The sequence below is a fragment of the Euleptes europaea genome, chromosome 6 (genome assembly GCF_029931775.1).
Source record: "Euleptes europaea isolate rEulEur1 chromosome 6, rEulEur1.hap1, whole genome shotgun sequence".
NCBI classification, from domain to species: domain Eukaryota; kingdom Metazoa; phylum Chordata; class Lepidosauria; order Squamata; family Sphaerodactylidae; genus Euleptes; species Euleptes europaea.
The window spans coordinates 106,314,844-106,436,739 of NC_079317.1; the positions used below are offsets into that span (position 1 = coordinate 106,314,844).

The 121,896-nt window shown below is 47.5% G+C and overlaps 3 protein-coding genes across 3 annotated transcripts in view; 2 read left to right on the forward strand and 1 right to left on the reverse strand.

Annotated features, from left to right (window-relative positions):
* Positions 1–124, forward strand: part of LOC130479640 (gap junction gamma-1 protein-like) — a 1,857-nt gene extending 1,733 nt beyond the window's left edge. Inside the window, exon 2 of the mRNA XM_056852033.1 lies at positions 117–124. Coding sequence (XP_056708011.1) covers positions 117–124 — 8 coding nt within the window. The remainder of the gene's footprint in view (positions 1–116) is intronic.
* A 6,189-nt stretch (positions 125–6,313) lies between these two features.
* Positions 6,314–9,517, reverse strand: INHA (inhibin subunit alpha). The gene is made up of 2 exons (XM_056851021.1): positions 9,232–9,517; positions 6,314–7,071 (listed from the first exon to the last, which is right to left on the reverse strand). Exons 1-2 carry the CDS (start codon positions 9,515–9,517, stop codon positions 6,314–6,316), a joined length of 1,044 nt encoding a protein of 347 aa, XP_056706999.1.
* A 7,971-nt stretch (positions 9,518–17,488) lies between these two features.
* Positions 17,489–120,151, forward strand: OBSL1 (obscurin like cytoskeletal adaptor 1). Its single transcript, XM_056852034.1, has 32 exons — positions 17,489–17,618; positions 20,230–20,871; positions 20,977–21,307; positions 27,663–27,932; positions 28,035–28,295; positions 34,382–34,687; positions 36,090–36,359; positions 38,589–38,867; positions 39,274–39,546; positions 46,976–47,248; positions 54,674–54,946; positions 59,468–59,740; positions 61,330–61,602; positions 66,169–66,447; positions 72,237–72,509; positions 75,195–75,470; positions 77,574–77,849; positions 95,531–95,806; positions 99,383–99,658; positions 101,761–102,036; positions 104,294–104,569; positions 106,997–107,263; positions 107,572–107,841; positions 109,429–109,695; positions 110,062–110,328; positions 111,051–111,163; positions 111,421–111,574; positions 113,109–113,270; positions 117,829–117,933; positions 118,387–118,653; positions 118,865–119,134; positions 120,102–120,151. The coding sequence occupies exons 2-32, from the start codon at positions 20,266–20,268 to the stop codon at positions 120,113–120,115; spliced, it is 8,052 nt and encodes a 2,683-aa protein (XP_056708012.1). The 5' UTR covers positions 17,489–17,618; positions 20,230–20,265; the 3' UTR covers positions 120,116–120,151.
* The last annotated feature ends 1,745 nt before the right edge of the window (positions 120,152–121,896 follow it).

Here is a 121,896-nt window from a genome sequence, read left to right on the forward strand (position 1 = left end):
CAGGGTGGATGAGAAACCGGCAGGCAATTATACATGCGTGTGTGTGTGGGGGGGGGGGACCAAGGCCTGCTCCTAAGATCAAAATGAGATGGTCTGCTTTTCCTCCTTTTCCTCAGGTCTCTGAAACACCTGGGCCTCACTGGGCAGCTGCACAGATGACAACTGGAAGGTGTCTTTGAGGAATTGGCAGTGTGAAAGTCTGCTCCTCGCCTGGTTTGAAAATGCCTTGACAGTGTGGGTGGAACGATGAAGACGGACTTTTGATCCTTGTAGAGTTGAAGAAAAGTGAAGGGTCTCAGCATCTCTGTCCTTCTGGGGTTTGGGAGGCTGTTGTAGGACTCCTAGCTCTGTGTATGTATGTGAATGTGTGCCTTTCTTGATAAGGGTCTAAATGGGAAACTTATTTTTTTACTTTGTAGAGTAATACTTTGTAGAGGTGCTACTGGCTGTCTCCTGTAGGCGAAACTGTCTTCCTTTAGGCGAAACTGGGTAGGTGGGCACATAGCAGGTTCTCCGCTGCTTCTCTTGGAGGTTTGTTGGAGACACAGGCAGAGGAGAAAATAAGATGCTCACAACTTTCTGGATTTATCCACATCGCCGGGCATCAACATGGCATCCTCTTTCTTGTCTTCCTCTCCCCATCCCAGATAATGGATGCTATTGGTGGTTGGGCCAAAGATAACTCAGTTACATTCCAAGATGCCAGCTTTTGGGCAGCATTTGCCTTTTTGCCTTCTGTGGGGTACTTGTGCTGGGGTCCCCCCCCCCATTCCATTACAATGGGACCACAGTAACGTTTTGATCATCTCAGCGATTGATGTACAATGTATTTGTATTTTGTATTTTGATAATTTTACTGGATTAGTTATGAAGTTGTTTTGCTTTTTTATACACATGCATATATATATGTATATTTGGTAAAATTCAGGATATTGTTTTCTAGGAATTCTGAGCTTCCTGACTCTTTTTGTAGCAAAAAAGGGGAAGGAGGTGGGAAGGTTTGTGTATTGATGTGACAATGGGATGCTGGGCTGGACTCCTTAAAGTTTATCAGCCGATAGGAATGGAGAGGAGTAGGGAAGTGAAATAGTCCCACAAACTCTATAATAATCTAAGGAGCTGCCTTAATCTGAGTCAGTCCGGTGGTCAATCTAACACAGAATTATCTGGCCAGGGAAAAGCGATGGAAGAGGAATGAAGCAGGCGATGATTAATTATCCTCTCAACACGACAAAGGGGATGTGGTCCCACATAAGAAAGGCCCTGCTGGATCAGACCAAGGCCCATCAAGTCCAGCAGTCTGTTCACACAGTGGCCAACCAGTCCCTCCTTCCCCAGAGGATGACTTCAGAGAAGTTCCTCAGCCCTGTTGCTATGGGAGAGAGATGTCTTCTGAGCTCTGGCTTGTGAGATGTGGGAGTCATGAGGGATCTGTGCAGGAGCAGCAGGACATGGATGTTGGCCAGAGAGCAGTATTTAAGTCCCTGCTTCCAGAGAGCCAGTGTGGTATAGTGGTTAAGAGTGGCGGACTCTAATCTAGTGAACTGGGTTTGTTTCTTCGCTGCTCCACATGAAGCCTGCTGGGTGACCTTGGGCTAGTCACAGTTCTCCCCGAACTCTCTCAGCCCCACCCACCGCACAAGGTGTCTGTTGTGGGGAAAGGAAGGGAAGGAAATTTTAAGCCGCTTTGAGACTCCTTATGGTAGAGAAAAGCAGGGTATAAAAATCACCTCTTCTTCCCAAACTTCTCACTGCTGTACTTTTCAGGACCTGCTTCTAAAGGTATTGTGCTTCTTAGGGCCCCACTTGCCAAGTGCCTCCACTTTCCTTTCCTTTTCCCCAGCATAAACAAGCAGAAATCCAACATCAGTTAACACTTAAACACATTCATCATTCATAAGTACATCAGTCATTTGTGGCACATTGGCAGCTTAAAAGAAGAAAAGAGAGGCTATTTTGAACATTATGGAACCGCCAACTCTCTGCCATCAAGAGTCCTGGAGACCCCTCCCCTCCCGAGCTCCCCCTGTTCCTTCTTCTCTATCCTGGCCTCGTTACTAGGGTTACCAACACCAGGTTGGGAAATACCTGGAGATTTTTGGGATGCAGCCTGAGGAGGGCGGGGTTTGGGGAGGGGAGGGACTTCAATGCCATAGAGTCCAATTGCCAAAGCAGCCATTTTCTCCAGGTGAATTGATCTCTATTGGCTGGAGATCAGTTGTAATAGCATGAGATCTCCAGCTACTGCCTGGAGGTTGGTTGGAAGAAGAAAATACCTATGCTGGAAATAGTAGAAACTATAATAAATGGCAGCACGTGGCTTCAAAGATAATATAATGTGAATTATACCAACTGGAAAAGAAAACAATATTATAGAATATAATAATTCTATTTTTTGGAAAATCCAAAACATAACATATATTCATAAACACTGTTGAAAGCCACACAGAAACCTCACTGGGTCTGAAATAACAAAAAATGTATATATACCGATTGCTTTTAACAAGAATCATGGATTCTTCGTGATTTTTCATGGACTATAATTCTTGAGTATACATGAGCCTTTGTTAAGGCCACAGAAATAATTCTTGAATTTATGTTGTTCATGTTTTGTTGTTAAAAGCAATCTGTATAGATACATTTTTTGTTATTTCGGACCCAGTGAGGTTTCTGTGTGGCTTTCAACACAGTGTTTATGAATATATGTTGTGTTTTGGATTTTCCAAAAAATAGAATTATTCTATCATATTGTTTTCTAGTTGGTATATTTCACATTATATTATCTTTGAAGCCACATGCTGCCATTTATTATAGTTACTGCCTGGAGGTTGGCAACAGTACTCATGATCCAGCTTCAAGAGAGTCATGACCCACTTTTAGAGAACCACTGATCTCAGGGGCAGCTATTCAAGGGAGGAGTCGTCTGGATGCCTGGAAGCTGAGCCTAGGGTGGAGGAGAAAACTCTGAATGCTACTGAGTCCCCCCCCCCTTGGTCTGAGGCCTGAGCAGGCCCCCCAAGCCAAGAACCTTGCCCTTCTGCGGGGTTCTTCTGCAGTGCCCTTTAGGCAAGGTGTCCCGTGGAGGTCTTTTCAGGCCTCTTCCTATTCCGAGCCAAATGGCATGTCTGTTACCAGGCTGTAGCATTTCAAATTTCAGGAGGAGGATCAAATGTTTTAATGTTCCCCTACGTAGAACTCTTCCCACACACTAAACCTAGCACATCTGTAAAAAGGCTGGCCTGGAATCTTCTTCCTGGCATACTGAGTTTGCATGGGCATGGCGGGGGAATCACTGGAATAGTCCTTGACCAGAAGTCTGAAAACTATCACATGGGCTTCTCCAGTACAAGGCTTCAAAATTAAAATAGATGGAGAAAGCTTGATTGAACTCGGTGCTCCATTACTGGGCCCTGCCACTTTACCTGGCACCAGCTCTGCCTCCTGTCCATGCTAAACGTTATGGTACTCCCTGCCTCTGCGGTGGATTGGGCTTTGTGCAAGTAAGACAAGGAGAAGGGGGAGCTCTGGGTTGTTCAGCATATGGAAGGGAAAATGACCCTGGCCTCCTTGGACTGGGCAGGGAAAGTGCTGGGCCAGATCCTAGGAAGGGTAGGGATCTTCATGTGCTGGGTGGTGTCTGCAGGGAGGAATAGCTCATTCTGTATGAAGCAGAAAAGGCATTACTAACTTGACTTGAGGGTGAGGAACCTTCATGTCTGGGATTTCAAAGCAGAGGCTTTAGTTGCCTTACAGCCCTCAGTCTTGACACATGGGACTCTGAATCTGGTAAATAGAATAGTGAACCACCTTGTTTCTCGTGGTCCCTTGTTGACAAAGAGACTGGATAGCAACGGAGGGCACCCATAGAAGTGGGGTGGCTTCAGATCTGTGCAGGTTCTCAGCTCAGCCTGTGAAAACCCAGGGAAACAGATCAGACCGGCGTGTTTCTCCTCACTCGGCCGATCACAGCTCCGTGTAAGGAAGCAGCATGGCCGCCCCCCTCACCCTTAATGCCCCTCAGGGAATGATGAGATGCTTGAAGAAGGAAAGAGTACAAGCTGGGAGTTGGTGCTCGGTCTAGTAGTCAGGTTGGTTCACTGGCTGCCTGGAGTACTTTGGTGCCCTCTGCTGACAAATCCTTGCATTTTAACCTTGCATTTTAAGCCCCGTTATTGCATGCTTTCTCTAGAGCGGGTGTGATGCTGGCCACGTGGCTCCTGCCTCTCACCCTGCTTGTGTCCGCACTCTCCACCGCTTGCCCTGGGCCTCTGTGCCTGGCTGGTGCCGGCTGCCCATCTGGTGTTTTGAGTAGTTTGTGCATGGGCACACTTACAGACTCGCATTTGTGAAACGGAGTGAATTGCGCTGGTTCACTCACCTTTCAAGCTGTCTCTAGCCTTTGCTTAGCGTAATGGATGATAACAGGATATCCAGGAAAAGCATCTTTTTGAATGTTTGGTGTGATATGGGATTTCCAGACCAATAATTTTATTTAACTTTATTTTTAAAAGTTTATATAACTTAGAGCATTTTAGAAACACTTAAAGGTCAAACAGCAGGAAAAGAGGAAGACCCAACAAGAGATGGATTGACTCAATAAAGGAAGCCACAGCCTTCAATTTGCAAGATCTGAGCAAGGCTGTCAAAGATAGGACATTTTGGAGGACTTTCATTCATAGGGTCGCCATGAGTCGGAAGCGACTTGACGGCACTTAACACACACACAAAGGTCAAACAACTGATTGTGATACAAAGATCAACAAAGTAAGGGAACTCCCATGCGCTGGCGTGTGCACACCATGGTTCTGACTGCAGGCATTTTTGATGTCTGCAAGCAGCAGGGCTGGGAGCCTTCAGGAGAGGGGGGTCCCTCCCCCTCCCCCAGCCTCTCTTCATCCTGTTATGGGTGCTGTGACCAGTAAAAGAAGCGGAATCACCACCCCAGTTTCTAATTATCTAGCTGCAATTTTCTTCCATAGACTGAATGTTTACCTAGTCAGGATGCCTACTAAAGATGTCTGTGCCAGGCCAAGAGACAATTAAGAGTGGCCTGTGCTCAGCTTATTGCATCATTATCCGCCTGATAAACGTGTGTATGTTTTCTTATGGGTCCCTTCAGTTCTTCTCTGATAGGAACCATGGTGATAGCAGGGGATGGGCAGAAACACTTCTGGTGCCATGATTGTACAGCCCCCTGCCCGCCCCAGTGTGGTACATCTCAGCCCATAAAGCAAATGGTCAGAATGACAGTTGTAGAGGGATTGTGCAGTGGATTTTTTTGTTCCTGGCACCAGAAGGGGATGTATGTCAGAAATGAGGGCCATCAGCAAATTGGGTATGCTTTGGATTGTCCAGGCCAAATGTCCTCCCCTGGGGTTATTTGGCAAGAATGTAGGGAGTAGGGCTGGTTCTTTATTGAACAGCTTGACAGGCCTGAAAGCTTGCTGGGTCGGTTGGCTCCAGAAGCTTGTGTATGAGCAGGTTCGGCAGGTTCAGCAGGCCTCTCCTTCTCACTTGGGGGCCTATTGCAGATTCCAGGAGCTGCCCCTGCCTCCTGTCCCTTAGGCATCCTATGGCTAGCTAAAAGGAAGAGGGGGTGGGTCAACTCTTTGAGTTTTTAGGCCATTTACCCCAACAAAAGCATTGTTTGACATTGGAAAGTGTAGCTCAATCTTTGATTCTGCTCACAAACAACCCAGAACCCCAAGGCCAAGATATGCAGTTATCTGATTTTTTAAAACTGAAAAGCAGCCTGTGAAGCAGCAGTCGGGAGTGGAAGGGCAGCAGTGGAGGCTGTTTAGTCTTTTCCATTCTTGCCATTTGTCTGCTGAAAATCACATCCATCTTAGGTGTTTCCTACCCATGGAGGGAAAAGCAGATGGCGGGAGGTGGGTGGGTATGATAACTGCATGGAAAAGTAGCACGGAGGGCAAAGGGTTCAGCAGCCTCTTCCCCACTCTTCTGTGCATGCCCTGTTAGGCTGCTGTTCTGCTAATAAATTGCCAAATCTTTGGAAATAAAGCAAACATGGCACTGTGCACTATGCTATTCCTCCCACCCTCTGGCCTCAACTGGGTATTGAATAACGAACTGTATCCCAGATAAGGAAGTCCTTTCACTGGGCAGACAAGTCACAGGCATCTCCAGGCAATCCTTGGTAGGAAACAGACTGAGTTTGCTGGGCTTTGCAAACTTGTAGCCTTCATTGAGTCCAGTATGTGCCTCTTAGGCAGAAGGAGAGGTCACAGGCCCAACTGGGGATGGAATTTTTTTTGCTGAAAAGCACAGCCTGGGCAGCAAAGAGGCGGGTTTGCTATAGGCAGACACAATCCTGGGTGAGCAGGGGCAAGGAGTCATACTGGAAGGAGTAGCCCCCATCTGTGGTGGTGCGGACTCGCAGCGATTTTATGGTGCTCACCAGGGCCGCACAGCACAGCTGGACGTTGGACTTGATTGTGTAGGTGTCTGAGCAGCTCCCGTAGCAGTAGTGAAACTCAAAGCTACTGGGGTGCACAATCCAGTGGCTCCAGTTCAGCTCTTCAAAGGTTATGTTGACGGAGGCCCGGTGGCAGTTGGCATGGTCTGCGGCATCATCTGAGGGTCTCTGCAGCAGGTTGAGGGCAGCTGAGGGCCTCAGTACCAAGGAGCGTGGGGCCCGGTCACGGCTCTTGGGTTTGGTGGCCGCCACAAGGAAGGGCATCTTTTCAGCATCTGCCATGCAAGGGCAGCCAGGGCAGCGAATTAACAGCACAAATATCTTCTGGGCAAAATGAGGTAAGAAGGAGTTGCTAAAGTGAAAGACCGTCCAGCCCTCCGCGGCCGGCACTGCCATGGTGGCCACTGGGACCCGGCCTTCTTTGGAGAGCTTTAGGATCTCGGCCCCTGGCGTGGAGCTGTTGGATGCTTCATCTGAGGGACGGCTGCTCTGCACTTTCACCGGCCCTGTGTAGAACCACAGCTGGGCCGAGGTCACCACACGGCTCAGGGCATGAGGGGAGGGCTGGAAGAAGTAGGTGAAAACCCCTGAGTCCTCTGGGAGCTCCAGGGGCCGAGGTGGCTCACATGGCACATCTGCAAAAGAGAAGGAAGGTGTTAGTGGTGGCTCAGCTTATGGAAATTTGCCTTTTGAGATAGTAAAAGGCTGAAATCTCTCTGACTGGTGACCCGACAGCTTATCTTTTGCCTCGCGTCCCCCAGTTCCAGCTTCACGTTTATGCCTGCTACTTCTGGATGAAGCAACAATCTTATCAAACTGGACATCTGTGATATAGATGGGTATTGAACGCATCTCATTCATTGTCCTTTTAATCACCAAAGGCCTTTGAGTCCAGTGTTTGACCCCAATACCAACAAAATTATGGTATGTGAAGCAACTAAATAAATAAATAATTATGCAAATAAATGCATATAGAATATGCAAACAAAATAGTTATACAGTGCCTCTGTAACAGTCTGTCTTGTGGCTGGGTTGGATTTTCCTATACCTGTCTTAGACCTTTTCTACAAGGGCTATATGTCTGGGTTTGATGCTCTTGGGAAGTGAGCCCCCCCCCCTCCCCACACTCAACAAAAGCCACCTGGCGCATTCATGCACCTCCTGGAGGTTCCCTGGCTTTTCTCCAATCATTTTCCAAACCTGCTTTGCTGAGAAGTTTTGAGAAAGACGGAAGCAAAGCCATATGGGTGGGAAAGTTTGGATTGTCCAGTCCACACAGCAGCCATTTTCTTGGCCCATGTCCTTCTGGTAGCCATCCCCCCACGCCACTATTGAGGGGCTTTTTTTGTTTTATTAACTGGCAATTAAATATTTTGTTATATCATAATAACATTATAACAATGTGTCAATCAGCTTTCTTTTTTTAAATGTCCAGTCCCTTTTGTTATTGTGACATACCTTTCCCCTTATATCTCCACAGTGAAAGGGATTACAGACATGTTTTTTTAAATGGAAACTGAGAAATCAGAAAGCCTGATACACATATTATTATAACGTCATAATAATATTCAGTTACTGATTAAAAAACAAATGGAAAAAGCCACAGGGGGTGAGGGTGGAGTTGCTGCCAGGGGACAGGGAAAATATGTGGAAACCTGACAGGTGGAAGCCCCATTGCCACTGTGCTGTATGAGCAACTAAAGCAGCAATGGGGAAACCATATAAGGTTGTCCCTATGTGGAAATTACCTTAGAGAATGCCATCAAATAGGTAAGTCTTGCTCCTATGACTAGCCTTTGAAAGCCAACTGCCTGGCTTCCACCCATCTGTGGAGATGCACTCAATCCTGTGTTCTGCCTGCCTAACTGCACCATGGGAAATGTCAGAGATGTATACATTTATATAAGCATGGACAAGTGCTTCAGAATTGGGTTGGGTGTTCTTTTTTATTAGATCCATTGACTTTGGCTGGTGCAAGGGTAAGCCAACACTGGACTGCTGTGTCACATGAGAGCCTGCATGTTTTTACCCCGACGGAAGTTGTTGGGTCCAATAAAAGATGCTGCCGGACTTATTTTGGTTTCTCTTAACATGCCTGCATATTTACACTGCAGTGCTTCAGAGGAGAGAGCCAAGCCATTGAAAAAAGATTATTTAAAAACATCCCTCCCCCAACTAAGTAATTTCTCCCTCATAGAATTTATCCATTGATCTTGCATATTTTTTACCACTTTATGACCCCCATAGGAACTCTGCCTCCCCAGCCTGGCAACTGTAATAGGTTTGGATTTTATCCAGTCTCAAACATACTCTAACAGTACAAACCTGAACAGTTATACCTCTCTAAACCCATGGATTTAGAAGGGTGTAACTCTGCTTAGGGTTACGTTGTAAGGCTGCAATCCTTCACACGCTTATTTGGAAGCAAGCCACATTGAACAAAGTGGGACTTCTGAGTAAACATGCACAATGTCTGGCTGCAACCCTGTTAGTAGGCATGGCCCGTCAAAATTAACCAGACTCTGAATAAACATATATAGAAGAGGGCTAAACATCTAAAGGAAGAGGAAAATGTTCTGAAGAGATGGGAGTCTCGGGGAAGTCCCAAAGAGGGGCAGCAATGAACACCTAAGATCCAGAGACACCAGCAATATAAATCTTTGGAGTGGGAAGGTGTTCTCATTTGGGTATCAAATGGGGTGCCTGTCAGGTGTGTCACTTCAGTAAAGCAGCCCTTGGTGCCTGCCCTTTACCCCTGTAGCCACCCTCACCTCCCCAATAATGTGCTTTCTTACCTGTGGAGGGGAAGATGATCACTTGGGATGTATCCTTTTCCTCCCAGCTGCGGGCAGTTGAGGCATGTCGCCTGTGGAGTCCCCTTTGGCCCACCTGAACCCTGCCGGCTTGGGGTGCAGGACCAAGGAACTCCAGGAAATGAGCCTTGACTTTGGCCAGGATGAGTTGCCTCTGCACCTGGCCCCCGCTGCAGCCAGCCACAGCTGCAGGAGACAGCAGGGCCAGCAGCAGGGCCAGCATGGAGCTGGTGAGGGGGAGGAGGTGCCAGGCACTCTGATCCAACATGAGCAAAGGATGGTTTGCTGAGTGCACAAACTCCCTACAGGCTTTTTGGGTGCGAGTGTGCATAGCAGGCTGGGTTTCAGTGGGACAGAGCTGGCTCAGGTGTGTGCAGGGGTCCTGCCCTCGAGTGCAAAGTGATCCGGCTCTTCCCCTGTGAGCATAACCCACCCAGCTCCTTCAGCGTCCTCCTGACCTCCTGGCTGAGCCAGGCTTGGGCATGATGGCATTGAGACGTATCTGACACTGACGCAAATGTCTGCCAGCCATGAATATTATCTCCTGGGCAGCAAAACACAGGAGACGTCTGGAATGCAAGGACGGTGCTGCCTAGGGGACAGGGCCCCTTGGCAGGATGCCCTGAGGGAGAGAGGGAAGCAGTCAAGGCCTGATGAGGCATTGCTGGGTCGGGGGGGGGGGGACAATGCTTCCTGGCTTGCCCCCTCCCCAAAAATCTCCCTTGAAATCATCTCTCAATTGCCATGAGCAGCCTCACTCACCCCAGGCATTCACATCCTAAGGCTGGCAGTCAAAGGTCCGAAAAGGGATTAGAGGCCTTCTTGCTGTTTCGGACACAAAACTCTGTACAGTGAAAGGCTCTGCTGAGAAACACACTGTCAACACAGACATAAACCCCCATGCACACATGAGACCATGCCTTTGTATTCCACCAACTCCTACCCTCTGGTTTTGTAATCCTAATCACGAGGGTTGCCAGGTCCCTCTTCGCCACTGGCGGGAGGTTTTGGGGGCGGAGTCTGAAGAAGGCAGGGTTTGGGGAGGGTCTTAAATGCCATAGAGTCCAATTGGCAAAGTGGCCATTTTCCTCCAGGTGAACTGATCTCTATTGGCTGGAGATCAGTTGTAATAGCAGGAGATCTCCAGCTAATACCTGGAAGTTGGCAACCCTAATAATCACTTGTGTGAGAAGGTGCAGAAAAGAGAAACCAAAATGATCAGGGGACTAGAGCAACTGCCCTATGAGGAACGGTTAAAATGCTTAGGGCTGTTTAGCTTGGAAAGAAGGCGGTTAAGGGGAGACATAATAGAGATTTGTAAAATTATGCATGGTATGGAGAGAGTGGACAGGGAGAAGCTTTTCTCTCTCCCATAATACTAGAATGTGGGGTCATCTGCTGGAGAGTGAGAGATTCAAAACAGATAAAAGGAAGTATTTCTTCACACAACACATAGCTAAATTGTGGAACTCCCTGTCCCAGGATGTGGTGATGGCTGCCAACTTGGAAGACTTTAAGAGGGGAGTGGACATGTTCATGGAGGATAGGGCTATTCATGGCTACTTGTCAAGAGGGATACTAGTCATGATGCATACCTATTCTCTCCAGGATCAGAGGAGCCTGCCTATTATATTAGGTGCTTTGGAACGCAGGCAGGACAATGCTGCTGCAGTTTTCTTGATTGTGGGCTTCTTAGAGACACCTGGTTGGCCACTGTGTGACTTGATGGGCCTTGGACTGATCCAGCATGGCCTTTCTTATGTGTGGATTAAGACTACAAAAACTCCTGTTGTGCTTTAAAGATTAACATATTTATTGTGACCTAAACTTTCATGGATTAGTGCCCACTTCTTTTGATGCAATGGGCTCTGGTCCCTGATGTGTTAACCTTCTAGGGTTTCCATCTTTTAAACTGGTCCCTCTAGCTGTCCCTTTAATATCAGTTTGCTCTGCAAGCAATTACCAGGGGATGTTATTTAGTTCCATTGCATCAGAAGCTTCAGTTCCCTATTTCCATTCATTAAACCTCTATTAAAGGGACAGGGCATTTTTCTCCAGGCCAGAACCACGGGTGCCACAAAGCTCTTTTGCTGCAACAAATACACCTACCACGCTGGAGCTTGTTGGGTGGATTTGTATATCCATACTGTTAAACGTGCATTGAAAAGTGTAGAAAAGGTCCATCCTTTTCCTTTGCTGATTATTAACACAATATTCATACCATTTTGATCAGTTGTAAATTCAATGGGATTATTAAATGAAGTTAAAGACTAACTAATACCCACCAATAGAAGAGCCCTGTGGCGCAGAGCGGTAAGCTGCAGCACTGTAGTCCAAGCTCTGCTCACAACCTGAGTTTGATCCTGATGGAAGTAGGTTTCAGGTAGCCGGCTCAAGGTTGACTCAGATTTCCATCCTTCCGAGGTCGGTAAAATGAGTACCCAGCTTGCTGGGAGTAAAGGGACGATGACTGGGGAAGGCAATGGCAAAACCACCCCGCAAACAAAGTCTGCCTTGAAAACGTCGGGATGTGACATCACCCCATGGGTCAGGAATGACCCGGTGCTTGCACAGGGAACCTTTTAATACCCACTTCAGAGTTGCTCCTACCCCTATGCCCTGCTCCTCAGTCCTGGATGAGGACCAGATGGGGATATGGTACGAAGGATCACTAGACTGTAAAGATCAGGAATCAGACGTGGTTTTGGGAGGACTCCAGCAGACTTTGTTTCAGGTTGATTGGATTCTTTCCCCTAATCTAACTGCTGTGAGGGAAGAGGGATGCCCGGTTAGAGCTGGGTCTCCGGTGTATGAAGCTGCATAGAATCAGATCATTGATCCAGCCGGGCTCACGGTTGCTCCACTTCGACTGACAGCAGCTTTCCAGATTTTCAGGCAGACAAAAGTCTTTCTGCGTACCTTCTACCTGACATTTTGTTAGATAGAGGCAGGGCTGAATCTGTGACCTTCTCCATTGCAAGGCATACCTTCCATCACTTGAGACACAATCCAGGATTACTGATCTCCATGTGGAATCTGCAGTTCTCCCAGAATTACAGCTGTCCTCCAGACCACAAAGATCAGTGCCCCTAGCAGTTTCTCTGAGTGGGGCTCTATGGAATCACACATCCCCACTGAGATCCCTTTAGGGTTACCAACCTACTGGTGGGGCCCGGAGATATCCAGTAATTACATATGATTTCCAGACTACAGCGATCAGTTCCCCTGGAGAAAATGTCTGGTTTGGAGGATGTGGCATTTTACCTATTGGCATTATACCTCACTGAGGTCCCTCCCTACCCCAGGCTCTACCCCCAAATCCCCCAAACTGGATCTGGCAACCTTAAATCATTCCTCTCCCCAAACCCTGCCTTCCCTAGGCACTATGCCCCAATCTCCAGGATTTTCCCAAACCAGAGTTGGCAGGCCCTACCACAAGTCACTTCCATTGTCACATCTTGGCCGGGCTACCAGGTGTTTCATCTTACAGAAAAGAAATCTGTGGGTCCCATTGTCTCCTGTTGGGCATAAATGCCTGCTGAATCCTCTTTATACTGGGTCTAGCACTGTAAGCTCTATTTCCCAAAGTACTGAAGAGCCAGCCTCTTTCTTCATTCAGTGGTTGATTGCTCACATGCCATATGATATCGCTTAATTCAGGTCCCTTCTGAAACTGTTGAAAACATTTACAACCACCCAAGCTTTCTCCTGTTCTTTGGCAGACTTGACTCAGTACTAGAACGTGTTCTTGTCATTGTTTGATTTCATTTAGAGCAGTGGTTCCCAACCTTTTTTTGACCAGGGACCACTAGGACTTTTTTGTTCAGTGCAGGGACCCCAAGGTTCAAAATAAAAATTCCGAGAATTTGAAAATAAACTTTAATCATAACTGTTAGTTAAACATTAAACTTAGAATAATATTTGAATATATATTTTTATAATAGAGAACGTTTAATTGACAATATTAATTTATTATGGGTTTATAAGTTTGTTTCGCGGACCTTAATTTAGTTCTCGCGGACCCCTGGGGGTCCACAGACCCCTGGTTGGGAGCCAGTGATTTAGAGACAAGCAGAAAACACATCACACATGCAGTACAGCACATCTCTGCACTTTACACCTGAGCCAGTTTTAAACTAGATTGTTAAAGGTACTGTAAAAGCTGCAATTTCATTCGAATGCTGAGACTTCTGTTTTAGAGATGCTTGGCTTCATTAACTACAAATCCCAGCATTCCGTAAAGGAACAGCAAAACCAGTTTAGGTTTCCACTGCACACACACCCAGACTCTCAGAGCTGCTTCACACATTGCATTTCTCCTACACAGAAAACACAACCCTTTTAGGACAAAGTATGAACCTGGATGGCCCAGGCTAGCCTGATCTCATCAGATGTCAGAAGCTAAGCAGGGTCAGCCCTGGTTAGTATTTGGATGGGAGACCACCAGGGAAGACCAGGGTTGCTGTGCAGAGGAAGGCACTGGCAAACCACCTCTGTTAGTCACTTGCCATGAAAACCTCCAAAGGGGTTGCCATAAGTTGGCTGCGACTTGACGGCACTTTACACACACACACACACATGAAACTTATGCATAGCAGGCCATTTGTGATGATCACGTGCACAAGTAGAGTATTTTAGGTGCCCAAAGCGTTTCACATAATTATCTTAGGTCCTTGGAATAAATACACTGATATCATCATCGTCATATGGCTATTGATGGAGCTGTGACTGAGAGAATAATGGCTGGCCAGTATAGTGTAGTAGTTGGGGTGTCGGGGTCTAATAGCTCGCCTAGGATCTGGGACAGCCATGGTCAAATCCCCAGACAGCCATGAAGCTCACTAGGCCAGCCACTCTCTCAGCCTAAGCTTCCTCATAAGGTTATTGTGAGGATAAAATTGAGAGGGAAGAATGATGTTCACTGCCCTGAAGTCCTCAGAAGAAGTGCAGGATAAAAACGAACTAGCTTACTAAACTTGCCTGAGGCTACCTAGTGGGCACATGATTGAGGTGATCTTTGAAATGGTGACTTCCCAGCTCATAATTTACACTCATAACTGTTACATATGTTCAACACGGGACTTGTGCTGGGATATACATGCAATGGTATGCTCATGTGTGATTGGCACACATTCTGGGGTTGGGGAAATTGGGGGTGGAACCTGGAGAGGGCAAGATTTGAGGAGGGGAGGGACCTCAGCAGGGTATAATGCCATACAGTCCACCCTCCGAAGTGGCCATTTTCTCCAGGGAAATGGATCGCTGTAGTCTGGAGATCAGTTGTAATACCATCTGGAGACTGACAACCCTAGTACACAATTATCAACATGAATTTCACATTTTTTCCTTTAACAGCATGTGAAAACAATTTGGAATTTAAATGTAGTAAAAATAATCCCAGTCTTTTTATTTTATTTTATTAACTTTCGGTAGTGTGTAGTGCTGCATTTCAACAAAAGGCTTTGGGATTTCTGTCCAGGGACTAAGGGAGGGACTCCAAAGAGTGTAATTTTTCAAGCATGTAACAAAGAATTTAGAATGTACAGCTGCTCTGCATCTGTCAACTGAGGTTATATTTCAGTCTACCCTAAACTATGCAGTGATCCAAACAAGATCTATCAAATGGCTCATGTAGGTGGGGCCGACAGGGCTATAGGGAGATGATCCCTAGGTCCTGAAGCAAGCATTGATTAGGATTCTTGGGGAATAGGGTGGAGCTCAACAGGCTTTGTTTTACTCAGAAATTACTGTCCCCATCTGACGGACGAGAATGACTGGGATGGAGGCAGGAGATGGAGGCCAGTCTAGAATATTTCCTGTCCTCTGTGCTGGCCAACAAAACTCATGTTCAAACAGCCCACAGGTCAGTGTGGATTTGCATCCCCTACTCTTCTTGCTTCATCTAAGAATTGGATAAAACTCCTCAGTGGCCTATAACAAGATTTAATTCTTGCCTCAGTTCCTGGTGCTCCACAATCTTGTAGCCACAGCCAGTTTATATATTTAGTAGAATAAATAGTAAAGCTTTTCCAAGACTGTTCCACATCAAACAACAGGTAAAGACCGCATGTTTGAATTCTCTCCCAATTCCTTGCATAAAAAGAATAGCATGTCAGGAAAAAGGGTAGTAGTATGCCAAACTGCTATTTTTCTATGTGCAGGGATATATTTTTCTTCCATGAGGAGAGCATGCAAACAAGCAAGTCCTGAACGGTAGCCCGCAGGTTCTTCAGCTTGATTCTGCTGAATGTGTAAACTGCCCCTACTAATTCCTCATTGTGGAATCTTTATAATATCTTTATAAATGATTCGGATGAAGAAAAAGAGGGGATGCTTATTAAATTTGCAGATGATACTAAATTGGGAGGCGTAGCAAATACAGTAGAAGATACAGGATACAGGATGATCTTGACAGGCTGGAGAATTGGGTTAAAACCAGTAAAATGCATTTCAACAGAGATAAATGTAAAGTTCTGCATTTAGGTAGGAAAAATCAAATGCATAATTATAGGATGGGGAAGACTTGTCTTAGTAGTAGTGTATGTTATGGTCTTAGACCAAACACTGAACATGAGTCAGCAGTGTGATGCGGTAGCTAGAATGTGGTCTTGGGCTGCATCAACAGAAGTATAGTGTCCAGATCATGTGAAGTGATGGTATCGCTTTACTCTGCTCTGGTTAGACCTCACCTAGAGTACTGTGTTCAGTTTTGGGCACCACAATTTAAGAAGGATGTAGACAAGCTGGAACGTGTCCAGAGGAGGGCAACAAAGATGGAGAGGGGTCTGGAGACCAAGGCCTATGAGCAAAGGTTGAAGGAGCTGGGTTTGTTTAGCCTGAAGAGGAGAAGACTGAGAGGGGATATGATGACCATCTTCAAGTACTTGAAGGGTTGTCATATAGAGGATGGTGCCGAGTTATTTTTTGTTGCCCCAGAAGGTCGGACCAGAACCAATGAGTTGAAATTAAATCAAAAGAGTTTCCTGTCTAGACATTAGGAAGAATTTTCTAACGGTTAGAGCGGTTCCTCAGTGGAACAGACTTCCTCGGGAGGTGGTAAGCTCTCCTTCCCTGGAGGTTTTTAAGGTTAGATGGCCATCTGTCAGCAATGCTGATTCTATGACCTTAGGCAGTTCATAAGAGGGAGGGTGTCTTGGCCATGTTCTGGGCATGGAGTAGGGGTCACTGGGTGTGTGTGGGGGAGGTAGTTGTGAATTTTCCTGGATTGTGCAGGGGTTTGGACTAGATGACCCTGGTGGTCCCTTCCAACTCTATGATTCTATGATTCTAATCTGTTCAGGACCCTCTCCTCCCCCATCCTGCCCCCCTTGCCTTTCTCAGCTGTGTGTTAATGGGGAGCTGGTTGGCAATTGCTGATTTCTCCCTGGGAAAATGTAGAAAACAGTGTCAAGTGGAATGGTCTATGGGAAAAATTGTAAATAATCCTGAATGTTTTTAATGCTGCCAGAATTTTTTGCTGACAATATATATGACAAGAAAAGCAAATAAAAAATGCAGGTTACTGCAAATGCACAAACAAACAAACAAACAAACAAAGCCTATCCAATCAGCAGAGTGTTCATTAAGTGGGCTCGTGAGAGAATATTCAGCTTTCTTGTGCTGTTCATTTCTTGTCTAGATGCTGCTGCTGCCACATCTTTTATCCCTCACAACCCCCACCCTACACCAATTCCAATCTGTAGTGATAAGGTACTTTCTGACCCTCGGGCAGCTGCCTGGCTCCGGATTGATCCTTGGCAACCTGCACTTTAACCACCGTAATGGTGTGATGCATTTCAGGCAGTCTGGGGGGTGCCAGGGGGATGCTCCATCCTTGAGGCCAAGAGGACCCCTTTGCCTCTCCCTCCTTTGAGGTGGGCTGTGCCTCCAGCAGCTGAGGGATGCCTTTGTGCTCCTCCCTGCTGGGCTCTATACTTAGCCAAGCCCCAGCCCCCGCTTATCAGCCCAGCCATGTCATCAGAGGGTATTTTTGGGGACAGCAGCTGCAGGCATTTGTAACGCTTAGTCCCTGCTTGCAGACGCCTGGTGAGCAGGGCAGAGGGAGGCTAGGGACCCACAGCTCGTGAGGGGCAGGGGGTATGTGTGTTGGGGCCACTGCAGGATGAGAAGCAGGGATGCCCAGTTCGGACACGCTATGGAAAGAGATAGGACAACTGAACTGACGACAGCAACGGGCAGCTGGACAGAGGGAAGGATGGACTGATGGAAATTGTCAGACGGAGAAGCAGGAACTAACTGACGAAGAAGTGCAATTCTAGAGTGGATGCAGGAGGTGGCTTGAGGTTAGTGAGTGCTGAGAGGAAGGCAGGCCGGTCCCCTCACAGCCTGCCTCTCACACCTCTCACTAGGTAAGTGTAATGGGTCGGGTCATGGGAGGAGCTGGAGGGAGTCAGAGGTATCATGATGGTACTCTTGGGCTCTTGGAGTGAAGGTGACTCTAGAATCGACCGATCCTCGTTACTGACTGATGAATCTATCTATCGATCGATCGATCGATTGATCTATCGATCTATCTGTCTGTCTGTCTGTCTGTCTGTCTTTCTGTCTGTCTATTTACATTTCTAGCCTGCCCTCCCCAGCCAAAGTCTGGGCTCAGGGCAGGTCACAAGAATACCACATAAGATAAAAATGGAGTAAAAACATTAAAACTATGGTTAAAACAGCCCAATACAATTCTAATAAATAAGGGCAAAGATGACCAATGGCACCCAAAAAGAATATCTGGCTGCAGCCAGGTGAGCAGATAGACAAAACCCCAAGATGGTCTGAAAGAAGAGGGGAAGGTCAGCAGTGAGGGGGGTTAGGGAGGTCGTTTTTACAGGGAGAACTGTAGTAATATCAGGAATAAAAGCCTCACTGACTTAAAAGCCTTGGAGGGTAAAGAGGGCAGAGGAACACCTGTATCCTTGCTAGTGAAGCAAGGTCTTTCCCCTCACAATGTGCCCATAACAGAATCCAGTATATCCCATTTCTCTCCTCGCTCCCTATATATATGGAATTTCTTATGGATAACTGGAGCCTTTAAAGTAAGAGCTAGTGAAAAGAGAAATGTTTTCTGGACCCATGCTGGAATTCCTTTCCGTGTGGTCATGGAAGTAACAGCCTATAATCAGTGAAGCACTACATAGAGTGCGATAGGTCAGGAATGCCTGATAAGACAAAAATGCCCCTGAAATAGGGCTGGTAGGGGGTTGGGGTCTTCAGAGCTGGTGCAGAGTATGGGCAAAGAATGCGAGCTGGGAAATACTCAGCCCAAATCTCACATCAGTTATGCACTCACTAAAAGTGTGGCCTTAGGTAAGCCATTCTTCTTCTACCCTCAGCTCTCCTCCTTCCACTATGTGAAGCATTTGAATGCTTGAAATGTCCTATATAAAGTATTCAGGGGCATCACTACCAACACCACCGTCTCTGTGACCTGGTGGTCTTCTGCCCTTCAAACATTAGCCATCCTAGCTGTAGTGGGGGACACTATGCTTGTGTTGCAGAAGAATAAGGTTGCGTGGCTACATAATATTTCTCTCCACACTTCTATGGCTACCTTATAAAGGAAGAGTCTTAATCCTACCTCTCTTGCATTGGTCTTTTCCACATTGAACTGTCTGGTGTGAAACTGTCCTGCATGGCAAGAAAGATAAAGGAATAAAAATGAGCAAGGCTTCATGGTAGTGGTGATGGGAAGGAATAATGAGATTACAAAACAAACAAAAACCTTGGGGGATCTCTTTTGGATCAGAAAGCTTAGCTTAGCTCAAGAAGACTATTTTTCTGCCCATGACCTTGGCTTGATGCCACCATGCAGCAGCTGTTGTGCTTAGGATAGGCTGAGATATCGATGGGCTTTGCCTGCCTGAAGAGCTGTTTTTGATATCTTATTTTCTTCGCAGGACTTGACTGCAGAAGTGGAGGGCTGTTAGGAACCCCATGATAGTCTAACTCCCTATACCACAACAGCATCTTCTGCTTGTTAGCTTCTTTATAGATTAACAAACACCATCAAGGTCAGGAATGGCTAAGTTACTGAGAAAGTTCCTAGTGGGCCTCTGTCCTGGTGCATCACTGATGGTCAGAAGAAAGCCAAGCTTAGTGATGCTTGGTGACATTGTAGGGGTTTTCCAGCATGGACCCAGCAAGCAACCATGACAGGAGGATGGTTGCCAGTCTCCAGGTGGGGCCTGGAGATTTCCTGGTATTACAACTGATCTCTAGACTACAGTAATCAGTTCTCCTGGAGAAAATGGCAGCTTTGGAGGGTGGGGTCTGTGACACTTTCCCCCACTGAGGTAGTTCCCCTCCCCAAGCCACTCCCTCCCCAGGTTCCACTCCCAAATCTCCAGGAATTTCCTAAACTGGAGTTGGCCACCTTGCGCTTGCCCCTTCCCATGCTGCTGCTGCAAAGGCTCTCAGGTCAAACCCAACCACCACCAGCAGCACAGCCCACGGGGGTTTGACTCAGCTTGCTCCTGGGTCGTTTTAGTGGTTGAATCCACCCCTGAACCAGGTGTACCATGGTGCTTATCTAGCAGGGAGGTCTTGGTCTGGTGACACAGATCTATAACCATCAGTGAGATTGTTCAAACAACCAAATTGAAAGCAATGTGGGTTTAGTGAATTGTCCATGTGGTGTAAATGACAGCTTGCAGTTCAGACATAACTATAAATGAAATTTTAAAAGACGCACAAGGAAACAAACACAAACATAACAACACCACTGCAAAGCTACCAAAAGTGGATTTAGCAGTGGTTTGGGGGGGAAAATGGCTGTGAGATGGCGCACAGAGAAATGCTCACACTTCAGCACACCACTTTCCTACATGCCAAACGAAGCTCCACATCACTCCACATACGATTCCAATGTGGTTGTGTGAATTAGTTCCCAGAGAAGGGTGCAGTGCCCAAATGTCAACACTGCGCTGTTCCGTTCTAGCGATAATCCTTTCTTGATCTGACTCTCTGTAGGTCCCTGGCCTCGGTTACGTCGTGACTGATCCGGTGATGGATCCCTTCGGAGGAGCCCCCCGATTTCTCGCCCACCCTCGCACTTTCACAGTACAAAGTGGCACCAGTGCCATTCTGAAATGGCAGGTGGCGGGTGAGCCACGCCCCAGCGTTGCCTGGGAGAAGGATGGCTCTGTGCTGGAGTTGCCATCAGGCCGGATGTTTGTGAAGGCTGATGGAGATGCGTACAGCCTGCTGGTGTCTCAGGCTGGCCCAACAGACAGCGGACGCTATGTGTGCAAAGCCAAGAACACTGTGGGCGAAACCTATGCAGCTGCTACCCTTACAGTTGAGGCAGCAGAACTGAAATCCAAGGGAGATCTTGACACCCAGCCTCCAATCTTCCTAAACAGGCCAGTTTCAGCACGGGTAACCCGGGGAGAGGATGTGACATTTGCTTGCAGAGTCTCAGGGCAGCTTGAGTGGGAAAAGGATGGCCATAAGTTGACAGATATCTTTGAGAGCAGCCATTACAAAGTGAGTGTGGAGCCCGGTGACTGGCACTCCCTGCAAATCTACAACACCCGTCTCCCAGATGCAGGGGTCTATGTATGCCGGGCACAGAGCAGTTTTGGAGAGGCCATGGCTGCAGCAGTGCTTCTGGTGGACTCTGTGCCAGGTGTGCCCCATGATGGCCATTTTCAGAACGCACCCCAAAACTGCTATTTCAAGAAGCAGCCAGAGGCACGGGATGATAAGCAGCAGCAGAGACATCGCCCTGAACAGAATGGGGTGTCAGAAGCCAGGCAGAATGGTGAAGTGTTTCCAAGTCCACCCACCACAAAGGCCTTTACTGTGAATGAAGGGAAGCATGCAAAGTTTCGTTGCTATGTAACTGGCAAGCCCAAGCCAGAGATCGTCTGGCAGAAGGATGGGAAGGTGCTGTCCCCTGGAAGGAGGCACCTGCTCTATGAAGATAGGGAGGGCTACTTTATCCTCAAGGTGCTTTACTGCACAGCACGGGACTGTGGGCTCTACGTGTGCACAGCCTGCAATACGGCTGGCCATACCCTAAGCGCAGTGCGCCTCCATGTCAAAGGTACCCCCAATGGGGAGGAAAGACAGTATTGTGTATTGTATGTGTGGGAGAAGCTGGGTTTCAGACATCCCTTGGAGGGAACAACATGGGAAGGGGGGACAGTTATTCTTTGACAGCAGAATGCAGACACATAGTAATGCTGGAGGATAAAAGCTGAAGAAGTATAGTCAGTCACTTCTATAAGGGCAAAGAGCGCAGTTTTCTTGTTAGAGTACATAGTATCCATAGGGACAAAAGTACAGAAGTTTGGTAAATCCACTGAGAATACAAAAGTGGAAAAAAAGCAGTCACAGAATTAAGGTGTTACCATAACGCAGCATGAATTCTGAGTCTGGGATCAACCTTCCTCATGAGTTTATAGATCAGAGAACGTGCACATGGCTTTTGACTTATTGTGGGTCCACCATTGCCTAGTCAGGATGAACCAAGGAGACAATTGCTCCAGGAGAGACTGTCACAGTACTTATTACTTTAATAAAAGTCATGATACAATAATGAGGCACAAGCACCAGAACTGGAAGTCTGTTATGAGAATGAGAACAAGCCAAGAAGCATCCACATAGAACTGGCAAACAGGAAGTCTTTGAGTCCTGAGAGCAAGCAGCCAGCTTGTGCTTGTAAGGAAGGTGAAGCTAGCAACCAGAGTCTTGCTTACTGAAGGCTGTCTACTGAGGTACTTAGGGGACCCTTCTGGTACATTCCTGAGGGTCTTGCCAGGAATGGAAAATATATGCCTCTTGCCAGTGACAGTGCCCATGAAGTGCTGAGTGGTTTGGGCATTCAGCCAGTTGCCAACACAGGTGCCAAATATAAGGCTAGACAAGAAATGTTTCCTATCTCAAGGGAGGGGAATATGGCATGAGGGGTAGAGGCCTTTCAAGATAGTTTGGTAGGAAGCTCCTCCTTCTTGTATTGGGAAGAACCATGGCTCAGAAACAGAAGGAAGGGGGGTTTGTTTGCCAGCTAGTAGAACCTGAGGCTTAGTTCACATGAACAGATGATAAATAAGGTGATAAACATTCTTTCTGGATTGTACCACTAGACTGCATGTGGGGACCACACGTCTGAGTAAGCCTCCATGTAAGCTAGGGTTTCAAACCTCCAGGTGGCGAAGAGGAACCTGGCAACCCTACGTTGCCAGCTCCGGGTTGGAAACTACCTGAAGATTTTGGGAGTGGAGCCTGAGGAGGGTGGGGTTTGGAGAAGGGAGGGACTTCAATGCCATAGCGTCTAATAGCCAAAGCGGCCATTTTCTCCAGAGAAAATTATCTCAGTTGCCCGGAGATCAGTTGTAATAGCGGGAGATCGCCAACCACCACCTGGAGGTTGGCAACTCTGAGGTGGGACCTAGGTAGGTTTGCCAGGTCCCTCTTCACCACAGGTGAGAGGTTTTGGGGGTGGAGCTTGAGGAGGGTGGGGTTTGGGGAGGGGAGGGACTTCAAGGTCATAGAGTCCAGTTGCCAAAGTGGCCATTTTCTCCAGGTGAACTGATCTCTATTGGCAGGAGATCAGTTGTAGTAGCAGGAGATCTCCAGCTAGTACCTGGAGATTGGCAACCCTATGGTAACCCCCCCACACACACACCTGGAGGTTTGAAACCCTAGTTCATCATCATCATCATTTGTTTATTATGGTCAAAGACCAGTTTTTACAAAAAGAGATATAATAATTAAAACAGAATGTCTGATATTTGGTAAAATAGTCTATTTGACGTAAAAGTCATTTTAGCAGCTTCTTCTGCCTTATTGAACATGCCCTAGCACAGAATCTCGCAACCTGATAGGTAATATCTTTAACAGAATCATCTAATAATAAAGTGGTACAGCGAACTCTGTCTCTATCTGGGAAGCTAGACAAAATTGGATCAATGAGCGTTTTGCGTATGTCTTGATAAAATGGGCAGTGTAATAGCACATGTTCAACCGTTTCCACCATTCCAGATTGGCATGGACAGAGGTGGAATTCGTAAGGGAGGCTGGCATACCTCCCGTCAAGAAGAGCAGATGGAAGGGCATTAAAACGTGCTAAGGTGAAGGCTCTCCGGTGTTTAGGGTGTTCTAAGGTATTGAGATAATTTGGAGGGGCCAAAATCTTTTTACGGTTCTCCACTACTGAGACCGAGTAAACCCTTGATCTGTCATCTTGAAGGGCAATGTCCCAAAGCCTCTGTTTGACTATTGTTTTTGCTCCTTGATAGCCAAGATTTAGAAGAGTTGTACTTGATAAACCTAAATGTTGGAGTCAAAAAGGGCAAGAGTCCAGTAGCACCTTAAAGACTAACAAAAATATTTTCTGGTAGGGTATGAGCTTTTGTGAGCCACAGCTCACTTCTTCAGATACAGCTAGAATGTGAATCCATCGGTCTTTAAGTAGAGGAACAGTATGTAAATGTGAATAGCAGGCTTGATGGGATTAGGTGTGATATGCAGAAGAGTCTGTGATGTCCAGGGGAGAGCTGGGTGTGGAGAAATCAGCATTGGTAATGGGCCATGAATGCAAGGTCTTTATTCAGCCCAGGTAAATGCAATGACTTTAGTTTGAATATCAACTGTAATTATGTTGGAGTTATCCTCGGTTAGATTAATCCATCTTGAGGAGAAATTATCTGCAAAGATTAGGGGAGTTAAACCAGATGAGGACAATTTCATCTTTAACCAATAAGAAATGGCATGGTACCAGGCTCGTGTTTCTAATGGTACCATCCCGGCTTCCAGTCTAATCAGTGCATTTGAAATACATTGAGGGACACCGAATAAGGATCTGAGAAATTTTGACTGGACTACGTCTAATTTGTGAAAACTGTTATAGAGGCATATCTGCGACCCAAACGTGAGTTGAGGGATCACTTTCCCCTGGAAGACTTTCATGGCAGAAGGTATATGGGCACCCCCTTTTGTAAGGGAGAATCTCAAAGTTGCCATGGCAGTCCTCTGGGATGTCTCAGACACTTGGGACAGCTGAGCTGGAAACCCTAGTTTACATGGAGGCTCACTCAGATGTGGAGTTGCCAGGTTTGAGTTGAAAAATCCATGGAGATTTTGGGGTGGAGCCTGGGGATAGTACGGTTTGGGAAGGGGAGGGACCTCAGCGGTGTATAATGCCATTGAGTCCACCTTCCAAAGCAGCCATTTTTTCCAGCCTCCAGTGGCTGGAGATCTCCTGCTATTACAACTGATCTCTAGGCAATAGAGATCAGTTCACCTGGAGAAAATGGCCGCTTTGGAAGATGGGCTACATGGCATTATACCCCACTGAAGTCCCTCCCCTCCCCAACCCTCACCCTCCTCACTCCGCACCTCCAAAATCTCCAGGCAGTGCCCAACCCAGAGCTGGCAATCCTCGGAACGGATCACTATAGTCTAGAGTGCAGTTGTAATTCTGGGAGATCTTCATCCACCATCTTCAGTCAACGCTAGGCTTGGAGAGATGGAATTACAACTGATCTCCAGAGATCAGTTCCCCTGGAGAAAATGGCTGCTGTGGAGGGTAGGCATTATACCCTACTGAGGTTCCTCCCTTCCCTAAACCCCACCTTCCACAGACTCTACCCCCAGATATCCAGGAATTTCCGAACCTGGAGCTGGGAAGCCTAGCTAGTCCTTATTCACTCAAAAGTACTAGTTGTGGGGAAACTGGAGAGAGGAGAGAGAATTCTGTCATGTGACTCCCTCCTCTCAAATAGTCTGAAGTGGTACAGACATCAGGTTGCCAACCTCCAGGTGGTGGCTGGAGATCTCCTGCTATTACAACTGATCTCCAGGTGACAGAGATTAGTTCCTAGGGTTGCCAGCTCCGGGTTGGAAAATACCTGGAGATTTTTGGGGTGGAGCCTGAGGAGAGCGGGGTTTGGGGAGGGGAGGGACTTCAATGCCATAGAGTCCCATTGCCAAAGCGGCCATTTTCTCCAGGTGATCTGATCTCTATTGTCTGGAGATCAGTTGTAATAGCAGGATATCTCCAGGTAGTACCTGGAGGTGAGCAACCTTATCAGAGACACTCTAGATACAGTTTCCCCACTTTTTCTGCTGTTTTACACACTCTCTGAGGCAAGAGTGAGTTAAAGGTAACAGGCTGTGTCAGAGCCAACAACAGGCAGTTCTGCCAGTGCTTGACTCTGGGGCGTTCAAGAGCCTGCTTGCTTGGAGGGCATCGCCTCGATGGAAGCTCACATTCTTTGTTATGTTCCACAACATATGTTGTCACGTGTGCATGCGTCAAAGGTAACAAGAAAGAGAGAGTCTTTGGTTAAAATGAGGCAAAGGGTGACACAGGGGAGCATTTGGCACATGTGGCATGGCATATTCGAGGCATGGACCCTATTACAGGATGAGGTATTCGGCTGAGACTTGAAGCCACGGATTTGGGTGAGGGTTCAGAGGAGAGCAACAGTGCTCATAAAGGATCTGGGATGCTGCTGGGCTGAGATTAGAGATAAGAGGAAGGCTTGTTTAGCCTAGAGAGGAGAAGCTGGGGAGTGGATCCGTGATAACAGACGTCAGTTATATGTCATAGGCTGCTGTGAATGGGAAGGAAACCAACTGTTCCCCAAGCCCTCAGGAGGCGAGGGGGAAAATGGGCTTTACCCAATTGAGAGAGATTAAATACCACAAAGATTTTTTCCATCCATAAGAATAGCCGTGCAATGGAACATGTTACCCAGAGAGTCTGGAGTGTGTGCATTCATTGGAACTTTTTTTAAATGGGCAAAACATTTGTCATTACAAGAGCCTGAGTGGATGTAGGCTGGAAGGAAAATTTCCCCTAGGAAGGAGCAGTGGTGAAACTACATGGGCAGAGGAAATAACCGGGTCCAAACTGGTCCATTCAGATATTGAATGAAGAGTATTCTTGAAGTTCTAGCCAACAGAGAAAGACATAGTAAGGACATATTTAACACCTGGACCACACAGATAACAGATGAGGTGGAAAACTGTAGTTTGACTATTACTTCAGATTGGAAGACTGTGTGATTGAATCTTCTCCCATATAAAGCATTCCTTGCATATAGAAAACTTGGTTTTAGAATAAAGAGTTCTAGCCTTCTCCTTAAAGTGTTAGTTTTCTGAGCAGGAGTGCTCAAACAAGACTTCCACCGTTACTATCAGCAGTCTGAACTGGGTACAATAATAATAGTTTTGCTACATCATTTTGACCAGACCCGCCAAATTATTTCTACAGCGTTATAGCTTTAAATATGTAAGATTCCTATGTAAGATTTCTTATTGTTATCCTATCTTAATTATATGGACAGAGGCTCACCCAGGGTTTAATTTATGCCAGGCCTGTCCTCAGTTCCAGCTTTCAACCTTGGAGCCATGCAAAGAAAAGATAACAGTGCCACTGATCGGGTGCAGAGTGCATTTCTCTTGCCAACAACAAACTTCAGAGAGTCTCCATAACATCTGGGGATTAGAGGAAAGAGCTTCTGGGTCCATTGTTTTCAAACGGACATGAATCTGGATTTTTTAAAATAGAACTTAAATAACTGAACTGAAATGGACCGTCCAAGGGGACTCCTGCTTATTTCCCAGTTTGTTTGCTATTGCGGATTCCTGCACCATCATTTCTGCCCCTGTTGTGTGGTGGCAGGTGTCCCTCGTACTGGGCCTTGAACAGCGCTTAAAGATACCGCACGCAGCTCACTTAGCACTCTGCTACCTCTCAGAATAACCCTTGAGAGAAGGATCAGGATAGTCCTTTCTCTGCCTTCCCAAAAACAGATAAAGTAGCAGCAGGCACTTGTTGAACATTCCTTGCTGAATTTCATCAGGACCCAAACACAACTTTGAAAACAGTTGTGGTAAATCCCTTACATTCCTAACCCATTTCTTAATTTGGTGACAAAATATTCTACCAAGGTGGTAAATTATAAGATTGCTAATATTTGTTAAAATTGCCATGATAAACAACAAGATTAATTGTTCCTTAAGCTCAATGCTTGCGTTATTGATTGCTTCCTATGGCAAAGGGCCACAGGACCTGTACTTTCTCATGATAGATTAATGGGTGAGTAGGCTTTGTGCATGTGTGGATTGTATGTGAAGCAGACAAAACTTGATGGGGTGCTCAGCCAATAGGCTTCCTAGACTATAGGAGGAAGAGCTGTGTGAAAGATAGCAAGCTTACCTGAAGGGAGCGGAGGAACTACAGTTGGTTGTGAAATAAAACATCAGGAAGGCTGAATCTGGAGAGTACTAATGATGACAAAAGAGTGGAAGTTTGTGAAGTAGAGGGGTGACATTTGGCTGGATTCCAGCACTCTGGCTTTCTTCCTTAGTAGCAGGACCTTATAGTTCCCTGGGCATTTGGTCAAATCCTACTTGCAGCTCAGCCCTTTTCTGTCTTTTACTCATAGAACCTCGGCTGCGGTTCCAGATGCCTTTGGTGGATGTGGAAGTGCTGGAACACCAGGATGCAGTGTTAGAGTGCCAAGTGCCTCTAGAGACCATCCCTACCGTGTGGTATCTTGAAGACAAGCGCCTGCAGCCCAGTCCCAAGTACCTGATGGAAGAGCAGGGCCTGCTACGGCGGCTGACTGTGCGGGATGCTCGGGCTGATGATGATGGCATCTACTTATGTGAGATGGAGGGCAAGGGTCGCAGTGTTGGGGAACTCTCAGTTCATGGTGAGGAGAATTTGAAGGGTTCTTTGTAGTGTTATTTGAGTGGTCATTGTGTTGTGTTGTGGGCTCCTGCTGCTGTCGTAATTGCCTAACTCTTTCCCTCAGGCATGATTGTGAAGCGGCTGCCACGGAAGCTGGATGTGATGGAAGGGGAGAATGCTGCCTTTTGTGTGGAGACACGGGAACTTGTGGAGGAATCAAGCTGGGGCCGTAATGGGCAGGAACTTCTGGAGGCACCACACACCCTGATTAGGAGCTTTGGTAAAACCCATCTGTTGGTCTTGGTCCACGTGACACGGCACGACGCAGGGGTCATCACTTTCACAGCAGGAGAGTCACAGACTTCAGCTCAACTCCGTGTCAAATGTGAGTGGGAGGTGAAGTTGGCCCTTACTGAGAGCAAATCATGCTAACCCTCTTACATCCGAATGACCTCCAGACCTCCAGTCCCCAAAATTATATTTCCTGTGCCTCTACCCGGAGCTGATACTCCCTGTAAGGGAGATTCCTCATAGTCCCATCTGGAACTCCAGAATCTAGTTACAGCTTGGACATATGATGCAAAACTTCAGGCAGTAGGCTAGAGATGGATCTAAACTGATGGAGACCACTATAAACTACGTGGAATCAGGCTAAACTTGTGTGGAGTCTTGTGTGTAAACTATGCAGTGCTAGGGTTGCCAACCTGAAGGTAGGGCTTGGAGACCTCCCAGACTACAGAGATTGGTTCCCCTGGAGAAAATGGCCACTTTGGAGGGTGGACCCTATGGTGCTGAGTTCTCTCCCATCACCAAAGGAGAGCCAGTGAGGCATAGTGGTTAAGAGCGGCAGACTCTGGAGAACCGGGTTTGATTCCTCACTCCTTCACAGGAGCAGCAGACTCTAATCTGGTGAATCAGGTTCGATTCCCCACTCCTACACATGAAGCTAGCTGGGTGATCTTGGGATAGTCACAGTTCTCTCCAAACTCTCTCAACCCCACTTACCTCACAAGGAGGGGGAAGAAGAAGGGAAGGTGATTGTAAGCCGATTTGAGACTCCTTAAAGGTAGATAAAATTGAGGTATAAAGCACCTTCTTCTCAAATCTTGCCCTTCCCAGGGTCTACTCCCAAATCTCCAAGAATTTCCCAGTATGGTGTTAATAGCCCTATGAACTGCCCAGACTGCAGTCCCTATGGTTGTAGCTTGTCCCACTTCTCCTAAAAACGACACCGGTGAGCACAGATTATGCTCACTATTATATTAGATCCCTCTTCCCAGTGGATCTAATTGGAGAGGAGATCTCTGGAATGCCCATGAAAGCAGCTCTCTGATTTCTAAAGGAACTATGGGATGTCAATATAGTAAATGGGATATAAATATAATAAATAAATTATATGAGTAGTAGTGCTAAATTCCAGTTACTAAGACAAGGTTGAAAATTTGGTTTCCATCTGTAATCATCCAATGCAATTATAATTTTATTTAAAGCTTAAACATGTGTGTGTATGGGGGGCAAATTCTTTTAAAAAATCCTCACATTTGAATGGTCTTGAAAAAGTTGGAATATTCTCCTAGCTGGGTTTTATCCAACATCACCAAATGCACACTGTTGGATTTAGTGTTTTTTTTAAGGGCACTGAATCTGGCAAATGTATGTTTAATACTAAACATAGAATAAAATCATAGAATCATAGAGTTGGAAGGGACCACCAGGGTCATCTAGTCCAACCCCCTGCACAACTACCTCCTCCACACACACCCAGTGACCCCCCTACTCCATGCCCAGAAGATGGCCAAGGGGCCCTCCCTCTCATGGTCTGCCTAAGGTCATAGAATCAGCATTGCTGACAGATGGCCATCTAGCCTCTGCTAAAAAAAACTCCAGGGAAGGAGAGCTTACCACCTCCCGAGGAAGCCTGTTTCACTGAGGAACAGCTCTGTTAGAAAGATTTTCCTAACGTCTAGGCGGAAACTCTTTTGTTTTAATTTCAAACCATTGGTTCTGGTCCGACCTTCTGGAGCAACAGAAAACAACTTGGCACCATGACAGCCCTTGAAGTACTTGAAGATAGTTATCATATCCCCTCTCAGTCTTCTTCTCTTCAGGCTAAACATACCCAGCTCCTTCAACCTTTCCTCATAGGACGGTCTCCAGGCCCTTCACCATCTTTGTTGCCCTCCTCTGGACATGTTCCAGTTTGTCTACATCCTTCTTAAATTGTGGTGCCCAAAACTGAACACAATACTCTAGGTGAGGTCTAACCAGAGCAGAGTAAAGCGATCCCATCACTTTGTGTGATCTAGACACTATACTTCTATTGATACAGCCCAACATCCCATTTGCCTTTTAAGCTACCGCATTACACTGCTGACTCATGTTCAGTGTTTGGTCTGCTAAAACCCCAAGATCCTTTTCACACACACTACTGCTCAGACAAGTCTCCCCCATCCTATAATTATGCATTTGATTTTTCCTACCTAAATGCAGAACTTTATATTTATCTTTGTTGAATGCATTTTATTGGTTTTAGCCCAATTCTCCAGCCTGTCAAGATCATCCTGTATCGTGGCTCTGTCTTCTACCATATTTGCTACCCCTCCCAATTTTTTATCATCTGCAAATTTAATAAGCATCCCCTCTATTCCTTCATCCAAATCATTTATAAAGATGTTGAACAACACAGGGCCCAGGACTGATCCCTGAGGCACTCCACTAGTCACTTCTCTCCAAGTGGATGAGGAACCAGTTACAGATCCACCTAATAGTAATAGGATCTAAACCACATTTTTCCAATTTGTCAACAAGAATATTATGTAGAACCTTATCAAAACCTTACTGAAATCAGGTTAAGCTATGTCCACAGAATTCCCCTGATCCAGCAAGGTAGTAACTTTCTCAAAAAAGGAGATAAGATTAGTCTGACATGATTTGTTCTTGAGAAACCCGTGCTGGCTCTTAGTGATCAGATCCATCCTTTCTAAATGCTCAAGGACTGACTGTTTGATGATTTGTTCAAAAACATTTCCCGATATAGAAGTCAAGCTGATGGGTCGGTAATTACCTGGATCCTCCTTTTTCCCCTTCTTGAAGATGGGGACAACATTTGCCCACCTCCAATCTTCTGCCACATCACCTGTTCTCCAAGAATTCTAAAAAAAAACCCCAACCCCCCCAAAAAACAACAACAACCCAACAACCATGAATGCCTTAGAACTCAGTAACTAGATTGGAGCATTGTGTTTTCTTCAAAATGTGCCTGCAGTTGAAATTTCATTTGTAAAATGTGAAAATGTTTAGAAGTCAAAAAGTTGAATTCAAGCTTTGAAATGATGCCAACTTTCAGATCCATTTAGGCCTTTTATGCAGGGATGTTTTCTCATGGTCACCTTCACCGACTGCTTTGGGGCTTCCTTTTGATTATGCATGCCTTTTCAGCCTGTCAGAGGTTGCATCGCTCTCCCTGCACGTTTTGCCCACATTTTCCAGATTCTGGCTAAAACAGCCTCTGGAAAACACGGGCAAAACGCTTGGGGAGAGCAAGGTGACCTCTGATGGGCGGAAAAGGCTTGCATAATCAAAAGGAAGCCCCGAAGCAGTTTGCGGGGGTGACCGCGGGGAAACGTCCCTGCATAAAAGGCCTTAATCTCTCCATCTGTCTATCCTGAGCACTGGATTCTGGTTTTGTGCTGCCTTTTATTTATTCTCCTGTGACAGCTCTGCCCAGACCAGGGCTTATCTTCCTGGGGATCTCTCCAGAGAAATGAGTGTCAAAATGGCCGTGGAACGTAACAGAACAAGGAAGCCAAAACCACGAATCCACAAACTAGCTACTTGTGAGACTTTCTGGTCAAAAGCTACGCAGAGTTTTTGTACTCAAAATACATCAGGAACAAAACCAATCATGTATAGAGTAAACCTTGCTGACAGCTTTTTTATTGTAAGTTTTTGCTGCTGTCCAACAATCTTGTAACGTCCTGCTCTTTTCAGTTGTGTGTTTCTTTCCCTTGATGTATTTTTTTTGGTTCCCGGAAAGCAGTCCTGGAGCAGAGAGGGTGGGGCGTTTCAACCGTCCTGCTGTTGGTGTGCTCAAAACTGCACCCTGCCCAGCTGCTGGCCTGTGCAGAGGGGAAAGGGATGAACAGCTCTTTCCTCCAGCTCCCCTTTCTGCTCTTCAATTTTCAACTGTAACCTCAGAGGCTATTTTTCGGATTAAACCCTCCTCCTGTTTTTTGGGAGAAAGAAATGGGCAGTCTGTAGTTTGGCTCTAAGCCCATCAAGTAGGTATGCAGATTAAGAAGTTCTTCCTGAGGCCTTCCTCCCCATCTGCAGCTTCACATTTGATGGATTCACAGACATCTAAAAATCAGTGTGCAACTTTCAATGTCTATTCTGCCATCTGTGCATACATGCAGAATGGAGCTATGGTTGGCTGCAGTATTTTGGTGTGCATATAGTGCATATATCTATTGTGAAATTAGAGGCCTGCAGCATTTCTTATGTGACAAGCGCATCCTGTTAATCCATAAAATGTGAAAAAACCCTGTCTACCCATTTTTTTTGTCACAACAGAAAGTGAGAATGCTCTGGAGGAGAACAGAATGGCTGCTTCATATGTTACTTTTCTGACATGGAAGGAAAAAACCTTCATGTATATGTAACACATACACGAGTATCATGATTGTTGTCTTAGCCACTTATACACAGATGAGGATCTACTGCAGCATTGTTCATATGGTCACAAAGTTCAGCTATATGTATACGGAGGGTTGAAATTCCCCTGTTCCTTTGCCATGAGCAACCCCAGTGCATTTTCAAGATACAAATGGAATATAACAGCCTTTGTGCCTTTGGGCAGGGTCCCTGGGCAAAGATCCCTGTGTAGACAGGACCTCCAACACGTGGAGGCTGAATACAGCAAAGGTTATCCTGCCCCCTCTCAAGGGTTTTTTGATGATCTGAACAGGGTTAGAAGGTTTGGCCCCATGATTAATGTACAGCAGATAAAAAAGCACTCATGCAGCCAGGCGTGTACTAAAATACATGCTTTTCCTGACACAAACATTAATTACTATACAACCAAAGTAACCGGTGGAACAACTTCCAGGTCCCAGGTTAGTGGCTGCTGGGTCAAGCCTACTTTGTTGTGTTAGGACAGCTTGTGTGATTTGCCTTTCATGGTAATAAATAGGACATACTTGGAAACCTGGTTGCTGAGATATCTTAAACGTTTGGAATTTGAAATGTTCATCCAACGCTGGAAAAGGAGGCTGAGAATTGTACTCTAAACATCCCACATCCAGCTGTTCTCACATTCAGATTATACTACTGGGTTAGATTATGAAAAGTTAAATTTAAATACACACACTGAGATTGAGTCTCATACTTGTGGTATAACTGCTAGTTTCTGAGGGCCTAACTTCTATTATTCACAAATGTGTGTAATGCAACCACAATAGCCTTTTAAAACCAATTGTGGAGAAGTGGAGGAGGGGCAAAAGGGCATAACTCTTTTCCCTATTTGCCACTTGGTTGTCATCATCCCCTGCCCCCCGCCATGTTTATGAGGCTCTGGAGTCTTGCCCTGTAAAGCGGGGATGGGGGTTGAGGAAGCGGCAAGTGGTTAATCCTCAGCTCCCCAAACTGTCCTTATTCATAAAATGTTACACCAAATACATAATGGGCCAGACTACAGGCGCAGGATTTCAGATGAAATACAATCTTGCCATCTTCCTTTCCCTTATGAAATTCTGACTTTCTAGAGCCTGTTCTGTGCTTGAAACCCTGATAATTGTGTCACACATCTCAAGGAAACAGCACCCGAGTTTAGCTTCTGTTAAAAGGCCAACTGGGAAACAGACACTGAGAGCCCAAGTAAGGGTGATATTGTCTTTCTGTTCCCCCACCCTTTGTCTGCCCATGCCCAGTCCACTAGATGTGCCCTGCGAGTTCTGTGCTCAGAATTTAATTCCCAGACATGCAGGTCCCAATTTGGATCAGGACTGCAGTATATGTGGGGAGAGAGGGGACTTACGCCTTCCCTCTTTGCACCATTTTCCAAACCAGAATTGCCCCCCTGGCAGCTGTTGTTTTCCCAGCTGGAACTCCCAGCACATGTCTTTCAGGCAGGGAGGTGGGACGGGGGTCATGAAGACATTGTAACATATGGTTAGGTCTTCAGGAGGTCCTTGGAGACTTATCAGTTTACTGTGGTGTGGTTTTTCCAAAACAATTGCCACAACTTAATTTGTTACCTGCCTGAATTGGACTGAGAAGGTGGCAGGCGGCATCTGCATAAGGGCACTGAAGTACAGTGGATGATAAAAACAGGAGGTTTTGCAAGTCCCAGCCTGCGGTGCTCCTGCAGCCATCCCGTTCATTTTAGTAAGTTGCTGTAGACGTGTCCTGATGGACGGTGTGCCCCCCAAGTTCACATATTGAGAGATGACAGAAGTCATTTATTTTCTCCAGGTGCCAAGAGGATCCCTCCAAGTGCCCCTGTGGCAGCTAGGATGTGCACCACCCGTAGTAATGCTGCTCTTCTGACTTGGTGTCCACCACCTGATGTGCACCGCAGCCCCCCAAGCAGCTACATCCTGGAGCGGCAAGCAGTCGGAGAGGCTGAGTGGGTGCCTTGCCTTACCACTGATGTTGCCAGCATGGTTGAAGTTCCAGGGGATGGTGTGCCACAGGAGGCTGACTACCGCTTTCGTGTGTGTTCTGCCAATCAGTATGGGTGCAGTGGGCATGTGGAATTCCCCAGCTCTGTGCATCTTGGTAAGCCTCTTTGCTTTCTAATGGTGAGTGGGGCACCCTCCTTTTATGCAGGTATCTCCAGTTTCTCGTCTCATTATTCCACTCCACCATGCAACTCCTTGGTCTTCCACTCCACCTCCGCAGAGATCTCTAGAGCTAAAAAGACCCCTTCCACTAGACAGAGGCCCTATAGAATCCTTTTACTTCCTTGCTTTCCTGTATCTTGCTGAGCCACCTGCTTGTCAGAAGACTCCCACCATTTGAGGGGACACGCTGTCATTAGTGAGCCTGCTGAGACCTCCTCAGATTAAAAGGAAATAGAAGGAGGCAGTTCAAGAGCAGAGGAACAGCCGCAGGCAGAGGTCAGAACAAAGGAACAGCCACAGCCAGAAGATGGCTCATGGTGTCTGCAGCCTTCCAGCTCAAGGGCTCCAGCTCGGCTTGACGCCGAACAACAAGAGTATCCCCAGAAGGCCTGCCAAAGCTACTGGATCAAAGGAGGAGATGGGTTTGACTGGAAATGCAACAGCGAAGCCGGAGTGCCAGACTGCAAGCCCAGCATAGAGCCCTTCTTGACAGGAGGGACGAGGCAGAGCAGGGTTGGGAAAATCAGGACACGCACCATCCAAGTACCTCCTACAACAGCCTATTCAGGCAAGGCTCCTGCATTTGGGAGGTCGTATTCTCATTAGCTAACCAGCGATAGCAGCTAGGAATAGGAAATGCCCAATGGTACTCATCTGTATGCCCCTGGTTGTGGGTCTGGTTTCCTTTTGTTCTCATCACACACATTCAAACTGCTAGAACAAAATTTGAGTCCAGTAGCACCTTAAAGACCAACAAGACTACCCAGGATGTAAAGCTTTCTTGATTCAAAGCTCACTTTGTCAGATACAATAGGAAAGCAAATCCATCAGAAGGAGGAAGAGGTGTTAAAAAAGGGTCAGTTGGAGTCAGGATGCAGAGGTAGAATGCAAAGATAGTCTTCTTGATTAGAGCTGGGAGATATGCATAGAGGTGGGAAATGCAGAAAATTAGCATCTGTAATGAATCCTATGTCCCTGTTCAGCCCCTGGAGTCCATTGTCCTAAACTTGTTGATAAATTCAAGTTCAGCAGTCTCACACTGTAATCTCCCTTTTAAGCTTCTCTGTAGAAGACCTGCCACTCTTAACTCAGCAATAGCATTTCCTATAAAAATAACATGTTTTCCCACTGGTTTCTGAATATTTTTAATGTCAGCTTTATGTTATTCTTTTGCATAAGGACTGGTCCATTTGTCCAACTGCTATGCGCTGGTCTGCTGCCCCAGGCCAACTCCCTCCTATATCTTTTCTTCCACAGCCGAATTCCATCCTCTGCCTCGTATGTGTGCATGTACTACCCCTTTTAAGACAGCCTCCTCAACCTCCCTTTTCTTTCAGTGCCCAGGGCACGTGTGCAAAGAGGACTGCAAGATGTTCGGGTTCACATTGGCGAGGATGCTGTTTTCTCAGTGCAGCTCTCAGCTGCTATATGTGGGAGCTGGTTCTTGAATGGGAAAAGATTGGAGGAGGAAGACCAGCAGTGCCAGGTCACCCAAAGTGGGGTGGAACACACCATGCGGATCAACAACGTGCAGTTAGCGGCTGCAGAGTCCGAGGTGAAATTTGAGGCCAGCGGGGTCAAGGAATGTGCTGTCCTGCATGTACAAGGTGAGCCTTCGGTGGAACCTTAGCCAGCAGGCCAAGAATTCACCTACCTGGTACACAGAGACACCGTCAAATGAAACAAAGGGGGGCTTGTGGCACACATATGGAATGCATGAAATGTGATGAAGTGGATTCTAGCTCACAAAAGCTGGTGCTTCAGGAAATCGGTTAGTCTTTAAGGTGCCACAAAAGTTTCTTTTTGTTTTTGCTGAAACAGATTCACACAGCTACCCCCGTGGGAAAAAAAACTGCCCTCTGACCAGGTCGTGGAAAAAATAGCCCCTCCTGTCTCAGAGCAGCCAGCTGTTACCCATTTCTTTTGATTTTGCCTGCAGCTGGAACCTTTCCAAATGAAGTCTGAGAATTTAGATCCTTCAACACGTTCACATTTATTTTCTGAAACTTAATCCCCGTCATACTGATGTAGTTTGAAAAGCCCTTGTTTATTTTGTGATTTTTGTGATTTTGCTTTCTTTTTTGCACAATCAAAAGCAAAAGTGGCACAAAACAAATTTGGTAGAACTCAGGAAGCCTTTATATAGATACTCTGTTCATATGACTTATTCATGGTTATGAATTCATGGACAAAGGGAATGGAACTGTGCCCCTGGCCCCTGCCGCCCTTTGGCCTTCAGGTGGCAATCTGAGTTGGGCCAATGAATAGAGTGTGCCCAAAGGCTCTGTTCAGACCGTGGCCTGAGTGGATTAATGCATGAGATCAGGGCAAGCAGGTATGATCCCATTCCTTTCCCTTCATGCATTCATCCCCATACAGGTGTACAGCAGCATATGACTACATCAGACCCAATCTCATTCCTTCGCACCTTCCAAATGCATATAATCACCACTAGATAGGCGAGTGAGATATTCACACATGACATGGTAGACATTTTATATATGTTCTATTCAGTTCCGTTTATTTATTTACGGTCATTTGACCAGCAGATAAACATTGTTAAAATTGATCAATACAGAGCCAGGATTACAATTTTGATACACTAACCCAAGCTTTTTGCACTCTAGTGGCAATGTAACAAAACTTTGTCACTGTCTAGGAAATGTTGGCGTTTTTATCTTCAAGTAAATATTTAATAATAAAATCATCCGAATGTCTAAAAACTCTGGTCAACATGGGCAAAATCAGCCTATTTCTGACATCCTGATAAAATTCAAAATACAATAAAATATGGGTAATTGTCTCAACATCAGAGTTACAGGGGCACAACCCTAGACTCCAAAGGTAAATGCTGGAATCTCCCACTGAGCCAGGCCAACGGAAAGGCATTAAAACGAGCTCTTGAAAAATTTTATATATGTTTTTTCCATACCTGTGTAGGAAAAATTTAATGGATGAAATTGAACCATTTCTTCAGGCATTTCCCCCCCAGTTTTTTCCCCCAACACTTTTTTTTGGCAGGGAGGGAATAAAAGCAGAGTGAACAGTCTATATGGATAGACATCATGTTGTGCAACATGAATACAGTTGGGCATTTCAAAAATTGGTGGTGTGTCCTGTAACTGACCTTCTGCTTTCATTTCCCCAAAGGAATAGGTTTCTGTCCCTCATGATGGTAGGGAAGAGTTTGAAATAGAATTGGAGAGTGTTTCTGAGGACATAAATTTTGCATCCAATAGTGTTCTTTGTTTCATAACTCTTTCCCCTGTCATGCATTTTATATATTGTGCCCCCCCCAAAGATCCAACCATCCCTTCTTTACCATCACTATGTCTCTTGATTCTGCACCTAATCTACAAAAATCCTAAAATATATAATTGCAGTAAGTTAGGGAAGTAAAAGTATCCAAATACATTTCAATGTGCATATTTTATGAAGGTAACAAAATTGCCTTCAGAATGGCAGAGGGGCAGCCTGCCCCACCAACAGAAATTTAGACATACTGGAAGACCAGAAACAAGCACAGTTTTTTGACTGAAAGCTAAACTGCTCTGGATATTGTATTTGCCTGGATATTGTATTTGCCACTTGATTCTGGGCTAGAGGACTGAATTCTGTATTGTATGAAATGATCACAGCCCATTGTGAAAGCCTCTGTCCCTTGCACTCACAGTGGCCTTAAATTTAGAACAGTGGCACAGGCCACTCGCCTAGCTGATCTCAGGTCATGTTACTATTCCTATATCCATAGTACTAGCAGGTGGATTGCCAAAGCTTGGCATGCCATGAAGTTAATTCTTATAGCTGCATCGGTTCCATGCGTTGTGTCTCTCCAGCTCCCCAAGTACACATTACCCCAGTGCCAGAGACCAGGCGACACTGGACACTTCTGGCTGGGATGCCGCTGGTCCTGGAATGTGAAGTCTCTGTACCGGATGTTACCATTTGCTGGCTCAAAGATGGGAATCCTGTGGCCTCAGATGCTGCTGCACTTCTTGTCCAGTCAGAAGGCAACATTCGCAGATTGCTGATTCCTTCAGTCTGCTCTTTGGATTCTGGGACTTATACATGTGATGCGGGGGATGATGCCATCGACTTCACTGTGACTGTGGATGGTGAGTAGAGGGGGGGAACGGACGTTGGTGTGTTCAAGGGAAGTGCTGCTGAACTACCAAGATGGCGCCCTGGAGCCTCACAGTGCAATCCTGGATAGAGTTACACTTTTCTAAGTCCACTGAAAGTGGACTGTCAAGTCCTAGAGAATCTTACCAACCCTGTAATAAGGGCAAACCCATTGAAGAAAAGGTGCCTCGTAAAATAAGGAGCGTCTGGCAGCTCTAACTTGATGGTGCCCACACAAGCACTGGGATCTCTGCCATCCAGCGCTGGTGGGAGTTTGGCCTACAAAATGATCTGTTTCTCCTGAGCTAGGAAGATTAGTAATGATCCCCATGACCCCATGCTCTGTTCTATGGATGATGGTCCATTTTCTGCCATCATGATATTTCTTTGTCATTGCAGAACCTCCGGTGAGAGCTGTGCATTCCAATGCCAAGGAGGTCCACACCTACCAGGTCACAGAGCGTGTAGTGCTGGCCTGTGAACTGTCCCACCCCGATGCTCCAGTGAGCTGGCAAAAGGATGGGAAGGTAGTGGAAGAAAGCGAGGCTCTCCTGCTGGAAAGTGAGGGGCCTCACCGTCGTTTGGTTATTCCTTCCGCACAAGTGAGCGATACAGGAGAGTTTGCGTGTGACATGGGTGGAGATTCTGTCTTCTTCAACATCACAGTCACAGGTCAGGGGCTTCCCCCTCTAAATTACACAGTCCTTTATAATCCAGTGCCAACAAGTTGTACGTGGTGGATTTTTGCTCCTCACAGGTGCGGTAGGCCAGGGGTCAGCAACCTCTTATGATTAGAGAGCCAAACTATGTCAACATTCGGAGCAAGAGATCAACAAAGAGCCAGTATAAGAAACCGCTAACTGAAAATGTACAATTGAACACTGCTGATAGTTGGTACGCTGATTAATAATCCATAAAGTTTCTGCAGCCCAATCACTGGTTGTTGTCAGCAGGGCTGGTTCCAGGTTTTGGGAGGCTCTGAGCAGAGAATGCCCAAGGACCCCCTCCCCTCTTCTGCCACCAGGCCATCTGCTTGTGCTTCCCTTCCTGCCCACCCATTGGCATGTACATCCAGGCCTGTGTTCCCCGCCTGCCTGGAGGGCCTCCTACCAGCTCTGCTCACAGCCACCTGCCTGTACCATCCACAGCCCTTTGCTTGACAGTGCAGGGTGGGGCATGCAGCTGGGAGTGCTGCAGCCTCTATGGCCTCCAGAAGCACTGCCACCATGGTGCACCCCCTGCACACCCTTCCCTGGTGGCACAGTGGGCATCATATTTAGTCAAGAGCACAGGTGGCACCGGAGGAGTGTCTGTGAGGGTGAGGTGTGTGGCAGCTGGTAGCTGGGCCCTGGTAGCTGCCCCACCTCAGGGTATGCTGACTCCGGCCCTGGTTGTGAGTTCTTTTTAACAAGTCATAAGAACATAAGAAAGGCCCTGCTGGATCAGACCAAGGCCCATCAAGTCCAGCAGTCTGGTCACACAGCGGCCAAGCAGGTGCCTCTAGGAAGCCACTAACAAGACGAGTGCATCAGCACCATCCTGCCTGTGTGCTACCGCACCCAAAATAATAGGCATGCTCCTCTGATACTAGAGAGAATAGGTATGCAGCATGACTAGTATCCATTCTAACAGCCATGAATACCCCTCTCCTCCATGAATATGCCCGCTCCCCTCTTAAAGCCCTCCAAGCTGGCAGCCATCACCACATCCTGGGGCAGGGAGTTCCACAATTTAACTATGCGTTGTGTGAAAAAATACTTCGTTTTATCTATTTTGAATCTCTCACCCTCCAGCTTTAGCAGATGACCCCGAGTTCTAGTATTATGGGAGAGGGAGAAAAACATCTCCCTGTCCATTCTCTCCAAACCATGCATAATTTTATAGACCTCTATCATGTCTCCCCTCAGCCGCCTTCTTTCCAAGCTAAACAGCCCTAAGCGTCTTAACTGCTCCCCATAGGACAGTTGCTCTAGTCCCCTAATCATTTTAATTGCTCTTTTCTGCACCATCTCAAGCTCTGTAAAATCCTTTTTTAGGTGTGGTGACCAGAACTGTACACAGTATTCCAAGTGTAGTCTCACCATAGATTTGTACAAGGGCAGTATGATATCAGCAGTTTTGTTCTCTATTCCTCGTCTAATTATAGCCAGCATGGAATTTGCCTTTTTTACAGCAGCCGCACACTGGGTTGACATCTTCATTGAGCTATCCACTACCACCCCAAGATCCCTTTCTTGGTCTGTCGCTGCCAGCAAAGATCCCAACAGTGTATATGTGAAGTTGGGGTTTTTTGGCCAATATGCATCACTTTACACTTACTCACATTGAATCTCATTTGCCATTTTAATGCCCATTTTTCCAGTATGCAGAGATCCTTTTGGAGCTCTTCACAGTCCGATTTTGTTTTAACCACCCTAAATAATTTGGTGTCATCTGCAAACTTGGCTACTTCACTGTTTAACCCCAACTCCATTAACAGGTTGAAAAGCACCGGTCCCAACACAGATCCCTGAGGCACCCCACTGCTCACATCCCGCCATTGTGAGAACTGACCATTGATTCCTACTCTCTGCTTCCTATTTTTCAGCCAGCTCTCAATCCATAATAGGACTTGTCCTCTTATCCCGTGACTATGAAGTTTGCTTAGCAGTCTTTGGTGGGGGACTTTGTCAATAGCTTTTTGGAAATCCAAATACACAATATCCACAGGCTCATTCCTGTCCACATGCTTATTGACGCTTTCAAAAAACTCTAATAGGTTAGTGAGACAGGACCTACCCTTACAGAAGCCATGTTGGGTTTTGCCCAGCAGACCTTGTCGCACACCCTGAATGACTGCTTTAGTGCACTGGCATAAATCTGTGCATGGTTCACACTTGAATTACTGGCATCTGTTCACCTCTATCATTTTGCTTTCAATAAAACATCTCTAAGAAGCTGTAGTCTCATAAAACCTTTGCCTGCCATTCCCTTCACATACTGGTTATTCTAGCACCCTCTCCAATACATCTTAATTTCAAGATTTAGTTTTTTTTAAACCCATATTTGGTTCCCTACTGAGCCACAACGACTTCTTCAGCTGTAGGTTGCAGACCCCTGCAGTAGCCCCCAGGCCCTTTTTCTGGCTCCGTCCAGTTTCAGTAAAAAAGACAAGGAAGGTTGTGTTATCTCAATTAATATATTTTAATATAAGATTATGCAGGGTGGCAGCCATTTCTCCAGCTGCACAGGTGTGTTCTTAGTAAAATGGGTTCCTATGCTGAAGTAATTCATTTACCTTTTTTCCCTCCATCCCTCCCCCCCCCTACAGACTCACATGGCTGCCATTCTGGGATCTAAGGGGAAGGGGGACCTTGGAACTGGGATGTGGTGTCTAAGACTTCATAAACTTGAGATTTAGAGCTTTTAAAAAGTTGCCTACTGGTATTTCTTTCTTGCAAATGTCCAGTTAGGTTTTGTTTCTTTGTTTTTTTTTTTAAATTGCCCTTGCAAGTTATTTTATCATATTTTGGTCAAAAAGGCAAGAAGAAAAGAGAATAAAAGAAAAAAAAACCTATTAAACTGCATCACTTTGTATCTCTGATCACAGTGCTTAGGGATAAAACTTTTTTACCTTGGTTGCCCTCCATCCTCTAAATATTTCATTTCAAAGGGGCTTTTTTTCCTTAGGAGGAAGTACGGTAGCTTCTTAAATAAAGAGACAGAAAATTCTGGAGGCTAAACAAACTGACAGAAGCAAGGAGGGCAGACAGGCAGGGTGCTACCAGAACAGTGTTTAAACTCATTTGCCTCTTATTCTTCAATAAGGAGATAGACTGGTATCATGTGTTCTGTATGGAATAGGTTTCCTTGTCTGTCTTTTAGAATGGAAATGTGAATCACTGTTGAGAATCACTGTAATGAACAGGGTTGCCAACAGGCCTGAAGAAAAATATCCTGTCTCTTTAACAGAGGCTTAATGTGTAAAAATGGGCAGCTGAAACTTCTCATGACATGGAGGTAAATTAAATCTCACTAAATCTATATCAAAGGCACATGACTTTTTTCCTCCTGGTAGCTGGTAACCCTAGTTAGTGAGTAGGATGTTGTAGTTGGAGGCCTGGATTTGAATCAAACTCTTTGGCCAGACTTGGAAGAGTTTTTTTCTCTCCTTATCATAGAATCATAGAGTTGGAAGGGGCCGTACAGGCCATCTAGTCCAACCCCCTGCTTAATGCCTAGAGCAGTGTTGGCGAACCTACGGCACGCGTGCCAGAGGGGGCACTCAGAGCCCTCTCTGTGGGCACGCGCGCTGTCGCCCCAGCACAGAGTTCGCCTGAGTTCGTTACTAGAAAGTCAGAGGGACGCGGGGCTGGGCTGCTCCCCTCCCCCTCTCCACGCGCGCCTGAGGGCATTTCTCACATCACCCGCCCCTCTGCCCAGCACCCAATGGGAGCGCTTCCTCCCTCCCCTGTCTGGGGTAAGGCGTGTCAAGGAAATGGGACCCCCCCCCAATTCCTTGTTGCTGAAAAATCTTTGGTCCAGGCCTTTGGCCCGGCTGGGGAAATCAAACTGCAAGACATTTCAGGATGCGGCTCAATTAACATTGGTAAAAAATGCAATTGCTTCCCCCATTCGCCGGACCACTTGTTGTCATAGTAACAAATGGTCCTGCAATTAACTCTTATCCTGCCTCAGGGAACCCCAGGTGATCTGCTCTGTAAGCATTTGTCACCTTGGTGTTTTCTGTTGCAAGCCAGATGTCATCAATCTTTGGTCAGTTGGCATCTCCGGAATCTCAGTGAGGTTTGAACTCCCCCCCCCGAAATCCTGGAAAATAAAAGAGGAACACACACAACTGTGCGTGTGGTGGTCTGGACGAGCGGACAGCATGTCGGTTATCATCAAGCCATCTGATTCCTGGGGCAGGGATATGCCAAATGGAACTCTTGGAACATTTATTGAATGCTGAACTGATGTGCATCATCGCTTTTGGAACGGGTAACGTTTATGTAACTTGCTACACTTTTGCCAAACTCTTGAACCTAAGATCGCTACCGTGTAGCCAGAAAAGACACTGCTGGGGTGCGGAGGACCAGTTACTCTCCCTCTGCTCAATAAAAGAGAAACACCCACTTACCCAGCATGTAATTAAACTGTGGAACTCCTTGCCACAGGATGTGGTGATGGCATCTAGCCTAGATGCCTTTAAGAGGAGATTGGACTAATTTCTGGAGGAAAAGTCCATCACGGGTTACTAGTCCTGATGGGTATGTGCTACCTCCTTATTATAGATGTGGGCCACTGTGAGATACAGAAGCTGGACTAGATTGTTCAAAAGCATGCCAAATGCAAACTTTTACCTTTCCATACAAAGTTGTTTGTATCATTGAAAGCTCTGTTATTGTGTTTTTCTTTTAAGACAAAAGATGTTAATGTATGAGTTGTTTTTTCTAAACTAAAACCTCAGTAATCAGGTTAAATTGCCGTGTTGGCACTTGGCGATAAAGAAGTGGGTTTTGGGTTGCAGTTTGGGCACTCGGTCTCTAAAAGGTTCGCCATCACTAGCCTAGAGCATCCCTGACAAGTGCTTGTCCAGCCTCTGCTTAAAGACTGCCAGTGAGGGGGAGCACACCACCACCCGAGGTAGCTGATTCCACTGCCAAACAACTCTTACTGGAAAAATTTCCCTCCCTAATACCTTTCCATCCTCAATTTAAACCCATTATTGCGAGTCCTATCTTCTCCTGCCAACAAGAACAGCTCCCTGCCCTCCTCTAAGTGACAGCCCTTCAAATACTTAAAGAGCGCAATCGTGTCTCCCCTCAACCTCCTCTTCGCCAGACTAAATATTCCCAACTCCCTCAGCCTTTCCTCATAGGGCTTGGTCTCCAGGCCTTGCGGTGACCATAAAAAAACCCACTTCCCACACCACTTGGCCGAGCATGGTGGTGGCAGCCACTGAGCTACGGGGTCTGGCCCAGTGCTGCTGGCAGCCACTTCACAACTGGGCCCAGCCTGGAGCTGGTAGCCACAGCACAACTCAGCCAGGGATAGGCTGCCAGGGGGAGGCAAGGAGGGAATGCTGAAGTCAGGGAGTGAGATAAAGATAGGTTGGCTGATGGTGGGTGAGGAGGAGAAAAGAAAGCAGGAAAGGGGACGAGATTATGGGGGCTGCCAGGAAGCAGAAATAATAGGGGGGGGGGGGTTAGATGGGAAAATGAGAATTCCTCCACAAGTCCTTGCTGCTTGTTCTTTATAATTTCTTGAGCACTTTTTTGTGTAGAAGGTATTTTACATCTTGGCCTCACAGCATCTCTTGAGCTAGACTGGGCTGAGAGAGTGAGTCTTGCCCAGGGAAAGACTTAGGGACAAACTAGATGTGATGGCATCACAAGGATGTAGGGTTGCCAGGTTCCCCCTGGCCACCGGTGAGGGATAGGGGAGGTAGGGTGGCCAGATCTAGGTTGGGAAACTCCTGGAAATTTGGGGGTGGAGCTTGGGAGGGGGACAGGGACCTCAGTGGAGTACAATGCCATAGAGTCCACCCTCCAAAGCATATATTGTTTCCAGGGGAGCTGATCTCTGTAGTCTATAGATGAGCTGTAATTCCAGAGGTTCACCAGGTCCCACCTGGAGGCTGGCATCCCTACAAGGATGCTACCACCTGATTAAAGTTATTTTAAAATGCCACAAGGGCCCAATCCTGATCAGACTTGCAGTGTGGTGGGCTGAGATTAAGGTTGCCAGGTCCCTCTTTGCCACTGGCGGGAGGTTTTTGGGGTGGAGCCTGAGGAGGGTGGGGTTTGGAGAGGGGAGGGACTTCAAGGCCATAGAGTCCAATTGCCAAAGTGGCCATTTTTTCCAGGTGAACTGATTTCTATCGGCTGGAGATCAGTTGTAATAGCAGGCAATCTCCAGCTAGTACCTGGAGGTTGGCAACCCTAGCTGAGATACTCTTGTTCACCCCCCCATGCCTTATCAAGTGCTGAAATGGCCCCACCCCTCCCCACGCAGCTGATTCAGCACTTGAAAAGGTGCTTGGCGAAGAAGAGGGCTGCGCCACATTTGCAGCATTTTCACCTGACTTTAAAACGGTGGCCGTGTTCTCATAGTGGCTATGAAGACACTGTCAAGCCTCGTTTGGCCCATATTTTATGGTGAAGCCAGGATTTACATGTGAGCCTCCCTAGCAATCCTGTGAGTCCGCTCGTTGTTATTTGTTGTTTCCATAGGGGAACTGAGTTGAGAAACAGTGACCTTGATCAAGGCCAAACAATTCATTTGTGTCAGAGGCAGGATTTGAAATCCGGGTCTTTCAAATCAAAGTCCAGCTCTCTGCCTGCAGAGCCATCTGATCCTTTAGGAACACAAGGTGTGCTGGCATGAGACTGTCACAGAACAGAGGCTTTCTAGTTTATTGTTCCCTCTAAATATTAATTTATATGTCTAATAGCCATGTGTGTCCCCCATCTGTGGATATCTAAATCTGCAGATCGGGGCCACACCAACAGTAAACAGTATTTCCTGCAAAGAATATTGTAAGCTGCTTGGTCTCCACTGTGGGAATAGGTGGGGTATAAATGAAGTAAAAAAATAATAAATATAGCTGAAGATGGGGGCAGATGAAAAGTAGATTGGTGAATGGCTAAGAAGATGCGAATGAGGCAGGCAAAGGAAAAGGATATGGGGTTATCAGGAGAAGCTGAAAGAGGAAATAGTGCAGGGAGGAGGATACCGGGGAAAGTGAGGTGCCACCCCACCCAGATCTTTGAGGGTTCCTTACCATGCAAGTGGGCCTGGCACCACACAACTGGGCCACAGTTTTCCTAGGTAGAGGCTGCGGGGGGTGGAATAGGGAAACCTGAAAAAAGGGTACCGTAGATAAATGCAGGTTGGCTGTTGGCTGGGAAGGGGAGAAGGAAGCAGGAAAAGAGGAGAGCTATGGGGCTTTCAGGAAAGGAAAGAATGAAATAGTGGGGGAGAGGAAAATGAGATGCCTCCAGCAGGTCCTTGCAGGTTCCCACTTGTCATGTATATTTTTGAGTTAGTTTCTAAATGTAGAGATACAACAAACACTACTGCAGCAAAACAGTCTTCATAGTATGTCATTCTGCCACAGAACCTCCTGTGAGGGTTGTGCATTCCAGTGCTGAGGAGGCCCATGCCTACCAGGTTGCAGATCGTGTGGAGCTGGCCTGTGTACTGTCCTGCCCTGATGCTCCTGTGCGCTGGTACAAGGATGGGGAGGAGGTGGAAGAAGGCAAGGGCATCTTGCTGGAGAGTGAAGGCCCCCACCGCCGGCTGATCATCCCTTCTGCGCAGTTCCATGATACAGGAGAGTTCGTGTGTGACGCCGGTGGTGATTCTGTCTTCTTCAACATCACAGTCACAGGTCAGAGATGCCTCCTACTAATCTTCTGCTTGGTTTTTTTGTCCTCTGAGAGAGAGATCAGAAAATTCCTTTCTTTTGTCTTATTCTCTGCCTACCCTACCCCACAAAAACTCTCACTGGTGCTTGGGTTTAATGTACCTTCTTCATTCAGTCCTTGCTAAAGCCTATTCCTCAATTCGTTTACAGTAGCCTGTGAAATACCTGTAAGATATCACTATGATCCCAGTGTGTACTGAAGGACACATCCTATTGGGGCCGTGCAGTGCCGTGGTCAGAATTACAACACTGTTTCTCAGACTTAAAGTAGCTGAGGAACATTTTTATTGAATTACATTTTGCACTTCAAAAGGTTTATTTTTAGAGTTTGTAAGAATAAGTTATACCTAACTTCAGTGGGATCCAGTCCTTGTATTTCTGTATGAGCCACAGTTTGGGGCAGGCCTCTTGACTGGAAGAAAGATTAAGCATTGACTTTTGCAGAGACAAGTGGGAAGCCTCCTGCAAAAGTGGGTGACTGCTGCGTCTTTGTATCAGGAGTGAGTGAATGATCCAATCACACCTGGTAGAAAGACATGGAAGAATGATCTACCCCCAATGGAAACCAATTAGAAGGGGACAATGCCAAAGCAGAGAGATAACAGGCCACCTCCTTTGTGGGTGAAGACTAGGGTTGCCAACCTCCAGGTACTGGAGAACCAAAACAGCACAGAAACAATATACAAAATGCTTAATTTTATAAGTGAGTAAAGTGCAAAAGTGACAATAAATATATACAATATAATTGTGAGAGATCCCTCTCTCTGAGTTTGCTTCTCCAAATCAAATGTTCAGACGTTGGTAAAGAAACAAAGGATTTATTGAAGACATCAGGAGATGAGACAGGCACAGGTAGAAAGTTGCAAGTGAGGGGCTATTCGGGTTTACAGAATATATTGACTCCAGGGCACTGGGGCACTGGGGTTCACACTTATTGTTATGGGAAGTTACAAGCTTGGCATAATACAAAACATCAGACGAGTCCCAGGAAGTCTGGTGAAGCTATCACACTTCCAAGGCCGCATCGGCCTGAGGGAGTACTGACAGGAAGAGCAGCGGGGGGGGAAGATACTTGGGGCAATCAGGCCTGGCGCCTGAGACCAGAAGGTGTGAACTGCTTTTACGAGTTCACTGATAACAAAGCAGGTGATGGGAAGCAGAGACACATAGACAGAGACCCTCACATTCTGCCCCCCTTAAGGCCCCCTCCAGGGTCCTCGAGAGGGCGAGGCTTATCGGGATAAGCGAGGTGGAATTCTCGGATCAAGCGAGGGGCCGCCATGTGGGGTGCGGCCACCCACTCGTCGTGAGCGGACCCAAGGTTTTTCCAACGAACAAAGTAAAACAGTTTCCCTTTCTTCCATTTGGAATCTAAAACCTTGGATATTTCCAAATGGGTATCCCCCCCTACCACGGTAGGAATCTCATGTGCGGGAGGGGGGTGGAACTGGGGAGCTGCCACATAAGGTTTGAGGAGGCTTATATGAAAGACTGGATGGACCCCCTTGAGGGTCTTTGGAAGTTCCAGTTCCACGGTAACCTCGTTGATTACTCTAGTAATGGGGAAAGGTCCCACATAACGGTCGCTCAGTTTTTGCAGGGACGAAGAGAGCGGAGGTTTTTTGTGGACAGATAAACTTGCTCCCCCACCTTAAGTTCCCATCCCGGAGACCGGTGTTTGTCTGCCTGTTCCTTGTACTTGCTTTTTGCCCTCTCAAGATTTTTGAGCAGCCATGGCCAGGTAGATTTGACTACCTGAATCCACTCCTGAAGATCAGGGGTGGACTGGAGATCTGGCGTGACGGGGGCGGAACCGAAAGGACCGAATTCCGTCCCGTATATTACTTGGAAGGGACTAAAGCCGGTAGAGGAATGAGGCGCATTGTTGTACGCATATTCGGCAAATGGCAGCAGGTCGACCCAGTCGTCCTGGTGGAAATTTACATAGCAACGCAAATAACATTCTACCACCGCGTTTACTCGTTCAGTTTGACCATCCGTTTGGGGGTGATAGGCGGAAGAAAGGCCCTGTTCCTCCACCCCCATTAGCTTTAGGAAGGCTCGCCAAAATTTGGCAACAAACTGGACCCCCCGGTCGGAGAGGACCTTCCTCGGGATCGAGTGTAGCCTGAGGACGTGTGTGACGAACAGTTTAGCCAAGCCCTGGGCTGAAGGAAGACCTGCACATGGAACGAAATGGACCTGTTTGGAAAAGAGGTCCGTGATTACCCAGAGAACCGTCTTTCCCCGACTTGGAGGTAGGTCGGTGATAAAATCCATGGCGATGACTTCCCAGGGACGGGAGGGGTTCTCAAGCGGTTTGAGAAGCCCTGGGGGTTTTCCCATCCGTCTTTTAGCTGTGGCGCAAGTGGGGCAGCTGCGCACATACAGCTCTACATCGGATCTCATACCGGGCCACCAGAACTGCCTCCGTACCAGGTGAAGAGTTTTTATGAAACCAAAATGACCCGCCAACCTGGCACCATGTACAAGTCCCAATACCTCTTTACGAAGGGAGGATGGGACATATAGTTTTCCCCCTTGCACCCACCAGGTGTTGGTTCGTTCCAAGCCCGTGGGGAGGAGATGGTGCTCCTCCTCCTGTAAGGAGGCGTCCCGGAGCCGCTGTTGGAAGGCTTCCGGGATACCTTTGAGCGTAGGGGGGGTCTCTGGTTGTTGGGCTTGGGACCGGGTAGTGACGGCTAAGCTTGGAACCTCCCCTCGCTGCTCGGGAGTGAACAGGGAGTCGACTGGGCGATCGAAATCGTTGCGATACTGGGGAAGTCGTGACAAAGCGTCGGCTAGGGCATTTTCTTTGCCAGGGACATGCTTGAGGGTGAACCGGAATTTTGCGAAGAATTGGGCCCACCGAATTTGTTTGGCGTTGAGCTTTCTAGCTCCCTTGAGAGCCTCGAGATTCTTGTGATCGGTACACACTTCGAACGGCAGTTCGGCACCTTCTAAAAAGTGCCTCCATATGGTGAGGGCATGTTTGACTGCCGCCGCCTCCTTCTCCCAAATAGCCCAGTTGATTTCGGACTGGGAAAACTTCTTGGAGAAGTAGGCGCATGGCCTCAACCGCCCCCCTTCATCCCTCTGCAATAGGGCCCCGCCCATGGCCACATCCGAGGCATCCACTTGCACCACAAAAGGCTTGGTGCAATCCGGGTGAGCCAAAACGGGTTCGGATGAAAAAAGCAGCTTTAAACGTTCAAAAGCTTGCTGGCACTGGGGGGACCATTGCAAACGGGCTGAGGGAAGCGCGGCGCTAGCCCCCTTGTCCTTGGTACGCAACAGGGCAGTGAGGGGAAGCGCAACTTGGGCAAAGTTAGGAATGAAGTTTCGGTAAAAGTTGGCGAATCCCAAAAACTGCTGAAGCTGGCGGCGGGTAGTGGGGGGTTCCCAATCCCGCACCGCCTGGACCTTTGCGGGGTCCATTTCTAACCCTTGGTGGGAAATCACGTACCCAAGAAAAGTAATGGACGGTTGGTGGAACTCACATTTGGACACCTTAGCATACAGTTTGTGCTCCCGCAGCCGCTGGAGCACTTCTCGCACTAGGCGCACATGTTCTTCCATGGTTTCAGAGTAGATAAGGATGTCATCGAGAAATACCACCACCCCCCGAAACAGCAAATCATGTAAAACCTCATTAATTAATTGCATAAACACACTGGGAGCCCCCGAAAGTCCGAAAGGCATGACTAGGTACTCAAACATTCCAAAACAGCTGGAAAAGGCTGTTTTGGATTCGTCTCCTTCTTTAATGCGAATGCGGTGGTATGCTTCCACTAAGTCCAGTTTGGTGAAGATTCGGCCCTCCTTTAATTGTGCTAGAAGGTCGGGAATAAGAGGGAGAGGGTAAGCGTTAGACTGGGTGACGGCGTTTAGCCTACGAAAGTCAATGCACAGTCTTAAATCTCCCGTCTTTTTCTTCACAAAGAAGGCTGGGGCCGAATAAGGAGCCTTGGAAGGGCGTATGAAACCCCTCGCCAAGTTGGCATCCAGATAGTCCCGTAACACCGCCTTTTCACTAGGGCTCATGGGGTAGATCTTCCCCTTAGACAGTTTGCCTTCCCCCACAATTTCGATGGCGCAGTCCGTCTCTCTGTGGGGGGGTAGTTCGTCACATTCCCTAACATCAAAGACGTCCGCAAACTGCGAGTATTCAGTGGGCAGTTGAGGAGGAACGGTGGCTGGGGGGGGGAACCCTACCACTGCGGCGGCCGGAGACCGGACAACCCGTTCCTTGTCATGTAACCTACAGGGGTTTTCGGGAAACGAGAGCACCCGTTCAACCCAGTCGATGGATGGGTTGTGTCCCCGTAGCCAGTTCATCCCTAACACCACAGGGGTTACAATAGGGGCGATGGTAAAATACAAGCGTTCCCAATGTTCCCCCACGGACATGATCACGGCTGCAGTTCTGTGGGTCACCGGGCCCCGTTTAAAATCACTCCCGTCCATTTGGGAAAAGCGGAGGGGTCCCGGAAGCCGCTTGCGCCGGACTCCCAGTTTCTTGGCAGTGTCCTCACTAATCATGGTGCGGGCACACCCCGAGTCAACCAAAGCGGGGAATTCTAAACAGGGACCCCCTTTTGGTAGGGATAGGTGAACACGCACATATACATTGTCCTCTTGGGCGCTTACCATCGGTGGAGCTCCTTGCACAACGACAGGGGCGGTCTGCTGCGGAGCCCCTTTTACAGCAGACCGACGGCGTTTTTTGCCGGCTGTTCCCACTCCTCCTCCTCGCTGGAAGAGGGGGAAGGAGTGGTGGCGGTCGGGGACCCGTCCGAATCAAAAGTAGTACTTGTAATCCGGGACCCCGTTGGGCCAGTAGAAGTGGAGACCCCGTCCTGGGGGCGCGCATGGAGAGCGGAGGGTGCGCCGGAACGTCGGCCCGGTGGTCCGCTCCTGCGGCGGGGCTGGTCCTCGGCAGCCGCCTTCTGTGGTTCGGTCGGGGCTTGGCGTGGGGGGTTGGGACGGCCCGAACGAGAGGGGCATTGCGACGCAAAGTGTCCCTTACCTCCGCAGGTCAGGCAGACACCGGTCTCAAAACGCTTACGGCGTTCAGCGGCCGAGGGACCCCCGCTGCCCCCCAGTCGGAAGTCTCGGCCCCGGTCGCTCCGGGGTCTCGGGTCTCGTCCGACGCGTTGTTTGGACAAGGTCAGAAGTTGTTTGCGATTCTCGATGTCGGCAGCGTGGCGAACCCAACCTTCCACGTCCGGGGGGTTCCCTTGCATAAAGGCCCAATGTTGGAGGTCTGGGTTGAGGCCCTCCCTGAAACACTGTACCAAAGTGGCCTCACTCCAGTCCAGGATTCGGCTGGCCAGTGACTGGAACTCACTTGCATACTGCGCCACCGACTTGGTCCCTTGGCGCAGTTGCATCAGGGAGGCTTTAGCCCGCTCACCCAGAGTCGGGTCCTCAAAGCGGTTTCGGAGTGCTACCATAAACTCGTCCAGGGTTCGCAGCACCGGCGAGCGGAGTTCATACTGCAACACCATCCAGGCGGCCGCCTCCCCTTGCAGTAAGGAAGCCACGTACTGCACCCGGGACTCCTCGGAAGTGAAGGTTCGGCCTTGTTCTCGCATAAAAATGTCCACTTGGACCATGAAAAAGGTCAACTGGTCCCCTGAACCGTCATACGTGACTTTCAGGTCCCGACGGGACGGGAGGCTAGGAGGCGCGGGAGGGGCTGCCGGTGCCCCGTCCGGGAGGTTGCCGGCGGGCGGTTGCACTTTCAGTGCGTCAAGGGCCGCTGCCATCTCACCCATCACACGCTGCATGGTCTCCATCTGCTCCTGCATAGCTTGGCGATCCTCCTGCCACTGCTTGCGTTCTTCCTCCATCAGGGCCTCCTTGCGTGCCGGGTCCCCTTCGAGTCCCGTGCTGGGGAAGGCTAATCGGCGATCCTTCGCCGCGGTTCGGGAGAGAGACCAACCCTTGGGGGAGTCCAGCCAATTGTTGAAAAGTCCTCGGGGACGTCCGTCCCGGCCTTGGTCGGGGATGGGATCCCTAGGTTTCTTTGGCTTGGCACCCTCCTCCTTGGGGTCCGGTTTCTCCGGCACCACCGGTTCCTTCGGTGCCTCAGGGGTAGTAGGGGTGTTTTCCTCGTCGCCTTGCATTCTGTCCCAAAAGGTACAGCAGCAGTCCGAGAGGCAAAGACTTGCAACTTAATGTGAGAGATCCCCTCTCTCTGAGTTTGCTTCTCCAAATCAAATGTTCAGACGTTGGTAAAGAAACAAAGGATTTATTGAAGACATCAGGAGATGAGACAGGCACAGGTAGAAAGTTGCAAGTGAGGGGCTATTCGGGTTTACAGAATATATTGACTCCAGGGCACTGGGGCACTGGGGTTCACACTTATTGTTATGGGAAGTTACAAGCTTGGCATAATACAAAACATCAGACGAGTCCCAGGAAGTCTGGTGAAGCTATCACACTTCCAAGGCCGCATCGGCCTGAGGGAGTACTGACAGGAAGAGCAGCGGGGGGGGGGAAGATACTTGGGGCAATCAGGCCTGGCGCCTGAGACCAGAAGGTGTGAACTGCTTTTACGAGTTCACTGATAACAAAGCAGGTGATGGGAAGCAGAGACACATAGACAGAGACCCTCACAATAATACAATAAGATACAGGTAAGTAGTATATCTCAATCCAGCATTTCAAGGACTTGGAAACCTCTCAAGTCCATTCGGATGTAAGTCCAATAAATCCAGTAGTTATATAGGAAGAATATTTCCTTTGTGGGGATCAGTTGTATGTCTTTTCAGACTATATCTCAGTATGCTGGAAATCAAGCAACATTTGCAAAGCCACAATAAAGGATGACAGGACGTGTTGTCTAGATCATAATTATTGGACTTACATCCGAATGGACTTGAGAGGTTTCCAAGTCCTTGACATGCTGGATTGAGATATACTACTTACCTGTATCTTATTGTATTATATTGTATATATTTATTGTCACTTTTGCACTTTACTCACTTATAAAATTAAGCATTTCGTATATTGTTTCTGTGCTGTTTTGGTTCTCCAATACTTTTACAGCACTGAGCCTTCGTTCTTTCCACGGTTAACCTCCAGGTACTAGCTGGAGATCTCCTGCTATTACAACGGATCTCCAGCCGATAGAAATCAGTTCACCTGGAGAAAATGGCCGCTTTGGCAATTGGACTCTACGGCATTGAAGTCCCTCCCCTCTCCAAACCCCGCCCTCCTCAGGCTCCGCCCCAAAAACCTCCCGCCGGTGGCGAAGGGGGACCTGGCAACCCCTAAGTGTGTCCCAGCACGCAGATCTGGAACGACCTGCCCGGGCTGCAGCGGTAGTTTGGCCCCTGCTCATCTCTCGGCTTCCTTTTCTGACCTGCTTTTCTCCCACAGAGCCACCTGTGCAGGTTGTGCACTCCAACGCAGACAAAGCCCACGCCTACCAGGCCTCAGAACGCGTGGCGCTGGCCTGTGAGCTGTCCCGCCCCGATGTCCCTGTGCGCTGGTACAAAGACGGGGAAGAGGTGGAAGGGGGCGAGGGTCTTCTTCTGGAGAACGAAGGGGCCCACCACCGACTGGTCATTGCATCAGCTCGGGTGCAAGACGCAGGAGAATTCGTGTGCGATGCCAACGGTGACTCCGTCGTCTTCAGTGTTACTGTTAAAGGTCAGTTAGGGCGAAAACGGCCGGTCGCTTGAGCCGCCTTTCTTCCCTGTTCCAGCCAGGATGCAGCCAGGATCGAACGCACGTTTGTGCGTTCGATCCTGGCTGCATCCTGGCTGGAACAGGGAAGAAAGGCGGCTCAAGCGACCGTTTTCTCCCTATATCTGATATCTTTCCCTAGTTATGAACGGTGAGTTTAGAAACAGTAAATGACAAATGGGGACCCCCACAGGGGCTTGCGGGGGGACGCAGGGAGAGATCTCATTTCCCCCTATATCACCCCTGCTTCATTTTCCCTTCCTCTACAGCAGTGGTTCCCAACCTTTTTTTGACCAGGGACCACTAGGACTTTTTTGTTCGGTGCAGGGACCCCAAGGTTCAAAATAAAAATTCCGGGAATTTGAAAACAAACTTTAATCATAACTGTTAGTTAAACATTAAACTTAGAATAATATTTGAATATATATTTTTATAATAGAGAACTTTTAATTGCAAATATTAATTTATTATGGGTTTATAACTTTGTTTTGCGGACCCTAATTTAGTGCTCGTGGACCCCTGGGGGTCCATGGACCCCTGGTTGGGAACCAGTGCTCTACAGCCTCTCCCCCTTTCCTGCTTCCTTCTCGCTCTCCCACCCATCCGCCCCCGCGCCCCACCGGGCGCTTTCCTTCCTTCTCTCCCTCAGCAGCCTCTCCCGGGGAGAACTCTGCACTGCTCTCGCCACCCAGCTACGCCAGGCCAAGTGGCATAGTGGGGAGCACGCGTGGAGTTAGGGTTGCCAGGTCGGAAGCGGGAACTGCGCGCGCGGCCGTGCTGACGCGATCGCATAACTTCCGGTTTGCACCCAGTATCACCACACCGCAATGGGCCTTTTACTGCTCAGACTCCCAGTTTGAGTGGGAAAAGGCCTGTTGCTGGAGGAGAGGGGGGACCTGGCAACCCTACACGGACTTGTGGGGAACACCTCACTTTCCCCCGTATCCTCCCCCTAGGGATGCCAACCTCCAGGTATTCGCCGGAGATCTCCTGCTATTACAACTGATCTCCAGCAGATAGAGGGGGTTACCGCACTTGTATTCCCACCGATGTATTAAGAGTTTGAAAACGTTATAAAAAATACCGTTCGCACTTTGTTTGGCCCCTTTAGCTGTGAAGACGTCTTCCGACCATTTATAAGCCGTGGTATCCAAAAACCCTTTTAAAGCGATGTTTTTTATAACGTTTTCAAACTCTTAATACATCGCTGGGAATACAAAGTGCGGTAACCCCTAAAGATCAGTTCAACTGGAGAAAATGGCCGCTTTGGGAATTGGACTCTATGGCATTCTAAGTCCCTCCCCCCAAGCCCCGCCCTCCTCAGACTCCACCCCAAAAACCTCCCACCAGTGGCGAAGAGGGACCTGGCAACTCTAATCCCCCCCACTCTTTCTTCTTTTCCTCCTCTTGGTAGCCCCCATAACCTCATCTTTCCTTTCTTCCTTTTCTCCTTCCCACCCATCAACCAAACAACCACTTATTTCCCCCCACATTTTCATCTACACCCCACCTTTCTCCACAAGGGAAACCCAAAGCAGCGTGCATCATCCCCCTGTCCTCCATTTTATTGTCACAACAACCCTGTGAGTAGGGCTGCCATGTCCCCCCTCTCTCCTCCGGCGGGAGGCTTTTGGGGCAGAGCTGAGGGGATCGTGCGCGTGCACCCCAACGCACCAATGCGTGTGCGCGGCACTTCCGGTTGTAAACTGGAAGTGACAATCACGCGCGTTTGCGCATTGGGAGTTTGAGTGGTAAAACTGGGAGTTTGAGTGGTAAAAGCCCCCTTGCAATGCGTTTACACCCAGACGTGCTGCATCGCAAGCTGCCCTTTACCACTCAAACTGGAGTTTGAGTGGTATAAGGCCCCTCGCGAGGCGGCACTTCCGGTTGTAAACCGGAAGTGACGTGCCACTGTGTGTACACGCGCCTGCACGTTTGCCCGCTGACCCTCAGCTGGTCAGCGGGCAGAGGGGTGAATTGCCAGGGGTTTGCCCGCCACCACCGGGCACCTGGCAACCCTACCTGTGAGGGAAGTTAGTCTGAGATTTTGTGACTGGCCAAAGGTCACCCAGTGAGCACCATGGCTGCTGTTGAATATTAGCAAGCAGCCAGCCCTGCCAGTTGTTACTGCTGGGCCTAAGGGTTGCCAGAGGGTTTCAAGAAAACACCAGACACACTTGATAAAATGTACTGACACTAGGGTTGCCAACCTACAGGTGGTGACTGGTGATCTCCTGCTATTATAACTGATCTCCAGGCAACAGAGATCAGTTCACCTGGAGAAAATGGCTGCTTTGGAAGGTGGACTCTGGCATTATGCCCCAAAGAAGTCCTTCCTCCCCAAACCTCACCTTCCACCCCCAAATCTCGAGGTATTTCCCAGTCTGGAGCTGGCAACCCTAATTGACACCCCCTACATACACAACATGGGAAGTTTATTGACAACATTGTATATTGCATCTTCACTTTTTCTTTATTAATCCATTACAGATCACAAATAACCATTTCAACATAGATATAAAAAACATTGGCAGTGCCAATAAACCATTACAAAGAAAGAAATACAAATAGAACTGATTCGAATGTTTACTGTACCTAGACTTTTTACTAGCAGGAATATAATAAATTAATTTTTTGGGGGGTAAGTTGATTAAAAATAAGCAGGTATACCATCCAAGATTCAGTGAGACCCTGGGCCAGTCACATACTCTCAACATAACCTACCTCGCAGAGTTGTTGCAAGGATAAAGCGGAGAGGAGAACAATGTAAGGTGCTTTGGGTCCCAATTGGGAAGAAAGGTGGGGTATAAATAAAGTAAATTAACTTGCTGGATGAGGACTGAAGGACATATGGTGCTTGGCAGCTCCTGCTGCAAAAGCATAGGGGCAGAAGAGGAGGAGCAGTATACAAACACACACACATGTGCTTCTTTTCCTGCTGCAACCTTACAAACAGCTTATTCCCACTCCGCCTCCCTCCCTCCCTCTCTCAGAAGCCAACCCCTCCCTGCTGAAACATCTAGCCCTGAAGCTTTGCCTCCTGTCTGCCTTGCTGGAAGACTTCCAGCCTACTCAGCAGCCAAGGAAAGTGGATGCTCAGGATAATGGCCACTGCCTGGCATATGGCAACTCTACAAATACTGGACATTTAAATGTCCAGTATATTCTCCATATATATATACTGGATATTTAAATGTCCTGGAGAATATACTGGACATTTAAATGTCCAGTATATTCTCCATTTTTTCCTGGACAAACAGCGTAAATACTGGACTGTCCAAATCAACACCAGACAGCTGGCAACCTTCTCTGAGCCTGGACCTGATGAATCATCCTCCAAAAGCTGAAACAGCCCTGGAAACGGCCCTATCCCCACCCTCTGCCTTTATTGACAAAAACCAAAGCTTGAAGGCTGGCAGTATGCGTGTGGTTGATTAGCAACCCTCACAATGGCCACTGCACAGGGCATCCATTTCTAAAAGGTACAGGCACTGTTTCTGTTATTTTGGAGTGTTTTAGCCCCCAGTATATATATTAAATTTTTCTGCAAACCTGGGGCTTTTCTCAGGTTTCTAGAAAGATGTTATGTCTATTCATAGCTCCAATCTCTGGATTTAACTATCCACAGAGAATTAGATATATTAAATATATCGATGATGATACATCTACTCTGACAAATCATGATAGATGTGGTTGGAATTTGGGTTAAGACCTCCCTTTCAAAGTCTTGTTTGCTTTAACTTTCCTAAATTGATAGTGTATAGAGATTCCAGGTCAAACTAGACATTACAGGAGAATTCTGTGATTGGTTTCCCTAACCTTATAGTTTCCGTTTTAAAACAGTCTCCTCCCAGAGGGCAGTCTCTGAATGTGATGGGAGCAGTGGTGCAAGGGATGTGGGTATTTAATTCTTTCCACCACCCGGTTTTCTTGATTGAAAGGTACGGTGAGAGCATTAGACAACTTCTCCACAAGTCCCACTGCACCAGGCAAATTTGGAGCCTAATAAAGTGACATTAAAAAGGTAGGGAGGAAAAGAAAGCCTCATGTTGCTGTGCTGTGAGAGCAAAACTGTGCAATATGTTTTCTTAACAAGGTGGATCCAAGTTTCCCCACAACCATACAGCACCTGTGGGGAATGTCCTTTTAAAAGTATGTGGGGGGCTGACTCAGCTTTGGACTGCAGCATGGTGGGAGGAAGGACTCCTACCTATTCCTTACACTGTTTTCCCAAGCTGAGACAGCCTCAGGGAGAGTTTTTGTCTCATTTTGGAGCTGCATGTTCACAAACTTTTCAATCAAGAATCCGGTTCTGACTCATTAAAAAAATACTGTGTAGTTTGACCCTGGGACAGTCCTACGCATGAGCATTTGCAAGTTTTGAGCGGTCACCTTCTACTTCCCAAGACCAAGGGAAGGGGAGATATTTGATAAGACTGTTTCTTCTCCCCCACCCCATTCATAGCAAGTTTCTTTCTGCCACAGAACCTCCTGTGAGGGTTGTGCATTCCAGTGCTGAGGAGGCCCATGCCTACCAGGTGGCAGATCGTGTGCAACTGGCTTGTGCACTGTCCAGGCCTGATGCTCCTGTGCGCTGGTACAAGGATGGAGAGGAGGTGCAAGAAAGTGAAACCCTCTTGCTGGAGCATGAAGGCCCCCACCGCCGGCTTATTATTCCATCAGCACAAGTGCGCGATGCAGGGGAGTTTGTGTGTGACGCCGGTGGTGATTCTGTCTTCTTCAACATCACTGTTAGAGGCAAGAAAATGATGGAATTTACCTTCAAAGAAGCTAGAGATGTCTGTAGAAACTTCTCAGTTCATTTTTGGTTTGTTTTAGTTAAATATTTTAGAAATCATTGCCATTGTTACATCTATTCAGAGTCTGTTGTATTTCTTAGTTCGTTTCCATTCTAGTCCGTTTCACAGGAAGCTTCTGCTGTGCTTAACTGACTAGAACAGGGGTGTCAAACATATGGCCTGGGGGCTGGATCTGGCCCTTTGAGAGGTCTTATCCAGCTCGTGAGCCAGCCGAAGCAGCCCCCCCCCCACTCTCGGCCTGGGCTGGCAAGGCATGGCCCGTCCCAGCCAAGTTACCTTTGTCACACCTGGCCCTTGCAACATTTGAATTCGACACTCCTGGATTAGAAGTTCTCCCTTGGAGATCTGTGATCTGATCTCCTTACATTTGTAGAAATAGTAACTATTTGAAGGTGCAATTTGGATCTGAACCACCATGCTGGAGATGGGTGTTTTAACCCTTTCCCCTTATTCCATTTTCCTGATGTAAGTTGGACTGCAGAGATGCTGTTTTCTCTGACTGGAAAAATGACGGTGATAAGGGAAGAGTTAAAAGACCCTCCTCCCGTGCTGATGTCCTGCACCAAACCAAAATGTAAAGATCATATCACAGATCTCCAGTTTGATGGATTTGTCCACATCTACAGATTTACTGGAGACAAATTATAGAAAGAATTAAAACACAAACAGGAGTTATTATCCTTTTTAGTCCAATTGTAATTATTCTTAGATGGTTGGAAATTTTTGGATCTAGTCTGTAAAGAAAGAATTCCTGTAGCACAATGCTGGAACCTTTGTCAGTGAGGCAGTGGGAACTAAACAGTTGCTCTTTGTTAAGACTAACAGATGTGTTGAAGTCTTCCAATCATAAAACAAAATACATAAAAAAATTCTGTCTGACAGCTTTTTACAATATTGGGACTAGGAGAAGATGATTAAAATTACTACAGACACTGTTATAGGATTCTGTGATCAAGCTTGTCAATAGAACCTTTACTTTCATATATGTTTTACAGTTCGTATATCTGATATTTTGAGTGTATTAATTGCGGCTGATGAAAAATAAGAATATATACATAATCAAATAAAGAGGCAATGCTTAATGAAAGGACCAACTGCAATATGGCTTGTGGCTGAGAAGAACAGTTGAGTCTCAATGTACCAAATGAGTTTTATTCCTGAATATATGTACTGAATTTAGAGTGTAATCCTTTGCAGAGGTACTCCAAACTCAAACTAAGACCATTGATTTCAGTGGTTTTAGAATGGAGTAACTTTGCATATTATTACACTGTCAGGATCTCTTATGGGGGGTGGGACATTGTGGGATTTCAATCAGGATATGCTTCTGTAGTAAGTACAGTACAGAACCACAGCTATAATTCCACTGCAGGTATACTGCAAAATAATAATTCCTCAGCATTGCAAAGTGAGCTTTGTGTGGAAGCAACAGGAATCACAACTTGCAGAATATTCTCCCTTGTGTTGCAGTCTTTAATTCCGCTGAAGGTCATGCAGTCCCTTGTGCTTTCTCTCATAATTCTGCAGAGACACCTGTACAAATTGTGCACTCCAATGCAGATGTGGCCCATGTTTATCAAACCTCAGAATGTGTGGTGTTGGCCTGTGTGCTGTCCCGCCCCAATGCCTCTGTCCACTGGTACAAAGATGGGGAAGAGGTGGAAGAGGGGGAACGCTTGCTGCTGGCAAGTGAAGGAACGCACCAACGGCTCATCATTAGCTCGGCACAGGTGCAAGATACAGGCGAATTTGTATGTGATGCAGGTGGTGATTCTGTCTTCTTCGATGTTACTATTGCAGGTCAGTAACGTGTGATGATTCCTTTCTTCAGGGCTACTTTTCTGTACATCATGCATTATATTTTCTCTGATTCCCATTTGAAACTCAGTTTGGTCAGTTGCAAGGGCTTGTCTTCATGAACACAAATTCTGGGAGTCACATTTTTATTCAGTTCCTGTGAAATGCACTGTGCCCTGCTGGGCTGTCTGTCTGTGTGTCTATTTTTTGTCCTGAGGGCAACATACATGGCAATCTTATCCTTTGTGTTTTACTATTATAAGCCTGATAGGTTAGGCTGCAGCCTGGACCCCCAGATTCGCTCACATGAGCATTGTGTTTCTTCCCTACTTCCTACTGCTTTCAGCAGCCTTGGGACAATTGATTCCTAGGCTTGTGGGCCAGTGTGCTGCAGTGAGGTGGGGGAAGGGGGCAGAATCCCTCCTTTCTTCTATCAGTGGAGCTCTGCCCTCAGAAGAGGCAGGATGGAGCAACTTCACCCTCTTCCCCTCCTCACTGCAGCCCAGTAAGCCACAGGGCTGTTACCCCATGTGGGTCCTCTAACCTCTGGAATCAGCTTTGTCACAATAATGGGAAATCCACAGGGAACAGCACTTTCCCCTGATGGGTCATCGGATGGAATGTGTGCCTGGCCCAAGGCCACACAGGGAGCTTCATGGCCAGTGAGCTATGGCCTGCCTTCTGTGCTGATTGACATGATTGTGGTGTCAGTGGAATGGGTACAATTTCCATAGTGGCAAGAGCAAGATCTAGTGAGGCTTTGTTATTCTGCATCATTTGTACTTAAAAGATAACGATTCTTTCTTACTGTGCTGCTTTGGTTGGCGAGTGATTTAGCTGGAGAGTGAGAAGTTCTGCTGCAGCTGTGTTCTTGAAAGTGGTGGGTCTGAACTTGGATTTCAGTTAACTGATTTATTTTAGAAGGGCTGAGGGGGGCAGAGGTTAGTTGTGGTTTCCCCACACTACAAGAGTCATGCAAGAGTCTGAGAGGAAACTGGAGAAATATACATTTTCTTTATTGAGAAGTTTAAATGAAAGTACTATAGGTAATTGAATATGTATTGAATGCCAAATAGATGTTTATTAGAAAATGAAATTAAGAACCGTTGGAAATAAATAACAGCAATATAGTTTGTATATATTGTCTTTCTTACCCTATCCCAAAGGCTCAGGGCAAGTTGCAAAATATCCTGATAATCTTTTATCCTCATGAAATTGTGTGCGGCAGGTTTGAGTTAAAACACGATGAGTAGCCACGGACTAGTCAATACGCTTCATGACTGAGCAGGGAGTAATCTTCTCTCAATTGCAACCCCTGTTTCTTTTATTGCAGCACATTGGTAATGGGCTACAGTATATATTTATATCATATACAAGTGCCCAGCAGCAGCAGCAGCGGCGGCAGCTCTCCCTGGAGCCAGTTCCATGGCGACAACCCTAGTGAGAGCTTCTGTAGCGTCAAAGCTCACCCTGGGTGCTCTCTGCCTGGCACGCAGGCCTACAGTAACTGCCTAGTCCCTGTGATGGCTTTAGAGGCCAGAGGATGCGCGCGAGTGTCTTGAGTTTGCTGCTCACCCAGCAGTCCCAAAGCCCTCATGAGGGGGCTGTCTGTGGCCTAGGGGATGAATGCGTCAAACCATATTTATCACCTGTTCTCAAGGTACTCAAGACCTTATTGCTGAATATTGTGCTGCTTTGAAGAATCCAAGAGACTAAAGGGATAGGGGAGAAGGATCAAAGAGAAGATTCATGGCCCAGAATGAAGATCATCTAAAACTAGCCCTCTCCCACTTCTTCAAGATGCCAAGCAGAGGTCTTGCACTTGGGATTTTATTTCTAGGTGCATGGAAGGGGAGGGGGACTTAAACCTCCCCCTGAGTCAATTTCATCACCAGAAATAATCCACAGGAACTACGGGTTGCCCTGTTGGGCGACTTACATGTAGCCTATCAGGACATGTACGTTTCATCAGTATGGTGAACAGCTGGCCTGCAGGTCAGGAAAACAGCACAGGGGAAAGCTTAAGCATCCATCCCAGGGCCCCACTCCTAACTGGGCCACTTACACCTAGGAATTAGGTTTCACGTGCAGAACTTCCAGAACACAACTCATCAACCAGACCAGGGTGGACATGTGGGTGAGACAAGGACTTCATAACGTCCTTGGAATGTTGCTTAGAGTACAGCCGGCTTCCAGCAAAGCTATATTGACAAGAAAATGCTGGTGGAAATGCCTAGCCAGCCCATAAACAGTCTGCCTAGTAAACATTGTGATGTGACATCACCCCATGGGTCAGTAATGACCCGGTGCTTGTACACGGGGACTACCTTTGCCTTTACCTTTACCCATGAATAGGTTTGGATAGCATGGAATGGAGACTCAAATAGAGAGCTGTGCTTAATGGGCAACTTTAGGAATCCCCATGAGAGTTTGTAAAGTTCTAAAAGTATTGGAAGCAGTTAGGCGTACTGTGGAAACATTAATAGAGCCCCAGTGGCTTGATGGTTAATGATATTTGCTTCTTCCATTCCCCCTACCCCTGGCCGGGCTTTCTGCATTGTTTTTCAGCTTTCAACAGCGCTATATACCCGCATACACCCACATATATTATATAATGAATGTGTGGCAAACAATAAATAGCTATAATAAACAATAAAGGTAAAATCTAAAATAATGACAAAAGCAAATCCTTTCCCAACTGGTGATCAAGACAGGGAACAGAATTACAACTCACCTAAAAGTTACTATAGAGGATTCTAAATTGAATTATCTTCTGCAGACCACTCTGAATATCAATTCTTCATTCAATAGCTATTCAATTACATTTTGTGCTTTCATTTTAACTTCTCAGTAAAGTTAATTTAAACTTCTTTGGTTTTGTTGTTGTTGTTGTCGGATTCATGGGTACTCCATTAAGTGCCTCATGAGGGAAGCAGAGTTCTACTCTGGCTGGTTTCCAATTCACTATTCACAGAAAACTCTTTGTCCGATACTACAAGTTGTTGTAACTTGAGACACGTCCTGCTCAACATAAGAGGAGTCCAGAGAGAGAGAGAGCAACATACAGCTTTCATTTCCTGTTCTCATTTAAAAGCAGCCATTTGGGAAGCAGAACCATAGCCCATATTATTAGGGTTGCCCATATTATATGTAGGGTCGCCAGGTGCCCTGTGGTAGCGGGCAAACCTCCGGTAATTTGCCCTTTTGCCCGCCGACCACCTGAGGGTCGGCGGGCAAACGTGCTCGAGCGGACACACCTGCGTGGCAATTCCGGTTTGCAACCGGAAGTGCTGCCTCGCGAGGGCCACTTGCGATGCAGCACTTCCGGGTATAAACGCATTGCAAGGGGCCTGTTACCGAGTGGCATAAGGCTCCTCTCGAGGCGGCACTTCTGGTTGCAAACCGGATGTGCTGCGCGGGCACTTCGACACCCGTGCGCGCACCTGTGGGCGCACCGCTCTACTGCCCCAAAAGCTCCCTCCAGAGGAGAGGGGGGGGGACCTGGCAACCCTAATTATATGGGTTACCAGCTCTGGGTTTGGAAATACCTGGAGATTTTGGGGGTGGAGACTGAAGAGGAGAGAGTTTGGGGAGGGGAGGGACTTCAAAGGGATATAATGCCACACAGTCTACCTTCCAAAGTGGCCATTTTTTCCAGGTGAACTCTGTCACCTGGAGATCAGTTGTAATAACAGGACATCTCCAGCTACCACCTGGAGGTTGTCAACCTTAAATATTGTGGAGGGAAGTTGTTCCACCTATACATTTGTATAGTGCAATGCTCTCTGCCTGGCATTGTTTGCCACTCATATGGTCACATTCAAAAAGTGTTGATCAAACTGTATTGAAACTGGGGACCTTCTGGTCACATTCAAAAAGTGTTGATCAAACTGTATTGAAACTGGGGACCTTCTGTGTTCATTGATGTGGCTCAGACTGAATCAGGCCTAAACACGTTACACTGTTTACACACACTACCTCATTACACATAATATTCCCCAGCAGGGCAAATAGAGGCTCCTCAGGAGGCCATTTCATGTTGGGAAAATGTTGCCAAGGGAAGGCTTAAATCTCCTCTACCCATGTGCCAATCGAAATCAGTCCCCCCTCCTAAGAATTAAGTTTCCAGAATTGCACCTAAACATAGAACTTCTAACATTTGTCTGATTTGACAGGACCCATGGTGGTCCCAGAACCAGTGTTACATGTGGTTCAGTTTTGTAATTTGAGAAGCAGTACAAGAAAAACCACATGCCTCTGACCTTGTGCAAAGGGTATTTTCCCTCATCTCTGAATAACCACAGCCCCACACATTTGGAACTGACACTTGAACGTGATATTCAAGTAGGCTTGAGCACTGACACCTCTTCTTTTAGAAATCAAGCTGTTTCTGTGTATCTGCGTAATATGGAGGAAGCTGTTAATGATGAAGGGAGGATATTTCACTCCAGCAGAATTTGCTTTAAACCAATTTAAGATGATTCACATGACTCATGTAGCTTGGGTATAGAAGGTTAAAGGTATTTCACATCGTCTTTTTTCAGACAAATTAACTTTGTCTCTCTTCAGCTCCTAAGGTACATATCGCTCCTTTGTCAGAGGCCCAGTGCCTTCGTACAGTCCTAGCTGGGTTGCCTCTCCTCCTGGAGTGTGAGGTCTCTGCCTCTGATGCTGCTGTCCAGTGGTTCAAGGATGGAGATCCTGTGCCCTTGGATGATGCCAACCTCACTGTCCAGTCAGAGGGCTGCATTCATCAGCTGTTGATCCATTCTGCCTGCCCATCGGACTCAGGGACATACACATGTGACACAGCCAATGACACCGTAGACTTCACTGTGACAGTGGATGGTGAGTTGAGGAAAAAGCTTGGGGAAGTGGGATGGCACTGTGCCTTGTATGTACTACTTCTGGCTGATCTGAGAGACTCTGGAACCAGAGACGGTGCCTCAGGGCAGCCACTTGTCTTCAAAGCTGGGTCAGAGCTGAGGCAGCTGTGGTGTGAGGCAGAGCTACTAGAGACTTGTAGCTGAGTGAAGAGGGCTTGGCCAGAGCCTTGCAAGACTGATAAGGAGGGCTCTAATCTAAATCTTCTGGGGGAGCGAGACGTAAATTTAAAGCCTCATATGAGGACAATAACTGAAGATATAGATATGAAGGATTTGCGGAGGGTAGCCCATACGCAAGGAAAGACAGTTCAAAAACTCATCAATGGGAGGGAAACAATTTTAAATAAGCTGCCTTGTAGAAGGGCCCATGGTCTAAGACGTCTCTACACTAATGCACAGAGCATGGGAAATAAGCAAGATGAACTAGAACTCTTAACAGGACAAAGCAAATATGATATAATAGGCATTATGGAAACCTGGTGGGACGAGTCTCATGATTGGAATGTAATACTTGAAGGGTATAACCTATTTTGGAGAAATAGACCAAATCGGAAGGGGGGAGGAGTAGCATTATACGTTAGGGATGATTACACCTGCTAGGAGGTCCAGGACTTAAACACTGGAAGCCAGCTTGAAAGCATCTGGGTAAAAATTAAGGGGGAGAAAAACAGTGATATCATTGTGGGGGTATATTATAGATCCCCAACTCAGACTGAAGAGTTAGATGATGCCTTCCTGAACAAATGTCCAAACATTCAAAAAAGAGATATGTAGTAGTGATGGGAGATTTCAATTATCCTGACATCTGTTTGAAGACAAACTCTGCCAGGACAATAAGGTCCAATAAATTCCTCACTTCCGTTGCAGACAACTTCATTGTCCAAAAAGTGGAAGAAGCAACAAGGGGAACAGCCATTTTGGATCTCATCTTAACCAATAATGATGACCTGGTTTCTGGGGTGGAATGAGTGGGATCCTTAGGTGGGAGTGACCATATTCTCCTGGAGTTTGTTATACAGCAGAAAGGAGAAGCCAGGAGTAGTAAGACATGTATTCTAGACTTTAAGAAAGCTGATTTCAACAAAATTTAGGGAACTACTGGGGGTGACCCCTTGGGTAAGAATACTGAAAGAGAAGGAAGTGCATGAAAGATGAGAATTTCTTAAAAGTGAGATATTGAAGGCACAATTTCAATCAGTTCCAATGAGGAGAAAAAATGGTAGAGGTTTGAAGAAACGAGGGTGGATGTCTAAAGAACCTTTGGTTGAGATAGGATTTTAAAAGGGCATGTACAAGAAATGGAAAAACGGGGAAATCAACAAAGAGGAATTCAAACAAGTAGCCAACATATGCAGGGAGAAAGTCAGGAAGGCTAAAGTTCAGAATGAGCTCCGGCTAGCCAGGGAAGTTAAAAACAACAAAAAAGGTTTTTTTGGTTATGTCCATAGCAAAAGGAAGAGCAAGGTAACAATGGGGTCACTGCGTGGAGAGGATGGTGAATTATTAACAGGGGAGGCAGAAAAGGCAGACTTTGTCTCCTTTGTCTCAGTCTTCTCCCAAAAGGGGAATAGTGCTCAACCTGGGAATAATGGAGCAGAGGATGCAGATGGGTAATTACAGCATAGTGAAGACAATGGGATAGTATGGGAATACCTGGCTACTCTCAATGAATTCAAGTCTCCAAGGCCGGATGAACTGCATCCAAGGGTGTTAAAAGAATTGGCCGAAGTGATCTCAGAACCACTGGCAATAATCTTTGAGAATTCCTAGAGAACAGGAGACGTTCCAGCAGACTGGAGGAGGGCAAATGTGGTTCCCATCTTTAAAAAGGGGGGGGGGAGAAATCCCAAACAATAATTGCCCAGTCAGCTTGACATCAATACCAGGTAAGATACTAGAACAGATAATTAAACAGAAATTTTAAGCACTTAAATTGTAATTGTAAGCACTTAGAAAGAAATGCCGTGATCACTGACAGTCAACATGGGTTTCTCAAAAACAGGTCATGCCAAACTAATCTCATATCTTTTTTTGAAAGAGTGACAAGTATGGTTTGAAGGGAATGCTGTAGATGTAGTGTACCTTGATTTCAGCAACGCCTTTGATAAAGTCCCCCATGATCTTGAAACAAAGTTAGTAAAATATGGGCTGGACACTGCTACTGTTTGGTGGATTGGTAATTGGTTGACCAACTGAACCCAAAGGGTGATCATTAATGGCACAACTTCATCCTGGTGAGGAGTGACCAGTGGGGTGCCACAGGGGTCTGTCCTGGGACCGGTACTATTTAATATTTTTATAAATGACTTGGATGATGGAATAGAGGATATGCTAATCAAATTTGCAGATGACACCAAGTTGGGAGGGGTAGTTAATACCCCGGAGGACAGGGTCAGGGTTCAGAATGACCTAGATAGACTGGAGAGCTGGGCCATAAGCAATAAAATGGATTTCAATAGGGAGAAGTGTAAGGTACTTCACCTAGGCAGAAACAATATAAGGCACAGGTACAGGATGGGAGATAGTTGGCTTGACAACAGTACATGTGAAAGAGATCTGAGAGTCTTAGTGGACCACAAACTGAACATGTGTCAACAGTGTGATATGGCGGCTAAGAAGGCCAATGCAATTCTGGGCTGCATCAATAGGAGTATTGTGTCTCGATCAAGGGAAGTAATACTACCTCTTTATTCTGCATTGGTCAGACCTCACTTGGAATGCTGTGTCCAGTTTTGGGCTCCACAATTTAAGAAGGATGTTGACAAGTTGGAGCGTGTCCAGAGGAGGGCGACCAGAATGGTCAAAGGTCTGGAATCCATGCCCTATGAGGAGAGACTTAAGGAGTTGGGTTTGTTTAGTCTGGAGAAGAGAAGGTTAAGGGGTGACATGAAAGTCATGTTTAAATATATGAAGGGATTCCATGTTGATGAGGGAACTAGCTTGTTCTCTGTTGCTTCAGAGACTAGGACATGGAGTAATGGATTTAAACTAACAGAAAAACGATTCCACCTAAACATTAGGAAGAACTTTCTGACGGTGAGGGCAGTTCGATGGTGGAATGCACTGCCCCGGGGGGTGGGGGTGGAGTCTCCATCTTTGGAGGTCTTTAAGCTGAAGTTGGATGGCCATCTGTCGGGAGTGCTTTGATTGTGGGATCCTGCATGGCAGGGGGTTGGACTGGATGGCCCTTGTGGTCTCTTCCAACCTTGTGTGATTTTGTGATTTTTGTGATTTTGTGACTGAGGTGAATTGCTGGCCCCGCCCTCTGCTGTTGGCAGTTGAGGGGTGGGGCTGAGAGCCTTTAATTAAGAAGGCTGCTCTAGCCAGGGGGCAAGCTGTGACTCTTAACCTGGGGATCGAGCCTGGGGGCAGTTGATACATTTAATAAGTGTTTTTGCTTCTTCAAGCAGGGAGTTGAAGTGCCTGGTTGTCTTATAGAGTCCAACTAGGAGGAGGTTAAAGGAACAGTTCTTTATTTAGCTAAACACAGACCTGGATGAATATAACCTCAGACAAGATGCAGGTTATTCACCAGAGAAACAAAGGAAAGTCAGTATCATTTATGCATTCGCATGGGGCAGGCCCATGGCTTCTGACAAGCAGATTGATACACAAAAGCACCAATGCAAATTAAGTGTCTACTTCACTCTAATTAGCATAACATAGATATTGGCCGAAGGCGTCACTTAATGAGTGCCTGATCTTGTGAGTTCGGTAACTAGAAACCACATTCCTGAAGATGAACGTAATTCAGAGCTCTCTACTGGTGAAAGGCCATACCAAGCACAGAGAGGATGATTTATTGGTTCATGGCTCCTGGATGCCAACTTCCCCAAAGCTTCCATGTGTGTGCATATGAGTACATAGTGTTCTAAACTAGCCCTTATATCTGGGCATTACAGAGTCTTGAGAGGCAGTTTGTCAGGGGAGCTATCAGGGAAGTGCAGGAAAGACTGAACTACTTCAGCAATGGATCACAGCTGTGTGGCTAGACAGGGAGCTCAGGCAGTAACATGCAAGGTCTGTGGCATGTTTGCATTCTTACCTGAGGGTAATAATAATTACATTTGCAGCAAGTGTAAGTTGGTAGCCCTGCTGGAGGAGAAGATACAGGGACTGGAGGCATACCTGTCCACACTCCATTGTATGAAAGAAGGTGAAGAGTTCATGGACAGAATACATGAAGCACTCTTTAGGGGGCAACAGGAGGAGGAAAGAAAGGTATCTCAACAAATGGAGGTGCCACCAATACAGTCAGTAGTGTGATGTGGTAGCTAAAAAGGCAAATGGGATCCTGGGCTGTATCAACAGAAGTATAGTGTCCAGATCACGTGAAGTGATGGTATTGCTTTACTCTGTTCTGGTTAGACCTCACCTAGAGTATTATGTTCAGTTTTGGGCACTGCAATTTAAGAAGGATGTAGACAAGCTGGAATGTGTCCAGAGGAGGGCAACAAAGGTGGTGAGGGGTCTGGAGACCAAGTCCTATGGGAAAAGGACAAAGGAGCTGGGTATGTTTAGCCTGAAGAGGAGAAGACTGAGAGGGGTATGATAACCATCTTCAAGTACTTGAAGGGCTGTCATATAGAGGATGGTGCCGAGTTGTTTTCTGTTGCCCCAGAAGGTCAGACCAGAACTAACGGGTTGAAATTAAATCAAAAGAGTTTCTGTCTAGACACTAGGAAGAATTTTCTAACAGTTCAAGCAGTTCCTCAGTGGAACAGGCTTCCTTGGGAGGTTGTGAGCTCTCCTTCCCTGGAGGTTTTTAAGCAGAGGCTAGATGGCCATCTGTCAGCAATGCTGATTCTATGACCATAGGCAGATCATGAGAGGGAGGGCATCTTCGCCATGTTCTGGACATGGAGTAGGGGTCACTGGGGGTGTGGGGGGGAGGTAGTTGTGAATTTCCTGCATTGTGCAGGGGGTTGGACTAGATGACCCTGGTGGTCCCTTCAAATTCTACGATTCGATGTCTCAGACCAGGTCTCACTGCTTGAGACCAGCCTTACCTCTGAAGTGCCTGGTTGTCTTATAGAGTCCAATAAGGACAACTAGGCGGAGGTTAAAAGCAACAGTTCTTTATTTAGCTAAACACAGACCTGGGGTGAAATAACCCACAAATAAGATGCAGAGTTACTCACCAGAGAAACAAAGGAAGCTTAGTATCATTTATGCATTCGCATGGGGCAGGCCCATGGCTGCTGACAAGCAGATTGATAAAAGCACCAATGCACATTAGATGTCTACTCCACTCTAATTAGCATAGCCTATAGATATTGCCCGAAGGCGTCTCTAAGCAAGTGATCTTGGAAGTAGGTCTTGTGATCTTGGAAATAGAAAACACATTCCTAAGGATGAAGGTAATTCAGAGCTCTCTACTGGTGAAAGGCTGTACCAGGCACAGAGAGCATGATTTGTTGGTTCATGGCTCCCGGATGCCAACTTCCCCAAAATTTCCATGTGTGTGCATATGAGTCCATAGTATTTTATACCAGCCCTTATATCTGGGCATTACACCTCTGCTAATTTTTTGCCTTTTACCGCTCTTTTTTTTTTTTTGTAACTGAGCCTTAGGGACCACTCCTATGCAGTCTAGTACCAGAAATCGATCTGTAAATCCCTTTCCAGCCAGAATTAGTAAACAACACAGCACTGAAGCTGTTTCACCCCTTCCTCTCCCATTCCCCATGCATTGCTTACCTTTGAAATGATGCTGTTTTTCTGTGTTCCATATGGCATTTCTGATTGCAGAACTGCCTGTTCGAGTTGTGCATTCGAATGCAGATGTGGCTCATGTGTACCAGGTCTCACAGACCGTGGTGCTGGCCTGTGAACTGTCCGCCACGGATGCTCCGGTTCGCTGGTACAAGGATGGCGAAGAGATAGAGGAGAAGGATGGCTTCCGGTTGGAGAGAGAAGGGCCTCATCGCCGTCTGGTCCTGGTTGCGGCTCAGGCTCAGGACACAGGAGAGTTCATGTGTGATGCTGGTGGCGATTCTGTCTTCTTCAACGTTACTGTTGCTGGTGAGTCGACCTCTTGGGTTTGGTATCAGTGGGTAGAATTGTGCTTATTTACTCCTCCTCCCATTAGAAGTGAACGCAGCTGCCTGTGGATGCTTCTCTGAGAGCTTTTTTTGTGGTCATAAGAGCTTCAGAAGAGACCTGCTGGATCAAAACAGTAGTCTATCTGAGGGGTCCCCAGCCTTTTTGAGCATACGGGCACCCTTGGAATTCTGACACAGGGTGGGGGGAACCACTACAAAACGGCTGCCACAGGAGGTGCAACAAACCACAAAATGAATGAGGTCATATATAACTCTAGCAGTAACTTTTCAACATTTCAAGCAGGAGCTGTGTTTTACGGAATTCCTTTTAAAATAAGCATATTGTTTAAAACAATATTTTCTTGCATACACACAGCTTTCCTGTAGAGATGTAGTGAAGATCCTTGTGCTGTGGTGGCAGCTGCTGCCAAAGCAACTTTTAAAAATTTGTCCAAATAATCAGAAACCGTGCTGGACAAAAGCCCCACCTGGCCCTGCCCACTTTCTAAAAACACTTGGCAGTTACCAGGTAAGGTGTCGGCGAGCACCATAGCACCCACGGGTACCACACTGGGGACCTCTGTTCTATCCAGTCCAGTATCCAGTTTCCCACAGTTGCAGAACAGATGTCCCACAAGTCTCATAGCAAGGGGCACAGAAACCAAAGCCCCCCCCCCGCCAGCTGCTGCTCCACAGCAAGAGGCATTCAGATGTTGCCTCTGAATATGGAGGTCCCATTCAGCCATCATGGCTAATAGCTGTTGATGGACAATGCCTACGCTTGCTGCTAATTGAAACTTCGGGTTCGATGTCGTATGAAAAATAAGTTCTGTAAATGCAGGCTGAAGAAGCAACCTTCAGAGCAAGCATCTGCTGCTAATTGAACGTTCGTGGTCATATGTTTTATGTACAATAAATTTAGTAAATGCAGGCTGAAGAAGCAATCTTTTCGAAACGTGTAATTAGATCCAGAAAACACGTACCTGCGACTCTTCCTGCTTCTCAGCAAGGTCTTCCATGTATTTACTACTCATAAGCTTGACTGGAGAAATCATGACCACTGCTACCTTGGAGCTTTTCTTCTGAGTAGTAGTATTACATCATCATTTGTGGACTGCAATAATGTGTGTTTTTCACTTTATGTCACATCTTTAGTTGTTTCTATTTATTTCTATGTGCACATGTATTTCTATTTTTTATTTTAATAATAATTTTATTGGTTTTTATAATACAAATTTTCCATGATAGTAAATAACAATAAAAGCAATATGAAATTCAAAATTCTAACTCTATGTTGTTATAATTTCTTGAATTCATAACAAAAAAAAACAAATTAGAGGAAAATTTATGGCTTCCCCATCACCTCTCTCCGCCTCTTAATAAAATATTCATCCCATCGTAATTGGTCTGATCTTAACTATCATAAATTCATTTAACTTTCATAAAACATCTTCTATTAATATAAATGATTATAACTCTTAATATTAATTGTGTCTTCTAGATCAGATTAATAAGTATTGCACATGTATTTCTTATCATAAGTGTTGCATTTAGTGTAATATTTTTTCGTTTTTAATGTATGTGAATGTTATTTGTAGTGTTAGAGCATTGTGCATAGAATACACTGTCACACATTAGCATTCTCAGAGCCATCGTGCTGTCATTTGTGTAGCTTATGCATTAATTTAAAGCCATTTAAACTAAAGGCCATGACTACTCAGAATCAATGAGTTGGAAGGGGCTACACAGGCCATCTAGTCCAACCCCCTGCTTAATGCATGATCAGCCTAGGGCATCCCTGATAAGTGCTTGTCCAGCCTCTGCTTAAAGACTGCCAGTGAGGGGGAGCTCACCACCTCCTGAGGTAGTTGATTCCACTGGTAAAACTCTTACTGTAAAAATAGAAACAGAAACTTCCCATGTTATGCAGCTTCCAAGCAAGTTATACAGTGTGTGTAAAAAGCACTTTCTTTTGTCTGTCATGAATCTACTGCCCATCAATTCAATTGGGTTGTCCTGAATTCTAATATTTTTGGAGATGGAAGTAGCCTGATTTGAGAACTTTGATACCTAGACCTTGTAGTACTTTCCATTCTGAATTCTCCAAAGTATTGTGGATCCGAGTTGATGGGTCAGAGTCCCCTAGTGTAGGAATGTGGATCAGACATGTTTGAGGCTGTCTGTGCATCAGTAGGGCTCAGAGGTACTTACGTCACACTAGGCACTAGACACTACATAAGTTGAAGCCATATCTCTGCATGCACTGGAAGGGGCTTTTGAAGGACCAAATTTGTTATACACAAGTATGTGTAGAAGAGTGTTTCTTCCAGGGAAAACATTTATTTGGAGAAGCAGCACTATGTGCATGTAACCTTAATTGTTCCATTTCTCTACTGCAGTCTCTACTGCACCCCTTGCAAATATGCATGCAGAATCTCTGGGTGGGACGAGCTAGCGGAAGGGGGGTTGCAGCAGAAAGGGGTAGTTGGAAGGGCTGCCACTAAACATTGACCTTCTAGAACCTGCTTTTCCTTAGAAGCAGCAGTGACTGGGGCTTCAATAAATACACATCATCCATGTACCATGAAATTTGGTCCTGTGATGTAAGGCTGGGCATGGGAATGAATGAGACCGCTTACACTCCTGCACTGTGTCTGTTTGGCAGAGCCCCCAGTACGGATTTTGCAGCCGGCCGAGCGTTCATTGGAGAAACAAGTGTGGGTGCTTGAATGCCTGGAGCTGAGCTGTGAGGTGTCCGTGCCTGATGCTCCTGTGCGCTGGTTCAAGGATGGATTGGAGGTGGATGAAATGCACAACCTCTTGCTGCAGACGGAGGGTGCTAAGCGCCTCCTTGTCATCCTGCAGGCAAGTGCTGAAGATGCTGGAGAATACATCTGTGAAACCAAGGATGAGTCTGTCTCCTTCGAAGTCACAGTTTCAGGTGAGCAGTGGGACCTCTGAAATTAAGCTCCAGAAAGAACCCAGCAGTGAGTCTAACCCAGCACAGGATATTAAATTCTTAAAATATCAGTTCCCAAGCCTTGTTCTAACTTGGCAAATCCGTAAACACTGCTGTTTTTGTTTTAGTCATAGTCTTCAGTTTGGGCTTATATAGATATATGTATATGTTAATACCGGTAGATTTTTGTCAGATGCAGTGTATAGTTCCACAGGCCAATCTGATTAAAACACATACATAAATATCTATAAAACCGAGGTAATAATAGGCCCAAAGTAAGGGTCTGTTATAAGGGACATGGAGCTACAGCTATTCTTTCTCTCTCACTCTTTCTCTCTCAGTGTCTCGAGTGGACATTGTGTGGTGTGACATCATCTCTCCGTCCTTTCTCTCGATGGTCAGTTATGGGAGATGGGGTGTGGACATGCAAAGTATGATATCATATCATGCAATGTTTGTGTTAGGCAATATAGGAAAGAGTAAAGAGAACTAGAGTGGTGGCAGCTCCATACATTTTATATAACATTTTGTTTGACCCATGGGCTGATCAGGATATTACATGATCACCGTTCATGCAGGAAAGGGACCGGTCAAAAATGTTGTGCGTGGAACCCCACCCTCGCTTTCTGATATTTTTTTGTATAGACAAGCTTTGAAAGGGCTCAGATTTTAAATGCGAGGAATGTGTGCATGTATGTGTATTTTGGGGGGACCCATAGCGTGAGGATTGGCCTCCATATTACTTGCAGTGATTTGGAAATCCCTGTTGACCTACATCCACAAGGTCAGTAAAATAATACTCCTAATTAAGACCAACCAATGTTCTCCATGCAGTATGCAAGCTTTTGCTGGCCAAAGCCTTGGCTTTGCATAGTGTTGGAAATGCCAGAGCTTTGCTAAGGCTAAAGAAACTGAAAACATCCAAGGTTGTTCAGGGAAGCTGCAATACAGTGTCTGAGTGCATCCTTTTATTGCTGCACCTGGGAGAGCTAAGACACCCATTGATCAGTATAGCCAAACAGATGGAATAAGTAGGTTCTGCACATGAGTTGGGGCAAATGTTTGGACATAAGGTTCTAAAGCAGTGATGCTGCAGCATAAAGAGCTAATTCAGTCCTTCGGTGGTATATGAATGGAGGTGTTGGGAAGAAATCTTTACTTTGGATTGAACAATAGAGAATTACCCTTTGAAGTTGCTTCAATTTCTAGGGCCTGTTCAAACAGGGCTTTCAATAATTACTGAAAATGTTAATAGGAGAGAAGGACTGACTCTTTGAACAATCAGAGGGCTAAACTATACCCAACATGGTTACATGTAGCCCTTCCTTCCTTCCTTCCTTCCTTCCTTCCTTCCTTCCTTCCTTCCTTCCTTCCTTCCTTCCTTCCTTCCTTCCTTCCTTCCTTCCTTCCTTCCTTCCTTCCTTCCTTCCTTCCTTCCTTCCTTCCTTCCTTCCTTCCTTCCTTCCACCAAAATACAGCCAGGGGGAGAGGAGATTTTAATTCTTTGTTCTTGGGAGGTCTTTACTACAGAAATCCTCCCAGCTGCTTTTCCCCCATGAGAGTTTAAAAATATGCAGCTAAAGGGCGAAAACGCATGGTCGCTTTAGCCTCCTTTATTCCCTGTTTCAGCCAGGATTCAGCCAGGATCGAACTCATGCGTTTCGCCGAATGTGCGTTTGATCCTGGCTGAATCCTGGCTGAAACAGGGAATAAAGGAGGCTAAAGCGACCATGCGTTTTCTCCTGACTGCTTCAAGCACCATAATTTCTTCAGAGTCTGCAATAAATATGGGAGATGATTGTCTGATCATCGGGGGAACAGAGAAGGGATGGTGTATGGGGGCACTAGTGGTTGGTGGTAAAAGCATGTTTCCACAAAAATTTCAGCCCTGGTATTTAGCTGGAATAGGGATTAACAAATTGCCTGGGAAGAAGATGGACTGCCTGTGTATCTGAGCCCTTTCATAATAGAATAAGGGCAGCTAACTCAAATGCTCCCTTCTGACAAAAGATTGTGATATGGCCCAGCAACAACAATGCTGTTTGTCGTTGCCTCAAACCTGGGCTGCCTGCCCTCTCCTTGCAGAGCCCCCTGTGAAGATCGTGCAGCCCCGCAGGGCTCCCTCTGTCCTGAAGGTCTCAACGGGGGAGACAGTGACTCTGGCCTGTGTTCTCTCTCATGGGAATGCGCCTGTCCGCTGGGTTAAGGACGGTTTCACGCTAGAGGCCATCAGCGGCCTTGTCCTGGAGGAAGAGGGTGCCCAGCGGTGTCTGGTCATCCCTGCAGCTGGCCCAGAGCATTCTGGGAAATACATCTGCAACGCTGTTGATGACACCATGACCTTCGCCGTCCAGGTGTCTGGTGAGTGCAGTGCTCAGGGAACTGCAACATCAGGGAAGAAAGCTGAGATCAGAATGCTGGGGGGTGGTAGTTGGGGGCAATAGGAATCCTGGATAGTGGTGCTGGGGTAGATTTAACTTGCTGATCCATTCCCGACCCCTTTCGTCTGAGGGCCAAGCTCCTTTCACTGCCTGTTGGAAAGAGCTTGAGCAAAGCTGCTCCCAAGCTCCTGAACAAGGAATGGCTGTAGAGTCACTAAAGCCGGTGCATCAGTGTGCCTGGGAGCACTTCCTAAGTCCCATTATAATTGAATAATGCAAGCAAAGTTTAAAAAGTACTATTTTCCCAAAGAATGAGGCATGTTATCTAGCCTCCTGTATAACTTATGTGACATTTGGTGCCGGAAAACTAGTGAATGGCTCTGCACCCTGACCCATCATAGGAGGTGTCTGGCTCTAAAATTATAATCTTCTGACAGTTTGGATATGGCCGTGCTGGATTGCTGTGGCTCCCTTGCTCGCCTAGAAGTGTGCTTTGGCTTTTCTTCATGTTTTCTGCATTCTCCTATTGCTAGGGTTTCCATGTTCCCACTACTTTGTCGATGGGTGTATCATTCACTGCCTATCAATAGCTTGTGCATGTTGCTGTAACTTGGTCTATGTTTGCAGGTGTGTAAGCCCCAGCACGAACTATGAACATACTGGAGTTTCCCAGAGACAGCCCTGTTATTAGAGAGGTTTTAGAGTACCACTGAAGAGTAGAACATTGTCAGTTATTTATTTCTTGTGCGGTCTATTTCTTCCATTTTCTGAAGTTTCAGAGGCCTTGTATGCATGGCTGTTTCCCTTGCAGTCACCCCTCCAACGACTAGGGTTGCCAGCTCCAGGTTGGGAAATACCTGGAGATTTTGGGAGTGGAGACTGAGGAGGGTGGGGTTTGGAGAGGGGAGGGACTTCAATACCATAGAATGCAATTGCCAACGTTCCCCTGGAGAAAATGGCTGGTTTGGCAATTGGACTCTATGGCATTGAAGTCCCTCTCCTCTCCAAACCCTGCCTTCCTCAGGCTCCACCCCCAAAATCTCCAGGTATTTCCCAACCCAGAGCTTGCAACCCTAGGTCAAATATGGCCTTCATGCTTGAGATTTCCATATTCACTCCAGAGGATGGAGGGTTGTTCAATTCTCATTCCTTGTTCATGTCTACTGATGTTCCTAGGTAGAGTTTAACTTACCTCCCCTGCCTTTCACCTGTAACATGTGATATATCTGACTCAGATGCAGTGAAGAGGAAACAAACCTTAAGGCAATCCTATCCTATTAAAGCAATCCTATCCTATTCTTTAAATCACACAGATCTTTAGTGGGAGGCACCTTGTTTACTTCTGATTTCGATGATGTGGGATTAGTCTACAGACTACAGGGGAGGCTGGGGTGCTGCAGATTCGGCCTCAGGGGAGAAGGTGGGGTGGATGACTTTTGGGGACTTTCCAGCCCCCTCAGGTCTTATTGCTCTGAAATATTATTACTTAGGCAGCAGCCACCTAGTGGGATGTGATGCTCTCCTCAGAAAACTTTTGTGTTTCTCCTAAGCACTGAACCATGTAGAGAGTTTAATCATGTAGGATGTGGAGGTGGTGAGAAGTATTTGTGACAAGCTGCAAGAAAATGGCTGCTACTTTGCTTGGTAGACTTTTGTTCTTGTGTTCTAACTGTGCTGTTTGGCCCATTTTTTTTCAGTCTCTCCAGTATTACTGTTTGTTCTTACCAGGAGGAAGTCCACCGTGTCTGCATTGCTAAAGCGTTTGAGTACAATATTTTAGGGTCCAGTTCCACCTTCTGACTAAATTTATCTCTAGGGCTTGTAGATCACATACATATTGATTCTAAAACCCAAAGTCGAACAAAAACTTTTTCTTAGGACAAAATCAAAATATCACAAAACCATGTGCAGCTTTGAAGTTCTCTAGTACTCTTCACCAAGCTGGATATTGAGACTTGCCCCCTCTCCCCCCCCCCCAAAGGGAAGAGGAAATAAGTTGTTTCAAGACATGGATATAAAGACCAAAGCCTGTTTTAGTCTTAAAATGGAAAGCAGACTGTGCTGCAAATAGGATTAGTTTTGATAGCAATGGGTGCAAAGCAAGTTGTCAAGTTGCATGGGGAACTAGAGAACTTGGAGGTTTCTATACTGTTGTGAGAAACATCTCGTTTTGTGATATTTAATGGGTCCTAATAAAAGGCCTTGCATAACTTTCAGTTTTGGCATCTGTCTGTGGACCAGCATTGGTACTTCAACCTGTGTCTGTAACTGTGATATGACCAAAGTGGTGGAATCCCCAATCTCATAGAGCCCGTGGGCACTTTTGAAATTTTGAGAAAGGGACATGGATGCTGTTCTGAAGCAGCACCCCCCACCCAATCTGCAAGTAAGGTGGTGGGGATCAGTGTGTGTGTGAGGGCTTGAACCCCCTCCTTCCTATCATCAGAGCCATAAGCATCTAACTTTGTACCTGAGGCAAGAATATTAGATTATATTAGATTAGATCTTTATTACAGTCAATGACCAGCACAGGAAGGCAAGAATATAAAATTGCCCCCCCATTGTTTCATAGTTGTTATTTTGGTAAAAGGTAAATACATAAATAGCAATAATAATAATACAATGTTTGTTTTAGTCATCATATACTTTTTCTGCACCCCTCAACTTTGTTTGCCGAACTTGCCTTGCCCTTGTTACAAACCTATCATTTGGGTAGAATTCTGCAGGGCTTACAAGACTGAGATGTTCCGCCAGGCCTATGGTTGAGGACAGTGAAAGTTTCCATCCTGGTGGGCCTCCCTCCCTCCCCCCCTTCCCCTCCATCCTCTCTTTTACCCTGCTTTTCTAATTTATAGTGTTAGATATACCTACCCTAACCCTGATCCTTCCCCTACTGAGACTGTTTTCTCTTTATTCCTCTCTTGGTTGGCACCCGCCACTGGAATGATCAATGGGTGCCATTAGAATTTTAAAATGTTGAGCATTTTAACTGAAAGTGATGTTTTAAATTGGGGAAGGCACTGGCAAACCACCCCGCAAACAAAGTCTTTCTAGGAAACGTCACCCCATGGGTCAGGAATGACCCAGTGCTTGCACAGGGGACCTTTACCTTTAATATGTTGTGAGCCAGCCCGACCCTGGGGTTGCCAGGGAGGGGTGGGATACAAATCAAACAAGCAAACAATTAAATTCTGCCGCCATGCAAACATATCTGCCCTTCAACCTTTCCCTCGGTGGTTTGAGGCACTGTCAGGGAGCAGCCGATTTGTGTGCATGACACGTTACGCACTCTTCTCTTCCCTGCCTGCTCATGCTCTAGCACAGTCAAGTGATTGGTCTGGTGTAGATAAATGGCTGGGCACTTGGGTGAGAAATTTGGTCACAGTCTGAGATCTTTTAAAAGGAAAAAAAGTTCTTTATTCAACTAACATATGCCTCTATCAGTTAGGAGCAGCAAATGCACAGGAAAATGATGAAAGAACAATAGCACAAGTGCTACAGAAAATGAAGAAAAGAATCAAAACATGAGACTAGCTACAAGTCACTGGTTTTACCTTGACATTCCTTTCAGAGGAATGGGTATAAGAAAAGTTGGAACAGAGGTTAGTTGATATAGACTTCCCTCTATTTCTGAAGCACATTCTGCTCCAATGAGGCAGAGGAAAGCCAGGGCCAGCTATTTGCTTTGGGCAAGATATGCTTTTGGAGAAGAAGCAAATGGGCCCCAGGAAATCCACTGACAGGCACCATGATGCACATGGGTGCCTCACTGGGGATCACTGGTAGTGTTTGTTATCAGTGTGGTGCATTCCCTGGTGATGTTATACAATATGGTTTTGAGTTTTTCTCTCCTACCTGACTGTCTGATTTTTCTCCTGAAGAATCCCGAGGAGACAATGTGTGTGATTTTTAAGGAGGTTCCTTTCCATTGCACTTAGACATTTTTAAAAGATGAAAATTAGATTTTTTTTCCCTGAGCCATTGAGTTTAGAGACGGTATTATTAAAATTGTTTGCTCTGCTTCTCCCTCCCCAGTGAAAACATTTGATTGTTGTGTCTGGCACTGTATGGTGAGATGGGCAAGATAATCATGAATAGTATTACATGCACCCTACTTCCCTGAGCAATGAGAAGTACCAGGATGGTAAATCTGGGTTTGGTTCCCTTTGGAGAAGAGAGCTCTGGAGTCATAAGAACATAAGAAAAGCCCTGCTGGATCAGACCAAGGCCCATCCAGTCCAGCAGTCTGTTCACTCGGTGGCCAGACAGGTGCCTCTAGGAAGCCTTATGTTGTCTTTGTAATAATTAGTTTATTAGCCAGTATTAAGTACAGCACAGGTGGAGGCTGCGAGGCACTCCTATAGGGGCAGTAGATCTGCTACCCCAGGTCGAGTCTGGGAGGGGGAAAACCTGTGTACCCACTTTCAACTCACAGCTGTCTTATTCTGTATCTATAACTGTCTGTTCTAAACGTCATAGTGCATTTGTCACAAACACATGTGCCCCCTTCCCTCAGATAGGGGGTTCACCCGCTCCAAGTCCTCAGGAACACAGAGCTTTCAGGAGGCAATCTCCTCCTACCAACTAGCTCCCGTTGAGGAAACATCCACAGACATTAAAGACCATTACCATTCGGAACCCTCTCTGGTACTACGTAAGGCTAAGCCATAGCAATGGACACATTTACAGAAATCACGCAACAAGCCCAGAAATCACACAACAAACAAGCACCAGCGTTGATCCAGGGACCCAGGGAAGGCTCATGGTACAACAAAACCAAAGTCTAGTGGCCCCTTGAAGACTAACAGCATTTATTCTAGCACGAGCTCTTGTAAGTCAGAGCTCCTTCTTCAAATGCAAGGGAAAGGGGGAAAAAAGATTTTTGTCATATTTATCTAGACAGTTATAGAAGTGGGGGAGGAGAGGGGAACGAGTTGAGGAAAGGAAGTTCTGTTATCAGCCTTCCTGAAGTTAAGCAGGTCTGGGTCTCGTCAGTGCCTGGATGGCATATAGACCCTCTGGGAACCTCATGACGTACCCCCTCCCATTGACTTCTATGGTAGAAGAAATGTGGGATATAAATACATTTTCTCCTCAGGAATTTATTTACCTGCAACCCCTTATGGGATCAAGGATGTTTCCAGATGTCACGGTAAGAAACAACAGTAGCTAGCCAACCAGAAGAGCAGTTAATATAAGGTACATCTTGTTGCAAAGATTTAGAGCAACCACTGCTATTTTGGAACAAACGTTGTCTCTCATGCTGACCATGTGCAAGGTCCTTTCCCTCTCTGCCAGCTCCCATGCACCTGAGATTTATCGCTAAGGGTCACAAAGGTAGAGGAATCAAATTCCTGTCAGGAAATTAAGAAATGGGAAGAACTTTGATATGTTTTTCAGCATGAAGTATATTTGGGGAAGAAATCCAAGAAAAGCAAAAATACTTAATTCTCATGGGAACTAACTGAGCATTCATTTCAGAAGGTGCCATAATTAACATTGAACACCCCATGGGAGTAGTAAACAGCCAGAACTAATGTGGGTTGGTATGTTGAGTGAGGAATCCCACAGAAAAACCTGCACTGTGCTGTACGCATTTGGCCCTTAGGGTAGAGCTGCTTTTGAGGAAGTGTTGTATGGTCTTGGCAGTAGTTTTTGTTTTCAGTTTTAGTGGAGAAGTGATTATCAGACAATTCTTAGAAGTCGTATACAGATGAGAAAGAGGCCAGGAGACAGGATATTCTTTCATTTTGCTTTGGAGATGAGTAGGTAGGCAATAAGCAGCCATGGTTGTCCACCAGGGGATTCCCTGAAAGGAACAAATCTGAGATGGAGACAGTTGGCCGGGCTCACAGAGAAGTGTGTTGCCCGTGTGGTCAGAGGCACACTTGACATGGATCTTTGACTCGTAGCCTAAAAAGAAGTTAGCTTGCAAGCTTCTTGTGTTCCATCATTGTGAGATTAATTAATCCTGATTGTCATAACTGTAAAAAAAAGTCAAGAAAACATAACCCCTGAACCATTGTGCAGCTTTCAGAAAGTTTTCACAAATGCTTAAAGCAGTCAGCTTTGTAATGTGAATGTAAAGCTTACATGGCTGGAATGTTTGTTCACGTTGCAAATGCCTATGCTCCTTTTAACTTTATGAAACCCATTTTAACCCCATTTGTCTAGCTATCTCAGAGCCTAACTACACTTCCCCCTCCCAGCTCCTCCCTCCCTTTTGGGTTGCCAACTCTGGATTGGGAAACTGCTGGAGATTTGGGAGTGGACCCTAAGGACGGCAAGGTTTGGGGGAGGGAGGGAGGGAGGGAGGGATGATATAAAGCCATAGAGTCCACCTCCGAAGCAGCCATTTTCTCCAGGGGAACAGATATCTGTAGTCTGGAAATCAGTTGTAGTTGTAGAAGATCACCAGGCCCCACCTGGAGGTTGGCAACCCTACCTCCAGTGTACACTTGCATTGTACAATTAATGGGAGTGCAATTTAAGGCAAGGTGCTCAAGGAGAAGTGGCCTCAGCCTTCTCCTCCCTGCACCATTTTCCCAACCTGAACCAGGAAGGCTGTGTTTGCTCCACATGTTCTGATGGAGTACATGAACGTTTCCCCATTGAAGCAAAGAGCGTTCCCTCTTGGCTATTTCAGGTAGGGACAATGGTGTAGGGGGAAGACACAGGTCGTTTATGCATGGGTACTTTCATTCATGTTCACTCACGTCTGTCTTGGTTGTTTCTTGGAGTTATGCATGAGTTTTCCCTCCATTAGAGATGACCTCACTGCCAGCCCTCACAAATTATGGGACTTCCTGTTCCTCTGTTAACCTGATTCTTCTATCTCCCTTGAGGTCAGCCCACTTGAAATCCCCGTGCATAAGGCAAAGCTCGGGACACAGAAGCTGGGTTTCTCTCACAGCAAGTAAACAGCCAATTACAAAGCAGCATGTCAAGGGTGGGGATTGAAGTACTTCCTGCTTTCTCAGAGTTCTTTCTGAGCAGAATGTTTTTTAAAACGAGGCTTGGGTCCCCCCCCCTTTCAAATAGTTCGGTTTTTGTTTTTGTTCTTAGTATGCTTTTAAAAAGCTTTTTTATGTGATAGTTAAGAACATAAGAACATAAGAAAAGCCCTGCTGGATCAAGAACATAAGAACATAAGAAAAGCCCTGCTGGATCAGACCAAGGCCCTTGAAGTCCAGCAGTCTGTTCACACAGTGGCAAAATAGGTGTCTCTAGGAAGCCCCCAAACAAGACGACTGCAGCAACACCATCCTGCCTGTGTTCCACAGCACCTAAGACAGTGGAGACCATGCAGCGTGTGATGGGTGAGATGGCAGCGGCCCTCGATGCACTGAAAGTGCAACCGCCCGCCGGCAAGCTCCCGGATGGGGCGCCGGCAGCTCCTCCCGCACCTCCTAGCCTCCCGTCCCGTCGGGACCTGAAAGTCACGTATGACGGTTCAGGGGATCAGTTGACCTTTTTTATGGTCCAAGTGGACATTTTTATGCGGGAACAAGGTCGGACCTTCACCTCCGAGGAGTCCCGGGTGCAGTATGTGGCTTCCTTACTGCAAGGGGAGGCGGCCGCCTGGATGGTGTTGCAGTATGAACTCCGCTCGCCGGTGCTGCGGACCCTGGACGAGTTTATGGTAGCACTCCGAAACCGCTTTGAGGACCCGACTCTGGGCGAGCGGGCTAAAGCCTCCCTGATGCAACTGCGCCAAGGGACCAAGTCGGTGGCGCAGTATGCAAGTGAGTTCCAGTCGTTGGCTAGCCGTATTCTGGACTGGAGTGAGGCCACTCTGGTACAGTGTTTCAGGGAGGGTCTCAACCCGGACCTCCAACATTGGGCCTTCATGCAAGGGAACCCCCCAGATGTGGAAGGCTGGGTTCGCCACGCTGCGGACATTGAGAATCGTAAACAACTCCTGAATTTGTCTAAGCAGCGCATCGGACGTGACCCGAGACCCCGGAGTGACCGGGGCCGAGACTTCCGACCGGGAGGGAGCGGGGGTCCCTCGGCCGCTGAATGCCGCAAGCGTTTTGAGACTGGTGTCTGCCTGACCTGCGGGGGAAAGGGACACTTTGCGTCGCAATGCCCCTCTCGTGCGGGTCGTCCCAACCCTCCTCGCCAAGCCCCGACCGAACCGCAGAAGGCGGCTGCTGAGGACCAGCCCCGCCGCAGGAGCGGACCACCGGGCCGACGTTCCGGCGCACCCTCCGCACTCCATGCGCGCCCCCAGGATGTGGTCTCCACCTCCACAGGCCCAACGGGGTCCCGGATTACAAATACTACTTTTGATTCGGACGGGTCCCCGAACGCCACCACCCCGTCCCCCTCTTCCAGCGAGGAGGAAGAGTGGGAACAGCCGGCAAAAAACGCCGTCGGTCTGCTGTAGAGGGGGCTCCGCAGCAGACCGCCCCTATCGTTGTGCAAGGAGCTCCACCGATGGTAAGCGCCCAAGAGGACAATGTGTATGTGCGTGTTCACCTGTCCCTACCTAAAGGGGGCCCCAGTTTAGAATTCCCCGCCTTGGTTGACTCGGGGTGTGCCCGTACCATGATTAGTGAGGAAGCTGCCAAGAAACTGGGAGTCCGGCGCAAGCGGCTTCCGGGACCCCTCCGTTTTTCCCAAATGGACGGGAGCGATTTTAAACGGGGCCCAGTGACCCACAGAACTGCAGCCGTGATTATGTCTGTGGGGGAACATTGGGAACGCTTGTATTTTACCATCGCCCCTATTGTAACCCCAGTGGTGTTAGGGATGAACTGGCTACGGGGACACAACCCCTCCATCGACTGGGTTAAACGAGTGCTCTCGTTTCCCGAAAGCCCCTGTGGGTTACATGACAAGGAACGGGTACTCAGGACTCCGGCCGCCGCATTGGTAGGGTCCCCCACCCCAACCTCCGTTCCTCCTCAACTGCCCACAGAATATTCGCAGTTTGCGGATGTCTTTGATGTGAGAGAATGTGACGAACTACCTCCCCACAGAGAGACGGACTGTGCCATCGAAATTGTGGGGGAAGGCAAGCTGTCTAAAGGGAAGGTCTATCCCATGAGCCCTAGTGAGAAGGCGGTGTTACGGGACTACCTGGATGCCAACTTGGCGAGGGGTTTCATACGCCCTTCCAAAGCTCCTTATTCGGCCCCAGCCTTCTTTGTGAAGAAAAAGACGGGAGATCTAAGACTGTGTATTGACTTTCGTAGGCTAAACGCAGTCACCAGTCTAACGCTTACCCTCTCCCTCTTATTCCCGACCTTCTAGCACAATTAAAGGAGGGCCGAATCTTCACCAAACTGGACTTGGTGGAAGCATACCACCGCATTCGCATTAAAGACGGAGACGAACCCAAAACGGCCTTTTCCAGCTGTTTTGGAATGTTTGAATACCTAGTCATGCCGTTCGGACTTTCGGGGGCTCCCAGTGTTTTTATGCAATTAATTAATGAGGTTTTACATGATTTGCTGTTTCGGGGGGTGGTGGTATTTCTCGATGACATCCTTATTTACTCTGACACCATGGAAGAACATGTGCGTCTGGTTCGAGATGTGCTCCAGCGGCTGCGGGAGCACAAACTGTTTGCTAAAGTGTCCAAATGTGAATTCCACCAACCTTCCATTACTTTCCTTGGGTACGTGATCTCCCACCAGGGGTTGGAAATGGACCCCGCTAAGGTCCAAGCGGTGCGAGAGTGGGAAACCCCCACTACCCGCCGCCAACTCCAGCAATTTTTGGGGTTCGCCAACTTTTACCGCAACTTCATTCCTAACTTTGCCCAAGTTGCGCTTCCCCTCACTGCCCTGTTGCGTACCAAAGACAAGGGGGCTAACGCCGCGCTTCCCTCAGCCCGTTTGCAATGGTCCCCCCAGTGCCAACAGGCTTTTGAACGTTTGAAACTACTTTTTTCATCCGAACCCGTGTTGGCTCACCCTGATTGCACTAAACCTTTCGTGGTGCAAGTAGATGCCTCGGATGTGGCCATGGGCGGGGCCCTATTGCAAAGGGATGATGGGGGGCGGTTGCGGCCGTGTGCCTACTTCTCCAAAAAGTTTTCCCAGTCCGAAATCAACTGGGCTATTTGGGAGAAGGAGGCGGCAGCGGTCAAACATGCCCTCACCATATGGAGGCACTTCTTAGAAGGGGCCGAACTGCCATTTGAGGTGTGTACCGATCACAAGAATCTTGAGGCTCTCAAGGGAGCTAGAAAGCTCAACGCCAAACAAATTCGGTGGGCCCAATTTTTCGCCAAATTCCGGTTCACCCTCAAACATGTTCCTGGCAAAGAAAATGCCCTAGCCGATGCTCTGTCACGACTTCCCCAGTATCGCAACGATTTCGATCGCCCGGTCGACTCCCTGTTCACTCCCGAGCAGCGAGGGGAGGTCCCTAGCTTGGCCGTCACAACCCGGTCCCAAGTCCGTCAACCCGAGACCCCCCCTACGCTCAGAGGTATCCCGGAAGCCTTCCAACAGCGGCTCCGGAACGCCTCCTTACAGGAGGAGGAGCACCACCTCCTCCCCACTGGCATGGAACGAACGAACACCTGGTGGGTACAAGGGGGAAAGCTATATGTCCCATCTTCCCTTCGCAAAGAGGTGTTGGGACTTGTACACGGTGCCAGGTTGGCGGGTCATTTCGGCTTCATAAAAACTCTTCACCTGGTTAGAAGGCAATTCTGGTGGCCCGGTATGAGGTCCGATGTGGAACTGTACGTGCGCAGCTGCCCCACTTGCGCCACAGCCAAGAAACGAATGGGAAAACCCCCCGGGCTTCTCAAACCGCTTGAGAACCCCTCCCGTCCCTGGGAAGTCATAGCCATGGATTTTATCACCGACCTCCCTCCCAGTCGGGGAAAGACGGTCCTTTGGGTAATCACGGACCTTTTTTCCAAACAGGTCCATTTCGTTCCATGTGCGGGTCTTCCTTCGGCCCAAGGCTTGGCTAAACTGTTTGTCACGCACGTCCTCAGACTACACTCGATCCCTAGGAAGGTCCTCTCCGACCGGGGGGTCCAGTTTGTAGCCAAATTCTGGCGAGCCTTCCTAAAATTGATGGGGGTGGAGGAACAGGGCCTCTCTTCTGCCTATCACCCTCAGACTGATGGTCAAACTGAACGTGTAAACGCGGTGGTAGAATGTTATTTGCGTTGCTATGTGAATTTCCACCAAGACGACTGGGTCGACCTGCTCCCATTTGCCGAATATGCGTACAACAATGCGCCCCATTCCTCTACCGGCTTTAGTCCCTTCCAAGTAGTATACGGGACGGAATTTGGTCCTTTCGGTTCCGCCCCCGTCACGCCAGAGCTCCAGTCCACCCCCGACCTTCAGGAGTGGATTCAGGTAGTTAAATCTGCCTGGCCGTGGCTGCTCAAAAACCTTGAGAGGGCAAAAAGCAAGTACAAGGAACAGGCAGACAAACACCGGTCTCCGGGATGGGAACTTAAAGTGGGGGAGCAAGTTTATCTGTCCACCAAAAACCTCCGCTCTCTTCGTCCCTGCAAAAAACTCAGCGACCGTTATGTGGGACCTTTCACCATTACCAGAGTGATCAACGAGGTTACCGTGGAACTAGAACTCCCAAAAACCCTCAAGGGAGTCCATCCTGTCTTTCATATAAGCCTCCTCAAACCCTATGTGGCAGCTCCCCAGTTCCACCCCCCTCCCGAACACGAGATTCCTACCGTGGTGGGAGGGGATACCCATTTGGAAGTGTCCAAGGTTTTAGATTCCAAATGGAAGAAAGGGAAACTGTATTACTTTGTTCGTTGGAAAAACCTTGGGTCCGCGCACGACGAGTGGGTGGCCGCACCCCACATGGCGGCCCCTCGCTTAGTCCGAGAATTCCACCTCGCTTATCCCGATAAGCCTCGTCCTTTCGAGGACGCGGGAGGGGGGCCCTAAGGGGGGCAGAATGTGAGGGTCTCTGTGTCTCTGACTCTGTGTCTCTGCTTTCCATCACCTGCTGTGTTATCAGTGAACTCATAAAAGCAGTTCACACCTTCTGGTCCCAGGCGCCTGGCCTGATCGCCCCAAGTATCTCCCCCCCGCTGCTCTTCCTGTCTGTACTCCCTCAGGCCGATGCGGCCTTGGAAGTGTGATAGCTTCAGCAGACTTCCTGGGACTCGTTTGATGTTTTGTATTATGCCAAGCTTGTAACTTCCCATAACAATAAGTGTGAACCCCAGTGCCCCAGTGCCCTGGAGTCAATATATTCTGTAAACCCGATAAGCCCCTCACTTGCAACTTTCTACCTGTGCCTGTCTCATCTCCTGATGTCTTCAATAAATCCTTTGTTTCTGTATCAACGCCTGAGCAATTGATTTGGAGAATTAGACTCAGAGAGGGGGAACTCTCACATAAGTAAGGTATCCATAAAATTAAATCATGACAATGACTGACAAACACTTAATGTGACCAATGTGAGCAAACTTTTCTCTAGATTCACAGACGCAGTAAACACATGAGAACATAAGAAAGGCCGTGCTGGATCAGACCAAGGCCCTTCAAGTCCAGCAGTCTGTTCCCACAGTGGCCAACCAGGTGCGTCTAGGAAGCCCACAAATAAGACCAGTGCAGCATCATTGTCCTGCCTGCATTCCATGGCACCTGATATAATAGGCCTGCTCCTCTGATCCTGGAGAGAATAGGCATGCATCATGACTAGTATCCATTTTGATTAGTAGCCATGGATAGCCCTCTCCTCCATGAACATGTCCACTCCTCTCTTAAAGCCCTCCAAGTTGGCAGCCATCACCACCTCCTGGGGCAGGGAGTTCCACCATTTAACCACTCATTGTGTGAAGAAATACTTCTTTTTATCAGTTTTGAATCTCCCACCCTCCAGCTTCAGCAGATGACCCCGAGTTGTACCATTACGTGTGTTCCGGGTCAGGGGCACGACCCCACTCCCCGGGGCATTCTTGCCACCCTCCACTTACCAGACAAGCCCCTGCTGGCTCCAAAGTGTGCCTCTTCCCTACAGGGACCCGCGTGCCCAGAAGACGACGGGGGAATGGAGTCGGCGCTGCAGAAGACGGGGCGGCGTGGCCCAGCGCCGCTGCTGGGGATGCGCCGCCAAAGGAAGCCCGCAATGCCCAACATCTGATAGGCGGGCGGGGCGGGCCAGGAACCGCCGAGCCGCCCACCCAGCAATCGCGCGGCTAGAAGGGAGGGGAGGCTTTAGCCTCCCAACCATTGAGGGCAAGGGAAAGAGGGACCCGGCCATTCTCCACGGCAGGGGGGGGGAGAGACAGCGCGCCCGTTCGCCTGCTCTCTCACGCTCGCTCTCTCTGTCTCTCTCAGGCGCGCCAGCTCTGCAGCCCGGCTGTCGGCGCAAGTGGGCGTGAGAGCAGGGGCTCCGAACCAAGTTCGGAGAGCCACACTCAATGGGCCAAAAAGCAGCATGCGGCTCGTGAGCCGTGGTTTGCCGACCCCTGACCTAAGATATTAGGCATGCTCCTCTGATCCTGGAGAGAACAGGTATGCATCATGACTAGTATCCATTTTAACTAGTAGCCATGAATACCCCTTTCCTCCATGAACATGTCCACTCCCCTCTTATAGCCTTCCAAGTTGGGTTTGGGGGGTGAACTTTTCTCTAACTACAGTCAACTACAAAGCAGTATTTCAAGGGGTGGGGATTGAAATACTTCCCTAGTTTGAGCTTGGAGACTGCCGGTGCATAGACTCCCAGCAGGAAAGTGTGGGTCCAGCAAGCAACGAACCTCAGGTAAAACTTCCATGCATAAACGACCATAGGTCTTTTATACATGGTTAGTATGTCCCTGGTCGTCCCTCTCTTGTCTCACACTTTTATGTGCTGTGATCGGAAAACCTTATGTAGAGTGTGGCTTGTTGTGAAGTAAGTCCCGGGAGTCTCAGGAGCACAGCATAATGACAAGCAGAAATCAGGAAGCTTCCGAGTTTACTGTGATAAAAATGTCACACACACAAACCCCGCCCGCCCTGTGAGTGGCCCATTTCACAACCCATTTCGCAAAATGGGGTGCTGCAAAATCTCCAGCCAAAATCCATAAGCGTCTGAGTAGGACTGTTGATTTGGTTCGGCCCGAACTGAAAAACAGCCGAATTTCCCCTGATTCGGTGGTTTTTAGTTTGGGAGGAACCGAACTCAAAAATGCCGGGCAACCGGGGAGCCGAATTCAGTGAGTTCGGGAGTTCACGAATAAATCCGGCCAATTCGGGGCCGTCAGTAAGCAGCATAACCGTCAGTAAGCAGCATTCTCCCCTGGCCAATCGGTGGCCAAGCTGGGTCTTCTTCTGGCCAATCAGTCAGGATTGAGTACTGGAGGAATCAGCTGATGTGCGGCCAGGCCGGGGAGAGAGAGGGGGGGGGAAATCCTCGTGTGTGTGTGTGTGGGCGGGGGGTGCTTGTGCACATTCGTTCCTTTCTGTAGCTCAGGGGGTGTATTTTTTGGGGTACAGACCCCAAACTTTCAGCAGAGATTTAGACAAGCCTTCTTAAGAGACCACCCAAGTTTTGTAAACATTGGGTCAGGGGGTCCCGAGATATGGGCTCCCCCCTTTTTTCTTTCCATGGCTGCAGGGGGCGCATTTTTGGGGGTAAAGACCCCAAACTTTCAGTGGAGCTTCAGATGAGCCTTCTTAAGATACCCCCAAGTTTTGTAAACATTGGGTCAGGGGGTCTCGAGATATGGGCTCCACCCCTTTTCCCTCCCCCCTTTTCCATTTCCGTGGCTGCAGGGGGCGCTTTTTTGGGGATAAAGCCCCCAAACTTTCAGCATAGCTTTAGACAATTCTTCTTAAGATACCACCCAAGTTTTGTAAAGATGAGTTCAGTGGGGGCAGAAATATCTGCTCCCCCCTTTTCTCTTTCCGTGGCTGCAGAGGGCGCATTTTTGGGGGTGCAGATCCCAAACTTTGAGCTGAGCTTGAGACAAGCCTTCTTAAGAGACCACCCAAGTTTTGTAAACATTGGGTCAGGGGGTCCTGAGATACGGGCTTTCCCCTTTCCCCTATTGGGATGAATGGATCAGCCGATCCTGAATGCATCTCCAGAGCAAAATGTCCCGTGCCTAAATGGAATCGTCTTGGATTACCCAGTCCTCCCCAGCCCCTCCTGATGGAACAGAAGACAGCCACAGTAAGACCCCTTTGGGGGCTTTAATCTATAATTTTTCTCCTGTGTGTGTGTGTGTGGGGAGGGAGCAGTTTCTGTGGGTGGGGGGGGAAGCCAAAGGGGGCTTTTGCCGGTTCTGCCTGGGGTGTGTGTTCCCCCTCGAGTCTCTCTCTCCCTGGTTTGAGGGGGGGTTTCAGTTGTGTGTCTTCAGGTTTTCCCTCATTCATAAGATCAGTTAGGTCTGTTTGGATGCTTGCTCAAAACTGGTTTTCAAATGGTGACTTAAAGAATGCATTTGCCTGGTCCCGAGTCCCATGCAAAAGGGGAAATTCCACCCCTCCTGCTCATTATGCATAGCTAGCTGCCTCTGTCCCTTTCCATGGTTTGCAAACTCCCAGGTGTCAGGTGTTGCTTTGCACAGTTGCAAAGGTGTTGCTTTACAAGGTTGTGTTGCTTTGCAGTGGTGTTGCTTTGCAAACTTCTCAGCTGCTTGTCGGGACTGGGAGCTTTGTGCGTGGGCGGCAAGCTCTGCTCAGAGATGCACATTAAGGGTGGGGGGACCCCTTTCGGGGCCCATATCTCAGCCCCCCCTGACCCAATCTTTACAAAACTTGGGGGGTCTTTCAAGAAGCGTCCTTTGAAGCTCCGCTGAAAGTTTGGGACCTTTACCCCAAAAAATGCCCCCCCAGAGCCACGGAAAGGCGCAGTTGTGTTTTTAATGGCTTTATTCGGCCAAATTTTTCCCCCCGAACTTTGAATTTGCGCCGAATTGCACAGACCCGAAGCGGGGGAGTTCGGACTTCGGCATATGCCGAATCTAAACGGGCCAAATTAAGCCGAATCTGAACTATACCGAATTTTTTTTAATTCAACAGCCCTACGTCTGAGTCTGAACTCAGAAAACAAAAAGGGGGGAGGAAATTCTCTGTTCTGCCTTGTGTCTGTGAACACTTCACTGTTAAAACTGATGAGAAAAGATGCTAGGGAGGGGGAGTTCTCCGGTGCATCCCTGTGTTTGTGAACACTTCCTGAAACTGACTAGGAAAGACGCCTCCTTCTCTGGGTGCCCTTCCCTTTCTCTGCTGCTCTGATGGTATATCGATGGATCATCAAATCATCCAACGGCGGCTAGGATTGTGCACTCGCTCCCCACCCCTGTGGGCAACTCATCACCCAAATGCAGGGGAGTGAGTCCACAATCCTAGCCTCTGCTGCCTTTCTCTGCAATTTTGATTAGTATTTTGGGTGATTTGATGATCTATTGATCTATCAATATACCATCAGAGCAGCAGAAAAAAACCACGCAGAGGGCACCCAGAGAAGGAGGCAGCCACATGGCCGCCGCCTCCGGTATGGCTTCCTGGGGCATTGCGGAGGGGATGGCTGAAGGCTGGCTGGAGGAGGAGTTGGAGTTGGAGAACGGGGCCATATCGGGGCGTGGGAAGATCGACCTGCGTCTTGACTATGCACCTTCTAGTAACTGAGATAGGCTTGGAACAAAAATTAAAAGCATGATAAAACAGGGATTGGAAAACCCGGGAAAGTTGTGGGACAGAAGCGAGCTGAACCCCCAGAAAGGTGAACACCATGCATAACCCCAATGGAGAACCGAGACAATTGCGGGAGAATTGTGAGACAAACCAACCACACATAAATGACCATAAACATCCTCTGTGCCACAATCCTCATCTGATTCTGAACAGGCTCCATGTCTCTGGGAACGGAGTTCTCATCGGGACTGGCAAGTATGTGTCTGACTAGCAGTCCTCATGGCGGAAGCGGATACAACCCAAGGATTGTGTATTGTGTACTTAGGCCTTCTGTTTCGTCTAAAAGCTGGCAGCCCTTGTCCAGGACCTCAAGTCCTAATCTCTGCTTATCTGATTTAAATGAAGATAACGGGGGATGGGACTTTCTGCATGCAAAGCATGGACTCGTCTAGTGAGCTACATCCCCTGAGTGATTGTGGTATGTTTTACATAACAGTGATCAGAGCTAACATTAATAGTGGGAGAGAGGCTCAAAGATGATTTAAGCCTTATGTGTGAAAATGTCCTATGTTTCCCAGGTACTGAAGCTGCTATATCCAATTGATTTCAGTTGGTCTTAACCTTCTTAAACATTCTATGTGCCTGTTGGCTTAAAACATCAAACTGATGACAGTGCAAACTAAAGGTCACTGGGATATTCCTTCCTTTGCCCAGGATCCTGGATGGCCCTTTTGCTTTGTGACACTGTTGTGAGTCTTTCTTATGCTTACCAGGGGAATCAGGATTGATCCTTGACTGTCCAATCAGCAAGTTATCCCCAGGTCATATGTCATATGCACTGCGAGCCCTCTGGGATTTTTCAGATATAGGAACGATTAATTCCATAGAGTCATGATGCCCAGAGTGAGCTCATTCATTTCAGGCCCAATAAATCAAAATGGCACTTACGTTATGTGAAACAAGGAAGTGGTGTTAAGATAAAGATGATAAGGACTGAGTATTTAAAATGATATGAAAATGATTACTGGCGCAGAAGCAGATGATTAACCGCACTCCCTGTTTCTTCTGGCAGACCCCCCAGTGTGGATTGTGGGGCGTGATGAGTTGCAAACTCATCACAGCTGCCTGGCTTCGGAGGACCTGGTACTCTCGGTGACACTGTCTTGCCCTAAAGGGGAGGTGAAATGGTACAAAGATGGGGAGAAACTGCAGGACACGGACCACGTGCGATTGGAGCAGGATGGGGCACGCCATTCGCTGGTGATCCTAGGAGCAGAGGGCTGTGACACAGGGGAGTACCTGTGTGACAGTGGTGATGACAGCCTCATTTTCTACGTCCAAGTAGAGGGTAAAGGGGCCTGGGCCTGGTGGGGGAGGGAGGGAGGAGGAAAGGCCAGCTGTGAACTATTTCCTCTTTTTAAAAATATCAGTTTTTACTACACAAAAATACAGTTCCTATCACAGAAAGAGCATACTGTTCCAGCTTTACAGATGGGTTCAGTACTATTCTAGTTATCTAAATTCTGTGTGTGGATGGGGGGGGGGGAGGCAGACCTGCAGGGACGGGGCCACCCTCACTCAGATGCCCGCTGTTAGTTCTGTGTTTCAACCATGGAAAAGGTGGACCCCCTGAAGAGGGGGCAGGGTCTGACAGCGTCCGAGCTTGGAGGTGCCACGCTGGATCGATAGCACCTTGGCTGGACAGGGACGTGGCCGATGGATAGTTCCGTCAGCCCCTAAATGACGCGGGTCTGGTTAAAAGCATCCCGCCACCAGGGCGGGACCTGGGAACGATCCATCTGATCAGATGGCTGTTCCCGGGCAGGCCTCGGGGATCCCAGCATCGGCTGCAGGGGACATCCAAGCTCTGATGACGGCCAGGCCCCATGAGGAATGGATGAGTGGCAGTGGTGGCACCTGTGTGGGCATGGCTGGCCAACATGTCATGGTGGCCAGGGTCCTGGGGGAATAGGGGTTCAGCCACACATGGGGGCCTGACATCAGACTCTCTGATTGGCGGGGGTGGCCCCAGGAAGGGAGGGCTGGCTGGGAGGGACGGAAACAGGATGGCTCCGCCTGCATGCAAATGCCCGCAATGCTGTCCGGGATCTGCCAGCTCTGCGACACGGAGGCATGCCCTCTCGACCTCCCATCATGCACCAGTGCCACTGCGGGAGCTGGCCAGCCACTGATCCAGAGGGGGCCCCAGGGGGCGGCCACTGAGCGGTGGCCCTTGTGGATAAGGCAGCAGACCCCCATCTCTGATGCCTCCTTGGTAGCCTTCCATGGGTTCCTGGGCACGGCCCATGCTGCGGTGCCCCAGCACCCCTCTCCCATTTCAACAAGTGAGGCGGCTGGAGATGCTGTGCTCGAGCAAAAGAGCTTTATTGGGAGGCAGTGGGGGCTCCCGCCAGCATTGAGAGCTTGCCCACCCACATTCAAAGTCCACCGGGGAGACTTGAGCCCGAGCCACACACACACACCCTGGTTACTAGGCATGAGCCTCTTGACAGTTAGGTGTTGGAGGGAAAAATTTGCCAAGTCCCAACCCCACGGAGCTGCTCGGCAGCATGCTGGCCCATGCAAGGCTTACCTGTCAAGTGAGGCCCCGCCTCGAAGTGCTGCTTATGAGTGAATTTCCTGCCTTCTAGGCCCCGCCCCCAAGGGGGTGCTGCAACTTCCTGTTGTGCCCCTTTGGCCAGCCTCCCAGTCAGATTCCAGAGCCCCCTGGATGAGATGGGTGGGGCTTTAAGGAGGCTCAGGGACGATGGGATGGAGAGAATACATGGGTCTCTATGGGCTGCACCAGGTACCTGGTGTACCTGGTGTAACTTGTTGCCACCAAAAGTGAGCGTTCCTTGGCCGAAAGGGCTTAGGAAGCCTCCTAGTCTGAGAAACGCCCCCAGGAGCTCCCCTTGGCCGCCGCCAGCTGCTTCTTCACCCCTTGGGTGCTGGCGCGGCCCTTGCTCTGCTGCCCTCATGCCTTCCCCCACTTCCGCGGCCAGCCACTGCACTTACGCCGGTGTCCAGGCCTCTTGCGCCGGCATAAGTGCCACTTGCGCTGGTGTTAGGCCCTGCTGGCCTCCTAACCACATTCAGCCCCAACCTCAGGAATGGGCTGCCCTTCACAATCATTGCATACCGTGTTCTATAAAACCAGTCTCCAACAGAAGGATTTAACCTTTGTTTCCTGTTTCTGGCAACTACCGTTCTGGTCCTATTATCATGTTGCCAACTGATTGTTCATGTCTCAGTTGATCAGAATCTTGGAGGGATCCTAATAGCATTTCTAAAGGAGAAGGCAAAAACATCAATTTCCTGTAATTTCCTTTGTTATCTTGGCTACTTTATGCCAATGGGATTTAGTTTATTTTCAAGCCTACCACCTATATGTGTGCAGTTGGACTTCTCAGAACGAAACCTCCAGCGTCCATCTGGAATGCCACTTTATAACACCTGATGATATTATCCTTAAAAGCAGAATTTGAGTTGAGCCTTTGAAACAAGTAATCTTTCATCATCCGCAGTGACAGGCTGAACTATATCTTTTTCCTACTACTGTTTGTAGTTATTGCAAGGACTCTGTGTGTTTTGTGCTAGAAAAAATTATATTCAACATTCTGTACCAAGAAAAATTCTTGGTACAGAATTCTGCCACTGTCACTAATTATGGAAATCAAGGAAGTACTAATTTCTTTGTTTATTTTGAATATTTGTTTCTCCTTTTTTGGACATGGGACCATTCTCAACTATTGTTGGCAGAACTGGGTTCTGTTGTTTGGCCCATGTGGACGCTTGGGATGTCTGAGCAGACAGTAGTTGTGGTGGGAAAGCACAACGTTTATGTGGGGTGGAGGGAAGCCCCTACCAGGTTGTGTGCAGTGGTGGGGCCTGAAAAAGTTGCCCACCTAGGAAAGAGGCACAGGTCGCTCCATGGGCAGCATGATCAGGGCCAGGGAGATCAGGTGCAAATCCCCCTTCCTGCCATGAAATTCACCAAATAACTTTGGGTCAGTCACCATCTAACCTAGCCTAGCCTATCCGAATTCGGGGGTAACTGTGAAGATAAAAGAGGTGGAGTAGAAAAAACATGTTGCTGTTCCGAGCACCTTGGAAAGATGCCAAGATAAAAATAAAACAAATAAAGATTCCTTCCAGTCTGCTTCACGTTGTCTTCTCTTGAAGCATGAGGCTTTCTGTGTGCAAGAGCTTGGATTCAAGAATATCTTTGGCCTGGTCTGGCAACTCTAAAACCGGACAGTAACTCAGTAGCAGAGCACCGCACCAGTTTTGCATGCAGAAAGTCCCAAATTCAGTCTTTGGCATCTCCAGTTTAAAAAAAAATTCATGAGCAGGTGTTGGAGAAGACCTTTCTCTGTTTGAGAACCCTGGAGAACCACTGCTGATCAGATAATACTGAGCTAGATGGATCACTGATCTGGCTTGATACAAGGAGGCTTCATGTGATGGATGCCACAACCCAGTGAATGACAAGCAGCAAGAGCAACCAAGTGTACTGGTCCATCTCTAAGCAAGCTGCTGCTCACTGCTGCAGAGTAAATTGCCTTTGATTTGAAGAGCAGCTTATGTTTCCTCTGAAGCAAGGTCTGTGCAAATGTGCTGCTGCTGAGCTTTGTGGGACATGCCCATTTATAGTGTCTCTCCCCCACCCCTGGAACCTGGGCATGCCTCATGAAGCACGATGGGCTGTTTGCTTGTTGGCACAAAAGAAGAACAGTCTCCTGCTGCTGCCTGATTTTGTAGGGTGTTCCCTTGGCATTGCCTATTCCATCTGCATGCCTGGGCTGTCTGTGTTCTGTAGTCGGGGGCTTTGTGAGTCTCCAACAGTGGTAGTGTGTGCCTTTCTCTAGCCCTGTCTCTGCCATGCATGATGACACCTCTCTCTTTTTCTGTGTGTCTTAAGAGCCTCCCATCTCCATTGTGGGAAACACAGGGGTGCCAGAACACCACTCCTTGGCAGCTGGAGATGCTCTGGTCTTGGCTTGCCAAGTGTCCCTGCCTAGTGCTGCTGTGCGCTGGATGCGGAATGGAGAGGAGCTTGTGCCCAGCAGGCGTCTTTGTATTGAAGCCCATGGAACACACCGGCAACTCACCATCGCTGGAACCAAACCAGAAGACTCAGGTTCCTATGTCTGTGACGCAGGCACTGACCGGATGGTGGCCACAGTGGAAGTTGCAGGTGAGACCTACTCAGAGAGCAGACTAGCAGGCTAAGGGTAATATTAAGAGTAGACCAGACAGTGGGGCTTGCCAGAAATATTACTCAGCTTGCTCCCTCTGTAGTTGAAAAACCGTTGCCACATGAATGGTTAAGAATGTAAGACAAGACAGATAGTTCTTGATTCAACCATCTCCTCAGCTAGGAACTCATGAGGTGGCCTAAGGCAAGCCATTCTCTCTCCTCAGAGCTCCCCGTCTGTCCTATGGAGATAAATAATGCCCATTTAGTAAGAGTTACTGAGATAAAGGGTGTAAAACACTCGCTATAGCTAAGTCTGTTTTATCATAATAAGAATAACAGGAGTAAATCAAAGCTGCAGGTAAAGGTAAAGGGTCCATCTGCAGTAAATGTTGGCTCCAGTGTTAGTGGGGCCACATTTGGAAGTTTATTATGGGAAGCTGGAACTTTGTTCCTGCCTCCAGGCCCAGAGAGGGGGTGGGGTCAGACAAGAAGTGAAGTGACTAGGCTGCCTCTCTGGCTCCCATTCGGCTAGTGTGAGGATTAAGTTTAACACTGGCTGAGACCCAGGCGCCACTAGTCCAGCACTTTCTGCCAACAAGGGCTGCCCTCACTGAAAGGAAGAGGGAGACCTTATTGATGGGAGATAGTGTGAGGGAAGGAGATGGCAGGGCCTGCCCCTAGCAGGACAGGTGCCTTCAGGAGAGGTGGGGAAGGATTCTAGGGGCCTCTGCCAACAAGTTGGGTGCCAGCAGGCTGCAGCAGTGTCTTTTTCAGCATCTGGGACTGGGCAAGGAGCCCTTTTGGGGAGGAGAGGAAGAAACCAAAGGGCGAATGCAAGATGCTGGGACAGCTGCACATACTTTTAACGTGGCTGGGAATCCCTTCTTGGGCCAAACATTTGGCTTCATTCCTCATCTCGCCCCCCTGCTGTGACTGGAGAAGTTAGGCACTGCCAACAATCACGAGTGCCCTTGCTCTGATGCATAGGGTTGCTAACGTCCAGGTGGTGGTTGGAGATGTTCCGCTATTACAACTGATCTCCAGGTGACAGAGATTAATTCCACTGGAGAAAATGCCCCCTTTGGTAATTGGACTCTATGGCACTGAAGTCTCTCCCTTCTCCAAACCTTCCTCTGGCTCCACCCCCGAAGTCTCCAGGTATTTTCCAACCCAGAGTTGGCAGCCCTACTGATGTATGCTTACCTGTAATGTGTAGTGACTCCTTTGCAGCATAACTCCCTACATTGCTGTCAAAAAACAAACAAAAACCCAGGATTGTTTATCAAGGTGATGCAGATTTTCACGCAGTACAACAGAATGTTGTGGTCTATATTTATTGAATAAATTAAAGGAATTTGCTTACATTTTCTTGTTTTGCATGATGTATTTTGTTCCTGCAAACTAGGAAGGACAAAGAGCAACTCTGCACAACTATGAAGTCCTCCCCACTGACCGCTGAGTCTTCCCCAACTCTGCTCCAGATTATATTTTACCTGGCAATGTCCACACACTTTCAAACCCATCTTTCCTGCTATAAGGAAAAAAATAAACCTTGCAAGCGATTTATTTATTGTAAAATAATACTAAGATTCTTTGTCTATTGAATGCTGCACCACCACAACATCTCATACTTTTGTGAAGAGATGAACCCAGACATTTCAATGCTTAAAGCTGAAAATCCATGTGGCACCTCTCCCACCCCTCCTTTGGATTATAAAAGCAGTATAATAATGATAATAATTTGCAATTGATGGGCCTGGTTGTGTCACTAGAATCTCCTCTTACTGCAATGAACAGCTGTGTATAAAATGTGAATAATTAATTGCAGGAAATTACATATGGAGGTGCTAAATTTGTACCAGGCAGTCTTGAGTATGTCCCTAAATGACACCGCCACATAATTGTTTGAGGAGGAAATCTCTTGGTCGTGGCTGTAATTTAAATAAAGCCTTTTAAAAATAGCTTTAAAAATTGCTTCCCTTTAATGGTACTCCAGAATCTGCCACCTGCTGCACCCTGCTTTATGCTGGGGTTGGCCCTGATTGCAGAGACTGTCCAAAACACCCTGCCATGCTTACAGAGCTCTCTTTTTATTTCAGCACCCCCTGTGCACATTGTGAATAAAAATGATGCCCAGGTGCCTTTAGAAGTCCAGGAAGGAGAGACTGTGACACTGGTGGCCCGCCTCTCTCAAGAGAAGGCTCCAGTCCATTGGTTGAAGAACATGCGGCCACTTTACCCTGGGCCACGAGTGGTTATTAGTAGTGACGGGCTGGTACACAGCCTCACCATCAGGCAAGCTGAGCCAGGTGACAGTGGCATCTTCAGCTGCGATACTGGAGATGATGAAGTGCATTTCACAATGTGTGTGCGAGGTAAGATGAGCCCATCAGCCCCCAAGCCAGACGGTGTGTCATTCCAGGCCTACAAAATATGATAGCAAAATCCTAAATTGATAGAATGGATTGCACCACTTCAGACTGCAGATGGGAGGATGCCACTTTTAAATGCTCCGACACATAAAATACTCCCTTAAGTAAAACACCAGAACATCAGAGACAATGGTTCTGGCCCAACCCGTTCTGAAAAGAACACAAGTAGAGCCTGCCGGATCAGACCCAGAGTCCATCGTCTAGTGGCCAGCCAGTTGCCCTGCAAGATCATAAAACAGCATAGGGGCCAAGGCCTTCCCTGGTGTTGCCTCCTAGAACTGGAATTCAGAGGATTACTGCCTCTGAATATAGAGGTTCACTATAGTCGTCATGGCTAGTAGCCATTGATAGACTTCCATGAATGTCTAACTCCCTTTTAAAGACATCTGTGCTCATAGTCAGGGAAGGCAGCGTGGTATAGCTGGATGTCGTCAGATCTTGGAAGCTAAGCAAGGTCAATACTTGGGAGTTCTCCAAGGAAGACTCTGCAGAGGAAGGCAATGGCAAACCACCTCTGCTTAATCACTTGCCTTGAAAGCTCCTTTCAAGCAGGTGGCTGGGGATGTCATAAGTCAGCTGCAGCTTGATGGCCCTTTACACACACACACACACACACACACACACACACACACACACACGGTCATCACTGCTTCTATTAACAATAAATTCCACAATTTAATTACTCATTGAATAAATAAGTATTTCCTTTTGTCTGTCCTGTACTTACTACCCATCAAATTCATTGGGGGCCCCCCAAGTTCTAGTATTAAGGAACAGGGAGAAAAGGTTCCTTCTATCCACTTTCTCTCCCCTGTGTATAATTTTATAGACCTCTATCATGTTCCCCCTTAGTCATCCTTTTTTTGAACTGTAAAGTCCTACATTCTTCAGCCTTTCCTTATAGGAAAGGTGCTCCAATCCCTTAATCATCTTGATTGCCCTCTTCTGTACTTTTTCCAGCTCTGCAATGTCCTTGTTGAAATATGGTGACCAGAACTGCACACAGTATTCCAAACAAAGACTGCACCAATGCTCTGGTCTCAGTCAGTTTGAAACTCATCAGTATATATTTTGATTGTTTTGTTCCAATGTGCATCACCTTACACTTACCAACACTGAACTTAATTGCCACGTTGTTGCCCACTCAACCAATTTTAACAGTTCTTTACAATCCATCTTGTTTTTCACCATCCTGAATAGTTTGGTATCATCTACAAACTTGACCACTACACTGTTCATCCCCAATGTCAAAGCATCTATGAACAAAGGGGCATTGATCCTTGTGGGACTCTGCTGCTCACATCCTGCCATGGCAAAAACTGTCCCTTTATTCCTACTCTCTGCTTCTTGTTTAGCCAATTCTTAACCCATTACAGGACTAGGCCTCTTATCCCATGACTCTAAGCTTACTCAAAAGTCATTTTGAAGTACCTTGTCAAAAGCCTTTTGGAAGTCCAAGTATAAAATATCTTTGGGGTCACCTTATCCACGTTAACCAGCTCAAAGAACTGAAAAAATGTTGGTGAAAGCAGAACTTCAGCTGCACTAGTTTTCTGCTTTCTGGGGAAATTTTTGTTTTCCATAGGGGAGCATTCAAAAATTTGACCCACCCACTGCAATAACCTTACCCTGTTACATAAACCGAGAGGGCCTTGGATGAGGAGAAGCTCTTGGCACCAGCCTTTTCCTCACCTCCATCTTCCTTGCATTTCTGAGAGACCACGCCCAGGGCGACATTCTTCTGATTCTGTGACATAAATCGGAGCAGGTGGCTATGGGACCTGTGGAAAGGAATGCATCAGGCAAAGGATGAGGAGTCTACAAAGACAGGTGGGGGACATTAGTTGTCATGAGAAGAGCAGCATATATTTGGTCCCCAGAGTGTGGCCCAATGCACAGTTTGTGAACCATCTGGCCCCAAATGGGGTTCCACTTGGGGTTTCTCCATAGTTGAGCAGAGAGGAAACTCATAGACCAAAGGGCATCAGGGACTGTACAAATTTTTGATGTTTCATGTTGAAGCGACATGGGAAAGTTGTAGTGATGCCTAAGTGACAACTGAAGGGAGTGGGCAGAAGGAGAGGTAAACGGAAACAACTTCAACAGAAATAGTGTAGGGTGGGGACGGCAGATCTTCTTCCTTCTTTCCTCACATTTCATCGCCCCCCCTCTTTCTCTTTGCTCCCTTTCCTTCTGCCAGAGGCCCCGGTGCTGTTTGTGCCAAAGCCAGAAGGGCCGGAGAAGGTGCTGGTGCTGGAAGGGGGCAGCGCGGTGCTCTCGGCCATCGTCTCCAAGGAGCCGGCTGTGGTGAGCTGGGAGGGACCTCGAGGTGCCCTGGTGGCAGGGGAACGCTGCCAGCTGCGCAGAGAAGGGCGGGTGCACAGTCTCCTGCTTAGCAACGTGAGCAAGGCTGACGCTGGCGAGTATTTGTGCCACTGCCAGCATGACCGGATGCGTTTTGAGCTCAGTGTCAAAGGTGAGAGGTCTGGGTTGGGGAACATGGGAGACAGTCCAGTATGAGATTGGATGTAGCTCAGGGGTCTCTGCATTAGGTGTGGAGGCTTGAGTGGGGAGGAGTATTACACTCTGCATGTAATGAGCTTTTTTTGTCTTTAAATGATGTGTTGAGAGAATTTTGCAAGTATGGCTTCTTCTGCCTTCAGTGACAATAAAGAGCTAAGCCTCTATCTGCAGCATGATAGTTTTGGTGGGCTGTCTTAGGGAAAAGCTTGTCTGAGATGGGACAACTGCCCTTGAAATATCAAGTTCATAGCTTGGGGTTGCTCCTGGGCCCCATTTTGCTCTTGGATTTCCATGGGTCGGTAGTAGCCTGGTATGCATCATCAGAGTTGCCAGTTTGGGTTTCTATTAGCTGAGATTTTGCCACTGATATCCGTACCCTGATGTCTTGTTGATTAAGCCACTGTAATGTACTTTACATGAGGCGATAACCAGAAACTTCAGCTGCTGTGAAATGCTACAGCCAAATTTTGGCTAGGTTTTAGTTAGTGAAACCATATTATACAGTTATTGAAAGAGCTGCATAGGTTACCTATACTTTTCCAGACCAAATTCAAGGTGCCAGCTTTAGCCTATAAAGTCCTAACTGTGAAAAACATGGTCAAAGGCCGTCACATATTAGGACAAACTGGCGAAAATGAATTTTACTAATTTAGTTAATGTTGTAGATAATTGATTAATGGTTTTTATAATGATTTTATTATACTTATTCTTTAAAACTGTCATAACACTTCTCCGGAAGTCCAATGTGGTGAAGGGACACTATCTCAGGGTGGGGTGGTAGTTTTTCAGGGCACTATGAATGTTGTAATGTTTTACTACAATAAGTAGCATTAATTATTATGTAAGTCCTCTTTTGTATTTTCTTTTTATTTGTATGTTTTGTTTTATGCTATTAAAATAATAATAATAATAATAATAATAATAATAATAATAATAATAATAATAATAATAATAGTCCTAACTCTGTATTCTGGGTATGTCAAGGAACATCTAGTTCCATACAAACCTCCATGATTTTAAAGGTCAGGTAGGGAGTCCTTGCTTTAAATCCCAGCCTATGGAAAGACTAGAACAGTCTCCACGCATAGCAACACTTTTTAGTGGTGGCCCCAGAGCTCTAGAAAGCCTTCCCTATCATCTGGCTACATCTTTGCAGAGGTTTTATAGAAATCTGTTTATTTCTATTGGCCTTTAATAGTTATGTTTCATTTCCTGGTCCTTTATTTTATTGCTGCTATTTGTCTCAGTATTATTCATATAAATGTATTTTATCTTTTTATTGGTGTTTTATTGCTATTTTATTCCCTCAGCTGTGTGCCATTTTGGAACTCTGTGAACTTGAGAACTTGGTAAAATAAATAAAAATAAAGCTGGAAGCAGTGGTGGGCAGGGAGGAGCCAGCCGGAGGGACAGGCCATGTGCAGCTAGGGCGTGACTTTGTATTGTTTCTCTCTGTGGCAGTTTCCACTGCAGAAGAGACAATCCTCTGGCCAGATTAAGAAATAGTCCGAATTTTCAGCAGCGGGAGCTGTCAAGGGCTATTAGCCACAAAAGCTAAGCGCCTCCTTCCTGTATAAAGGCAATAGAATCCTAATTACCAGATACTAAAGACAAAACAAGGAATCGCCACAACCTTCATGCCTTGGGTGGGGAACTCCAGAAGTAGCCTCCAGGGCCAGGTGGACCTTTGGGTCTGATCCAGCTAGCCCGTTCATGTTGTTATGACAACATCAGCAAGTTGTTGTTTTTCACGGATGCGGAAGGATCTCTGTTTTGGTCTCTAGGTCTGGATTTGAGCTGTAGAGATGCTGAAACTGATTTTCAAACTTTCTGTTTGTTTTTTCACCCCCTTTGAAAGTGGTCCAAACGTTCTGCAAGAATGTTAAAATTTCTTCTCACAATGTTTTCTGTTTATAATGCAACAACTGACATTTTGACTTGGTGTGTAGCTTGGGACAATTAAGTCTCACAGCTGCCAAGATGTACGCTAGGGAGATTAGTTCCCTGTGCTCAAATTGTGCAACTGGCATGCATGGTGTGCATTTGTAGGCTTACTCAATTTTGTCATTTGTTCAGCAGTTTGGGGAATTGACATTAATATGTTTGTAAGGACAGGCAACTCTGAAGAAGAATAGAAAGCCATGCCAAAGTTTCTTCTTCTGACTGTAGGGAATCCTTTTCCAGATCTTTCTGAGGTTTTAGCAAATCCTGCTAAAGTATTCTCAATTTTTTCTTTATTGTTATAAAGGATAGAAACTTAGGAAATTGTGGCTCTTGGGATTCTTAAGAAGCTTTGAGTTAACAGCATCATCAGGACTTCATACAGGGTTCCAGACAACCTCCTGTTCTCTGCAGCTGCTCTATTCTTTGCACTCCTCAGAGTTGCCGGTGAAGTTTGTCCGGGGTCTCTCAGATGTGTCGGCACTGCAGGGGGACACGGTGCTGTTTTGGTGTGAATTGTGCAAAACCAAGGGCGATGTGTTGTGGCTGAAGGAAGGTCAGGAGCTGGAACCGAATGAGCGCCTGGAGATCAGGGTGGAGGGCCGAGAGCGTTCTTTGACACTGAGCCATGTGGGGCCTGAGGATGCTGGCGAGTACTCGTGTGAGAGCAAGGATGACCGCACCCTAGCCGTCCTCACAGTGCAGAGTGAGTCCTAATGTTCTTAGAGTTACAGTCCTCTGATTCTATTAGCTCATGTCCAGAATCCTCTATGCCTCTGTGTAGCTGGTTTGAGGGCTGAAGATCCAACACAGGGCAGGAACCAACTGTGCTCTGTCCTTCATAAAGCTGAGCAACGCTGTCATGGGGAGGTGGGCATGTGGGGTCTTGCCTAGATAAAATGTATAACTGTTCTGTGAGGGGCTACTGGTCACTTAGGCTGGGAGGAAATTGGGCAAACAGGTGTATGAGGTAAACAGGAAGAGCCCAATAGAAACCCAGCACTTCTTCCCCAGTCCCCAGGTTAGTGGAAATCATTTCCGAGCTGCACAACTTAACAGTGTTGGAGGGGGACGATGCTACCTTCAAAGTTGTGATGTCTCCAGACAACGTGGCCCTGAAGTGGCAGCTGAATGGCCAAGAGGTGGTACCCAGTGAACGGTTTAACACAACGAGAAATGGGCTCTGTCATACCCTCACAATACGCCAGTGTCGGCTGAGTGACAGTGGCACAGTAACTGTCAACGCAGAAGGCCTGGTGAGCACAGCCAGGCTGAGTGTTCAAGGTAAGTAAGAGGCAAAGCAACACCAGACATATAGCTTGAGGAAGGGTCAAGGGAATCTCTGCTACCTGGGGAGGGGCATCAGTGAACCTTCCCCACCCACAATGTCAAACTCCAGACCAAATACAAGATGGGACCCCCACCCCCAGATTTACAGTTAGTCAAAAGCAAGATAGTTTCTACCCTCTGCGCCCCAAACCTCAATTCTAAATTAGGCATCAAGAAAATTCAGATTCTGTGATCTGATGAAATTATAATTAATTCAAAACAATTTCCTATATTTGTCAATTGGACATGATTCAACTTTCTGCTTTAAACCTGAAAGAATAAAAAAGGATCTATGCTGAATAAAGCCAATGTAACATAAACAACAGCAGAGGAGGCTGAAAAGATACTGTACTAAAAGACGACATCCAATAAATGAGCAATTTTACTGATTACTACTATTGTATGCCTGCCTATGCTGTTGTTTGTGTTACCGTATATACTCGCGTATAAGCCGAGTTTTTCAGCCCAAAAAAAGGGCTGAAAAAGCCGAACTCGGCTTATACGCGGGTCAGTACGGTAGGGGAGGGGGGGAGGGAGGAGGCAGGGGGGAACTTACCACCATCACCGCCGCCGTGCCCGGGAGCCTTCCTCCGGCCGGCAGGGGCCTGGAGGGGCCGGCAGGAGGCCCCTGCCGGCCGCGCCGCCGCCGCCCACGCGCCCGGGCGCGTTCTTTTAGCCGGCAGGGACCTTCCTCCTGCCGGCAGGGGCCTTCCTGGGCTGGCAGGAGGCCCCTGCCGGCCGCGCCGCCGCCACCCACGCGCCCAGGCGCCTTCCTCCGGCCGGCAGGAGCCTGGAGGGGCCTGCTGCTGGCCCAGGAAGGCCACGCCGCCGCCGCCGCCGATTCGCCGCGTCTCCCGGTAAGTAGGGGGTTCAGGGGCTCTTCCCCCTCCCCCCCTTGGATGGCACTGGGGTCGGGGTGGGTTGGGGTGGGTTGGGGTGGGTCGGGAGGGCCCGGGAGGCCGGCGGGAGGGCGACCTGGGGCAGGGGCCCTGCGCTCTAAAATGACGGCCGCCATTTTAGAGCGCAGCATTGCCAGTAAAGGGAATTTCTTATTGACCCTCGGCTTATACGCGGGTCAATAAGAAATTCCCTTTTCTGGCCTCAAATTTGGGGGGTCGGCTTATACTCGGGTCGGCTTATACCCGAGTATATACGGTATGTTAAACTTGAAAGACACATTACTAAAATGTATTGAAAGTCCTCCTTAGATTCTACCTTTGTCTTCTGAGTTTTTGCCAGGCAATGCACATACAAGCTTTCTCTCCACAGCTCTAGTGGTTCTGAGTTTTTTTAATTAAAAATGGAAGCTAAGCTTCTCAAGATGCCGAAGTGTGAAGCCACAACCAAATTCTGTGCTTGCAGACATATGAAATAATATGCCTTCTGCATAATGTTTAGCATATAGGAGCTTACAAATCCAGGGTTCCCTCCAAGCAAAGAGTCAGAGGTCATGGACTAAGATGTATTTGGGAAAGGTAACATGGCCTTCAAAAGGTGTTCTTGGTGTTTCCTGTGCTGAACTCTCAATGTTTCTTCCTGCAGAGGCTCAGGTGCTGTTTGTACAGACACTGCATGATTTGGTGGTCGAGGAGGGTCAGGCTGTGCACTTGGAGGTGCAGCTGAGCTTGGAGAGTGCTGAAGTGCAGTGGATGAAGCAGGGCATCCTGCTGCAGCCATCTGTCAAATACTCCATGGAGGCCCATGGGCATCAGCGAGCCCTTACCATTCACTGCGTTGAACTCTCCGACCGAGGCACCTACCGTTGCGAGAGCCTGCATGACCGCACCCAAGCCAGGCTGAGTGTGGAACGTATGTGTCGACCTGGTTTCTTTCCTGTCCTGCATGTTGTAGATTGGAAGCCCTTATGGTGACCATTCACTGTTCTTTTCAGCTAGTAGTTCTGTCATGGTGTTAAATGTCAGGCACTAGTAAGAGTTCCCAAAATGTTGTATGGCTCCAGTCAGAATGGAATGCCTATTTCAAGGCTAGGTAGGGAACGATCCTCCATGACAGTGAGAGGGATATGCTGGGGCATTCAGGGCACTGCATCTCTTGGGCAGGGAATGTAGACCTTATATTATTCTTGCCCACCTGCTATTGTTCATAGAGAGCAGATCCCTTTCCCTGTCAAAATGGATCCTGTGCTTTCTCATGCTTCCTTTCCCCAAACTCTAGCCCGGAGAGTGATGGTGAGGAAACCACTACTGGATGTGGAGACTGTTGAAAAGGAAACTGTGACATTTGAGCTGGAACTGTCACACGCCAATGTGCCTGGGGTGTGGACACGTGACGGCATCCGCATGAAGCCCAGCCCCACCTGCCGAGTGAGCGCCACAGACTGCGTGCACCGCCTGACACTGGTGGGGCTCACTCTAGATGATTCGGGTACTGTGGCCTTCACTGCTGACACTGTGCGGAGCAGCGCTCGCCTTACGGTCCGAGGTACTTGGGCAGGGTAGGGAAGAGGAGGAATCAACTCTGGTAGATGAGAATGACCTGCTTGTACACATAGTGAGTCAGGAGTGAGTGGAGGGGGAGAAGCAATGGAAAATGGGGTGGCTGCTGCTGATTTCTAGCATGAGTCTGCCTTCATGTGTTTGGGGTTGGAGCCATCTGCCTTGGATTGCAGTGCTGATAATGCCTGCTGCCCAGTTGTGCCCTTACATCTGGTCTTTTCAACAGCTGAGCAAAACAATAATGCAAAGCTTCAGATTCCACTACCCCCACCCAGTGCTGAAGTGCTAGCTTACCCTGGACAATGCTCTTAATCTTCCTTGTCTCAAACAGCAAAGCCGGTCTTTTGGCTGTGCTGTCTGAAGTATATCCACTGTGTTCTCGGATCCTTGCACCTTTCCTTCACACTTTATGAGCTGAGCACAGAAAACTAGTAAAAAAATTAATGTTCCCACAGTGCCTCATAAAGAGTGAAGGATCTTAGCGCTGTGGCTATGTTGTAGATAGGGCAAGAGGTGAAGTTGCTGGGCAAGAATCCTCCAAAGTGGACTTGGACAAGGACTGCAAGCTGGTTTGCTGTGCCAGTCTGGGGAGGGGTGTGTGTGTGTGCTGGCTAAGCTCAGCACTTTGACTGCTTTAATATCTTTTCAATCTCCAAGTTTGATTCATCTTTGTGCCACCTGCACCCACCTCTGTCTCTGTCCCTGCAGAGCCCCCAGTCACTGTGCTGCGCTTTCCCCAGGACGTGGGCATTCCTGAGACAGGCTCAGCCACCTTTGAGTGCGAGCTGTCCAGGCCTCTGGCAGAGGTGAAGTGGTACAAGGTGAGAGTGCTACCCCCTGCACTTCCCTCCCTTATCTTCCCTGGATTGACCCCCATTCTTCTGAGAACAATGGCTCTCCTACTTCCCGTGCCAGTGTGAGCCAATGTGACTGGTTTGCTTGTGCCGGTTCACCCCCACCCCACCTGTGCCCTCGGCACTCCCAACCGTGGCACTGAACCCGGTGCTTTCTTGCTTTCTCCTTCCTCCTGCCCTGATCGGCTGTTATTAATCAACCTTTGTCTTCTTGGCTATCACAGGATGGAGAGGAGATCCAGGTAGGACCTAACTGTCGCATGTACTCAGTGGGTCGCCGGCGCATCTTGCAGCTTAGCCATTGCAGCCTTGATGATGCAGGCGAGTACATGTGTGATGCCGGCGACTGCCGTGCCTCTGCCAGACTGCGTGTTTTTGGTACGTATGGCTTGTTGGATGCAGCAGCAAAGCTAGGGGAGGGAGGGCTTGAGCTGGGACTGAGCCGCATGAATTGCCCTCCCGCCTCCTATTCCGAGGTGCCTTGCTGGCCTCTGCCTTATGCTGTAATGTCCTCTCCGGCCACCCTGATGGCTGCTTCTTGTGCCGTGGAGGTGGGCTGTTGATCACCAGCACTGCTATGAGTCAGATTTTTGTTCTTGAAGCTTGTACAACTTGTACAGGAAGCTATGTTTAGCATAAACACTCCTGGAAAAAAATTCTGACTATAAGAACATTTCATCAACGGAAAAGGAAGGGAAGGCAGTGGAATCTCTGTCCTTAAGAGCTTTCAAGGAAATATGTGACAGCCCCCTGTCAGGATGTTGCTTTTTGTTTTTTTAAGCATAGGATTGCTGATCTTAAGCAAACACAATAAACTTGATGACTGTGATCCCCGTTCCAACTCTGTGGTGAGAGGGTTATGAAGCAGGCTGACCAGGAAAGACCAGGAATTATCATGTTTAGCTCCTTAGAGCTTAATGGGAGCCAAGAAAGAACCTGTTTTTAATGCCATGTCTGCCCTAGGACGTGAAAAAACCATAGCTAAATTATAAATGCCTCTAAGCATGTGCAGAACATGCTTCTTTCTTACCACCTGGGAAAGATGGTTGCCCCCCTCCCGCTCCCTTCCCCAGATCTGGAATGAGGGGGAATGACTTCCAAATCAAGTGTACATGGCACCATGTTGCACCCCAAACAACTCTGATTTTAGAATTAAGCATTCTTCTTATCAGAAAAGTTTACTAATATATCTACTCCACAAATTTACACTGGCATAGTAGTCATGCCCCCTACCATGGGACAACTGAAAGCTGCCATTCTGCTATAGGGATCTCTTCCAGCCAGTTTAGCAGCCCATCATTTCCCGGATTATCTGGGTTAAGTCATGATGGTTAAACCAGAACAAAACCATCAGAAGTTTGTAATGTGGACACTGCATGACTTGATGATCAAGGAGCTCTATTGGGCTTGACAGAGGTGAGAGTGGTTGGCTGCACAGGAAGTGCTTGAATGGCTTTTCAAAAGAGTTATACAAATAGAGGCTAGATCTCTCAATGCCTATTAGCCATGATAGCCAAAAGGAGCTTCCAGGTTCAGGCACAGTAACATATGCTGGGAACAAACCACAGGGAAGGGTTTTTGCCTTGGTCTCTTGCTTGTGGACATCTTGAAAGTGTTTGGCTGGCCTGGTTGAAAGCAAGATGCTGGACTTCACTTGATCCAGTAGGACTCTTATATTCTTAGGGGCTGGCACTATTCATTGTTATTCATGAGCTCCAAATCATGGCTGGGAATTATTGGAGAAGATATTTTGGTGAGAGGGAAATCTTATCTGTTGGATCCAGTAATCAATACAAGATGTTCCTTGATCAGCACTATAGGCTGATAAGATTTAATGTTCTCAGTTAGACCTTTGTGAGTTGCCCTTAGGAAGTCTTCAATCCTTACTACATGGTTGTTTCCCTCTCTGTAGAACGCCAGGTTCAGATTGTGCGGGAACTGGAAGATGTGCGTATTCGGGAGAACGAAAATGCTGTCTTTATGTGTGAGGTGTCACTTGAAGAAGTGAAAGGTGAATGGTTCCTGGATGGGGAGAGAATCAAAGTAACCAGCACGGTGAAAATTAGGCAGGAAGGTAAGTAGTGGTGATAGTGAAGGGAACTACATCTATATATCTAATTCCCAAGTGTGCCCCCTATCTGCGGATACCTAAATCCGCAGATAGAGGCCACACTTACCCCAAAACAGATATTTCTTCAAATACCCCAAGTTCACAGAAAAATATTTTTTTAAAAGAGGGGGTTTAAAGCCCCCTGATTTTTAAAAAAGCATTGTCTGCACATGTGCGAACAATGCAATTACTATTGGGCAGCTGGAGAGGAACGCGGTGGGGGCGGCTGCTGCTGCTGCTGCAGTGACAGAGGTAGAGCCTGGGAGCTGCTCCAGGCCTGGATGCGATGGTGGTGGATGCTGGGAGAGGCTCTGGGCCTGGCCACTTCAGTGGAGGATGTTGGGAGCTGCTCTGGTCCCAGCCATGCTAGAGGAGGAAGCCGGCAGCCACTCCAGGCCAGTCGGGCTGGTGGGGGAGTGAGGCCGCCATTCTGGGCCAAGCCGTGGCAGATAGGGTTGCCAACCTCCAGGTACTGAAGAGAACAAAAGACACCTCTGTATATATATCAACAGATGAGAAATTCAATACAGGAATACAGCTGTAAACAATGCCAACTATATTATGGCTATATTTTTACAGTATGTGGTAATATGCCCACCAACAACAAATACCATCAACAGACCTGTGTATTTTTATGCATGTTTATATATCTCAACAAGTAAGTCACTCAAAAGCTTCCTTAATCAGGTAAGTTATTAAAACAAAGTCCACTTGAAATTGTCCTGTAAGATGTGTTTTCTTTCTTTACAGCAGCAGAATACGTATTGAAGGAGAAAACGATCGTTTCGGAGCACGAAGCCCAATTCTTCCTCAGTTCTTCAAAAATCCAATGCATGCAGTTATACATCACCATCCATGATATCTGGTTTCAAATGAATACCATTTTCAAAATTAAAGTGCAGTATGCTTCCCCAAAAGGGGTAAGGTATCGAATTCCTTCCTTCAATACCTTACCCCTTTTGGGGAATTTAATACCTTACCCTTTTTGGGGAAGCATACTGCACTTTAATTTTGAAAATGGTATTCATTTGAAACCAGATATCATGGATGGTGATGTATAACTGCGTGCATTGGATTTTTGAAGAACTGAGGAAGAATTGGGCTTCGTGCTCCGAAACGATCGTTTTCTCCTTCAATACGTATTCTGCTGCTGTAAAGAAAGAAAACACATCTTACAGGACAATTTCAAGTGGACTTTGTTTTAATAACTTACCTGATTAAGGAAGCTTTTGAGTGACTTACTTGTTGAGACATATAAACATGCATAAAAATACACAGGTCTGTTGATGGTATTTGTTGTTGGTGGGCATATTACCACATACTGTAAAAATATAGCCATAATATAGTTGGCATTGTTTACAGCTGTATTCCTGTATTGAACCTCCAGGTACTAGCTGGAGATCTCCTGCTATTACAACTGATCTCCAGCCGATAGAGATCAGTTCACCTGCAGAAAATGGCCACTTTGGCAATTGGACTCTATGGCATTGAAGTCCCTCCCTTCTCCAAACTCCTCCCTCTTCAGGCCCCACCCCCAAAACCTCCTGCCGGTGGGGAAGAGGGACCTGACAACCCTAGTGCTGGAGGAGGATGGAGGCAGTCATAGGTGGGCAGTTTGGGAGAGCTTTAAGGATGGGGGGGTAGGTGGGGAGAGCTTCAAGGTGAAGATTTTGTGGTGAAGTCTGAGGAAGGCAGGGTTTGGGGAAGAAAGAGGCTTAAGCTGGATATAATGCCATAAAGTCCACCCTCCAAACCAGTCATTTTCTCTAGGGGGACAGATCTCTGTTGTCTGGAGTTCAGTTGTAATTCTGAGAGATCTCCAGGTCCCACCTGGTGGTTGACAACCCTAGGCCTCAAAGCAACCTCTGGGTGACTTGACACCGCCTAACTTGCATGACTCAACTAGGTCTGGCTCCTTGCTACTGTTCACCAGCCACCACCCTATGAAAGCCAGCGTGGTGTAGCAGTTGAAGCTTCACAGTAGGGTCTGAGAGAGCCAGGTTTGAATCCCCATCTTGCTTTGGAAACTTACTGGGAGATTTTGGACCAGTCAAATACTTTCAGCCTAACCTACCTCACAGGGTTTTTGTGTGGATAAAAAGGAGGAGAGTAGAATAATGTAAGCTGCTTTGGTCCCCACAGTGGAGAAAGTTGGGATATAAATGAAGTAAATAAATATAGCTGAAGATGGGAAGCAGATAAAAGGTAGGTTGGAGAAGGAGAGAAGGAGGCAAGGAAAGGGAAGAGGATATGGGGGTTTCCAGGAGGAGGGAAAGAGAAAATAGCATGGGGAGGGGATAGAAGGGAAAGTGAGATGTGACCCCACAAGTCCTTGAGGGTTCTCTACCATGCAAGTGGGCCTGGCCCAGAAGACGGCCTCGCACAACCGAGCAGTAGTTTTCCTAGGTAGAGGCTTGGGCGGCGGGGGGGAGCTTAAGACAGAGGGGCAGATAAAGGTAGGTTGGCTGTTGGATGGGAAGGAGAGAAGCAGGAAAATGGAGCGGCTGTGGGGGCTTTCAGGAAAGGGAAAGAGGAAATAGTTGGGGAGGGGAGTCCTTACGGGTTCCCATTTCTCTCTAATTTGTCCAGGATTGTCCCATGTTATGATAAGCATGAACTGCAGCTGCTCAAAATAGATTGGACGTCTAGTGAGAGGTGACTTGGGATGCAGCATAGGTGACCTAAAGTGCAATTTTGATACTAGGATCTTCCTCATCATAACATATATCTTCTTCTGTGGGGTTTTCTTCCATGCATTTCCAGATGCGTCTGCTTAGGGTGTAGACAGATATAACATTTTTGGAGCAGTAGTGCCAATTACAAAATGGCTTCAACACATTAAGAAAAAGAAGAATTGGTTTTTATATGCTGACTTTCTCTACCACTTAAGGAAGACTCAAACCAGCTTACAATCACCTTCCCTTCCCCTCCCCACAACAGACACCCTGTGAGGTGGGTGGGGCTGAGAGAGCTCGAAGAGAACTGTGACTAGACCAAGGTCATAAATGTACTTTTTTATTTTCTGGGATAAACTTAAGGAAACTGGTTCTGCAAGGTTTTGGCGCTGTCAAGTTGAATGGGGGGGGGGTGCATGGTGAGCTATGGAGAGCACCTTCTGACTAGTGGCTAACATTATTAGCACAGTTCCTCCTCTGGGCAGCCCCTAGTTTTGCAATGTTTAAAAATGTTTATGATTTTGGGGATGGATCAGTTAAGGGGAAGAGAGCTAGCGTGGTGTAGTGGTTAAGAGCACTGGACTGCAAGCTGGAGAACCAGGTTCGATCCCCCACTCCTACACTTGAAGCCTGCTGGGTGACCTTGGGCCAGTCACAGAACTCTGTCAGTCCACTCTGAGGCAGGCGATGACAAACCATCTCTGAACGTCTCTTGCTTTGAAAACCTTATGAGGTTGCCATAAGTCAGCTGTGACTTGACGGCACACACACATATTACTCGGAAGGATGGACTGATAGGTATGTTTACCATGCAGGAACAGCTGCCTGCAACAAAAGGTGCAAAATAATGCTAACACCGTGGGCGGAGAACCTGCTATGACTGCTCTAAAAATATTAAGTGTGTCTTCACCCTGAGTGTGTGGACTTCCCTTAGGAAGATCAAAATAATTTTTTTGGTCGTTCGGTGCCAGAGTAATGCCAGCCCCAGCACAACATCAGTGGCTCAACATCTCACCCCTCTGTAAATACCTGGAGATGGGATTACCTTGCTAATCACAAGATAGCTTTGCTATAGCTTGAGGGATATTTAATCATCGTTCAGGGGAAATGCATATTCTAGCACTAGAGAAGGAATTCACTGGAATTTTGTAAGGAGATATGCACAACATTGGCACAATCTTCAAAGCAATTTTTAAAACGGGGAAAAATGAAAGTTCCCTTAATAACTCATTGTCAAAGGGAAGGCGGTCTCATTATTATTTATTACATTTCTACCCCGCTCTCCCCAACCCGAAGGTCAGGCTCAGAGCAGCTGCATTGGGGCACACTTACTGAATTACTGCATTGGGGCACACTCCTACCAAAGTTTAAACACTTTTATGTTCCATGGATTTCATGTAACTGTTTCACTGGAATAAATGTCCTGATCATTCCGTACAGTTTGTTTGTTTGTACCTGCTTCAGTCTCTAAAGACCACATCGTGGCAGGAGTGGGAAACTTGGGTCATTTGGTCACAGGCACCATCCAGTTACCTGAATAACTGCAGCCCACAGTGTGTTTTTCCCAGCAACTTCACAGTGTGGTTTAAATTGTTGAGAAATTGCAGCAGAAACCCTGCTTTGCAAAAAGATGCCTGGAGCCTGTGCAATAATCCTGTTTCTTATGCTTCAGTTATCTGAACGAGAGCAGTACAGCAGGGTCCACGCAGCAGAGCCTTCTTCGCCCACGGCCACCACAGCTACTGCCTCATGTTGCCAGTATTCAATGCCACTCCCTCTCTTCTTAGGAGTTGTGGCAAAACCCTACAGGTCCCCATGTGGTCACCCCTCATTTGTTTCTTCACCAGGGACCCGGCACTTCCTGCTTCTATGCGGCGTCCGTCCTGAAGATGCAGGGCAAATCCGATTTTTGGCCAAGGCAGTCACTTCGGAAGCCTGCTTGGAAGTGGAGGGTAAGGGCTTCACAGATGACCTTCAGCCTCAGCTAGGGAAATTGGGCTGGGGATAATAGGTGAGGAAAAAGTGAGGGGAAAGGGTTGACCCCAGGTATTAGTGGGTAGATATCAATAGATAAGCAAAAGATGGAAATGAATGACAAGGTTGCATTGCAAGGTTGGCAGCTGACATACATGTTACATATATACGCTGTGGTGAAAAGTTCAAGCGGGAAGATTTAAGATGTACAAGTGCGGGGCTCACTTTCCAGCTGGCTTGGATTTCCTCTTCCCTTGACTCACACTGCTCTGACAAAAATAAAATCTTGAGAGGGAATGGAGTTCTCCTTACGACTTGCTGCCTAGATCCAAGCCTTGTTGACAAGTACGGTAGATGGACGTGGGAGGGTTAGAGGTCTGGATCAGGGGAGTCCGGCATTATCAGAGACTTAGGATCTGCTTCTTCCACAGCACTGCCCATCCGCATTGTAAAGCCACTGCGGGACAAGACTGTGTTGGCCCGGCATAAAGCCACACTGGAATGTACAGTGTCTCAGTCTCGTGGGCGAGTGCGCTGGTTTCGCGGCAACACAGAGATCTTTGCTGGTCAGAAATATGAGATTTGCAACTTGGATTGTTACCGAACTCTCGTCATCCACTGTGTCGAGCCTGCAGATGAGGGCCAGTACACTTGTGATGCACTGGATGATCGCTCTACGGCATGTCTCCTAGTGGAAGGTAAGTGGGAAAATGTGTCTACAATGGCCAAATAACAGGTAAAAGAGACAGGCTGGCAATCGAAGCAGAGGAGAAGTGATGAAGAATAGAATTGTGTGCCTGCTTGGGTGGGAGGACAAAGAGGAGATGGCACACCCTGTGTACATAAGAGGAGAAAAGGCTGATATGTACCATATGGAGTAACGGATGCTGTTGTGCTCTTTCCCTGCAGCTGAAGGGATCCAGGTGGTGCGGGCCCTGCAAACTGTGGAAGTGGTGGCTCCTTCAGAGGCACAGTTTGAGTGTGAAATAACGGCTCCTCTGACATGCACCCCCCAGTGGAGTCTTAATGGGGAAAAATTACAGCCCAGTTCACAAGTGCAAATGGAGAGTGTGGGACACATCCATAGGTTAAAGCTGTGCCAGACAACACCTGGAATGAGTGGGATGGTGAAAGTTACTATTGGCAGCACCCGCTCCAAGGCCCGGCTCACAGTTCGAGGTACAGGTGTTCTGCAGCACAGTTGGCTGGGGTGAAGGGAGTCCCAGAACATGAAAGTGCAAACAATCCTGACCTAACTGGTTGCAGGTCCCTGTCCTATGACATGGGAGAAATGGGCCAAATCTGTAGCTTGTGTGGGGCATTGGATACTGCTGTAAACCAAAGCTGAGTTAAGGTGTGGTAATGACAGATCATGGCATTGGGCTACATCTGGCCTGTGTCCTAGTTTTTAGACAGAAGGAGGGTGGTTGAACTGTATACTCCAACCCTGCTCTGCTTGTATTTCTCTTTGATGTCCTCTGGAAAAAAGGGAACACGTAGCCATCCCTGGCTGGCCCAGACACCCCCCCCCCCAAACAAAAGACACTTTGTTGGGGAAATGCTTCAGTGGTTTATTGCCAAACACAACTGTTTTGACCAAAACTAGTAAGCAGAGTCAGTTTTGGGCAGGTTCAACTCCCAGCAGGCTGAAGTTGCCGGGGGCTCTAAGGACTCAGTCATGAAGTGGGGGGCCACTGTGAACACCCCATTTGGATAGTTTCTTCACTCCCAATTATTTCCTTCTCTGTCTCCTCTGTCTGGTGTTGGCATTCAATGGGGCTTTTCCTGCCCTCACACCTTCCTCATCTCCCATTGTCAGCCTCTGAAGGGCTGGCAGACACCTCCTTTCCCTTCCTGATCCACCTGCCCCTCTCCCTTCTTCATCAGCCCCAGTGATTCTGGACTGGCTCTTTTTAAGGAATGTTCCTTCTCTTCATGTTGGCCCTATCTTCACAGCTGGATGAGGGGGGCAAACTGATGGACATTCACGTCCCCTTGAGGGCAGACTGCTGGGATAGGGCTTATTAGGACTTGTTTCCCCACCCCTCTACCACTATTGCCCATTCCCCTGCAAAGGGGGAGTGAACATGGGCCTGGGTTGAGACCTGCATCTCGCACATTCCCTGATGTTCTCTTCTCTCCACAGAGTGCAAGAGTTAGGAAGGTCCTGACTGCAGGAGAGCTGTAAGCTGGTATAGAAGGGGCCACTGCTGCCAGCAGAATGTGGAGACAGCAAGTTTAATGGTTGCATGGACAAACAGAAGAATGGACACACAGACAATTCCTCTTCCTGTCTCCCTGTTTTGCATGCCAAGGAAAAAAGGTTCTACTTTATTAAATGTTCAGTTTCTAATTTCTTTTCCTGGTGCTGTTTGATAGGTAAAACTGCTATGCTTGTCAAGGTAGACCCTTTCCCACCAAGTGGGTGGACCCATGGGAGAAGTGAAGCACCCAAGCATGCTATCTGTGCCTCTCTATGTCTTTGAATACACCCTAGCTTAAGGCCTGTGACTCGTGTCCACTTGCATTGCAGCATCCACAGCACAACTGGTAGGGCGATGAGCCATCACTTTTGAGGTGGCAGAGGCAGCACCAAGCTTTACAGAGACGAGGCATGTGTACAGAATAGATGCATATGTGTGTGTGCATTTCCAAGCCTCACCCCCTTTCAGAGGAATAAGAGTCAGAAGAGGAGGAGGAATGGCTTGCATATAAACAGAACCTCTCCTGGAGCAGGACTTTTCCACTTCTCCCTCCTGCTGCAACTCATTGAGCCCCCCAAATTTTATTCTTGGGGTCTGCGAACCTTCCGAACAGCATATGGAATACAGTGGGGGTGGGGGGTCTGCAGTGGGGGTCAGAAGAAATTGCTGCCTCCTCTTCCAAACACAGAAGGGTGCTTTAGAACAGCATGTGGTTAGATGCAAGCCACTCTGTGGACTCTGGAGAGAAACCACAAGTGACTAGGATAAGGGTCGTCTGGGCACAATAAAAAGCACGGCTTGCTGATTTACCTGGCACATGGTTGGAAACTCATTGTGACTCTTTCTTACTTCATGGACTTCACCAAAAACAGTGCAACAGCCAACTCAGAGATGAGCCCTAGCATTGTGCTCCCTCCAGTGCTTATGCACACACAGTGTCCTGGCGTAACTTTCCCTACAAAACAAGCTCGTCCGGTCCAGGGTGATGCCCCTTCCCTTACTGCTGCTGATTGCACAGCCTGCAAGCCATGCTGTGAGAGTTGGCAAAGGGAGACTTCAGCTGCCCAGACCACCTGTGATGGAGGAACCTCATGTGGGCCGGTCAAACCTCCCAGAGCAGCCAGACAACCTGGGGAAGGAAGCGGTGAGCCAGCTGGAGCAGTTGGGGGCCACGGCAGAGATGGCGCAGCAACAAATAGGTCCTCCATATGGAGGTCAGCGCAGGGGGCAGGCGACTGGCAACAGGCCTCAGGAGGGAGCAGAGTCAAAGAAGGAGTGGCTGGGTGCAACATAGCCAGCCCCTCCCAGGCCTTTGGACCCAGGACAGCTCCTGGGGGAAGGCACAGGTGATGACAGCCTCTTTAGGCCCCTGTGAGCTGGAGACACAGCCCTGCAGAGGAAGACAGGAGGGAGAGGCGGGAAGGCTGGAAGTCCCAGTAGGCACCCCAGTGGTCAGGAAGCCTATCACTCCAATGGGCCCTGCCCTTGGGATAGAGGGAGTGGGCGAGTACAGAGGTGTGCGGCCTCCAGGGGGCCTTTAAAGGGTTATTCCTGGGAGAACCAGGGATGAAGGACCAGATCTATCCCGAGAACTCAAGACAAAGGTAGCTAGCAGGAGAAGGGCGCAGAGACACCCCCGTCCCCTGCTCTGTTCTGAGGCTCTTCTGAGTCAAGCCTTACCCAAAGGGGACGCTGGAAGGTGCAACAGCTCCGAACTCCGGCCAGACCTGCCCATAA

Excerpts from the sequence above, each read along its gene's own strand:
- INHA (XM_056851021.1), bottom strand. The coding sequence starts at position 9,517 with ATGTTGGATCAGAGTGCCTGGCACCTCCTCCCCCTCACCAGCTCCATG. Across the intron at positions 7,072-9,231 it reads GATCATCTTCCCCTCCACAG|ATGTGCCATGTGAGCCACCT; the intron begins GTAAGAAAGCAC and ends TCTCTTTTGCAG.
- OBSL1 (XM_056852034.1), top strand. The coding sequence starts at position 20,266 with ATGGATCCCTTCGGAGGAGCCCCCCGATTTCTCGCCCACCCTCGCACT. Across the intron at positions 77,850-95,530 it reads CTTCGCCGTCCAGGTGTCTG|ACCCCCCAGTGTGGATTGTG; the intron begins GTGAGTGCAGTG and ends TTCTTCTGGCAG. Across the intron at positions 99,659-101,760 it reads GGCCACAGTGGAAGTTGCAG|CACCCCCTGTGCACATTGTG; the intron begins GTGAGACCTACT and ends TTTTTATTTCAG.